Below are 144,179 nucleotides of genomic sequence, written 5' to 3' on the forward strand. Positions count from 1 at the left end.
CAAATACTTTAAATTGTCTTCACCGATGGCATCTTAAACAGATACAAAACAGTAAACAATATGTGACTTGAAATATTAAGTCCAAATGGCTTACAATTGCCTACAAATGACGTCAACATATCAAACCTGTTGTTTTTATTGTTCGGCCATCATCACCAGACATTGCATGTTGATTTGTTCATGTGTAAAACAACTGGCTAACCCTAAAGGCCTTGACCATGCTCAGAAAATGTTGATTCAAAGGATTAAAACGATTTTTACAACACAACAAACCTAAATATATTACATAAAAAGGTTAAGAAATAAAGATTAGCTGTATATTTACCTCAAACAGAACTGTTTTCACTTTCTGAGTTCAGGAACTATAACTCTGCAAACAGCGCCATCTAGTGATTGGGGTGTAAATACAGGAGGGAAATTACCTGACTGCTGCATTTCAAACGGGACGATGAGTATCACATTAAACTGGGGCGTGTGTATGTAGTGCCGCCGTATAATTAGTTTGTTTTGTTTTATGTTTGACTGAGTATATGGAACAATAAGGAAATTAACTGTGGTGAAATGTTTTTCGTTCAAAATGTCAAATTTTAAAGTTGATACATTCTCTGAACCACTGTATCTTAAAAGGAAACCATTGTAACTTGAAGAAACATCCCAAAAAGAAAACTCACTATTTACTCACCCTCAAATGGTTTTATACTTTTATGACTGTATTTCTTCTACTAAACACAAAATAATATATTCTGAAGAAAGCTTTAAACCGGTAATCATTGACTTCCATTCTAAGAAAAGCAAAAATTAGTCAATGGTTGCATGTTTTCATTATATATATAGTGTTCAACAGAAGAAAGAAACTTAAACAGGTTTGGATCTAGTAAATAGTGAGTAAATGATGACAGAATTTTAATTTTGGAGTGAACTGTCCCTTTAAGGGTTACACAAGTTCATTCAGAAAATGGTTTACCAAAGTTATTACTTTAAAATGTAATGTTTATTTTATTTAAATTTTATTATAAACTGCAATAGTTGCTTCTTAGACTCTGATGCTTCAAAAATAAATATATGAAAATGTATGCATCCTGCTCTATTAGCAATCCACATATACAAGCTACAGTAGTTAGGACTGACAAAATGGAGGAAAATAAAAAATAAATAAATAAATAAAAACAGAAGGGTCATAATAATTGTTATAATAAACTTTGTATTCTTAAAGTTTTGTATGCTATTTTACATACATGTATGCTGACAAAGCTTATTCCACAAAACAAATCTGGTTTCTGATAGTTCTCTTGTTGGTCCTGAGCAGTTAAACTGTCCACTGTTCTTTAGAAAATTTGGCTTTGTAAAATATACCTTCAACAGTTACTAACTTAACTACATTTTCAGTAGCATGACAATAGCTCAGCTACTTAATGATACAATGTAACTTTTCCAGTAGTACTTTTTCCAGAAAGTAGCGAAGCTTGACAACAGCTACATTTCATTTAGTGAACCTGCAATGGTCTGAAGTGGCACAGGTTAACTTATTGTATTACAGCCATCTACTGGTAAATCACTAATCTCTTTTCTAATTATTTAATTAATTTATTACTGTTATTTTGTAACATTGTGTGAGGTCTTCAATAAAATGTCTTACCAAAATTGAGCTTTTTAAATTTTATTTTCTTTAGAAAATGGTACTGCAACGCTACATATGCTACATTTGTTGCAGTTTTGTACTTTGACTCTTGACAGCTGGGGAATTTGAAAACTATGTGCAATAAAACATTAGGCTTTGACATCATAATTGTATTGCACTGTTTTAAGTACAAAATATTTTACCGTAAAAAGTAGCTTCAATGTATGTAACTAGGAACGTAACTTGTACGTAACTACCTTTAGGAAGTACTGTAACTTGTAGTGTAGCTACAGTACATTTTTAGAACTTAGAACTATTTTTCCTGATGAGTAGCTTGTAGATTAAGTTACAGTTTCAGGGTATCTTCCCCAACACTTCATTTCAACAGTGACTGTATGATTTTAAGATTGGGGGGGGGGTGTATAAACTTTTTTTTAACAAAATTACATACTGGTTTTAGGAATCAAATGAAACCTGATCAAATAGTTAAAGGGATTTATAGACCTCAGCTCTAATTCATTGTATTGGATCCCAAACCCATTTCATTAGTTCGTTGTTTCTAAATACATGTTTTTAACTGATATTTTTATTCATTCTTTTTATTTTCATTAATTACTAGCAGGGTTCTGATGTGATCTCGGTCTGTGTGCTTGGAATTTCTGGACTCAAGATAAAAATACCTCACAAAACAAAAGTTCCTTAGATTCATTTAGATAAGAATGGTGCAGCAGGTTTTAAATGTCTTACAGGCCAGTGGTCTAAAAACATCCAGACGAGTTAATATCTTCTGTAAGGTCTTGTGTGGTATTTTACACAAGGCTGCAGTAAATTGACACACTATTCAAACCACCTCGCTCTTTCATTTATTACTTTCATCGTCCTTAATGGCCCTTAATGATAGCAGAAAACTGCCCCAAAAATTTTGCAGTCACTAAAAGGTTTCAAACACATTTAGTCGAGAGCTAAAATGACTAAACAGCTTCCATAATGAGCCCCAAATTTGTGGTCTGTATAAATACGAATGGCAACGTGGGCTGGTATAACCTTGTGGGTACATTTTTATGGAAATTTTACAGCATCACGAGAGTGAAACAATCTCATCTATCTTTACTGCATAAATGTGATACAAGTGTGAGCTAATACATATTTGTGCTGTGTGAGGTCAGCAAGAGTATAAATGCACACCACTGACAACATACAAGCTGAACAGCGTTGATAAGCTTGTAGGTATTATTCATCTGCCCTTTGCATGAACCATATGGACAATGAATATGCAGCAAAGCTATCATAGATAAAACAAAACAGATGGTCCACCACAGAAATGATGATGAAAGCAAATAAACCTGCACTGCAAAATAGGAGTTTTCTTCACAAATGCTTTCAACTAAGGCAAGTTTGATTCACATAATCATTCTTTCACTAGATAACCTGGCACAGAATGGCCAAAATACAATAATACATTTGGTTCTAGTAAAGGGTGACCAGGCATCTCATTTTTCCCATCAAAGTCTCTGATTGCAGGTCTATTGTCTAGTGTCCTGACTTTTTATGAAAAGAATTATGTTTATAATAGAGAATGGAGTAATAGAGTATGCTGAGTTGAAGTCATGTGTGAAAGTGTAGTATGATATAATCATGAATAAAATTTGAAGGTACAGTATGTTGACGGTTATGATACACAACGTTTACCTCAGGAAAGCCATTGTGTATCCAAAACATGTTAGTTAGCAGTTCAACCATTAAATAAATGAACTAAATGCCCATCTGAATTTTATGAAATAGACTTGACATATTTATGGTCATATACATTTTCATTTTTTTTCAGCGTTGAGCAATGTATCCAATCACAATAGTGAAATAGTGTTTAAGGAAGAAACTGGTGAAAATGTCATTGAACTTATAAAACTTGAACTTGAACTACTCAGATAAAAGAAGCTATTAACAAAAATTCAGTTGGACGTTAATTTAAAAATATCCTTATTTTTGTGTTATCTGTGGACATCTTTAGCTATTTCTGCACAGAATTTAGTATAAAAAAAAATCTGTGGATTTACGGAATGATTTTGGGAAAAAAAAATTAATATACGAAATAAAAAATTTACCTTTTTAACTTTAATGTTTACAAGTAAATGTAATTAGATCCTATTATTTAGTAAACAAAGCAAGTCTCTCATATGATACATCTACTAAAAGACAGAAAATAATACTTTACAAAATGTATTGTAAATAAATCAAATGAACATTTTCATATTAGTCAATAATATTACTCCCTAGCTGCTTGCAGTCTCAGCAGTCGCACTTTTTTCATTTATGTATTTATTTGACGATAGCCTCACTCTTTTTATTCATTATTTCGCACCTTATTTATTTATGCCCAATTCCGATTCTGATTTATTTATTTATTTTTTGCCTGTCCGTTTACACGTTGTTTTAATTGTGACCCATATCTAATTCATGTGTTAACACTTGCCATACAATTTACATGCGTAAAGTCGGGTTCTAGCAGAGCCACACTAGCCATGATGAAAAAAATTGTCTGGCTTTTAGCTCTGCGAAATATGCAAAGTTTTCCCAACTTTAAAATGATTTTGAGGCGGAGGAGGAAGGAAAGGGCCATCATCGCAGCTTGCGCCTATATACAGTGTCCTCCATCATTCAGAGGAATTTGTGGGTACGAGAGAGATCTCAGGTCTGGTGGGAGCAAATTGTAGCGGGTTTTAATGAGAAGCGGTGGGTCCAAAATTTTAAGATGAGCACACACACGCTCTTCCTTCTACATCATTAAACCACGGAGAAGTACCATATTGTCGCAAGTTCACTACGCTTATTTCACACGGCCGCCATTTTAACCAAAGCGAGGCTGCGGTGGGAAGAAACCTGGAAGTATAAGATCAGCACAGTAAACATTGCATGCATTGCAAGTAACATGCTGTGGACTATAAACCTCCAGCTGTTGCAAAGAATTCAAAATGCGGAAATGGTGTAAACATCACTTTAATATCATTCAGTAAGTTTAATAAAAAAAATTCAAAGCAATTTAGCATCAAACAACATCACAATCTCTTTAAGAGTAATAAAGCTTGTGTCCTCCTAGGCTTCAGTTCATGGCACTAGTTAAACTCAGTGGGGACGCTTTCCTGCTTCAGCCTATGTAACACGGTGAGTGATAAAACACTGCAGTCCTCGTGTTGTCTGTAATAGTGTTGTCCCAGTACTGAAGTTTTAAAAACGTCCATTTCCCGCTAACATTCAAACACCGCTGAGCGTGTTCATAAACAGCGCTGATTTACCATGGGATTCATCTGTGCTCATTAGTTTACTGCTCTTCACCCAGTGCAAACACAGATACATGGACACTGGAGCACGAAGCAGCCGTGAAGATCAGTTGAGTTATCAAGCAGATTGTCTGTGTTTGTGCTCGGTAAACAGCGGAGGGTGAACTGATGACCTTTTCGGCCAATTTCTGTTGAGCATATGAACACAATGGCAAATCAGCGGTTTTACCAAAGCCATCAACAGTGCCTTAAATGTTAGCGGGAAATGGACGGTTTTTCTTTTTAAATTCACTATCGTGACAAGTCTAATTTAGTTAAAGAATAAGTTCATTAACTCAAGTTTGATAAATAGCATCTAAAACGTGTGTTTGGAAAAGAAAATGTAAGCTAACTAGTGTCATTTCTCTTAACTTAGCTGAAAATGAGCTCTGATATCCCTTTTTCATTTTCACCATTCATTCAGAACAGACCTTCGGGTCACTCGGAAGGCGGTGAAATTATAAATTTGTGTCACTTTCTCTTCACTGATAAGATATACAGCCAAGTACACAACGTTCCTATGTAACTCCCAACGATACTTCCGGGTTTCTTCCCACCGCAGCCTCGATTTCACTTTTAAAAATGGCAGCCGCGTGAAATCAGTCTATGAAGTTTAAAAAGGAATTCCTCAATAAATCCGATCTGCCCGTTTACATGATAGTTGCATTGTCACATATCCAATTTATATCTGATTTATTTCCACATATGAAGGAGGCCAGAAACCGATCTCTGAATATCTGAATGCATGCATTTTTTGTGTTTACACGGTCATAGAACAGATCTGATCTGTGTCACATATGAGCAAAAAATCGTAATTGGGCCACATTTAACTGGCAGTGTAAACGGGGCCAATGATGAGCAAAAAATCAGCAATAGTAATATTTCTTTTACTTCAGCAAAACATCACTGCATATCACTGCAGTCAGCTCAGACCAAACAAAATCTAAAAATATGGGGACTTTGATGACATCTAGTGGTTCATGACAATAAAAAAAAAAAATTCAAAATATATTTTCTATAAGTGACCAGTTGTTGTTTTTCCCAACACTTAACATTGTCGAATCAAGTCCTTTGTTTGTGTGTGTGTGTGTGTGTGTGTATGTGTGTGTGTGTGTGTGTGTGTGTGTGTGTGTGTGTGTGTGTGTGTGTGTGTGTGTGTGTTTGTTTGTTTGTTTGTTTGTTTGTTTATTTGTTTGTTTGTTTGTTTGTTCGGATGGCAAACAGAGACAGTAGCCATGTTTGGAACTGCTCAGATTAAGGGAACTATTTTTTTTTTTTTAAATCTAAATCAAATGATTTTACCCAAAAATGTCCTCAGGGAAGTTTGAGGGTTAAATTATTCAAAAAGTATTTTAAAAATTTCTTTTCATATACAAACCAACAATGTACACTTTCCAGAGTTCTGTTTTTACGTTTGAAGTTGATAGATCTTGTGTTTTGTGTCAGTTTAGTTCATTCATTTGTGTCAATTTCTCAATATAATTAATTTGTGTGCTTTTACATGAGAATTCTGCTATGCTTCACACTCAAAACCAAAAATTATCCCTTCATTTATTTTCAGTTTTTCAACTGGAATACAGAATATTTTATGACATTTGAACCCTTTGTTAAGACTAAAGAAGGCCAAACTCACTGCCTCTAAATAGACAGTTGCAAACATATATTTATTTGTAAAAAAATTTAAGAAAAGTAATGTTACTTTTTACTTTACTTCTGATTAATCTAATCGGTATAGAAAATAAAAAATGCAAACAAAATAGAATCGTATGACAGAAAAATAAAGATCACACAGTAATGATTCCAAAAGTAACAGATCACATAGACGGTTTTTAACTGCTCCTTATTCTATCCTGAAATTAAATTTTGGCCAAGTGAAAAGACCTTCATTTGTCTTTGTCAGGGAATTAAGAAAAATCTATTTGATGGAGGCCAACTAATAAGGCAAGGAAAAAGGTCAAATCATTTTGACTGTCTGAAGCCTGTGGCATTTTGTCCTGTTTCAGTCCAACGTGCAGTTCTAAATTATTAATACCAAAATACTGCAAGCCATGAGTGGGTGTTAAAGGAAAGAAAACACTTTTGATGAAACTGAGATGTGTCTAACAAAGGAGAAAACACTAGCAATAACAACACCTTTCAAATTACATATCCTGCGGAACTGTCCTGTTATAGATGTCTGGTGCTGGTCTCCAACTGTTTAAACTTCTGACTTCAAGAATATCCTCCTCTCGCGCATGACGATTATGATTCTTTGCATGTGGTGGACTGCAAGTATACAGTAAATGTACAGTCAATTTCATACATATTTATTATTAGCCATGAAGCTGGTTCATGCCACCATAAACTTTTACATTTTCATACCTGATATATTTTGTTGGGGGTTTTAGATGAATAAGTGACTTCAATGCACCGAAAGAACTGGACCTAGAATATTACAAAAGTAAATTAGAAAGAAAGAAAATCCACTCACAACAAACATTTTAGAACATTTTAAAAAAAGTGCTTTTGATTTGAAGTTTATTTCCTTGTTCTTTTTTTAAGAGTGGATTTCAACTGTACTTCATAATAATTTCACATTTTCTAGAACAGCAGTGCAATTATAACACATAAATGTATGCTTTTTTGCTTTTGTTTCTGCTTTTAAAGAGACCCTGTAATGGGTTTTTGAAAATTACCATCCATGCAGTGTGTAACACAGCTGTAAGTGAATGGAAAAATCCAGATGATGTTTAAATGTGAACGTGCCTTTCCCTTCAGGTACTAGTGGAGTGTAAGGGATCATGGGATTGATAATGACGAGAAGATTGCTATCACTGAGAGATGGCCAGACATGCGGCTGTGGGGAATAAAGGATTAAAGTTTCTTTTCACAACAATACCACAGTACAGCCAACCATGTGCTGTGTTTGTTCCTGTAATTTTTCTAATGATTGATACAATAACCTATCCTGTAGCGTGGGATTCGCCGGTCGTTTGTCATTAAAGAAAAGATCAGCAAAGACTACTGATGTATGGAACTTTGTCAGTAACTGTTACACAGTTTGTATGGACCAGTTTCTTCTTCCTCCAGATCAGGGCCGGCCCAACCTACAGGCAATATAGGCGGTCGCCTAGAGCCCCGCATTTCATTTGTTGTTTATGCTTGGGGTAAAGTTAAGAATAGAGTAATACACTGGTGTTTAACTGCATTGCTTTAATACACGCAGCATTGGGCTCTCACATATACTCTGAACTCCGGCTACTTCATAGCCGTGGTGGGCGTTTCTCTCTGTCTCACGCTGAACACAGACACCAATCACAACAGACTGGATCATCGGACCAATCAGCACACAAAGCCTCACACAAAGGAGGAGTTTGTGAACAAATGAATCACTGAACAAATCATATATGAGTTGTTGGATAATAAATGGATATTATAAGACAATGAATGTTTTTTTTGACCTTGCGTGCATATTAGCCTGTTGTTGGAGACCCCCAAAAACAAAATATGACCTAAAAATAGTCAAAGTTAAATTCATGTAAATAAAGTTAACTTGCAAGGGACACGGTTGCCTGTACTCTCCCAAACATAACTTTACATTAACTTTAAAAAAAAGCCTCTGGCTGTGTGGTATTTGGGTCCAAACTGTATGAAATTTTGTTTAATTAAGAATAAAATGCTTTAAAATGCTGTGCTCATATTTCTTCAATAAAATGACATTTTTCTGTTAAATAATGAGAATAGACATGGCCAAAGTTCTATCTTTTTGGTCTTTATTATCCTGAGTCTAGAGTAAACCTTTTATTCCTTACCCAAAATTGGTTGTGCACCATGCTGCTGATTCATATTTATGAAAGTCAGGGCTGTACTCAGGAACTAGAAATGGTCTGACCTTTCCTGATGCGTAATTGCTGTATTTTTCTGTCACTGAAAAAAACAAAACAAAAAGATGACACTTATTAAAGGGAGAGCTCGCTCATTATTTACTCACCTTCAAGTAGTTTCTTTCTTCTGTTGAACACAAATAAAGATATTCAGAAGAAAGCTGAAAACCCTGAAACCATTGACTTCCATAGTAGGAAAAAAAGATACTATAAAAATCAATGGTTACAGGTTTCTTTATTTCTTCAAATTATCTTCTTTTGTGTTCAACAAACCGGGTTGGGAGGGAGGTGTGGTACCTACTACTAATGACGTTGCTACTGTCACCATTCAAATTCCGAAAATTTCAAAATCTACTACCTGCGCAGAAATCAACAGCGCAACTGGGTTGTAATGTATGTTGCCAGATTGAAGTAGAAAAAAATGCTTTGAGATTTGAATATTTCATCAATTGTGTGAGGTGATGAGCTTCATGCAAGATCTGGCAACTTGACAAACATAAACAAAAAAAGATTTTGATAATTACAGTAGATTGGGCCATACAAATTACATGATTTTCTCGGGAGAAATAACGAAATGAAAGGTTGGCGGGAGATGTCAAATAGTCGAGACTCAGGGATCTAGAAAATGGAGTGTTGGCAGGTATGGTAAAAGGTGAGTAAATGATGACAGAATTTTTATTTTGGATAAAAAGAATAGTTATTTTCTCACCTTTTCAAATGAAGGAAAGTAAAACAGGTTTTTTAAGTAAAGAGTGAGTAAATGATGGCAGAATTAAAAAAAAAATTGGTGAAAAAAATATTTTTAAGGATAGTTATTTTCTCATCCTCCACTTGTTCCAGTGCTTTTAAAGTTTTCTTTAGTCTATTGACCACAAAAAAAAGATAATTTGAAGAATGTTGAAAACCAGTAGCCGTCAACTTCCATAGTATTTTTTCCTCACTATGGGTGTTAATGGCTATACCATTCTTCAAAATATCTTCGTTTGTGTTAAACAGAGAAAAGAAACGCATGAAAGTGAAGAAATGGGGAGGAAATTTGTATATTTGGTTTAAAACTTTCTTTAAATTTCTTACTGTTTCTTAGGTTACAAACTCTAATCTATTAGACAGTGTTACAAATGACCCAATGACCTGACATATGCATTTCTAAATACAATTTATTTTAAGTAAAACATTGGGAACATAAGCAGTGGAAGTAACTGCATTAGCATTGATAATGTAACTCTTACCATGCTTTTTCTTCCCCATAGATGATTCCAGGGAATTTTCTGAAATGCATCTTACGCTCCTTGTATGATTAATACCATCCATATAACATCTTTTTCCAGTGTGATAGGTCTTGGGCTGTCCAAGGTTTGGATAAAAACTCCATTCCGACCCAGACACCATATTAGCCTCTAAATAAACACACAGATTAAAAAAAATAAAAAGATAATAATAATAATAATAATAATAATAATAATAATAATAATAAAAGTATCTTGGAATCTAATGACAAATACCAGAGAAAAGGGTAAAAGTCTAAACATGTACTGCAAAAAAATGCTTTTGTTACTTGGAGTTTTTGTTTTGTTTCAAGTCCAAGCAAAAAACCAAGCAACATTTAATCGACAAGTAAAAAATATTGTTTTATTTTCGAAAATAACAAATCCAAATTACAGGTATGTGATTCTATTCTTTTGTAAAACAAGCAAAATAATTTGCAATAAAGTAAGTAAAATAATCTCATTTCAAAGTGAAACAAGATTGTTTTTTACCCCACTGGCAGATTGTTTAAAGAAATTGTAAAAATTATATTTTTTAAAGAAAAACACAGTTCATTTTCACTTATTAATTCTGAAAACAAAGCAATATTTTTATTTGTCTAGAAAATTTTTCTTGATTTAAGAATTTTAGGTTATTTTGACTAGAAACCAGACTAAAGCTCTAATTAAGGCATTTTTTGTAGTGTAGGGAAGTTTCTGTTCAACTAAGGATCCTTTTTATTAATACTAATAAATAGATAGACATACAGACTTTAGCTACTGATTGAAGCCTGACTCACGTGGGAATGATCTCATGAGTTTTTTTCCACTGGGAAACTTTATGTCTTTGATGTGTGGAAATGGGGCGTCGCTGTATCGAGGTTCAGGTATCCAGCGCAGATGGGATTTCCAGTCAAGGTCACATCTAATAATCAAAGGCACTGGCATCACATTAATGTAGTGGAGAAGAAAAAGACATTTGAATAGCACTGATTTGGATGTTATATCTGACTTATTCATTTGAAAATATATAGCCAGGGACAGATTACAAATGCATCAAAACTAGCTTTAATGCTGTAGCCCCTAGAGCATTCAAATCAAAACTGAGGAGTCAAAAAATCCACTCAAGTATTCAGTTTGATTTGCAATTTAAATTATACAATAATGCCTGCCTTCACTGCTTCAGAAACCAAGGGGAAATTTGAAAATATGTCACTCAAAAGTAATTTAAACTGTATTAATCAATTTTTAATAGTTGTTATGGGAAAAAGAAATTGATTTATGAAATACTTACTCAGTGAGCACAGGCTCAACGTGTCTAATGTGAGGTTTGAAGTCCCGTTCTTTTCCAAAACTCCAGAATGACTCACTGTCTGTGGGTTTCCTCATAATGATAATAATAAGGGGAATAATCTGTTATAGCATACTTTTTGAATCTTGAATGTAAGCTTATTGCTTAAGATGTAATTGTATATTATATAGATATGATCAATTTGAAGTCGCCATTAGAGGTCAAGCTAAGTCATTTAGTCATTAAATTATTTAATAACACAAATGTTAAAAAGCTAAGACAGATGTTGTGGTAACACTCATTTTATTTATTTGTTTATTTTTATATTAGAATACGTACAAAACTTACGTTACAACTCACAACAACTATAAAACTCAAAAAGTTAAGGTAACTCAAACCATTTAAGGAAACCGATTGCAAGAAACCATTTAAGTTCAAAAATCAATTCTAATGAGTACTGTGAACTTGATCCATTTGAGTAAATGAAGCAATTCAAGCACAGTAAAACCCAATAAATGAGGAGTAAAAAACCCAATAAACCCAATAAGTTAAGGCAATTCAAACTGTTTGAGGAAAACGATTGCTACCAACCATTTGAGTTAAAAAACTAATCTATATGAGTACTGTGAACTCACTCTATTTAATTTGAAGTAATAAGGTGTTTAATTAACTCATTACCTTCAACACTGAGTTCAAAACCCTTTTCAAATGAGTAGAATTAACTTTCAGTCCATTTTGAGTTAACTACACTCATTTCATTTGATGAAGTTGACTGTTGGGTTTTACAGTGTATGAAAATAAAAAGGAGAATATGTATACAGCATGCCAACGGGGGAAAATAATTACCTTAAAGTAACAAATTAAAAAACAATAATAATGATCTTTACACAAATTGGAATTGAATTAAAGTAAAATAAAATGTGTGTAGACCTCCAAAAATGCACTTTTAAAATGCTAAGCTATATCCCATCCAAGACAGAAATTATAGAGACGTTTTCGAAAATAGTCTTGAAACACTTAACAAAAGTTTTCTCGACATTCTTTAACATCATTACAAAATGTACATAAATTTTGTTTAATTTGTGGTATTTTCCACAATATTTAAATAGCCTAGGACCAATATGTTCTGGTAATCTTACCTCTTGTCCATTCTGTTGGCTACAAATGCTTTGTTACAGAGTGACGGTGTTTGAACGGAGACTTAAAGGCTTGCAGATTTGACTATTGTTATAATCCGTTGCTCGGAGAACACAAACAAAACGCTACATGTTTACCGATGCTTGTGTACAAGAATACTTATAAATAGATTTTGTATTCACTTATAGGCTAATCATTTTATTACTGCTATATGTGCATTGTTTATTCATTGGGTTAATAATTGTTTGTTTGTTTGTTTGTTTGTTTGTTTGTTTGTTTGTTTTTTGTTACGAAATATAAAGTTTCATAGTGATGGGTTGCAGCTGGAAGGGCATCCGCTGCGTAAAACACATACTGAATAAGTTGGCAGTTCAGTCGAAATAAGCCGAAAAGAAATGAATTAATGAATGAATTATAAAGTCAGATTTTCAATTTGCCTGACTTTGGTTTGTCTAAACGCAAGATGGCGCAATAAAACCATTTTTCCTTGCAAGGATTTTTCTGTCTTAAATCTTTTTCCTGTCTTGGCTAAATGTGTAAAATTAATTACGCTTTTAAGGATGATTATTGGCTTTACTATAGGTTTACATATTTATTTATTTTGTAAAACTGCTCAGAAAAAGCAGGTATACTGACGAAAATGGCAATTTCTATTGAAGGCTATTACAAAAAAAATCCAATATTAAAAATAACAATAACAACAACAACAACAACAACAACAATAATAATAATAAATAGGCTACTGGAGTCTGTTGTTTCTGAACTGCAGATGAAATATGCTAAGTGGAAAATCGCATGAGGATTTTGATATTCACAATTTTTACATATTTAAAATCTTATAAAAGACAACTATTTCTAAACTGAGCGATTCCTTCTCTTAGGCACATAGTTATTTAAAAAACACCTATAAAAGATATATAGCATGCATTCATTCAGATGCGTTATTGTGTTCAAATTAATTTGCATCGTAAATGTAAATGATGTTTTAAAAAAGTTATTGCAGATAACGTTGTGAGACATGATTTGACCCAGTGATGAGAGAGAGAGAGAGAGAGAGAGAGAGAGAGAGAGAGAGAGAGAGAGAGAGAGAGAGAGAGAGAGAGAGAGAGAGAGAGAGAGAGAGAGAGCTCTTTAAATCCACCTGTTAGCCAGCATATATTCTTGCGCCTTCGGTTTGGGAAGGTGAACTGATCGCCAGGACCGCGTGTCAGTGTTTTATCTCAAACTTCTGTATTTCTAAAGTCCTCACCGCGCACATTCTTCACCTTTAATGGACTATCAATGCCGACGACATAATACGGGACAATGTTAATGCATCATTGGCCACAAATGCCTTGATCTCCATATGGACTTCGCCACAGCGCTGCAACTCGCGCAATATCGCCACGCCACCGGACTTTTTTTGTAATTGTTATTCATTCGTGAATATGGCGAAGCGATCGCAGTGAACTGGAACCGAGGTTTGCAACACATTGTTGCAAATATTAAGCAGAATATCATGATGCTCTCCCTCTCGCGTGCCCCGTAACTGCTTCCATTCATTCAGTCCAGTTTGGCGCTGAGCATCGTCTTCTCTCCTGGAGATTTTCCTTCCAGTTTCCTCTCAATTATGTTCACTTTCGCTGCCTTTTGCTACATGCTTTCCCTTGTCCTCTGTGCTTCTCTCATCTTCTTCGCGATCTGGCATGTAAGTGTTTGCATCTTTGGCGTGCTTTGTGTAAATATATTGCTGCAGGATGGCATGCATGCATGTGTTTGCTGCATCAGACAAAACTGTCCAGCACCTGATCAAAGGCTCCCTGATATCTCTGCCATGTCTTACATCACCAAAATGATCATTTGCTTCTATATGAATAGTGACCGGGCGATAGCATTGGCGCAGACCCTGACTTGGTGGCACCAGCAAGTGCGAGGGAAGTCTTTTGCACACCTTTCATGGGTTTTCCCACTGCTCTACCTTTCTTTAAAGACTAAAACACCTTTCTGGGTTGTTTCAGGTGGATTATATCCATGCATAACTGTGCTGAACCCCCTTATGAGCTACAGCAGTGCTCTTTTCCAGTGCTTGACCTGTTTTATGTTAAGCTGTGCTTTAATGTCTGTGCACTTTATGCAAGGTGTAACACTATTTTTTTCTTCCATGAGGAAAGCTGCATTAAAGCGCTCGCTCACATTCACAGCACTGCAAGACGGCTCTAGATTTGGGTCAGCACAGTCGTTTGCCCTAGGCTTGCTTTTGCATAGCAACAGACATTATAGCCCCAAGGGTTAAATAAGGGGTAATTATGAGCACATCACAGTTAACCCAAACCTTTTAGTAAGGCATCATTAAACTAATCTATTTCCAATATCCCCACTAATGTCATTTGGTTCTTCTAACAGAAGTTCTTCTTTATTTGTCAGATGTTTTGTGTGGAAGGAAGGAATGCTGTCCTCAGCGGTTTCAGCTTTTGAATCTTTAATAGATTTAATTTAATCAGCACACAATAGGAATATCCTGACACGTCAGTCACCTTTTGTGTCAGAAAACTGAACACATTTTACACTTTAGCTTCTGTTTTTATGTTGAATGCACTTACGATATGGCAAAGATCACAAGACAGCTTTTCTGTTGTAGTTTTAAGCAGTGCTAAAATAAAGCACATCAACCTGGCATTAAAAGAGATCAGCATCTGCTTGAGGTGTTTGTTGCAGTTTAGAATATTACTTGATGAGTATTGTTCACCCAACATCTTTAGGCATTGTGTTTTATTCAACAATACACAACTTTATTTATACTGTACATAAAAAGTAGTGATGGCATCACATGAATGCAGAAAATCCCAAGAGATTATCTTGAGCTGTGGTGTGAAAAGCAGAAGACAGGGACAATATTCTATGAAAGAACATTTCACGCTTTTAAGAGCCCTCCATAAAGGCACCAGCACAAAATCTACTGTTATATAATATTTGTGATTTATTTATTTCTAGACAAAAGTTTTGTTCAAGTACATGACCGTTCAAAAGTTTGGGGTTATTAAGTTCATATTCTTTTTTTTTTTCTCGTTTTTTTTTATTTTTAAATATATAGAAGTTTGTAAGGAATTTTGTTCAGGAAAAACATGTTACAAAAAGTTATTTTCTTTTTCAAATAAATCCTGCTCTTTTCTAAATCAAATTATCTTAAATAAACCTCTTGAACCATTAAACTGTCTTCAACATTTGTAATAATAAGAAATGTTTACAGAACATGAAATAAAATAGACTCATTGCTGAAAGATAATGCATTGTGGACAAGTGATGACTGCTGAAAATTTTAAACAATAGTGCTCATGGCTAATTTTGTATGGCCAAAATTTTGTAGTTAAAGGGCACATATTGTACCTCTTTTTTAAGTTTTAAGATGATAAGTTTTTTATTTCTCCAGAATGTGTCTGTAAAGTTTCAGCTCAAAACACCTTATTTATTATACCCCTTAGAATATTAGAATTTTCTGTTTTGAACACATTGTAGCTGTTATTGTTGCCTGTGCCTTCAATACTAGTTCTCCCCGCTCACCGTTTCCACGTGCCTGTCAGAGTGTGCCTAAATCTCCATCTCGTCTGCATCAGATAAACAGCACAGTGACAGACACAAAGTAAGCAGATCTCACGTAACGTTTGAGAAATACTACAGTAAGAACTTTACCAATGATTATTTGATGTATTTGTTGTGGAGTTGCAACAATGAGTCACACACAATGTCGTTACAAAGTTCACGCACATACACACAGCGGACACACACACACAGCGTGCGTGTTTAAATTTGCACTGTTTTTGCATGCAAATGTGACCGGATACACACTAATATCCACTGCTGTATGGACATCCATTATGTTAATTTACAAAATAAACCTGATTTAATGTCCACAAACCGGGATTGAAGTGTCGTCTTTTATAATTGGACTGACATGCGGCTGTAGCGATGAAGACAGTAAAATCACTGTAATTTATTACAAACTTGCACTATTTTTTTTTCTTTTAAGATTTATTTTTGTCCTTTTTTAGATAGGGCAGTAATGAGACAGGAAGCAAAGTTGGAGAGAGAGAGGGGGGTAGGGCTGAGAAATGTACTCGAGCCGGGATTCAAACTCGGTATGCCCTGACGTGCTACTGCGCCATATGTCAGCGCACACTAGGCTAATTGGGAGAGATTTTAACGTCAGTACATTTAAAAAAAGAGACTTATTGTGTTTATATCACCCCAATATGACTGTGGACAGGCTTTAACTACACACAGTTCTGTCCAAATAGCTTACAAAAGATGATTTTCATCATAGGTGCCCTTTAAAATATCAACGCTCTTAAAAATTCTAAAGATTCTAAAACAGGAACTGCTATGCCACAGAAGAACCTTTAATGAAAAGTTTTTGAAAGTTCTAGCAAACCACATTTTAATGATCTTTTCCACTTCAAAGCTTTTATGCAGTGGAAATGGATGTTCAAGGATCTTCATAAAACCATAAATACAAACAACCTACATTTTCAAGAGTGTACCAACAAGTTTAGTGAAACAGCACTTTTTAAAAGTAATTTTATGCAAAAGTAACGAACGCATTCCAACACATCTGTCTTCTTTATGTCAACTCACACTACAAGCATAGCAGAATTTATCTGTAGTCCTTTTCAAAGGGATCTGAAGGGATGCCTAATCTGCATATTCCCCCATGTGTGTTATTCTACATCTGAGGGGAAATGATCCCCACATTAGCTTAACTAACACTGAGAGTCAAAAGCTCCCTCAGCAGATGTTTCGAGTAGACTTTCACAGCCAGTAGAAACTAAAACACATTAATGCCCAGAGAATGCCTGGCAAGGATGTGCAGTTTAGAGCAGTATTTAACAGATTATCCATGAATGCAATGGTGCGTTCATCTGTGAAGGGTTGAACGTATCATTGAGATGTATAGTTCAGCAATCCTGCAAGCTACTTCAAAGAGCTCTTGTTAAACATTGGAGGTCAACTTGATTATACTACAAGCTGAACTGCAGACTAATGTGCTGCACACAGTTTTGCACATGCTAACATGACTTGAATAATATTAGTACATTGAACACAAATCCATTCTGCCAGAACCAAACATCTTAGCCATACTAAATAGTTGTTTATGCCTTTCAGTGTTCACAAACCATCTCTGAAAATAAAAACGGGCTCGTGGCGTCAATTCAAGCAACAGTTTGGAAATAAAATATCTAAAATCTTGTTTTTTTACGAAGCAGATGAGCATGAATCTGGCAACATTTTATTCCACTGCTTGCTGTACATAATGCGGTTGTCTGGAAATGAAATGCCCAGTGGCATTTAAAGTTTAATGCTGGTGTTTGAAAATAACCTTCCACTACTGTACACTAAAACTAAACTTAACCAATAGTGTTCACAAAAGCAAACGCGGAATAAAAGCACATTTGCTGAGGTAATTTGAAGTATTAAGCCCTCCAAATTTAACCGTGGTCAGTGTTAAAGGTGTTTTATAGTATGAAACAACTTGATTTATAATCAATTTTGCATGAATGAAGCATCATTAAACTCGATGGACATACACCTCCGTAAATGCAGGGTAGTTGTAACCCAACATTGGCTCAAATACAGTATATGCAAACATAACCATCGGGATAAGAAGTGTAATTTAAATTTTGAATTTAAAAAAATGAACCCAATGATGTATGTTTATATTTGACCCAATGTTGGATTATGACAACCCTGCACCTTTCAGAGTGGATATTCGTAGACAGAGTTACATAATGATGTACAATATTGTGGTCTCATGGTATGTTTCTGAAATCATTTACGATTTTAAAACATGGCTCAGCTAATAAGAATTGAGACTTGGAACATGTACCCTTCTTATACATGTTAATTTGTTTCTACATGTCTTTGAAGTCTTAATTCTTGGTGTTCTCTTGTACCACAATGCTTTACACTGACATTTAAGTGCTCAACCAGGGGAGCAATGATTACTGTCAGAAAAACAGAACAGAAGGAACTGGTTATGGGATGCAAACATTAAAATTTGTATGTTTAAAAATCATATACTGTGGTCAGAGTTGTCGTAACCCAATGTTTGGTTTGTCCATATTTGACTCAATGCTGGGTTAGCCTAGTCTTGTTTTGAGTGTAAAAAACACATTATGAATTGTTACATGATTTTACCACAAAATATGATTTTAATTTAATTTAATTTTTTCAATTAATTTAAAATTACACTTTTTAATCCAATGTTTGACAACTTTTAGATTGTAGTTTATTTGCTCTAAAAAATGTTGGGTTGTATTAAACATGGACAAACTCAACACTTGTTTGATAAATGTTTATTTTAAATTTGATCCCAATTAACCGAATTTTGGGTTTGTTCAAATTTGACCCAAAATTTTGTTAAAACCACTCAGCAATTTGCAGGAATCTGGCTTGTTTCAACCCATATTTGACCAAAATTTTGACAGAAACAATCATTCCTACTATCAGGGAAACAAACTGTATGGAACTGGTTAAGTGACACCAACATCATTCACTCTAAAAAAATGTTGGGTTGTATTAACCCAATATTGTGTCAAACATGGACAAACTCAACACTTGTTTGATGAATGTTTGATATAAATTTAATCCCATTCAACCCAATGGTTGGGTTTGTTCAAATTTGGCCTAAAATTTTGTTAAAACCACTCAGGAATTTGCAGGATGCTGGCTTGTTTCAACCCATATTTGACCTAAATTTGGACAGAAACAACCATTCCTATGCAAGGAATTGGGTAGAAATATGTGTTTTAGCAACTATATTCATAAACTATGGGGAAAAAATACAAGACGTTGATATTTTATTGCTAAGAGCGGCAATCTGCTTTAAATTGAATGATTTTTTTTTTCTAAATGCTGTTCTGTTTCAACCCAATGTTAGTTAAACTATGGACAAACCAGACTTGTCTATATTTTACTCAAATTTGAGTTGAATTAACCCAAAATCTTTTCAAGTAAACACATTTTCCAATGAGACTATGTTATTTTTCTCTTCTGGCTTATGCGAGTTAGTATTATAGGGCTCTAACCCAGAATAATGGGTAATACCACTAAGAGGATTAGTTAAGTTAATACTAACATAATTCTGGAAATAATAGTGTTAGACACTAAGGTGATGGATAGGTCAAGCCTGAAAACATTTGTAGACAGTAGAGCAGGCAATCACACAACAATCCATCATTTCACACAGCCACATTCTCTCATGACAGATAGACATATGAGGATGTTTATGACTTGGAGTCATTTTAAAGATCTGCACTAAAGCAGTTAAAAACTATTGTTCAGTGCATCACATAAATACATCACATAAGCTTATATACAGGACAGTTGTGCAGTCAGCTCAGCTTTTTTCAATGAAACGTAATCCCCAAATGGGTAAACCGATGTCACATAGGGAACAAAACAGCAATGTTTCCACATGGATGCACTGTGCACATGTTACATTCTTTGTTTATTTTCTGTTTTAGTTGCATTGCCTTTTTGGTTGCATCTTAGTAAAAAGAACGCAAAAAAATACTCCATTTTTCACAACTGATTAAAATTCAAGTGCCTCTGTCAGGTTTAAACCCAATCTTATATTAAATGAACCTATTTTAAGTGCTTTTTATGCTTCATCAACATTTAGAGAAGTGTTCAGTTATTTATATGTCACTTGTGTAGTTTCTATGGCTCAGTGATTCCCCTTTCGTGGTATAAATTTAAATGTGATTATTAAAGGATGGCCAGGTTTTAAAGGGTGTATGTTTTTTTTTTTTTCTAGTCATATAGTGGTTACATCTCACACATGATTATCAGATGGCCAAGAAGAAAAGGAGTGAAAATCAAACCCTTGTTCTGACTGTCGCCTACAGAATTGAGAGACCATTGATATACTACAGGAGAGGCAATGCAGGGCAGTTTGGTCTGTAACAGGGGAAATAAGCTTGTCTAATTTGATCAAACTTTAATTTAGGCTTCTCTTGCTTTGTGAATGTTCTATAGCCATGAGGCACCACAAGACCATTTCTGCTCTAATGCACTTACTACAGGGGATAATTTCATGTGTCTTGCAATCTGAATATATTTTGTCACATAAAGCACAATGATATACTGGATATTTACTATATTAAAACATGGTTTCACTTTTTTCACTATTTAGCTGTTGCATTTTAAATATGCCATTTTTGTGTATTATTTTATATGTTACCAGAGTTGAGTAAAATATGTACAAGACTAATAGTTGGATTAAAAACGTAATTAAACTGTAATTTTAATTTAAAAAGTAACATAATGGTTGAGTTTGTCTATTTAACCCTATGTTGGGTTGAAGCAGGGGTGACCGGCCCTGTTCCTGGAGATCTACCTTCCTCCAGATTTCAGTTGCAAACACACCTGCCTGTAATTATCAAGTACTAATCAGGTCCTAATTAATTGGTTCAGGTGTGTTGATGAGGGTCGGAGCTAGGGATGTCCATATCCACAAGAATGGAAATCGGGCCTGATCACGCAGTTTCAGACTCGATCGAAATCGGATGTTACCTCCCGATCAGGACTCGAAAATATATGTGTGTACATATATACTCGTTATTTTTTACCCATCTATAGTTATGCAGTGGCACAGAGTTAGACCTCTGTGGTCTGGAGGTATTATAAAGTTGATGACGACAACATTGCCATAGCAAACTGTGAGATATGTAAAATTGGGATTGCAAGAGCTACATTTAACACAACAAACGAACAGAGTTGTTGAATGTTAAAATAAGGTGAATTAAATAAAAAAATAAGGAACATCCTGGATCTATTTCTTTGCTCTTCTTTATTCTTTTTTATGTATTATAGAAGTATCGGATTGGGTTTTGGTATTGGTGGATACTTAGAGCAAAAAAAACTGATTGGGAAATCCCTAATAGGATCTGAACTCTGTAGGTAGATCTCCAGGAACAGGGTTGGGCACCCCTGCTTTAACCCAATGTAGGGTCAAATGTAGACAAACTCAACAATTATATTACTTACTTACTTATGTTAAAATTACATTTTAATTACATTCTCAATCCAACCAAGCACCCCTGGGTTAAAGAAATGTATCATTTTTTATGTACAGTTGAAGTCAGAATTATTAACAGATATTAGCAGATATTATTAGCAGATAATTTTAACAGAGACTGATTTTTTCAGCACATTTCTAAACATAATAGTTTTAATAACTAATTTCTAATAACTGATTTATTTTATCTTTGCCATGATGACAGTAAATAATATTTTACTAGATATTTTTCAAGACACTTCTATACAGCTTAAAGTGACATTTAAAGGCTTAACTAGGTTTATTAGGTTAACTAGACAGGTTAGGGTAATTAGGCAAGTTATTGTATAATGATGGTTTGTTCTGTAGACTATCGAAAAAAGATGTAGCTTAAAATGGCAAATAATTTTGACCTTAAAATGGCTTTTATAAAATAAAAAACTGCTTTTATTCTAGCCAAAATAAAACAAATAAGACTTTCTCCTGAAGAAAAAATATTATCAGGCATACTGTGAAAATTTCTTTGCTCTGTTAAACATCATTTGGGAAAACAAAAAAAAAAAGAAAACAAAAAATTCAATGGGGACTAATAATTCTGACTTTTACTGTATATATAATTTTCATATGTATAGGATAGAGATAAAAGCTGAGCAAAAAGAGAAATATTAAATAAAGAAAACATTTAAATCAAATAAGGCTATTTAATTTTGCTTTCAAGAAGAAAGATGAGAAAATGTTGACTTAGAAAATGCACAATGCACAAAAATGAGAACACTAATAATTTGGTTGCATTTTCTACCATTAGTTAACTAGTATATAGTACAAAGCATTTATTAGTTACTTCAACATTTACTAATACATTAAAATCCCATCTTATCTGTTGACATTAGTTAATATTGTGTGAACTAACATGGACATTTTATTTAACATTTAAATAAGTTTATACATACTGTTATAATATATTACTAATAATAGCAAATGAGACTTATAATAATATTATAATAATATTACAACATTGCTATAATATAATAATTTTGCTATTATTAACTAATAATAGCAAATGAAACACTCTTCTCTCTCATGCACCTGACACTTTATCTAAACCTTATCTTACAAGAACTCAATAATGAAAGCGATGTTTAATATAAATGTACCACAATCATGTTGCACTGCTTGCTTCAACCTTAAATAACTCTTGCACAATATTAAACCCTAAATACCTCTTTTGCACAATATCCTGCACAACATTGTTCAGGCTCATGTAAGGTTGTTTATGTCCTGTAAACATTTCCTGTTTGTTTTCAAACTATTCCACAACTGTAACAAGAGGTAATTCAATCATAACTTAATGTTAAAACAGCTATCATAACATTATTTATCAATATGTAACTCTTTTTGGATTCTTGGAAGCTATAGAAATTAAAAAAGTAAAACAGGAAATACATTGGGACCATTGTTTTTGTTTGCATCCCTCAAAATGGTCTATAGCAGGGGTGACCGAACTTGATCCTGGAGGGCCGTGTCCTGCAGATTTTAGCTCCAACTTGCCTCAACACACCTGCACGGATGTTTCTAGAAAGCCTAGTAAGTGCTTGATTAGCTAGCCCAGGTGTGTCTGATTGGGGTTGGAACTAAACTTTGCAGGACACCGGCCCTCCAGGACCGAGCTTGGACATGCCTGGTCTATAGCCTGTCTTATGTGTATAGTTAATTAATTTACTGTATGTACAGTAGCACCGTGGTCCTCAAGACGCTTCGTGTCCACACATGTAGTGAATGACAATAAAGCTTTTACTTTACTGTAAAGTGTTACTCAGATTATTGGTAAAAACGGCCACACTTTACAACATGTACAGCATTTATTAATTATAGTTATTGCGATTACAGCATTCACTAATGAATTATTAAAATCCAAAGTTGTTAACAAAGGTGAATAAATACTGTAATAAATGTATTGTCTGTTGTTTGTTTGTGTTAGTAAATACATTAATTAGTTATAAAGTGTTAGGCTACTGTAGGGGTGACATGGTGGCTCAGTGGTTAACACTTTCGCCTCACAGCATGAAGGTCACTGGTTCGAATAACGGGCGGGGTGCTTTGGTTTCCCCCACAGTCCAAAGACATTCGCTATAGGTGAAGTGAAGAAACTAAATTGGCCATAGTGTATGTGTGTGAATGTGAGAGTGTATGGGTGTTTCCCAGTACTGGGCTGCAGCTGGCAGAGCATCCGCTATTTAAAACATATGCTGGATAAGTTGGCGGTTCATTCTGCTGTGGTGACCCCCGATAAATAAGGCACTAAGTTGAAAAGAAAATGAATGAATGAACGAATAGGCTACTGTAAAAGGTGTATTTACTAAAAACAACCCTGACATCTATAGCAATCCATATTTAAAGTACATGTGTATAATTTTAATTAATATGAATGTATTTCAGTTGTATCTCTCAGCGCTCCTTCCACTTTATACTAATGCGATGCTGAAATAATGGAGGATAAATCGTAACAAAGTAATAAAACGATCATGTACCCTTGAAGATCACACAAACACTACATATCCGTGTGTCTAGCCTAATGATAATGATCGTGTTCCACTTCTTCTTTTTCTTTGGGATTTCAGATAACAGCCTTTGATGAGCTTCAGGCAGACTTCAAGGTGCCGATCGATCAGGGCAATCCACTTCACGCGGTAAGCTATACAAATAACGAACCCGGATTTATTGCCTTTTCCTGCACTTTCATGGAAAGTAAATGAGCCTGTGTATGTGTGTGTTTAATTGTTAATGGTGGGAATATATTCAAGCAAGTCCTCTGATCTTTTGCCTGCGCCAGGTGTGTTGCCTGCCCCAAACTCTCAAACATTTCCTGTCATCCGCAGCATCGCATGAATAATCCATAGAGCAGCTGTCTATGTGTTGTCTTTCCTCTGCTGGAGGCCCTGGCAGCTTTAATCTCGCTAATTAATTCAAACGGAGGCAACTTTTCCAGCTTTTTGGACACACCAACTGCTATCCAAAAGTTTACAACAACATTGTTATTCGAGATGCCAGAATAAATTCAAGTTGCGGAATAATTTACATGTGGGAGATTCTAGAATTGTGGGTACATTTTTGTGTCACCAAGATAAGCCGCATAGTATTTTGAAATAGCAAATACTTGATGAAAAAGTTTTGAATAATTACACAAATTACATATTTATACAGTTGAAGTCAGAATTATTAGCCTCCTTTAAATTTTCTTTTTAAATATTTCCCAAATTATGTGTAACAGAGTAAGGAAATTTTCACAGTATGACAGCAATTTTTTCTGATTGTCTACAGAACAACCATTGTTATACAATAACTTGCCTAATTACCCTAACCTGCCTAGTTAACCTAATTACCCTAGTTGAGCCTTTAAATGTCACTTTAAGCTGAATAGAAGTGTGATAAAAAATATCTAGTCAAATATTATTTACTGTCATCATTGCAAAGATAAAATCAATAAGATAAAATCAATCAGTTATTAGAAATGAGTTATTGAAACTATTATGTTTAGAAATGTGTTAAAAATATATTCTCTCTGTTAAACAGAAAATGGGGGAAACAAATAACCAGGGGGGCTAAAAAATTAGGAGGGAGGTAATAATTCTGACTTGAACTGTATCTCTAAAAAATTATGTTTGTATGTGTATTCACCAGCCTAACCAATAAATACTGTATGTTTTGTCAGTTTTGTGGCCATTTCATAAAAATTCATACAAGTTCAGTCATAAAAAAATTTCAGATTTTTAAAAGGAGGCGTGGCACCAAACAGTGTTAGGGTAACGCATTACAAGTAATGTGAGTTACATACAGTAATAATATTACTTTTCTAAGTAATGAGTAGGCCAATAAGGAATCTGCGCACGCAGAAATCTGCAGATTTTCTTAGATTTTTAGCCCATCATTAAGTCTATTTATTTACTTGTGTGTAAACTTATATTTACTCGGTTTTTAAATTAATTTCAGTAATATTACTGACTAATTTGAAAATGTTCATGTAATTTTTTCATATTGTTTTTTACAATACAGTTTGTAAAGTAATATTTTCTGGCTTTTAGTAGATATATTATATGAGAGACTTGCTTTTTTACCAAATAAGTGGATCTATTTGGATTTGCATTATAAACATTAAACAAAAGTTAAAACGGTATTATTTTTTATTTTTTATATTTCAAAAATGAAATTTTTAGTTACGATACTCCCAAAATAATTCTGTTTAAATCTGCAGATATTTTACAAAATCCTCAGCAGAAATAGCAAAAATGTGCACAGATTCTTTTTGAAAAAATATAATGCAGTTTCCTTTTTAGTTTAGTTAATTGGCTTTTGAAAAAATGTAATTAAAATGATCGTACACTGTAAAACCCAATAAGTTAAGGTAACTCAAACCATTTGAAGAAACCGATTGCAACAAACTATTTAAGTTCAAAAACTAATCCTAATGAGTACTGTAAACTTAATCCATTTGAGTAAACGAAGCAATTAAGCACAGAAAAAAACAATAAATGAAGAGGACTAAAACCAACGGAGTACTGTAAAACCCAATAAGTTAAGGCAATTCAAACCGTTTGAGGAAGCCAATTGCAACAAACCATTTGAGTTAAAAACTAATCTATATGAGTACTGTGAACTTACTCCATTTAAGTTGAAGTAATGAGGTATTGCATTGCATTACCTTCAACACTGTGTACAAAACTCTTTTCAAATGAGGGGGGTTGAATTTCGGGAGTTTTTTCGGGAGACAGAACAATACGGGAGGTGGGCGGGAGATGGATCTGAAATACGGTAGACTCCCAGGAAAAACGGGAGTGTTGGCAGGTATGTTCTGACATCCTGTGGTTGTTAAAAATCCCAGGATGTCCTTCGAAAAGAGTAGGGGTTTAACCCCGGTATCCTGGTTAAATTTGCCCACTGGCCTCTGTTCATCACAGCCTCGTAACCATCTCCAAATCATAATTGGCTTCATAACTCTGTCTCCTCTCCACCTATCAGCTAGTGTGTGGTGTGCAGTCTGGCGCAATATGGGTGCCGTCGTACACGTGATGGATGAGAAGATTCCTCTCAATGTGTAAAGCGCTTTGAGGGTCCAGAAATGTGCTAAATAAATGCAAGGATTATTACTATAGTTAGTTTTTTTGGGATGTATGCATTACTTTCTAAAGTAACTTTCCCCAACACTGGCACCAAACCTCACCCCTAAACCCAACTGTCATTGGGGATGAGCAAATTGTACAAAAATGTACAAATGAGATCGTACAAATTCATGTGAATTAGATACTAAATCAAACAGTTCCGAATTGGCGTGAGATGACATTTTGCTTCACAATATTAACTTAATGACTCTCATAATACCAATTTTTGACCATCTCTGCCTCCTGAATCTTACATTCAGCTTTAGTTATCGTGAAATCATTAAGTCTAATTTTTATCTTTTGTGTGTTTACTAACTTAAAAGCATTTGCTTGAAACATATATTTTCTATATTATTTGTAATTTCTGTAATAAATAAAATAACTTTTTGTCTGTTCCTACATTCTTATCAACTTTGTTACAGTTACAGAGGCATAACAATCTATAAAGCATTGATATAAAAAGCATGTGAACTGCTCCAAACGATTTAAATTCCGCTGACAATAATCTCTGGAAGGCATTGAGGCGTGTCATTGTTTTTCTGTCATTAATTTGTACAAAATATTAGGATACACCAATTAGTTAGTAGTCAACTCTGTTATTGTAATATTTCAGTGAAGTTTCAGTCACTTTTTAAAATCTGTTTTAGACATGCCATGTGGTATCTGGTTTGAAGTTAGCATCTGGAGCTAAAGCACAAAACGCTGGAAAATGTTTGTTATTGTCAACTCTGTTACTAAATTAAAAGGTTCACCAATAAGTTTAACAACAATGAGTAACAGAATCAAATGTTCCCTATTACATTTAAGCATTTAACTTTATTTTACATTAGTAATGGATTTAGTTTACTGTCATTTGTTGTTTCAGTTTAAGTAAAATGATTGGAAAATGCTTGAAATGTCACAGCAATTCTAGAATGAGTCATATTCGCGCTTGATACCTCGCCAGGCTATGTGCTGACAGAAAACAAATCAGGTATTTTTGGTCTTTTGGACTTTTGTGTCTGAAAGTCTCATTGTGCCATGTAGACAAAGTATCCGAGTCACGTATCCGATCCACACAAAGCTTCCGCAGTCGTAATTTATTGCCGTCTTTCCAACGAAGTGTCAAAGTAAGAGATACAAGCTCTGTATGTCACCTAGCCCTCAGTCTGACTGAAGGGAACTATGGAGGATCTGGAAGGTGGGGGTGCTGAAAGATTGATGGGCTCCTAGCTGATCTCACCACCCAGTCAAGTCAATCTCACACCCTGCCTGGCTAATTGGTGGCTTCTGTCAGTCTTCAGCTGAGAGGAAGTCAGGGCTTCATCCTGTGATTCTCATTGGAGCTCCCGTTATGACTTCAGTCTGTACAGTGTGTGTTTCTGTGTTCAGTCCTGCAGGCCCCTTTTCACACCTGCCACTAATATGTGTTTTATATCTGGAAAGAAAATGGTTTCTGTCTTTTTTTAGTTCTGAGAGTTGAATATAGTTCACCCAAAAATGAAACTGTCATGATTTACTCAACTGGTTCCTAATATAGGAGTTTCTTTTTTCGGGTCAACATATATATATATATATATATATATATATATATATATATATATATATATATATATATATATATATATATATATATATATATATATATATATATATATATATTAGTCTCCACTTTCCTTCCTAATCTTAACTATACCACTAACTGTACTCTCTCTCACAAAAAAAAAAAAAAAAAAAAAACAATTACTAATGCTTAGCTTCTTAGACTTTACACACCTGAAACTTGTCTATAGCACTTGTTCACTGCTGCTCTTATAGTTGTGTAAACTGCTTCCTTGTCCTCATTTGTAAGTCGCTTTGGATAAAAGTGTCTGCTTAATGACTAAATGTAAATGTAAATATATATATATATATATTAAATTTGGAACGTGGTAGCCCTTGACATTTATAATATGGAAGGTGAGAAAAAGACAACTTTCAATTATGGGTGAATTTATAGATATAATATTGACCTTATTGATAATACATATAATACCGCTCTTCTATGCAATTGTTTTAGAACTTCCAATTCTTTTGCTATTGAGAAATGACTCAGAATATTTAACAGCAGTAAACGGTCAAAATACTTGCTCTACAAACAATTGTGTTTATGACTATACATACAATTAAAAACAATTTAATAAGAAATTTCAAGTCAGTCTCATTAGTCAGTATAACAAACTGTTTTTAACACCTAAAAATGAAGAAGAGTTGAAGAATAAGGTTAATAGTCACAATAATCACACAATCACACAAGTAATGCATTGTTTAATGTATTTTGCTCTCTATTTTATAAAGCAGTTTATAAATAAATGTGGAGACTTAGACCCAATCCCAATTCTACCGCTTAGCCCTTCCCCTTGCGTGTTCACGTAAAGTGGTAGGGGTGTCCGAATTCTCTTTATCTTGAAAGCATAGTGCTAAGGGCAAGGGCTAGATAGGCCTTCAAATGAAGATTTTTCAAGACCACACTCAAAACCAAGGGGTAGGAAAATTTCCCAGAATACACCATCTACAACGGCAGCATGGCTGCACCCGGAACTAAGGAGATCCACAAATTAGTATTTTTTATCATCAGTATGAATTTTTACAACAAACAAGCACATCTTTTAGCTCATTCATAATGGCATTCGTGTTTTACTGTCATGCTTTTGAAAGAAACGCTAAAATAAAAAACTCTAAATTTCGCTTTCTATAATACCTAATAATAGTATTGTAGTCCCACAACATTCTGACACTCGATGACACTCGAATACCCTGTCAGTAAAGTCTAGTGGCTGAGAATGACCTTTTTACAGTGTCTGCTATCATGTTAATGTTGTTTTTGGTGTGTTTACATAGATGAATATGGCCACCGTGTAAATGCATAGTACATTTACGATCTTACTGCCACATTATATCGTTACGATAACATGATATCGTTGCCTTCTGTGATCTCCTGAAGATAAATACAAAAAAATAATCCATATGGAATAACAACAGTCATGATCGTCAATCTCATATGAAGCAAGAGATTGCAATGACATATGATGATGTGTGCAGGGGTTGTAGTGGTGTCCCATTTCTTAGTGGTAAAATTTGAAGCCCTTTCCCTTTACACTCCGTTTGAAAGGCCAAGAAAAGGCCAAACATGTAAAATGAGCTTAAACCACACAATTCTTGAGTTGAGTGTTTTTTTTTGGGGGGGACAACTTAAATGTTTTATGTTCAATCCACAACTTAATTGATTTGTGTTAAGGCAACCTGAATGAATTGTTTAACCCTGCATTTTTTTACAGTGTATTATATAAATATGTAAAATAATGGGTAACGCATTTAAAGGTGTCCTTGTTACACAGGTTCCGTGTATACTTACAATATTAATAATTACAATTATTCATTAATTCATTCATTTTCCTTCGGCATAGCCCCTTTATTCTTTAGAGGTCGCCACAGCAGAATGAGCCGCCAACTAATCCAGCATTTGTTTTATACAGCGGATGCCCTTCCAACTGCAACCCAGTACTAGGAAACATCCATACACACTCATTCACACACATTCACTACGGCCAATTTAGTTTATTCAATTCACCTATAGTGCATGTCTTGGACTGTGAGGGAAACCGGAGCACCCGGAGTGAACCCACACAAACATGGGGAGAACATGCAAACTCCACACTGAAATGCCAACTGACCCAGCCGTGACTCAAACCAGCGATCTACTTGCTGTGAGGCAACAATGCTAACCACTGAGCCACCGTATCACCCATAATTGCAATTAATTATGTATAATTACATTAAAAATAACCTTAATCCTAACCCACATTCTAACCTAGTAAGTATATTAATATCGCTCAATACTTAAAAGAATAGTGGCAATGTAACAATGACATTTTAAAATAAAGCGTGACCAAATATTGTTTATACAATGTGGTTTTACATTAAATTGGAGCTTAAGTGTTTATTTATTATAATCTATTTTTTTTATATCAGATGCAATAGTATATATCTTGTTTTTAAGTAAATATAAATATCCTTGTATTTGTAACCCAAAATATATTTCTGGCATTAAGTTTCTAATTTTTCAAAATAGTTTTCTAGTGAAGTTGCTGCAGACTTTTACCCCAGTAAGATGTGCAAGTGAAACAAAATATTAAGTAGGGGGTGGGGTTCCTTTTTTGATCTCCTCCTCTTATCATTTACATTTGTAAACTACAGGTTATAGTGGTGTGGTTAATGATGCTCAAACTGCCAAACTGACATCATCAGACAATGACCCTAAACAGTTTTCCAAACAGATTCTCTTTCTGTGGTGAGAACATAATGCGAACTAGCACAGACCCAACTGCAAAAAGTACTGCGCCTGCCGTAGTCCGATGCGCTGTGCATTATAGAATGTGGAAGAAAAATATTTGTTGATAGCTCTTTACCAACAATTTCAAACAGTGAGAGAGAGGGAAAGACATTACCTGATGGATCGTTGGTAATATTTCCGGAAGATGACCATGTCGCAGTTTAGCTAAATTAATTCACACCTCCTCCTGAATTGACTTGCGATGCGTCTTCGCCGTTTGCAATGCATTAAAACAATGTTTTCCAGCCACAGCCACGCTTCATTCTCGAAATGTATATGTATAATTTGTCTAAAGTGATGTATACAAACTATATAGTATACTATGACCAGATACAATCAGTCAGCACAGTTGTCCCTCCATAGTAAAAAGCGACATTTTATGTTTGCCAGTTTGTTTTGCTTGCGGAAGTTCAATTGGCATTTTCCCACTAATTAATTCTGACCAATCGAAAAGCAGTTTAGAAAATACGTTCAACTAACATCTGGCCAATGAGTGATGTGGATTTTGTCACATGACTGCATTTTGGCTCTTTTCAACTGGTTCGGACCAAAGCAATCAGTGTGGTGTGAAAACGATGCAAGGATGGCAGAAAAATCAGACCAAATGAACCAAACCACAGATGTGAAAGCACCCTTAAAAACGAACAGTATGACCTAGCGAAATAAACACTGTACATTTTGATTTCATGCAGACTTTAAACATAAATCAAACTTAATTTAGCAGAGTTTAAAATGTGAAACATATGTGATAAATCAGAGGTTGGGAGCATCATATTTAACTGCTCCTCACTGCCGCTGCCCAGCTAATTCTGCGAAGGCTTTCAAAGAATAATTCTCCAGCAATTAAACACTTCTGATGCTATTCTTTTATAAGATGCTCTAATAATCCTTGATGAGTTTTCTTTATGTGTTGAAACGAGGCATCTTTCGTGTTAATGTTATGAGCTCATTAGACCAAATTTGTATCTGCTGTGCTGCCTGATGTGCGCAAGCTTTTCGTATTTTCTCATGCTAATGTTCGAGACAGACATTACCATGCATGTGGCTGATTTTCTATGTAAAACAACACTTAATTAGGGATCATTAGCCTGCATGATGGCATGAGTTTTATGACACAGATGTTTGTCAGCATGCATAATATGATTGATCCAACACATCAACTGAGATAACTTGTTTTTTTATTATTATTATTATATTGTTTTTAGATTTACTTACTCTTTTTTTAGACACGTAATTGAACTAAATTTGAAGCAGAATTATCTAGAACTTTAGCTAAAGAAGCATTGCTAAAACATTAGCTAATTTAGAGCTTATATTACCTACCAGCACATTGTTTTAGTAGAGGTCAGACAACTCTCCTCAGGGCCCACTTTGAATTGGATACGGATGGTCTCTTCGGGGTCAAATAGCATCTGTTACTCTCCATACCACTCAATTAACTGCATGAGCTGAGCTGCAAGTCAGACCAGTTTTCTTTTGCACTCAAACGCTAAACTGAATCACTCAGAAGACAGAAATAATTGTTTCAACTGAGAAATGAAAAAGTGATTCAACAGACAGCAGTATGGGCTTGCTAAAAACCATAGTTCCTTTATTTTGTCATAAGGCAGAGATTTAGCAAGATAAAGCTCAAAACATATAAACCATTTATTAATAACTGAGTTTGTGTCAGGACCTACCGGTACATTTTTACAAGCCAAAATATTTTATCTAAAAGAAATTTCATGTGATTATAGCAACATAGACTCATCAGAAATACATGCTTCAGCCTGCATATTTGTGAAACCACAAATACGTAATTAATATACGCCCGAATGTGGTTTCAAGGTAAAATAAATGCTATGGGGAATTATGGTGCCAACAGCTTTTTTTCCTATTTACACTATTGATATTTACAGGGGCATGTTATCAACTAATAAAGGAATATTTTCATGCAGTACTTTTTACTACACCAAATAAGACATCTTAACTGTATTCATGATATGTAATCAGATATGTTTGCCTCACCTATTGATCTCCACATGCACAACGTTTCTACCATGGTCAGTTTGCTTGGTAGCTTACCTTGTACAGTGTTTGTACTTGTGAGGCAGAGCACTCTGGTTCAAGTCAGGTGATAAAAGCTAAAAGCCATGCAAAATCAAGGTAAAAAATAGTGAACTTTTGTATAATGTTTGCTTTTGAAAACACTTTGAAAAATGTCCGCACTTCTAATCAGCCTAGGTTGCATTATACAGTAAGTTGCACAGGGTAACAAAATACATTTTTTGCATTGGTCGGGTCATATTTTATAATTAAGTGGAGCCTTTTCACATTTCTGGGTTTCTCAGTAGTGGTACTCTTCATAGTTGGGAAACTTATTGTGCAATGAATTTTAGAGTACAACATTTTTTTTGCTAAAATAATAAAAGAAAAACTTCACGATGGTGTTATTAAGACACATTTATTAGAAAAAAAAAGTAAAATAGTGTGAGACTTATAACGGCAGTGAACAATGTCAAATTTACTGTCTTCCATTACATGCTGCATTTCAAACGCCTTGCAGGAGCAGTAATTCATTTTTTTAACTACATATAGATGTACAAAAAAAAAAAATCTAAATATTAAAAACTTTCAAGGATTTAAGATGCTGATGACCGTTTCTACCAAGGTTAGTTTGCTTGGTAGCTCACCTTGTACAATGTTGTACTTATGACGCAGAGTACTCTGGTTCAAGTGATGTGATAAAAGTTAAAAGCCATGCAAAATCAAGGTAAAAATATGGGGTCTTAGTGAACTTTTCTATAACGTAAGCTTTTGAAAACACTAGTAGTTGGGTTTAGGTCAGTGGTTTGCTGGTGATCTGAGAAGATACACCTTCTCGTAGACGTATACAAAAAAAGATGTGCATCTGAAACATACAGCAAAATGACACCTAAATAATGCATTTCAGATTCACAAAAATGTAGACAACGTAGCAACGCATTTTACGATTTGTACATTTTCCACTAAGGCACTTCTAATCAACCAGGGGTGCGTTTCTCAAACCACAACGTAACTGCAGCAAGCGGCTGAACTATCATAGTACGATGCATTGTTTGGGACAAAAAACGATGTAGTGACAAGTGTTTCCCAAAACCCATAGTTTCAATGTCGCAGATTCATCGCTTGAACCATGTTAGTTATAACGTAAAACGCCCATTAATGACGCTCTAAACGGGATGGAGAAACTACTTCTTTACAGAAGAACCCCATAATTTCTTTGTGCAAATTATATTGTTTTACACAAACATGCATTTAAAATAAAATCCAATATTATTTTTGGTAAAAACAACCACTCGCTTTCCATATTAACTGAAATATATGTAAATGGCACATATAGGGCCATATATGTTTCCTTTACAAATATTATTGAGAATATGAAATATCCAATTCTAAGACATAAAATCACTTACAAAAGCTAACAAAATTCTAATATATAAATCATATCAATAAACTAATAATGAGACTATTTATTATCAAATGAAATTTAATATTTATTATGTATTAGAAATGAAAAAATCATAATTTAATAATAATATTAATAACATTGATGATGATGATGATAATGATGATTATTATTATTATTATTATTATTATTAAGTAGGATATTGTTTATTATTTTTTGTATTTTTTTAAGTCTACTTTGACAATTTGACACTTGTAAACCACAGCAGAAAGTTCTAACCAACAGGCCCATGGCATATACAGTACAAATACTTAATAAATAACCTATTATAAATTAAAAGCAATAAACCTAGGCCGGTTTAAGATGGATTTTTTCAGCAGGGTTTAATGCTTTTTTATTTTTAATCATTCCAACTTTGAATGTTAGAATGTTCTAAATGAATAGGGCATAGGGGGATAAGTGGGAATAGAACACAGCCAGGAACTATGTTTCAAACTACAGCTCCAGAGGTGTAGTTACGAGTGCTCAAGTTTGCGATGCAGTTTGCGAATGTTTGTTGGAGCGATGGATTTGGGAAACGTACGTAAGCTTTCTAAAATCTTTTAAGGATTCGAGATGCTGATGGCCTTTAAATGTGTCATAACAGTCTTGTGAAAAGGGCTTATTCAGCAATAATGTAAAATATGCTACCAATAGCCCTAAACAAGATGTGTAACCATGTTTTGATCTGTTTTTTGCAAGTTGACACACATACAGACAGTACACACAAAAAAATTTAAATTGTAATAACTTAAGTTAGAAAAACATAACTCTTTTAGGTGTAACAAATTGATATACATTTTTTAGTTGATCAAATTTACAGTTATTACAGATTATATAATTTGTTCTTGAATAAATTTACATTTCAAATGATAAAAGACTTTTATTTGAGTAATAATTAATTTTATTTGGCAAAAAGATTCTAAAAGTAAAAATAGACTGGCAATTGACAACTTTTTATTTTAGTGTTGTTCACGTCTGGCAGTTTTGGTTCAGTTACAGTGAATTCTGATGTGATTGCTATGATAGCATGGTTCGCTGCAAAAAGTGTGAATGCTGTCATTCCACCCTTGACATATACCAAACACGCAGACCCAAACCACTGAAAAATGGATCTAGTCCACTTCCAAGTGAAATCTGGTGCGGTTTGACTGAAATATGAATGCAACACAGACCAAAGTCATCACATGAAATCACTAGATGAGACCATTTCATGCAGTCTAGATTACATTTCATGATGCTTTTTTTACATGCATGTTTTGCTCAAGTATGAGGGGATGCCAAGAACATATCCAAGTTGGCATCCGTCTAAATTGGCTAGCTTCTAAAGTGACCAAAATAATCTGAGTTTGTTCAGAGGCTCATTTTTTGATCACATTTTTTTCACGCTCTTTTCACTCCATCAGCCTATAAGGAATGCTGAACATTCTTCATGCTACAGAGATAATAAATCGTTGTTCTGCTGTGTTTGCATTTGTCTCTCCGTCAAGGATTACCCATTTGCATGTTGCTGATTGGACGGCTCAAGAACATCGTACATCCGCCGCTGCATTGACTCTCTGTCCTATATTTAATATTTTGTTTACACTGTACGCCAGCACTTGTCAAGCAGAATTTATGCTGACGAATATTTCAAAGGGAGATGAGTCTAATTGCCTTCTAATTAAAAGTGCTGATATGGCTGCGGTTATCTTCACTCGCTATGGCTGCCAGTGGAATATATTTGCATGCTGTTGTTGAGGAGGGAAATAGTGTGAATAAAGATGTCTCAAGCAAATTTGGATGAACTTAAATGAGAAGACCAAAAATAGTCAGCGTTCAGTGTAACTTTGGGTGTAATCTCTAAAACACAGCTGTGTGCCGGAACAAGACAGTGGGAAGTTGCCAATCAAAGCCTTGAAAAAACCTAAAATCAAATAAAAAACAACTGTTTAGAAACGCACAGAAGCAGCTTTGAGGAATAAAGCTGCATTTTTTCCCCAATTCAGCAAAGAAAATAATTTGGCAGCTTGTCATTTTGTCAAGTTTTTTTAGTAAATGATTGAATACATCCATTAAAACATTTTGTATAGTGGAAGTCAGAATTATTGGCCCCATTTTTAAATTTTTTTTTCTTTTAAAAATATTTTTCAAATTATGTTTAACAGAGTATACCTGTATATAATGTTTATAGTAATGTATATATAATGTAATATAATGTGTATAATGTATATAATGTTCATAGTAATGTATATATAATGTAATATAATGTGTATAATGTATATAATGTTCATAGTACATCCATCTGTAAATATTACCATAGTTTTTCTATAACTGCACTTTATAACTTATACCTGTATCCCGCACTTGCTGCTATTGCACTGCTGGTTAGACTGAAACTGCATTTCGTTGCCTTGTACTTGTACATGTGTAATGACAATAAAGTTGAATCTAATCTAATCTAATCTAATCTAAAACAGAGCAAGGAAATTTTTACAGTAGGTCTGATAATATTTTATCTTCTGGAGAAAATCGTATTTGTTTTATTTCGGCAAGAATAATAGCAGTTTTTAATTTTTTTAAACCATTTTAAGGTCCAATGTATTAGCCCATTTAAGCTTTATTTTTTTCGATAGCCTACAGAACAAACCATTGTTATACAATAACTTGCCTAATTACCCTAACCTGCCTAGTTAACCTAATTAACCTAGTTAAGCCTTTAAATGTCACTTTAAGCTGTATAGAAGTGTCTTGAAAAATATCTAGTCAAATATTATTTACTGTCATCCTGGCAAAGATCAAATAAATCAGTTATTAGTAATAAGTTACTAAAACTATTATGTTTAGAAATGAGTTGAAAAAAATCTCTCCGTTAAACAGAAATTGGGGACAAAAATAAACAGGGGGGCTAATAATTCAGAGGGGCTAATAAATTTGACTTCAACTGTATATACACCGTGTCTCAAAAAAATCCAAGCAAAACTAATTCGGTCAGAATCTCATCAAAATACCTCCAACTTATATGATATGTATACATTTTCCACCTTACTTGATTTATATCACTGCATTACCTTCTTCTTCTGCATCTTCTTGGCCCTGTACCATGCCTTTGACAGTGATATTTTCAACAGTATGGGCAGTGCATGGACGACCACTCCCGGCCACATGACATACTGATCCAGTGCAATCAATTTTCACCAACAAGTAATCCAATCCACCAGCTTTTAGTCAGTAATTCACTAAGAAATTGTGAATGTGTAGCATTTCAGTTCTCATAAACCTTTGGTCAAACTCTTATTTTCATTCGAAAACACCCTTTTTATTGAAGTCTTATGCAGCTAAACGTGCAATATCACACGAGTAGCAGTGCGATATGGCTGTATATCGACACTGGTGGGAGGCGTGTGTTGGCACGAGGCTGCAGGCCAAATGCTTTAGTGTCACACAAGTGACGATATACAGCCACATCGCACTACAACGAGTGTGATATTGCGTTTATGCGAGTGTGATATTGTGTTTTGTTCGATAGCATAATTGTGTATTTAAAAAAGAAAATCAAACATGGAGAGTCTAAAAATCCTTTTGTAAGAGGAACTACTTTCTTCTACCATTCCTTCACATCTGCAGCTGACCGTGAGAACAGCAGAAACCATTGCTACTTTACAAACATCACTTTAGAACTAGTGTTTGAATGATTCTCTAGCGTAATGTCTAAAGTGATCAATCAATCTACAGAGATTTCCCAGTATTTCTCTGTTGCAATTAGGAGATCACAATATTTATCCCTGAAAAAGCCAAAGCAGCGCAAACACTACTAGATTATTGTTGTGTTCGCGATAAGGAAAACCCTAAACACGTGTGGGCATTTCTTATTTCTTTCTTTATACTGAACTAGTCTGCAGTAACAAAAAACATGAGACTCATTGAAAACAAACAGATGCTAACCAAAAAGTAACTCAGGGTTATAGAAAGAGTGGCCAACACAAAATACATACTGTATATTCCTGATATGTGAGTCCCATCTCACACTTTATACACTACAATGGTGTTCATACAGCACTACAACATACAAAAAAGAGAGATCAACTTAGAATGTCACTTACCAGTTTAATAATGATTTGATCAGCTGTGGTTTGAAATTTATACTGTTTTTCTTCCCTAAGGACTTATTATGCGCTCTCTGTCGCAATCTTGTGGCGAAGCATCAATCATCTTTGCTCTGCTCAGTACAGGCTCATGGCCGCGAACATGGTGAATCTCCAAAGTTATAAATATTTAAAGTAGACACTGTCCTTATAAATAAAATTCATAGTTGCAACCAAAACAACTACATTCTCGCCTAAATAGCCTCAAAAGTACATTATGTTGTCCAACAGCTGCAATATTTGTCAAACTGTAGTGAGTTTATTCATCTGCTGTAACTCTATGTCGGCGGAGTAATACACAAGGGTAAAGAGGTTGTAAGTGTGATTTTATTACAGGAACCAGACAGAACTGTTGGTTAATAAAAATAAATATGTCATTATTATGCCATCATGTCATCGCCAAGGACAGTAAATAAAAGGATTATTCTAATGCATAGATTGCGATGTTATTTCTGTATGAAATTTAGTCATTCTTATTCCTGAAGTATGTTAAGCGGTCTTATTTTTGTATCATATTTTACTGCTTTGAGCAACACGGTGGCTCAGTGGTAAGCACTGTCGCCTCACAGCAAGAAGGTTGCTAGTTCGAGTCCCAGATGTGCAGTTGGCATTTCTGTGTGGAGTTTGCATGTTCTCCTTGTGTTTGCATGGGTTTACTCCGGGTGCTCCGGTTTCCCCCACAGTCCAAAGACATGTGGTATAAGTTGATGGTTCATTCCACTGTGACGACCCGTAATAAATAAAGGTACTAAGCTGAAGGGAAAATGAATGAATATTATTGCTTGGTTTTTTTTTTGAGACACAGCATATTTAGATCTTTTTTTCTTAATATTATTCCATTGTGTCGTAATTTTTTTTTCAATTTTCTAATACAGTACTATTAATATACTAAAATTACACACACATGCATTCAAACACATTAAATTAACATCTTTTATAATATATAAGTATTTTTATTTCATTTGTAATATACTAATCTATGCAATATAATGATAAATGAGGGGTGACACGGTGGCTCAGTGGTTAGCACTGTCACCTCACAGCAAGAATGTCACTGGTTCAGTTGGCATTTCTGTGTGGAGTTTGCAAGTTCTCCCCATGTTGGCATGGGTTTCCTCCGGGTGCTCCAGTTTCCCCCACAGTCCAAAGACATGTGGTATAGGTTGAATTGAATAAACTAAATTTGCCGTAGTCTATGTGTGTGCATGTGAGAGTGTATGGGTGATTCCCAGTACTGGGTTGCAGCTGGAAGGGCATCTGCTGTGTAAAACATGCCCTGGATAAGTTGGCGGTTCAATCCACCATGGCGACCCCTGATAAATAAAGCAACTAAGTTGAAGGAAAATAAATGAATGAATGGTAAATGAGATGGATGCATTAATATAAGAACAATATATTGAATGAGCCGGAACTTCTACAGAACTTCTATTGCCTACAGATCATTTGAACATGTATTTGAAGATATACCAGGAAACAAATAGAGGACACATTTTGAGTTGTGTAACTAAACTGACTAACAAGGTCGCCTCTGGTAAAGAGAGCATTGTTTCTTGATGTGGTCACTACGGGTGGTTCTGTGTATTAGTGAATAATAGTGCATTATTTACAAGTGCAGGCTAGCACAATATAAATAATGCATTGGTCTGAATGAAGTTGGATGGAAATGTAAGAAAATTGCAATTAAATATGTATGCTTAGACTTCATTAATGCAGAAAACAGCATCTATGACCTCCTCCTGCCAAAGGGCATAAAAACAATGCTCTTTAGGTAGAGCACAGGCATTTCTTTCTTTTGTGTTGCTCATGTAAGATTTATCTGTGCATTAAATGTACATTCACGCATGCCTCCATTTGAGCTCTGCTTCTTTTTTGCACCTCAAATAAGAAAAGCTATGGTAAGAAACTTTAAGTTTTAAATAATTGACTATTTAATTGGATTGTCCTGACTTTGCATTGAAAGTCTGTTGAATAAGATTTAATCCATTGAACTTGTGATTGAATGATAAAACATTGACTATACTCTGTCCGGGAGTTTTTTTATGTATAAAAATAGATTTTGAAACATTCTCCCTTGAGAATAATGCCACTTTCCTGCCCCCCAAAACATACATCGGATGTAATCGCCATATGTCATTTTCACATCCCATTCAGAAATCTCCCTGCTTGGGCTTTCCAGCTCTTGGCAGTTGTTTTTCTAAAAGCAAGTCCCTTGATGTCCTTGCCAGTGTGTAGTGCAAGAGAGCATCAGCCAAGAGCTGGAAAAAACACAAGCCTTAGGCATCAGTGGCATGTCAAAGCCAAAACCACTAGGCCACAAACACATACAAATACATATATACATATTTTAAAGGGATAGTTCTCTAAAAAAAAAATCTTCAATCTGTTACTTGTTCCAAACCAGATTTTGATTTAGTTTTGTTATTCCATTGAACACAAAAGAAACCTGTAACCATTGCATCATATAGTATTTGTTTTTCCTACTACTGAAAGTCAATGGTTACAGGTTTCCAGCATTCTTCAAAACATCTTCTTTTAACTGGTATGGACAAGGCTCATTCTGAAAACGTAGTCAGTGGACGTTTCTGGAGACCGCGATTTATGTAGCTGGGGGGTATGTGTGGCTGCATTTCTTTTTTTTTTAATAAACGCTACGGGGCGGTGTGATGCCGTTCCTTTTTCGCGCTGACCAGCTGACCGCTTACCCCGTGTGGAGGGCTTTCCCGTCGCAACCAGTTTGTCCAGTTAGCTCGTCTTGTATTTCGGCGGACTTGAGACGCAGAGAGGAGATAACCACCAGGACGACAGGGTACGAGTCCGGGGAAGAGCGGGTCCAGAAATCAGGTAAGACAAAAACAGAATCCAAAAAATAAGTGAATAACAGGGTGAGAATGTGGTAAAATCCGAAAACGTGGTACAAATCAGACGAGGGCTTTTCTTTTTCTGGATGGTTTTTGTAAATCGTTGGTTGGGTTTAGGGAAGGAGGAGGGTGGGTCTGTCGATTGGTCGGCCGGCCGGCCAGTCAGTCATCCAGTCATTCAGTCAGTCAGACAGATTTTCGTTCGACAGCAGCCTCTAGTGGGTTTACATGAGAACAGCGGGCGCAGACGGCACTCGGCAGAGAAATTTGAGATACGAAAATGCGCACGCAGCGGCCTCTCGTGGATTCGCGAAAACAAGAAAACAAAAATACGCACCTCCCCGGACGTATTTCACGGTCTCCAGTAACAATCCAGAAACGGACTACGTTTTCAGAATGAGCCTGGGTTGCTCACAGCAAGAAGGTCCCTGGTTCGAGCCTCGGCTGGGTCAGTTGACATTTCTGTGTGGAGTTTGCATGTTCTCCCTGTGTTCAAGTGGGTCTCCTCCGGGTGCTCTGGTTTCCCCCACAAGTCCAAAGACATGCACTATAGGTGAATTGGGTAAACTAATTTGTCTGTAGTGTATGTGTGTGAATGAGTATGTATGGATGCTTCCCAGTGATGGGTTGCAGCTGGAAGGACATCCACTGCGTAAAACATATGCTGGATAAGTTGCCGGTTCATTCCGCTGTGTTGACCCCAGTACTAAAAGTACTAAGGACTAAAAGGAAGTCGAAAAGAAAATGAATTTTCCTTCAGCTTAGTTCCTTGTTTATTAGTAGTCACCACAGCGGAATGAACCACCAACTATTCCAGGATATGTTTTATGCATGGTTTCCCTTCCAGCCACAACCCAGTACTGGGAAAAATGCATAGACTCACATTCACACACTGTGGCCAATTTAGTTCATCCAATTCACCTATAGCGCATGTCTTTGGACTGTGGGAGAAACAGGAGAAAACCTACGCAAACACAGGGAGAACATGCAAACTCCACACAGAAATGCCAACTGACCAAGCCGGGACTCAAACCAGCGATCTTCTTGCTGTAAGGCGACAGTGCTGAGAGAGTAAATGTTGACAGAATTGTATTTTTTGGATGAACTATCCCTTTAAGCCCAATTAGAATGTAAAAATCTGCTCGATTTTATGATGATCAGATAAACTTTTTGTAGCAGGATGTGGCCTTTACCAAAGTTTTGTCCTTGAGACTGGTGTTTTAGGTGTTATGAGAGATTTACCAGATTTTTATTTCTCTTAACAGCGTGAAAGGCTGAGGAATATTGAGAGGATCTGCTGCCTGCTGCGAAAGGTATGTGACGTTTGTCTTTATCTGTGGGGGGATTTTATACGTTTCCGAATGAGCCATTTTCAAACATTCAGTTCATGTTTATTTATATACTGTAGTGCTTTTACAATGTAGATTGTGTCAAAGCAGCTTAACATAGAAGTTCTGGTAAATTGAAACAGAGTCAGTTTTCAGAGTTCAGTTTGGTTCAGTTCAGTGTGGTTTAATTTTCACTGCTGAAAGTCCCAAAAACACTGAAGAGCAAATCCATCGATACACAGCTCCACAAGTCCCAAACCAAAAAAGTCAATGGTGACAATGGAGGGGAACAGACTTCACCAATTGATGAAAGTTCGAAACATCTTGGAAATGTGCTTTAATTAGAAAAAAAAAAATGCTATAGATAAACACATTTCTGTGATGAGTGGGGCCCAGTTTTGTGATGTTTTGTTTCAAAACAAGTATTCTATTGGTCAGTGCGCAGCTTTTTGACTGATCAAATGTGCATTTGGCACTTTTATGAATTGAACAACTATATTATATTTATATAGTATTTATACATCCAAAGTCATTGTTAAAGGGTTATGTACTAATCTGGCCAGCTACAAGATGAATCAAATTATTATAACTTTGATTAAAGCAAAGAAGCACATGAAAGTTAGACAAAAGCACAGCTTTAATAAGGGAAAGAACTACAGAACTATTAATGACTGGTCATTAAAAAGCTCCAAGTTTATATCAAAATATGCCTACATAGAAATATTTTGAGAGTGTATGGAGATTGGCTTGATACCATAAATATATTATATTATATTATATTATATTATATTATATTATATTATATTATATTATATTATATTATATTATATTTAATTACTTTATATTATATTACATTACATTACATTACATTATATTATATTATATTATATTATATTATATTATATTTTATTATATTATATTATATTATATTATATTATATTATATTATATTACTGTATATTATATTATATTATATTATATTATATTATATTTTATTATTTTATATTATATTATATTATATTATATTATATTATATTATATTATATTATATTATATTATATTATATTATATTATATTTAATTACTTTATATTATATTTAATTATATTATATTATATTATATTATATTATAATATATTATATTACATTACATTACATTACATTATATTATATTAAATTATATTATATTATATTATATTATATTTTATTATATTTTATTATATTATATTATATTATATTACTGTATATTATATTATATTATATTATATTATATTATATTATATTATATTATATTTTATTATATTATATTATATTATATTATATTATATTATATTACTGTATATTATATTATATTATATTATATTATATTATATTATATTATATTATATTATATTATATTATATTATATTATATTATTATAATCCAGAAGATCTGAACCTTATTTAAACCTGTAAAGTTTTTTTTCTGTAATTATTATAAAATAAACATCCTTCTAAATGAAGAGAAAATATATAGAAATTTCTACACCTCAAATATCCTTTTTGAGGTCTCTAATAAAATGTTGAATGAAACATCTGATACTCCAGCCTCTTTGAAGCTCATTAAAATCAGGTTGACAAAATTGCAGCACCAGCTTTACCATTTTGGCTACGATATTAATTCAGTTCAGTATTTAGTCACTCTTTTTTTAAACAGCAAAACATACTAATTGTCACTCTTAGATTCCTAATGATTTACAATAGCATTAGCCAAAGGTATTTTAAAGCGTTTCCTCACACCTTTTTAGCGTGAAAACTGGAAAGCATTGTGTTTGAGCATTTGAATCCAGACATTACTAGAGAAGGCCAGAACCTGTTATGTCCCATATATTGTGCCCACATCAGCAGAACGCCTTCATGAGTAATATGTCTGGTCGTCTCGAGTCCCAGCTGCTCCGTGTGCATGTGCAACTAGCAGAAAAGGTTTCTGCTGTCACTCGGTTTCACCTGACTGCGAATGTAACTGAAAACACTGTCTGACAAAAAAACTGTGTCCACAAGGGCATCACATGTGCTTGAGCTAAACTGCTTGTAATATTACAAACACCACACTTAGGTTCACAGGTCTGAATTGTGATCAGATGAGACACATTTAAACCCATTAATAAGTGACATCTAGGCAGTGCATCTATTTTTTTTATCAGTAGACCCTGCTATCTATTTACAGGCTACTATTTTTATAGCGTCTTTTACATTAATTCTTCTTTATTATTTATCTATTATTGCTTATTCTTTCTGTGTTTATGCTTTAGACACTAGTTCCTTTTGTAAAGTTATTAGTTCACACGTCATTTTAGGATACAGTTCTCGCTGTTAATAATTCATTAACTATGAATTTTGCCTATTTGGCTGCTTATTAATAGTTATAGTAGTTGCGGTTTAGGTGTTGGGTAGAATTAGGGATGTAGATTAAGATCATGCAGAAAACAGTAGATACTTTAGAAGTAATAATAAATAATATGCTAATAAGCAACTTGTTAATAGTGAGAATTGGTCCCTATACTGTGTGGCTGGTAAGTGTTACTAGTTATTAGTACTACTTATTCTATGGTTGCTTTTCAATTTCTATTTGTTCATCTTCATTTCATTAAAAGTCTAAGTCTAAAATGACCTTGTAAAATGTTACCTTTTGATCTATTTTTGTTACCTTTTACTTTTTTGGTAACATTGACTATTATTATTATTATTATTATTATTATTATTATTATTATTATTATTATTATTATTATTATTATTATTATTATTATTTATTTGATTAGGATATATTTTTCACATTCTGATTTCAATGACTAAATATTTCTAAGAATAAAATATGTTATATTTTTGAAAGATGATTGGTTTGCATTATTATGCTTTCATATAGCCATACTGGCATTATACGCTTACTGGTCACTTTATTAGGCACACCTGTCCAACTGCTCCTTAACACAAATTTCTAATTAGCCAATCACATGGCAGAAACTCAATGCATTTAGGCATGTAGACATGGTCCAGACGATCTGCTGCAGTTCAAACCGAGCATCAGAATGGGGAGGAAAGGTGATTTAATTGACTTTGAACATGGTTTTTGGTGCCAGACAGGCTAGTCTGAGTTTTTCAGAAACTGCTGATCTACTGGGGTTTTCACGCACAACCGTCTCTAGGGTTTACAGAGAATGATACAAAAAAAGAGAGAATATCCTGTTGATCCCAGAGAAGAATGGCCAGACTGGTTCAAGCTAATAGAAAGGCAACAGTAACTCAAATAACTCATTACAACCAAGATATACAGACGAGCATCTCTGAAAGCACAACACATCCAACCTTGATGAAGATGGGCTACAGCAGCAGAAGACCACACTGAGTGCCACTCCTGTCAGCTGAGAACAGGAAACTGAGGCTACAATTTGCACAGGCTCACCATAACTGGACATTAGAAGATTGGAAAAATGTTGCCTGGTCTGATGAGTCTCGATTTTTGTGCGATATTCGAATGGTAGGGCCATCCTGCCTTGTAACCACTTGTTCAGGCTGGTGGTAGTAATAGTGCGGAATGTAATAGTGCGGAAGATATTTTCTTGGCACACGTTGGACCTATTAGTGCCAATTGAGCATTGTGTCAATGCCACAGTCTACCTGAATATTGTTGCTGACCATGTCCATTGCTTTTTGACCACAGTGTACCCATCTTCAGATGGCTACTTCCAGCAGAATAAGGCACAGTGTCAAAAAACGTGAATCATCTTAGACTGGTTTCTTTAACATGACAATGAATTCACTGTATTAAAATGGCCTCCACAGTCACCAGAACTCAATCCAATATAGCACCTTTGAGATGTGGTGGAACGGGAGATTCGCATTATGGATGTGCAGCCGACAAGTCTGCAGCAACTGCGTGATGCTATCATGTCAATATGGAGCAAAATCTCTGAGAAATATTTCCAGTACCTTGTTGAATCTATGCCATGAAGGATTAAGGCAGTTCTGAAGGCAAAGCGGGTCCAACCCAGTACTACTAAGATGTACCAAATAAAGTGGCCAGTGATATATAATGAGTGGTATAAAAATACCTTAAAATGGTCTTAAAATGACAAAAATAGAGTTTATTCCAATATATTTTGATGCAACATATTGCACAACAATAATTAGATATAGCAACAAACCTAATTACCAGTTATTGATAACAATAAATTATTTACAATTTATAACTGCTTTATAACTGCTTTATAACTGCTAAAAAGCAACACATAACCCACATTTACAACAACTGCATTCTTTCTACTCACTTGTATGTGTGCTTATATTTTACATCATAGTTAGCGGTTTCTGGATAAATAGAGGACGGAGGAGCATTGAAACAAAGAAGGAGGTTTTGTAAAGTTACTACTTACTAAAAACAAAGGATTAGTAGCCAATGAATAAATACAAGAACTAATTTTACATCTAAAACAGGTACTGGTAGCATAAAAATAGATACTAGTATGAATTATATTTAAGTGTTAAACTGGCTTGCCGTATATCCTCCCATCCGTTTTTGTCTCTCTCTGTGGGGATCTTCACGCACACGAGGCCTGCTGTTTGTCATTTATTATCATTATTAATTATCTTGGTTGTAAACACTTAGCTTAAGGCTCTTATCACTTCATAATGGGCCACGGAGCTATTGCTTTGACTGACACGAGCATAATGATCATTTATGAGAATCAAGCCAGAGTAAATAAACAAACATTCATTTTTATTCTGCACAGGTCCTAACAGTTGGGGATATCTTTGCTCAGCAAATAAGAGTTTCGTGTATTTGTGTGGGAGAGAATAAACAGTTTTGTTGTTAGTGTGACTATATTTTATTGCTGAGTGCGTCTGTGGTTTGTGCATTTTATCAGAATGAGACGTTCAGCTCTTCTCTCAGGTATTCAGTGACTAAAGTAGCATTCGATTATTTTCCCTTATCAAATGTGTGGAGTACTTTTCACAGCCGGCAAACTAACATGCATGTTTTCTAGTTGTTAGAATGAATGTCAGACTTTGACAACTGTGTCGTTTTGTGAGGATTCACCATAACACACAGACCGTTAAACGTCTAGAAGAATAAAAAGGAATAATGGTTTGTTTGGATGAGTTGGGAGAACGTCAGACAAACTTATGCTGAGTCACGCAGAGCTTCCTTGCAAAGCAGCAGCATATTTTTAGACAACTGCTTTCAGGATCCATAATTCAGATACCAGTCATTTACACACATACAGTATACATATAGATGCAAGTGAAACAACAGTCTGACCTACACTCACCAGCCACTTTATTAGGTACACCTTACTAGAACCGGGTTGGACCCTCTTTGTCTTCAGAACTGCCTTAATCCTTCGAGGCATACTGTAGCTTCAACAAGATACTGGAAATATTCCTCAGAGATTTTGGTCCATATTGACTTGATAGCATCACGCAGTTGCTGCAGATTTGTCATGCTGAACATCCATGATGTCAATCTCCCATTCCGCCACATCCCAACGCTGTTCTATTGGATTGAGATCTGGTGACTGTGGAGGCCATTTGAGTACAGTGAACTCACTGTCATGTTCAAGAAACCAGTCTGAGATGATTCGCACTTTATGACATGGTGTGTTATCCTGCTGGAAGTAGCCATCAGAAGATGAGTACACTGTGGTCATAAAGGGATGGTTTATCACCCAACAGATTCGATGTGTTGTGTATTCAGAGATGCTCTTCTGCATATCACGGTTGTAACAAGTGGTTATTTGAGTTACTGTTGCCTTTCTATCGGCTTGAACCAGTCTGGCTATTCTTCTCTGACCTCTGGGATCAACAAGACATTTGGGCGCCACAGATCTGCCACCCTCTGGATATTTTCTCTTTTTTGGACCAGTCTCTGTAAACCCTAGAGATGGTTGTGCATGAAAATCCCAGTAGATCAGCAGTTTCTGAAAAACTCAGATAAAAGAATAAGTCATCCTATTAAGTTGTACTGTATTTTAAATGAGTAGAAACCATCTTTCTCATCAACAGTAAAACCTACCAAATTACAATATATATATATATATATATATATATATATATATAATAAAATATTATTTTGCGAAACTCACATCCTGAAATAGACTTTTTAATATTTTAAATTATTCTTGTTTTACTTGATTTTATACACACATGTTGGTGTTGGTGGTTTATGAGAACTCTTCATAGGCGTAATGTATTTTAATACCACAAAAAAACTGCTTATTATAACCCAACACAACCCAACACTTTTTTTTTATGTGAATAGACCTACTGTAGTTGAGTATGATTTTAAGCTTTTTGAACTACAAGGACACAACGCATATTTTCTTCTGTTGAACAAAAATAAGAAAAGTTGAAAACCTGTAAACATTGACTTCCATAGGATTTGTTCTATGGATTTGCATCCATTGTTGACCATGAATGTCAATGGTTATGGGTTTTCAGCTTTCTTCAAAATATCTCTTTTGTGTGTGTTCAAGAGAAGAGTGAATCTCAAACAGTTTTGAAACAAGTAAATGGTGAGAAAATAGTAAGTAAATGAACTATCCCTTTAAAGTTATGGCTTGGAATAGCCTTTTCATAATCACATAGAAAAAAGCTGTATGTCTTCTAGTTCTCTACACATTAAATGAAAGGAAAACCACTTCACCACCATTCAGGGCAAACTGTTCGAATACAGTCAGCATATATTATTTTTATTGTTCCATTTAGTTTAAAAGTGGTTTCCGAGAAGATTAAAAAAAAAAAAAGATTGAAGACCCTTGGTTAAAAAGTCTTCTCAAATGTGTGTTTGTTTCCTTTTCTGCTATCATATCTGAAATTATATATCATGTACCCAACTATCATTAAGGTGGTTTCCTGAGATATCATACGGGGCTTTTATGAATGATCCTCTGCCTTTTAACTCCACCTTGTCATTTCTGTTAATCGCACATTCTGTGCAAATATTCATACACACACACATACACACACAATCAGTAATTATGCTTGCTCAGGAAAAAAATATTAAACATGATATATTCTAATGTGTGAAAAAACATTTAATTTAGTTTTAATGTTGTGTGCCTGTGCTAAAAAATAAATCAGATGTACTAAGTGTACATGATCATTACTGTTCTCTAAAATTACAGTTACAGCATAATGATGGTTTAATTTAGCTGCGAAGTTCTGTCCCTGCAGTTTAGCATCATTGTTCTGACCCTGTCTTTCTGTTAAGCTTAGCTTTTCTCTCTCACTCTGAAGGTCAAGGTCAATATTCCATCAGCCAATCAGAGGCGTCCACCGGGGGAGTGCGGCGTAATCCCCTATGGTTGCCAACGCAGTGTGTTTGTTCTTCAAACGAGAAGCTACTTTTTGATGTTGCAGTACAAACGTTTCTGTCCTCTCATCACTCCACTTCACTCTACATTCATCACCAAAGGCATTTGCACAGAATGTGCGATAAACAGAAATGACAATATGGAGTTAAAAGGCAGAAGATCATTCATAAAAGCACCGTATGATATACATTTCTCTCAGGAAACCACCCTAATGATGGTTGGGTGCATGATTTCAGATATGATAGCAGAAAAGTAAAGACAATCAAACATTTGATAAGACCTTTGAATCAAGGGTCTGCAATCTGTGATGTTGGATCTTCTCAGAAACCCCTTTTATACAAAATGGAACAATCAAAAATAAATAATGTTGACTGTATTCAAACAGTTTGCCCTGAACGTTGGTGAAAAGTGCTATTGCTATCATTTGAATGTGTAGAGAACAAGAAAACATACAGCTTCATTCTATGTGATTATGAAAAGAGCTGTTCAGAGTCAAAACTTTATAAACAGTTATAGGTGAAGTGAATATAGACCCATTTCACATTTCCGGGTTGCTCAGTAGCAGAAGGCATCACAGGTGTGTAACCTTAAAAAACTTAAAGAAAAACTCCACGATGGTTTTAGCAAGACTTTCTGGAAAAGGAAAAAAATTGTGTGAGACTGATGATGGCAGCCAGAGGAGAGAATAACGTTAAATTTACTCTCAGCCACATAGGCGCTGCATTAGAAACACCTCGCATAAGTGATAGTTTGTTTTTTGTAATTTTACGCAAAGATATTACATTCATAAATGCATATAAATGTTCATATGTTTTTTTAAAAGTCTAAATAATAAAAACTTTCAAGGATTTAAGATTATGATGACCGTTAAATGCATCATAACAGGCTTGTGAAAAGGTTGATCATTTACTTCTGCTATCTGCCACTAACAAGATCACATATTAAAGTTTATCTGATCCACCTGCACTCTGGTGATTTGTCTCTTAGGTCTTGTTTTTGTATTTCCAGTTTGTTATATTTGACTTCCTGTATGTTTTTGTATCTTTTATCTGCTTATACTATCTCTTTTTAACGCATTCTTTGTAAAGTGTACTTGAGCTTTGGAAAGGCGCTATATAAATAAAATTTATTATTATTATTATTATAATTATTATTATTATTATTATTATTATATTAAAGTCATAGTTCACCTAAAAATGAAAATCTACTCAACGTTTACTCTCCCTCAAGTACTTCCAAAATTTTTGAGTTTCATTTTTCTGTTGAGCATAAAAGAGGATATTTTAATTAAAGCTAAAAACCTGTAACCATTGACTTCCATAATAGGAAAAAACTAAGGAAGTCAATGCTTACAGGTTTCCAGCTTTCCTTAAAATATGAAAGAAATAAAGTCAAATAGATTTGGAAAAAGTGAAGGGAGAGTAAATGATGACAGACATTTCAATTTCGGGTGAACAGTCCTTTTATGTTGTGGATGGAATTAATGATTAGTTGGTAATCAACTAACCAGTCCTCATAACTAATTTGTTGAATGCAGGGTAAATAGACAGGAATAAAGATAAACAAAATTTTGACAAGAGTCAACTTGTTATGGCAATACAACATAGTCAGGATGTCTGAGATGACAAGTCTTGTGGGTAGCTCTAGGTCACCAGAGGTCCAAGAAGAGACAAACTACAAACTGACGACAGGGTGTTGGGCGCCGCAACAAAGGCTGTCTTGTCTGCTCTGAACAAGCAGAATGCAGTCTGCTCCATATGTGGCTGAATAGCTGCAAAGCTCTCAGAATCCCTATGATGAGCCCTGTCTGCTTTTGAAAATGCTTACAAAAGGGCACACAAACAACTGGACCTTGGAGCAGGGGAGTTCTGATGAGTCATGTTTACTTTTATCACATGGACATCTATGTTTATGTGCTCCTTAACAAGCGGAAGTGATGGTACCACATACAAATACAAAAGAAAAAAATTGAACCAAAAACAACCAAACAAACATACAAGACCAGAAACCAAGTAGAAACAAAGAAACATAAAAAAGTATAACATGCATACAAATTATAATTACCTATTTACTAATATTACATATTATGTAAAGAAAGCAGGGATAATAGCGAGAAGAATAAAATGAAAATGAAAAACTATGAGTGATGAGAATGAGAATGTAATGATGGGGTTAACAACAGGGGTCATATCAAATGCAGTTTTAATAGATTGTGAGGCAGGCAAGGTTTTGATGCAGGAGCAAAAAGAGTAAACAGGTGAGACAGATGGCAAAACAAACATAAACAGTATAAACAAACCAGGGTCAAAAACACGGCTGGGCAATACAGGGGAAACCACTTCGTAATGATCACCACAAGGAAACAAGACTCAGCACTGGATGTGTGAGTGTGATTGGTGCAGAGTCCATGTAATCAGTGATGATGTCCTTCAGCTGTATGTGTAATTAAAGTTCATAAACGTTATAAATTTAACACACGCTACCTACCTAAACTTTATTACAGACCAGGTACAGTCAAAAAAATAGTTTTGCTGCTTGTTTAAACTAAAATGAGCTGAAACAAGTTTTGAGCTGGTTTGTTTTAAACGATTTAATTATTTTAAGTTCAGCCCTCTTAAACTTGTTACGTTAGCTAAATCAATTTTTGTTGGTATAACATGAATGAACAGTGTGGAACCCTGCATTAATTACAGTGTACAACCATTCAAGAAATTCCTAATGTTTGTGCTATACCTGCTAACATTAGGAATGCTGGTTCCTTATTCTGTTTTAGGAAGCTTAAAACTCATCTTTTTAGGACTGTTTTTAATTTGTGATATCTCTTTTATTCGTACTGTGTTTTTTTATTGTTTTACTGTGCTTTGTTGTTTTTTACTGTCTTGTAAGTCTAAATAAAATTTATTATTAGTATTATTATTATTAATAGTGTTCTCTGATAGAATTGGCATAACGCACCCATTGCACAAGTAGATTCTGCATTATTTTCATAGTGGTTACAAAGTAGGTCTTATTAAGGCATTTAAAATGATGCACATTTTCATGCACAAGTCGGAACAAACCTTGTAAACTGCTATGCTCCCCCCACACACACAAATACAGTATACTTTCCCAAGCAATTCTTATCTCATTAGAGCCGGGAATGCGATTTTTCTTTTTTCACGCCCTACACTGATATACTTGGGGGCGCAGTACGAAATCCTCCCTCTGCCTAGAGGAAAAGCTCCATTCGCCTTCAAAGGAAAAGAAGTGAATGAGGCGGGAGCTTTGTTGCACTGTTCTGAGTCTCTCGCAGAGCCCAAAGCATCAGACAGTCTAACACAAGACTAAACTATGCTGCTGCTCAGGTGTAGTCCGCGAGTCGATTTGCATGAGCTCGTGTGCAGTGAAAAATTCTCAAGCACTTTTCCATTTATCAGCTCATGATGGATATGCTATACTCTAAACCCCGGTTGAAAATAAGCCTTTGTTATCAAGGCTCTTATAGCCGGCCTCTCGCTGCATGCTGGAGGAAAAAAAAGAGCATTCTCCTTTGTGGCTTTTAAAAATAGCAGCATCTGGCTGGTAATCAGACAGTATCTTGTCTCTGTATGCATCTTGTTAGGTCTGAGACAGGGGTGTGTAGGGGGGCAGCAGGGGCCTATTATCCTGTCACAGGCTCTGAGACAGTGTGCTCTCAGCAGAGGTGTGGCAGTGCGTATCTGCTCTGTGGTATCATTAGCTCTGGCCTTAAAAATCACAGTGTTCCATGATAACTTTCAATTAGCGTAGCCCTTCCAGTTTGACGTCATTCTCTCCTACCCAAGGTCGACTTACATTTGCATATATTTATAATAGTCTTTTTGTACTTTTTGAGTCCTTTCTGCTTGCCGGCTGTGAATATTTTGCTAATTTAGTTTGGAATTTATTATGCAAAACTTTTACTGATGATATTCCAGAGTTAAATGAAACACAGATTAAATGTACAGCACTAGTGTTTATTACTTAAATAAACTTGTGCTTGGTTAGCGTTCTTTTTCACATCAATTGCTATGGCCACTATTTCATTTTACTATTCAGTTAATTTATATTGTAATGTATTAGTTTATTCTGGTAGAAAGAATTTTATAGGGCTAAAAGAAATAGCGTGATATACTACTACAAAAGGAAATGTTATTGGTTAATCATGCATATTTATTAACATTTGGTAAAATTAAGTGTTCCACAAGAATTGTAGTTCACATTCATTACTGTAATCTGAATATATACACAGTTGAAGTCAGAATTATTAGCCCCCCTTTGATTTTTTTTCTTTTTCAAATATTTCCCCAAATGATGTTTAACAGAGCAAGGAAATTTTCACAGTATGTCTGATAATATTTTTTCTTCTGGAGAAAGTCTTGCTTGTTATATTTCGGCTAGAATAAAAGCAGTTTTAATTTTTAAAAACCATTTTAAGGTCAAAATTATTAAGCCCCTTTAAGCTATATTTTTTCATGATGAACAAACCATCGTTATACAATAACTTGCCTAATTACCCTAACCTGCCTAGTTAACATAATTAACCTAGTTAAGCCTTTAAATGTCACTTTAAGCTGTATAGAAGTGTCTTGAAAAATATCTAGTCAAATATTATTTCCTGTCATCATGACAAAGATAAACAAAATCAGTTATTAGAAATGAGTTATTAAAACTATTATGTTTAGAAATGTGCTGAAAAAATCTGAAATGCTGAAATGTGGGGAAAAAATAAACAGGGGGGGCTAATAATTCAGGGGGGCTAATAATTCTGACTTCAACTGTATATATTTTATTATTAGTCAATAAGTTATTCATTCACTTTCCTTCGGCTTAGTTCCTTTATTCATCAGGGGTCAGTGGCGCCCCCAGAAAATTGTCTTAGGGGTGGCCAGAAGAGGCTGCACCAAATCTTAATTGATCTGACCAAATCTGAATTTATGAATTCAGTGTAATGTTATATTTTTGTTTCTGGTACATGAAATAATGTGGTTTTGATTCATTTAATTAACTACTCTTGAAATATTGCAATTTGTTCCTAAAAAAAAGTCAATTAAAATACAATTAAGATTCAATAAAATAAAAAAAATCTATATTTAGTTTACACTTTTCATATATATAAATAACTTTTCAGTTATTTTTCACATATTTTTATTGTACACCATATGAAATATGCCATGTCTGAAATTAATGAAGATTAATGAAGTAATTAATAAAACAAACAAATGAACAAAAGGCATTACTATACACACACAAACTCACAATACAGACTCTAATAAGATAATTTATCCATATTCCTTTTTGAGCCACAATATTATTAATACAGCTTCTTCTGTTGATGTACCTTAAGGTAAATATTAAATTGCCATTGCTGTCAATTGAAGGTGTGTCCGTGCTGTCAATGACGATTCGGGAGGGGCAGTGAATCAGCTTTGTCAATGGCACCAATCAATTCACAGTATATAATAAAATATATTATATTATGTTATGTTATGTTATGTTATGTTATATTATATTATATAATATTATATTATACGGGCGACGCAGTGGCGCAGTAGGTAGTGCTGTCGCCTCACAGCAAGAAGGTCGCTGGTTCGAGCCTCGGCTGGGTCAGTTGGTGTTTCTGTGTGGAGTTTGCATGTTCTCCCTGTGTTCGCGTGGGTTTCCTCCGGGTGCTCCGGTTTCCCCCACAGTCCAAAGACATGTGGTACAGGTTAATTGCGTAGGCTAAATTGTCTGTAGTGTATGTGTGTGAATAAGTGTGTATGTGTTTCCCAGTGATGGGTTGCAGCTGGAAGGGCATCTGCTGCATAAAACAAATGCTGGATGAGTTGGCAGTTCATTCCGCTGTGGTGACCCCAGATTAATAAAGGGACTAAGCCGAAAAGAAAATGAATAAATGAATTAATTAATTATATTGTATTTCAAATATGTATCTGCAGGGTTTTAGAAATGCGTACACTTTGCTCTTTAAAGGGCACTTATTTGACCTCTTTTACAAGAATTGCTCCAGAATGTGTCTTACAGTATGTGTCTGCACAGTTTTTATCTTAATTCTAGACTTTTTTTGACAAGTAAAAAATATTGTCTTATTTTTAGAAATTTTTTTCCCTCATACAAGCTAAATAATATGCCAACAGTGTGATCTTGTTTTCAAAGAAAAACATGTATTACTTTGCTTATCACATTGGCAGATTATTTTACTTGTTTTAAGGAAAAACCCGCTTCATTTTTAATTATTACTTTCTGAAAACAAAACAATATTGTTACTTGTCAAAAAAATTCTTCTTAATTTAAGAACCTTTAGACCTTTACACTTGAAACAAGACAAAAACTCTACGAAAATCCTTTTTTTTTTGGAGTAAGTGACAACAACAACAACAACAACAACAACAACAACAATAATAATAATAATAATAATAATAATAATAATATAAATATAAATAAATAAATAAATAAATAAATAAATAAATAAATAAATAAATAAATAAATAAATAAATAAATAAATAAATAAATAAATAACATTAATAATAACAAACAATAATAATTATAAGAAAGGTTGATGTGGACATAAATTTAACACAAGCTACCTACCTAAACATTATTTCAGACCAGGTACAGTCAAAAAAAATAATTTTTGCTGCTTGTTCAAACTAAAATGAGCTGAAACAACAAAAGTCTTGAGATTTTTGTCAACTTAATTCTCAGGGGTCAGCACAGCAGAATGAACCACCAACTTATCCAGCACAGCTTTTACACAGCGGATGCCCTTCCAGCAGCATCCCAGTACTGTATTTTACCTCTTTTACAAGATGTAAGATAAGACTTTGGTGTCTCCAGAATGTGTGTCTAAAGTTTCAGCTCAAAATACTCATCGGATTAGTTATTATAATATGTAGAATCTGCCCATTTTTGTGTCTAAGAACTATGTAGCTGTTTCTGTAGCCTGTGGCTTTAAATCCAAATGAGCTTCTTCTCCCCGCCCACCGCTCTGTTGTGCGTGTCTGCTTTTCATGTGTTACATCAGATAAACCCTTCAGTGATAGAGACAGACTCGGATGAAGCAGAAATAAGGTCACTAGTCAAAAATACCAAGTAAGTAGGTGATTATAGCAGTTAAGAGTTACATAGCGATTTTACTCTCTTTATTACAAACATGCACTGTTTTAAAAACGTTTTAAACTTATAATATTAATCACTGAGGTGCAGCTGATCACAGAGACTTGTAACATGTTTTAATCCCAGTTTCTTTGCAAAAACTGTTCTATGGACATGTATATATGTTATTATGGAGACATGGCACCTGTCAATCCATTCGGTGGGCGATGAAAACTGCACACCTACATCATGTTGTGGGGGACCTCAAAATGGGAGGGATTTGGATTCTATTTTAACGTTAGGAAATTTATAAAAAGAGACTTGTTGTGTTTATATCACTCCAGTATGACAGTGGACAAATGATACCTACACACAGTTCTGTCCAAACAGCTTACAAAAGTAGATCATCATAGATGCCCTTTAAAAGATATTACAGTTTTCAGTTATGCTTATTTTTTATTATGTGGTTAATATTAACTGATTAAAAAAAACAAAAAATAAAAGCTCACAGCGCAATTCAATATATTTTCTTTTTTTTATCAAGGCATCAAATCAGAAAAGTATATAAAAAATCTAAATAATAAAATAATTAAATGTAAACCTCACACAGTGCATAAAAAATATGGCATCCGCTAAGATGAGACCATCTTTCTATTGCTAAACTCATTTTAAGAAAAAATATATATTAATAATATTATTATCCTTTCATTTTCTACCTGGAAGCATGTATCAGTGCCATACCCTCATATTCAAAATGGTGAAAATCACAGTCTGAATAGTTAATCACAGAGCTGGTTCATATGCTGTTCTGTGTCATGGGGTTAGGTGTTTTTTAAAGAGAAAATATGTATAATTCTTTGCTGTAGTTAATTATTAGCTGCTGCTGAAAGAGAAAGACATTAATTGGAGACTAGCGGCTCTTCTGATCTGCTAAGGCCAAGAACATTTTGTAGCTAATCTGAGGACACAGAATGTGAAAGTCAATGGTTCCTGGACGTGAATTTATTTTCCTGCACATACAGTACACTATGCAAACGTTTGGGAACAGTATGATTTTTAAAAGGAGCCTATTCTGTCTTATTCTTTAAAGGGGACCTATTACACCCCTTTTTACAAGATAAAATAAGTCTCTGATGTGTCATGTAACGTTTCAGCTCAAAATACCTCAAATAAATTTTTTATAAGTGTTTGAAACTGCCCCTTTTAGGCTTTGAACCAAATTGGGCACAATTTGGTGACTGTCTCTTTAAATTCAAATGAGATAGTGCTCTTTTCAAAAGAGGGTGGAGCTACAAATATGTCAGCATAGTGGCATATTCAAAACAGGACTAACATTGTATCATTGAAAACTGAAAATGTTAAAAGAAGTGGCTCAGAAAATAGTCTATTGAGACTACAGTGTTCATTTGTGCATCCTAAAACTCTAACTGTGCGATCACACCGACAGGGCGCTCTGGCCGCCCTGGCGACAACGCTGTCTGCCTTTACCAACCCAGGCTCATTCTGAAAACGTAGTCCTGTGGACGTTTCTGGAGACCGCAAAATATGTCCCGGGAGGTACGTATTTTTGAAGTTTTTGTTCTTGCGTAAACCCACAAGAGGCCGCTGTCGAACGACCGTCTGTCTGTCGGACTGAATGATTGACTGGGCGTCTGGCCAATCGACAGGCCCACCCTCCTCCTTCCCTAAACCCAACCATTTTTACTGATTGACCCGCCCGCCCGCTTACTTCCCTAAACCCAACCAACAATTTACAAAAGCCTTCCAGAAAAAGAAAAGCCCTCGTCTGATTTTTTACAACATTCACACCCTGTTATTCACTCGTTCACTTTACTTTTTGGATTCTGTTTTTGTCTTACTTAATTTCTGGAACCGCTCTTTCCCGGATTCAAACCCAGTTGTCATCAATGTGATCAACTCCTCTCTGCATCTCAAGTCCGCCGACGCACACGACGAGCTAACTGGACAATCTGGTTGTGGCGGGAAAGCCCTCCACACGGACGTAAGCGGTCAGCCGGTAAGCGCAAAAAGGAACGGCGTCACATCACCCACTCCCGTAGCGTTCGCTTAAAAAATGAAATGCAGCCATACGTACTTCTGGCTACATAATTCGCAGTCTCCAGAAACGTCCATGGGAGTACATTTTCAGAATGAGCCTGGGTTGGCCTTTACTGCTTTGCCGATGAGAGTGTCAAAATTAGCTATATTTAAAAGGGCCATATGCCTTACCCAGAATATAAATACATTTAGATCGTTTACTTTAATCATTGCTAGAATGTGAAGAGATTTTCAACCAGCACAGCAAAAAAAAATGTTTCTGAAGATAATCACCTACTGCACCTTTAATCATTTTTTATTATTAGAGGCTGGCTATATTCACACACTGTTGCCACACAACTGTGTTTAAACCTCTTATAAAAGTGTTTTTTTTTTTTTTTTTTTTGCATAAAAGGTCCCATTTAAAACAACTGTATTTAAAATGTATTTTATGATTCAAATTTGACTTTTCAGCATCAGAAATTTTATATAATTGTCTGCTGCTTAAGAAACATTTATTATTATTAACAGTGTTGAAAACTGTTGCGCTGCTTAATTTTTGTGAATACTGTCATAAGTACCATTTAAATGTGTTTGCTTTTATTGATCTAGGACACATTCAATTGTTTGAGAATGCAAGTAAAGACAAGTATTTCACATTTCAAATGTTATTTGAACTTGCTATTCATGCTATTCAAGTACTGTAAATTTTCAATTATGAAGCAGGAAAAAAAATTCTACACAGACACTTATAAGAATCATTATTAAAAAGATAGTTTACCTAAAGCTGAAAATTCTGTCATCATTTACTCACCCTTTACTTCTTCCAAACCCCTTTGACTGTTTCTTTTATTGAACACAAAAGAAGATATTCAGAAAAATCTAGATACCAGTAACCACTGATATTCATAGTATTTATTGTTCTATTATGGAAGTCAGGGGTTACAGATTTTCAGCTTTCTTTAAAATACCTTCTTTTGTGTTTGACAGAAGAAAGAAACTAATAGAGGTTTGGAACCACTTTAGAGAGAGAGCGTAAATAGTGAGCAAATGTTCATTTTGCGGTGAACTATCCCTTAATGCGTACTAGTAACAAATTTATTATAACAGAACAGCAAATTATAGTTATTTCTGAAGGAATTTATTTATTAACAAAATGGTTATTTTAAACCATTTTACTTTACAACCATTTTGGACAAAATCAACCTTGTTTTGATAGATCAGTAACATTTTTTAAATGTTTTCTCTATTTTGTGTAAGCCTTGGTGAGCTGAATAGACATACTTTTTTTTTAAAAATCCTTTAAAATAATCTTAATGATCCCAAACGGTTAATATAGAGGTCAATTGTCTACCACAAAATACCTCTAAAGGGTAGAGACAGCATTTGTCCCTTCCTTTTTTATCTCTATTCTTAATATATACACTGTCAAGACACATTGGCTCATTAAAGAGATATCCACAGGTTTGGTGGCCACTCTATGCTGCACTAATGGTGGGACATGTCATTAGCAGTAAGCAGTGTTAATTGGAAAGACCTGCAGTGTCAGGAGCGGAGGGCTGGAAAGTGAATGAAGAGGACACTCCACAGTAAAAAGCACTCAGCCACAGCAGACCCCTCATTAGGGGTGCTACATGCTTCGGAAGAGGCTCTTGTGGTGTCATCATGGGAAGACAACTTTAAAACATTACACCTAAAGCACTCCTGAACTTTGGTTTGAGCAGCCCTTGACCATAGATTAATGATTAGCATACATATATAGCTATTGTGTGGGAGAAATGAATACTTTCTGAATGGTGAAATATGTGCATACTAAATGCAGAAAAATAGCTGATATAGGTCTCCATGAACCAAAGCAACTGTTTAATGAACAGTTTTAAAGAAAGAACAGAAACAAGTAGGGGAGACTGGGGTTGATTGTAAGACAATTTTTCTTTAGCACCTAAAACTACCTTTTTTTAGCTACATGACTGAAACTTTTAGGCAAAGTACCCACATTTGTCTACTACAAACATCAACAATTTAAATTTCTTAAACTATATCACAGACTATGTGAGATGATGACAAATACAAAGTGGTCATTTGTTACCCCACTATAAGGTACGTTGTAACACATACTGGGTTAAGTTGTAACAGGTAGGCAAAATGCACAAAAGCTAAGCGTACTACAAGTGATATGCCACAACAACAATTTTATTGTAAATAAATGACTGCAACAATAAAATGTATGTGAATATTGGAAGTGTATGTGCATATTGTGTGCTTGTGCATGCACAAGTACATTTGTTTGTGCATGTGCACATTCATATGTATGTGTGTGTAAGTGTTTGTATACATTCAAAGCACGTCTTTCACCCTACCCCGCCACTATCACCCATTGTTTAGCTAGCTGTATTAGCATGGTGCTTTGAAATTAGCAGGAGGTTGATATACCGTTCTTTACTAGAGAAAATATAATTTGACCTGATATAACTCATACAGCATCATCTACAATGGCAGAGGTACTAAACAAAATATAATCTTGTTATTTTTTTTTTTTTACTTTCTTACCACAGAATTCGATTTTCTGTTGTAGCTTCAGAAGAGATTGCAAGACTGACTGGAAAATCTCCATGTGTGATTGTTAGGTTAACCTGAGGAAACTGAAAATGTTACATGACCCTTATCTTATCCCTGGTTTGTGGGATTGGTAGTGTTACTACTCTCCCTGTGTTTCAACTATACCCGGTCTCCCCTACCACTTCTGTCTGTTTTCTGTACCACAGCCGCATCACCCTGCAGCCAAGACAGGTTACTCGCTGAAGCTAAGCAGGGCTGTGACTGGTCAGTACCTGGAGGGGAGATTACATGGGAAAACTAGGTTGCTGTTGAAAGTGCTGTTAGAGAGGCCTAGAGAAGGGGTGTTTAACCTGCGGTAAAGTAAAGTGAAGTAAAGTGAAGGGGACACTATACTGTGAGTGAGCACCAGCATTCGGATGAGGCGTTAAACCAGTTTCCTGACTCTCCATGGTCATTAAAAATCCCATGGCTCTTCTTGTAAAGAGTGTCCTGGCCAAATTACATCCATCGGCCCTTACCCATCATGGCCTCCCAATCATCCCCATCCACTGAATTGGCTTTATCACTCTCTCCACTCCACCTAAAACTGGTGTGTGGTGAGCGCATGGCACCATTGTCCTGTGGCTGCCATCGCATCATCCTAGTAGATGCTGCACACTGGTGGTGGTGTGGAGAGACCCCCCTTATGATTGTGAAGCGCTTTGGATGTATGGTCATACACGTTAAATGTGCTATAAAATAATAATAATAATACATATTATTTTTGTAATGTGCTTTTCTCAAGCTCAAAGTATGTACAAGGCAAAAACCAATAAAACAGTAAAAAGAATACATAGGAATATATAACAATAAGTAAGATAACAATAGATCACACATTAAAAACACTATTAAAAAGGTCAGTCTTAAGAAGCTTTTTAGTACAGTCCAGAGAAACGGCATTCCTAATGGTAATGGATAATGCATTCCATAATTTTGGCGCGTGGTATGAAAAAGCCCGACCACCTATGGTGCTAATATAAATACACACTACATTACAATTCTAACGATTAACTAGCATCTTATTAGCTGCCTATTATTAAGATATTGACTGTTTATTTGTACTTGTAAAGTACACTCCCAGAAATAAAGGTACGCGAGCTGTCACTGGGGTGGTACCTTTTCAAAAAGTACTGTACACATTTATACATAAAGGGACCATATTGGTACCTCAAAAGTATATACTGTATTAGTACCTAAAAAATTTAAGAGGAACACTTTTATACTTTTTAGGTACTAATATGTACCCTTGAGGTATTAATATAGACCATTTAGGAACAAATTTGTGCCTTTTGAAAAGGTACCAGCCCAGTGACAGCTCGCGTACCTTTATTTCTGAGAGTGAAGATATTCTGCATGATCTTGTTCTACGTCCCTAATTCTCAATACCTAAAGCTAAGTACTATCTTAATAACATCAATAACCAGACAAATAGGAGTTTATTGAGCTAAAGGTCATAGTTAATGGTTTGTTAATAGCGAGAACTGAACTGTACCTTAAAATAAGAGAACTACTATGCCATGAAGCACTGCGAACGATAATCAAATAAAAAATGACAAAGAAATATAAAACTGCTCATTAAAGTCAAATTGAAGCAGAATATTTAAAGTCTGTTGCAAAATATGCCTATATACAGGTTAATTCAGAATGATTAGCCCCCCTTAATTATTAGCCCCCCTGTTTTTTTCCCCCAATTTCTGTTTAATGGAGAGAAGATTTTTTCAACACATTTCTAAACATAATAGTTTTAATAACTCATTTCTAATAACTGATTTTGTTTATCTTTGTCATGATAACAGTAAATAATATTTGACTAGATATTTTTCAAGACAATTCTGTACAGCTTAAAGTGGCATTCAAAGGCTTAACTAGGTTAATTAGGGTAACTAGACAGGATAGGGTAATTAGGCAAATTACTTTATAACGATGGTATGCTCTGTAGCCTATCAAAAAAAAATCTAGCTTAAAGGGGCTAATAATTTTTATCTCAAAATGTTTTTTTTTTTTTAAACTGCTTTTATTCTAGCCAAAATAAAACAAATAAGACTTTCTCCAGAAGAAAAATTATTATCAGACATACTGTGAAAATTTCCTTGCTCTGTTAAACAATTAAAAAAGAATAAAAATCAAAGGGGGCTAATAATTCTGATTGCAACTGTATACACAAAGATTGGAAATCATCAGCTTAATTATATCATTTGTGGTGATTTAAGGGTGTGTGCAGAGTTAAAGACCTCTATGATTGGTGGAGTTTTCTGTATATCATCATGGGTAATGCTTTTCAGCATGAATTTGATATAAAACAATATTGTTTTAAAGGTAAATTGAGTTTTTACAGATTATAAATGCTTTCCCCCCTAAAGAAATAAATTACTTACATTCTTGGCACCTGTTTTAACTTTTAGAACAAGACTATTGGTTACAGAATACAGCTTTCTTTTTACAGGTTTACACTGTTGACATTAAACAGAAGTCGTTTCCCTATTATGAAATTCTGGATGCTTGTGAATGACTATTGGTTGACTGGTGATTGACAGGTTTTTCACCAGTAAACATCATTGGAGAAGAGATGTCTTTGCAAGAGGTAGAGGAAGTTATTTTGATTACAGATTATGAGAGTGCATGCTTTTTTCAAATAATGATGTGCACTGACAATAAATAATTGATAAGAAACACAGCAACTCTCTAATAAAAACAAGAATTGTCAATTTGGTTTCATGGTGTCTTAAGGCAGGCTGTTATTAAGTGCCACAGCTGGGCTGCTGATTAAAGATTAATGTCACATAAATATCACACATAAATTCACCCCAAAACTGCCATTTTTGTTTATGTCTTCCCCTGAAATGAAGGACAAAATATTGTGCCTAAATTAAGTCAGATGTTCAGAAGCCCTGAAGTCTAACAGATAAAGGCCGATCTTCCAGATGGGCCCTTCCTAGACCAGCTGCCAGTCCATATTTACATGATTATCCAGCATTTCTCACTGCCCTCAGTCACTCTGCTCCAAAATCTACAGTGGCAGAATGCAATCCCAGAATGCATTACAACAAATTCAATGGGAAAACAATAAAATCAAGATGGTGGACAATGTGATAGAAATAATCAAAATCAAAATCATGATTCAAATCAATTATCTGAATATACTGTACATTTCGTTTTACAAAATGTTTTTAATTGGCATCAGTTAATAAATATTGAAAAAATAATTATCTTTTCCTCAAAAGTTGAAATAGAGGATTTAAACTCCACCAATAGGACCTGTCGATGTTGATGCAAAAGATTGACCATTGCTGCCATGTTCAGCTCATTCGCGGCATTCTCTGCGGGGTCAGTTTTTGCTTCTTTTTTGCTGTCTTTATGCGATTTGGAGATTATGTTTACTCAAAATGTTAACTTCACTTAGGAGTGTTCGGATTTTTAGTTCACAAGTAAAGTAAATGGGCTTTATGCAAGTTTAAATCAAAAACGTACATGAGTGAGAAACAAACACGTCGCCTTCACGAGTTCACACTTGCAATAGTTTCAGAATAAAGCGTATTTGGCGTGCTGTCCGGGGAGAGGGCTCTGAGCTCGGGGAAGACACCCAAACTCGAGTTATTCCTCTTATCAGGAAACAGAGAGGAATAGGTATTCGAGCGAAGTATCTAGCCCGGCCCCAGAACGTTCCCCCCGGGATTGTAATGCTTAAGAGGTGAGGTGACGGGGTGGTGGAGGGTTGCTAAAGTCGTAAGATGCTGCAGGTAAGACAGCTTTGGTATATATAGGGGTTTGGTCAAGAACTGATTGGATAATAGAATAATTGTCAATGACGTATTTGATACCGAAACTTCTGCGCGTGCTCCTCCCGAAATTTGTTTATAAAACATCACTTTGTGATATAATTATTGTGAAAAGCACTATACAAATAAACTTGAATGGAATTAAATTGAATTGAACTGAACTGAATTGAATTGAATTGAATTGAATTGAATTGAATTGAATTGAACTGAATTGAATTGAATTGAATTGAATTGAATCAGTGGAAAACTTTAAAATCCAGGGAACCTTTCCATTTCACAAAAGATTCTTTATTGTGGAAAAAAGCCCTAAAAGTGATCAGGCAGACCAAACTGTAAGTCGTAGAGACTTGAATCTTTGCCAGATGGTAGTATCCACCCCATCTGCAATGTCACCAAGACTCGTCCAAATCGGCCTCATGTTGATGCTGAAGTGGTCCAAAACATGTAATTGCTCATAACCCCAAAAATACTGGCCACAAACTCAAGTGCCTTACATAACTGAAATCCTTGGCTCAAAGTCTACAATTGTTCAGATTTGGTCTGATTTGATCTGTTTATTTTTAATTTTTTTCAAATCTACTTTTGCAAACTAGTTCTAGGTTTTTCATCCAATCTGAACCAAAGTGGTGTAGTCAGATACTCAGGAGTCACTGAGTTCAGCATCACCACAGGATATTCAAACATCCAAAGTGGGCGGAGTAATTTTTATAAAAATCAGAGCATATGTATGAGCTTGATTTGAGGTCACTGTATCAACACCATGTGGTCAAACCAGCCTGATCTCACAAGGACAGTAACTATGTTATGTTTGTCAGTTTATTAGCAAATTCGTAAAGTTCAGATGTACGAAAATGTATGATTTTAAACAGGAGGCGTGGCAGCCAACTCCACCCCTAAATTCATTGGGAATAAGCAAATCATACTAAATTGTACGATGAGAAAGTACGAATTCATATGAATTAGCCACTAAATCAAAATTTACAAATTGCCATAGTCAAACTATACTATTTTTTCACAATGTGAATAAAAATTATGAAGGTAGAATGAACTGAGGGACCGCTGGCCTAATTGACTCAAAAATCCGAATGCAGTGTGGCAAAACTGGTTAGGTGGCTCCTGGGCCTCCATGGGGCGATATTGCATTTCACGTGTGTGTATATGCAGCTGTATATTGTACAATGTTTCATACCTTAGCAAGAACTCTGAACTTTGGTATCAGTAACAATAAGCACTCAAAAGCATGAAAATGTTAACAACTTCAGTCACACTTCAGCTGGTAAAAAGTTGGATAAGGCTGTTTTTCTATGGAAACTGACCACTTTAAACTAGTCACAGATTTACTGTAGTAAAGGATAGATGCTACATTTTTACAAAAATTCCTATTGGCTTTTACTGTTTGAAGCCTGATAATTACTGCTTGCAGCTATATATATATATTTTTTATTTCTTTTAAGGACTGCTTACTGAAAGGTTTTTTGGGGAACCCACATTGATTCTTCTGTTGCGACACTGAAAATGTCCTTTTAGAACATTTTTTAAGGGTGAATAATGAAACTAGTTATATTACAACAATTAAAGATCATTTATCCTAGTGAGGAGAGTGAAGTTTTAGGCAAACTCTGAGAAACTCTGCTTTGCCAACGGCAGTTCACAATTCAGCTGAAACCCAGATAAGAAATTATCCATAAGCCTCAGCTTGAGGAGAATAGATACTCACCAAGGGAACAGTTTTGAATAATAACATGAATTTATGCTAAATAAGTTGAAGTCTTTCATTTCTGTACATGCTGAAATATATGTTTAATATTTATCTGGTTATGAAGATGAGTGTGGAGCACAGACAGGAATTGCACAGGACTAGATACATGTATTCTCTGAAGTATTCATCTTTTGGTTTTTTTTAATCAAGGGTATTTTTGTAGTGGTGCTGGAATATTTTGGGCCTTTTTGCGCCAATAAGGTTAAATAGCTGGGACAGGTCGGATTTTAATGAGCCCTTTTACATAAAGGTTAGCCTGAACCACATTTCCTTCAGCCTGCTGTGAATGTACTCCACAGGAGATATTTGTGCCTTAGGAGGTTTTGTCTTAAATGATAAATGATTCACTAAAGCCAGCCTTCAGTCTATATCAGATACAAACCACAGTTAATGGCTCCTAGATTCTGCAAATACTTATTTGTTGATGCAATTAAAGATATAAACTGTGGCTATTGTGTTTTTATACATTTGTAAGTGCTGTGTACTTTACCTCTTCCACAATGTCTTTGAGAATTTGTCGTGGAAAGAAATTCTACTGAGAATAGACAACACATTTGAAAATAGTTTTGGTTGTAGACATACTGTATGTGCTATCAATCTCAACAACTGCCCAAAGAAACTGACCTAAGAGTCCACTTTCTTGTCCGTTTACAGCAAAACTGGCACAGCGCTGTTGCCAAAAATTGTCCTGTTCTTCCTCTGCTGAAGGTGAACTAACATAACCTAGAAACCATGTCCTCAAAAGCACAGTGTTAACTCAGTGATCAGATAAGATTTTATTGATTCCATCAAGCACTGTCTTCCATTAAAATTTTAATTCTACCATCGTTTAATCATAGCCCTAATATATTAATAGTCCCAAGAAGAAGATAGCTTGTTGTAAAAGTAATTTTTTGTGTATATGAGAGTGAAAGCTTATGCATTTTTCTTTATATTTTGTCATATTTCTTATTACGTTTATTAATAATAATTTTAAAAAAATAATAAAAAAATTGTATTATGTTTAACTATTACATCATTATAAAAGTTTTCATAAATCTGGGTTGCATTTTACAAAAGCATCACAGTCGTACAATAAGAACAACCATTCCAACCAATGGTCTCTACCATCCATTTTACTAACGATGCTTTTGAAAAACGCAGCAGTGGGATGTTTTTTAACAATCGTAAATTATAAAATCATTAAAAAAAAAACAATGATTCTTCACAATGTGAAAACAGCATACACACGTTGAATGTTTTATGATAATTAAGGAATCAAAAATCAGAAATGAGAGCACAGCCTTCAACCCAAGTCATTTGTCTGTGTTTTCTCTAGCTGGTGCTTCCAGAATACTCCATCCATGTCCTCTTCTGTATCATGTTCCTGTGTGCTCAGGAGTGGCTGACCGTAGGCCTCAATATCCCTCTGCTCTTCTACAACACATGGAGGTGAGCACCTGAACCAGCCTATTTATTCCTATTCAAAAAACTATAACGCACTCACTGTGTGCTTACTGTGAAATAAGTATCCTGACAAACCACAGGGCTGGATAACATGGGCAACATTTATATCATGATTTATTTTTTAAGGTACAGTTCACTCAACAATTAAAATTCTTAGTAACACTTTAGTTAACCATTCACACCATTTACGGTTTATTACCAGCCTAATATTAAGATATTCACTTTGTGTTAAATATAAAGTATGATCTTGTTTTACATTCCTAATTTTACTCAATACCTAAACCCAACTACTACCTTGATAACTATTAAAACGCAGCCAATTAGTAGTTTATTGAGCTAAAAGACTTAGTTTATGGTTTGTTAGTGTGAATTGAATAAAATAAAGTGTGACCAAATTATGTTATAATTTACTCACCCTTGACTTGTTCCAAATCAGTTTGAGTACATTTGTTCTGTGGAACACACAAAAAAAAGATATTGTGAAGAATGTTGGAAATCTGTAAATATTGACACATAAGAAAAGTAAATGGTTACCGGTTTCCGGTTATATTGTATTAACATTTCTTTCATATGTCAATGAACCAAATCACATACCTCTAGTATAAATTAAATATTCCTCTAATAAATTAAATTCATTTTAAGTATTAAATTGGCAGATGAGCAGTGAGCTGTGGATACTAGGGAATTATTAATCAAAGACTGCAAAACATTGAAACCTTTAATATTCATTATTTGTCATGCTAAATGATCTAAATAATTAAACACTCAATATTTACATATGAATCCATAATTTTATAAGAGAATTGTAACATCAGTATTCAAGGGACTCCTAATGTATTCTCCTTGCCAGTAAATGAATAGTGTCTGTTCTTCCTAATCTTGTCAATGCGCATTAGTCTTTTTCATTTTTGCAGATGAAAAAATAGCAGACTGAATGTTTCATCACACAGTTAAACAACTGGGAAATCATAAGTTCGATAAAATGAGTTTCAGTCACTTTGCAGTGGAGCTCTAAATCTTTCTTCAGGTTTTGGTACTGAATGTTGTTCTCAATTACTGCCACAGAATATGAGAGATTGCTCTGCTGTGATTTTTCTGCAGAATGATGACATACTGAACTTAATCAGTAAGATAGTAATGTGGATTTGGATTATTGATATGATTAGCTGGATCACCATCAGTCATTTCCCTTGCAAGATTTATTGCTTTTTCCTTGCAATAAATCCACCTTTATTCTCGCAAATCCTATAAAGCTGATATCCAGCACTCTGTCACTTCATTTCTTCCACATTTTTTTCTCCAAATGTCCTTTAATGCTTTGGTTCCTTGTTTCTGATGTCCCCAATAGAATTATTGTACCAGGGGTGGCATGTTTTACAATTGCAGATTATATTTAAGTCATCTCTAAGGACTTAAAGGTAAAATACTAAGAACAAAGAGGCTTACACCAGCCAAAGTGTGTAATAAATTAAATTAAATGAAATGAAAATGAAATGAAATGAAATTAACAGATAACTAAGAGTCTGAGGGTTAAAAAAACTTTTAAAGTTATCAAAATTAAGTTCTTAGCAAAGCACATTGCTAATCAAAATATATTTTTATATATTTACGTTACACTGTAAACAAATTTAAGCCAGTACAACTACAAAAAACATTTTTTATAATATAATCATTATTTCCTTTTGCTTTTTCTTGTTTACTCAACTTTTGAAAACACCAACTGCAATGACCTAAAATTATTTGTAAGTAATACAAAAAACATTTAGTTGGGTTGACATTGGTGAACTATTCTGTAACAAAACGTTTTAAGTAGTGCCAACTGAACATTTTTTGTCTGCAGAACTGGAATGCCTCAAGTTGAGTGAACAAAAAAAATCTTTATTTCCTTTCATTTTTTTCTTGTGTGCTCAATTTTTTAATACATCAGTTGCACTAGCCTAAAATGTCTGAAGTTGAGTAAATAAAAATCTTTTGGAAATTGGTAAAAAAAAAAAAATAATAATAACACATTATCAGAACAAACAATTAAAAAAAGTAAAAAAAAATTAAATAAATAAATAAAACAGAGACAAATGTTAACAAAACATTAATTAGACACAGAATTAGAAACAGGACAGGAGGCAAAACAACAATAATGGTAAATAAGAAAAGGATCAAAACATGGCAGGACAAACAGGAAAAATGCTTTGTAATGCTTCACAGGGAAAAACAAGACTCAGCTAAGAGTCTGTGTGAATGAGGTGCCTTTATAGTCCTAGTAATCAGTCCATCAGGAGCGTCCAGCTGTGTCTGTGTAATGAAGACCATTTGATTTATAGTTTGAGCATTTGATTTGTCATTTAATTACTACAGGATTTTACTGAGTTGTTCATAAAAATTAAATAAATACATTAGATTTTTTGATATGAGAATGCATTCTGATTTATTATTTCATCTTTTGAGCATTTGATTTATCGTTTGGGTAGTTGTTTTGAAAGTTTGATTTATTATATGATCTTTTTAGGCATTTGAATTTTCATTTTGATTTTGTTAGGAAAAAACTTCCATATGCATAGCAGTTAAATACAAAGTAACAGTCCAAATGCGCAAAGCATTTCTTTTTGTAGAGCAAACTAGGTAAATGTGAGATGAATATTCACATTAAAAGTCTTTATGCAGCTGTGCACCCCCACCCCCCTCCTCTTCATGGAGCATGGTACTTAATACCCTAATAATTTTTGGCACAAAAGAAAAGATACTTTTGACCCATACAATAGTATGTTCACCATAAGACGGTAGAGATGGGTTTTGTGGTCCAGGGTCACAAATGCAAATGCACATATTGTTTCAAGACGCACTACCCGCCTTGTGTTTTTTCTAATTTTGCGGCAGGTACTTCCATAGCCCAACAGACACTAAAGAACTTCTCTACGATCCAGCGTCTGTCATGAATGGAGACACGCTAAAATTCTGCCAAAAAGAAGCCTGGTGCAAGATGTCCTTCTTTGTCCTCTCGTTCTTCTACTATCTCTACTGGTGAGTAGATATGCAGCAGCTGTCTCAACCATCATCTGCTAATGAGACTCTGTGCAGCATGTTGATTGATTTTTATATCTTTGCAGCCTAATATGCTTTTTAGTGTGTGCCTTTGCTATAGTATAAGCTATACCTGAAGCCTATAGCATAGCAGAGATGTATACTTAAACAAACATTTGAACTGACAAGGACTCTGTGCTCTTGGATGGCTCCAGCAACATGCCTTTGGGTAGAATTCCTGATTCTTCTTTCCTCTTCATTATATCATGTCACATTAAATGTTAATATACGCATACAAACGTACATATTCTATAATAGCTCACCCTTCCAGCAAACAGCCCTTATGACCTTTTGTCAGATCAAAGGCAAATGTTGTGTATCAGCCAAATTTGCATTATTTAATACTCTTTGCTTCTGGAATTGAAATTCGGTCATTTAGCTCCCCTTTTTTCTAGTATCTTCTGCTTCCCAGCAGTTATGCGATCTCCTCTAACGGTTTGCTTTTTACTGCTGTTTTCTTAAAGCAAAGTTTAACAGAACCTAAACATAATCAGCAACATTTCACATTTTAAGACATTTTGTTTTAAATTGACCATAAATGTTAAAGTACACCGCAAGTATAGTATAGCCACACTACTTTATATTATGATGTAATATAAAGCAATAATCAATATGCAACATTATATGAGCTAGTCAGACATTAATATTATACACTGTCAGAAATAAGGTACAGGAGCTGTGACTGGGGCAGTACCTTTTCAAACGATACATATTTGTACCTGAAGGGTCCATAATGGTACTTTAAATGTACTTTATGGGTACATTTGGGCACTAAAATGCATCTTTGAGGTACAGCTGTGGACTCTTTGGATACAAATATGTGTCTTTTGAAAAGATACTGCCTCAGTCACAGCTCCTGCACCTCTATTTCTGAGAGTGTAGAATCCCTTACTGGCCTTGTTTAAAAAGGATCATTAATTATTATACTGATATTATCTAATCACACTTTTGTTTATCCTCGGAAGACAAATTAAAGGTGCTGTATGTCAGTTTTTGACTCTTCTAAAGCATAAAAATACCATAATATGCTTGCAGATATTTAAGAAACATGCTAAGTGAACATACTTGTTTATCTGAAAAACAATGCTGAAGTCAGTTATTCTGCTTTGAAAATGTGAGTTACGTGGAACGCTGTCTTTGTTTTGGTTCTTTTAACCTGCCCACTGCCAGTTTAGCCAATTATATTTCAGCACCCTGGGTTGCCTTGATGGAAAACCACCTATTTCATTCATTCATTTATTCATTCATTCAGAAAGGGTCTGGAATTGAAATTCAGTCATTTAGCTCCCTTTTTCCAGTATCTTCTGGAACTCTGTGCTTTTCTTCCCAGCAGTTATGCTAGCTTTTTACTGCTGTTTTTGTTTAAAAAGGATTATTAATTATTATACCGTTATTAATTAATCACACATGAGACCTTTGTTTATCCTCAGAAGACAAATTAAGATATTTTAGATTAAATGTGCCGTATGTCAGTTTTTGACTCTTCTAAAGCATGAAAATTCCATAATATGTTTGCAGTAGTGATGCGCGGATGGCGGATAATCCGCGGGTCGGTTGGGAAATAAAAAAATACATTATAATTAATTGCGGGTCGGTTGCGGGTGGATGTAGCGGGACATGGCAGTGGACCAGCGAAAAAGTAGAGAGTGCGCTTTGCAGAATGGGAAGATATGAGACGCCCAATAATAATGGATGAAGTGCAAGGATAACCTACTGTTTAAAGTTTCAGTTAGAGGAGTAATCAGAGGAAAATCTGCTATCGTTCTGGGAGAAATAAGATACCTTATTTCCACGACTGCAGCACCCTGCGAGGAGAATCTTGTTCATTCCTACAACACGCGGTGCGAGCGAACGCTCATTCAGTGCAGCTGGCCACGTTTTGGAGGCGAGGCGGAATCGCCCGAAATCATCTAGGCACAGTAGATGCTATTCTGTTTTTGCACAGTGCGAAGAAAATATTTAAGAAACATGCTAAGTGAACATACTTGTTTATCTGAAAAACAATGCTGAAGTCAGTTATTCTGTTTTGAAAATGTGAGTTACGTGGAACGCTGTCTTTGTTTTGGTTCTTTTAACCCGCCCACTGCCACTTTAGCCAATTATATTTCAGCACCCTGGGTTGCCTTGATGGAAAACCGCCTATTTCATTCATTCATTCAGAAAGGCTCTCAAAGCATGCGTCTGTGACTGAAATGTGATGCAGATTCAGAGTCCCACATGAGGTGGTTATTAATTAGGATATAATATAAATATTCTGAATGTAAACATTAGGTGAGCAGTTTACACAGGAGCCCCGTGTCCTAACAACACACTACTGTGACAAAATTAGCAGTTATAAGCAATTTGGCTGTTTGCACCAGACGAAACACGACAGAAATTTAAATAGAGCCATTCAGAATATGCACTCACTTACGAAATGGTAAGGTTTATTATCTAATTAACACATATTAAACATCTTTAACTTTATTAAACGTACACGCTGAATCACTGGTGTTGGTTTTGAGTCACAGTTCTAAAGTAAAATTTCAAATGGTTTATTTTATTTTCAAGATCTGAGGTGAACTATCTGCTGAAGGCATTATCTTAAATATGAAATGTTTTTGTTTCACATTCTGTGATTTTTCCTGACAAAAATGCCTCTAGTCATGTGCATAAAAATCTGTGTACAATCTCTCGTAGACAGTTCTCTTTTACACATTTCCTGACAATTCCTTTACACATTGGCAATAAAAAAAGCAATTAATACAGCTGTTATACAGCCCCTGTATAAGTAGTAAAACTAAACGTCTTAATTGGACTGACCCTGATTTGATAAATGAGCTCAATTTGTCCGCTTTACCTACTTTAACCCCTGCGGCTTGATTTTCAAAGCACTCTAACTGTTTGTAATAACCACAACGTTGTGCTCCCTTTTATGAATCAATCTTACAAATCAATTGCAAATCCAATATCTGCACACCAGGCCATCACCCATCCAATTACATCCGTTCACTTGTTCTAAACCCCATTTAAACCTAATGACTCAAGAAAAGGAGCATGGCACTTTGATAGAAGTGAAAGAAAGAGATTTGAGCGAACAGACTAGTTCTCGTGTGTTTACAGCGACCGCAAAGGCATGAGGAACACTGCTCGCCTCAGGCTCCATCAGGATCATATCTATGATTATAGCTGAAATACAGTTTTCATTGATCTTACACTTTCAGCACGAACACTGATAAGCCGCGGTTCTCTATCTTTGCCTGTGAGACGAACCTTGAGATGTGCACTGAATATAATAATATTTTCCAGTTAGGTTCAATGTATATATCCTTCCTTGGCAGCAGTGATATCACTTAAAAGGACATAAATAAAAAAAAAAGATTGGAAATATAAAGAAAAACCCATGCTGTTACTTTTGCAACCCCCACACGCTGAAGATAATAAGACACAGCGAGCCCAGAAATGCTTATGCAGTTTTTATCAGGGCAACCCCTTATTATGTATTAATGCCCATGGACAGTATTCTGGCATGACATCAATGGCCCCTAGTGTGAAGTCAGCACAGAAATTCGCCATACATCAACATATGGCAGTGCATTCTAAATAAATGCAATCTATATCATACTGAACCGGCCCGGAGTGATGCTGGAGCTGGAGCAGCTGTCATTTTCCACAGTGTCAGCTGCTTTTGAAGCCTCTATCGTCTTGCATATCTATGCCTCCTCCAGATGTGAATGAATACAGTGGTTTCAGCTGCGTAATTTGAGGAGAAGATGTGTATCTGTGTTTGTTGTTAACTAGGAAGAAATAAACTAATTAAAGCCCTTTCCTGACAGAATAATGAAACCCATGGGCACACACTCATGTTACAGAAGTTAAAGCATAAAGGGAGAAATTCCTGTTTTCACCGGATGGGAGTTCTTTGGGATAAGTTAACCCTTGAGTGATGTTCCCGGACAAAAATGACAAGCTTTTTAATAATGGTTTGCAAATTGCTTTGTATGCTGCATCATGACAATATGATTCAAATCTTTCATTGACTTGTTTATTTGGGACATATTCTGATTGCGTGTGGAATTTGCATTTGCTCCCCATGTTCGCATGGGTTTCCTCTGTGTGCTCCTGTTTCCCCCACAGTCCAAAGACATGTGGTATAGGTGAATTGGCTAAGCTAAAATTGTCCATAGTGTATGTGTGTGAAAGTGTGTGTATGGATGTTTCCCAGTGATTAGTTGCAGCTGGAAGGGCTTTCGCTGCATAAAACATGTGCTGGATAAATTGGCGGTTCATTCTGCTGTGGCATCTCCAGATTAATAAAGGGAATAAGCCGAAAAGAAAATGAATGAATGAATGTTCTGATTGGAAATGGTTGAGATTTAGATGTATATATTTTTTTGACTGTGTGTGAAATATGTCTGTTTGAACATTTATCATTAGAACATTAAACATTTAACATTCATTCATTCGACTTAGTCCCTTTATTCATCAGGGGTTACCACAGCGGAATGAACCCCCCAACTTATCCAGCATATGTTTTACATAGTGGATGCCCTTCCAGTTGTAATCCAGCACTGGGAAACATTCATACACACTCATTCACACACATAGACAACAGTCAATTTAGTTTATTGAATTCACTTATACCGCATGTCTTTGGAAATTTGGGGGAAACGGGAGAACCCAGAGGAAACCTACGCCAACACAGGAAGATGCTGTCTCCCAGTGAAACTCCATACGGAAATACCAACTGACCCAGTCGGGACTCGAACCAGCCCCGGTGTCGCCCTAAACATTTAACATAAAATTTTGAAATGCTTTAATCTCATATAAAGTCAAACTTGTGGACCTCCCAGTCCAAAATGTCTGTTCAAGAAAGGCTTATAAATCATGCTACCCTTATGAAAACTAACCACGGCTTTACTATAATAAAAAAATTAAATAAATAATACAAATATATTGCTTGCCATTTGTAGTTACTGTACCAACTGCAGTTTTACTACAAATACTACAATCTCAGAAATAAAGGTTAAAAAAAGCAGTCGCTCAGGCAGTTCCCTTTCAAAAGATATATTTTTGTACTAATGTACTGTATACCTTTACTTGTACAGTAAATGGGTGTGTTCAACTTCATGCAAATCTGTCTTACAGCGGTGCATGCCGGTTAGAAATTTTCTCCGGATTGATGCCACGTGACTCACATGTGGTATCAAAGTACCATGACCGCGTTCTGAGATCAGACAACTGATTCAGCCGCTCTAGCACCTGAAGAGCGACTGCACGAGCTGCGATGACGACACTGATATTACACGATGGCCGAGTTCATCGCATGACAACACCCACGTGTGTTTCAGGTTTATTATTGGACAAAGAAATATAAAAGTAAATGATTATAAAATATTTTTTTCCTGACAAGCCGTTTATGCAGTAATTTTAAAAGTGACATTGATGTACCTTCTACTAAGAAATTTCTACTAGGTGTAGCTCATTTATTTTGGACCTTTTATTCAATCTTTTGGATTAAAATGCTTTTTTTAAATGCTCTCATTATCCAAAATAATCTTAAACATTGTTTAAGACTTAATCAAAACACCTTGTTTTGGGTTTTACACATTTATTGGAAAGTGTTATATCTATAAATATAAATGAATGTAAACCCCTTTTTTTGCATATTCTAAAAAGAACTGTAACAGTCTTGACATACCATTCAACATCTAGTAGCCTAAAGACTGATGTTTCAACTGCTAGAATTTGTGCTTATTGTTTTGCGTGGATATTTATATATGCCTTCTTGCTTTCCCTATATTTCTCATGCGTTTATGTAGGCTACTAAAATTTGATTCATAATTCCCTTATTGTTTGAAAATGAGCTATAGTTTAAAAAGACTGTATTCTGTTTTATATGTACTGTAAATCTTTTGTTGTTATTGCAATAAATAAATAAATTATCATACCATGTGATTGGTCATCATGACTGCAGCAACTTTGAGCCCTGAAGTGTCCAGCTTGACGGCTCTGTTTTCAACTCCACCCCCGCCTGCACTCCGCTAATCTAATTGATTGCTATATATCGAACGCACCAAATTTTGAGGTACTAATAAGGATCCTTAAGGTACTAACATGTACCTTTTAAGTAGTGCAACTTCTTAAAGGGTACCATCTAGACATGGGCCGGTATAAGATTTTTAACATGCAAACTCCACACAGAAACGCCAACTGACCCAGCCGAGGCTTGAACCAGCGACCTTCTTGCTGTGAGGCGACAGCACTACCTTCTGCGCCACTGCATCGCCCAGTATCACAGTATTTTACAGTAAAAACAAAACAAACTTACATATACTGCAGGAACAGTATAACAACATTTTAGTGGTTTTGAAAGCAAATTTTAGACTTTTTCAAACTGCGGTAAACCTTGAAACCGGTTATTGTCACATGCCTAGTACCATCCCAGTGACAGATTTTATTCTAGTGATGGGAAGTTCGGATGATTTTACTGACTCGCACATTTGAGTCTCGCTCAGCAAGATGAATGAATCTGTTTTCAAGTCATTTTGCCAAAAATATTATTAAAATGTTATAAGTTGCTTCCAAGCTCATCAACAACATCACCAAACGCTGATCAAAATACAAACAAGTGAGAACTAGAATGCTATAAGAAATGGAAAATAATCATTCATTGTTTACCTGGTCTTTTGTCTATGATTAGCTCAGCTCTTCTGACAGGTCTTCAAATTTGAGTGGTTCGTTCATGTGACGCAGACAGTCCCATATAATCATATAACCAATGCACACAGTCTGAGCCAAAAGTTTCGAGTCTTCGTTGAGGTTAATGTAAATTATGGTTAATTTGTAATTAACTTGATTTAACTACAGAAAAACTTTTTTTTTTTATTTGACAGTATTTGTATTAAAACCATAATTAATTTTGTTAGGGTATGCTATTTAAAACCATATATGCATTTAAACTTGTCTAACTAGGACTGGTTTGGTATTTATGTTTGAAAGCTCTTGATCCTAGGCCTTATTGATCTGAGGATTAAGTTAATGCTTCTGAAAAAAAAGCCTGTAATGCTCCAAATAGTTGGTGAACATGAAGGCATGTGTGTGTTAGTACGAGAATGCTTGCATGCAAAGGTTCAATCACTTTGGGCTCTATTTTAATGATCTAGGTGAAAAGTCTAAAGCGCATGGCACAAAAGCATTAAGGGCATATCCGAATACACTTTTACTCTTTTAAGGACAGAAAAATGCGCACTGCGCCCTGGCGCATGGTCTAACAGGGTTGTGCTTATTCTCTTAATGAGTTCTGGGTGTGTTTTGAGTATAACATGCATTAAACCAATCAGAGTTTCATCTCTCATTCCCTTTAACAGACGCCATGAGCCATGGTGCATTTGCTTTTTACTGTACATGGCGGGCTTTGTAAGTGGAAAAACTGAGCATCACTAGCGAGAAAACAGTTAAACAAACCATCTGCAGCGAGGATAAAGAACAAGCCTCCTCCATTCGGCCTCTTTCTCTTTACTTTTACTCGTTACTCCTTTAATTTCGAGGATAAGGAAACGGTGCTGTGCACACTCCACTGAAGACATCAATTAGCCTACATATTTCATTTAGTTTGTTAGGCGCAAAGATTTGTTTCTAAACCATTTCTAAATTCAGTTCTAATTTCCAGCAAACGAATAAATGTACAATAATAATGAAGTGTGGTCAAAAATCTGAGTTATGTCCAAACACACGTCCATATGGTCCAAAACCCGACAGGTGGACAAATCTAGCACCAACAATGTGCCTTAACACACCTCCTTTCTAGACCAGCACACCCATGAGTCCCCAAATCAGCGCAAATGTATTTACTATATAAACAGCGTGGCACAAAACAGGAAAATCAGTGTTGCGTTGGTCTGAAAATAGCATCAAATCCTGCCAAACACATCTTGCGCCAGGTGTATGATACGGCCCTTTATGTTCACAAACACACATGAAGTATAAAAACATGCTTCTGAATGCTGAAAGTTTCTCCTAATATGATGCAAACTCATAATTACTTCGCTGTTTTTCATCAGCCAAGATAAAACTAATTCTAGAATTTGATTAATTATATTAATCAATCAGAGTTTGCTCAAATTAATCTCAGTTCTTTTGAGACTAAAGATTAATAAATAGACTTAACATAGAGCCCAACATCTTGTGCAAGGTCTATAACTTCTTTCAGATTTAACTCTACTATTATTTTTGTGTCAGTAAAGTCTGTTTGTTTGTTTTGCAGTATGATCTACACCTTGGTGACCTCATAACAGAGCTCTCAACACTGAAGAAGACACTCGTCAGGCACTGTTTTCGGAAAGCTCCTGCATTTGGACATTCAGACGAAACAAGAGCAGCACCAGACACAAGTTCAACACGTTGCAGTGCAAGACTTGACCCCACATTCCCAGAGCATCAGAAGAAGTTTCAGTGTTGTTTACAGATCTGACTCAACTCCCTAAATGTCTCATAGACCTGGTGTGATGCGCTTTTCACAAGCTCACAGTAACGTTTGCACAGATTGTCTCAGGCATAGCACAACATGTCCTTTACCACTTTGAGGCGCAAAACCTGCCAACCTTTACACTCACTATAAATATATGTAGCTTAAAATATAACGTCGGATCAAAAGAAAAAGTGAAACGAAACGTTGACAAAGTTGATCAGCGAATGTCACATTTTTACCAGTCACACACTAGGCCACTGAGTTTTGATTACATGTGTGAGAAGCTTTGTGATATTTTCTGTGTATTTGTGCAATCCTAACATAAGCGTTTTTAATGAAATGCGTATCTGTGTACATAGAGAACTTTTTGTGTAATGCTTTTATGTGTTGGTGTCAGTGGGTTGAGATGTTTTTGGACTTTATATTTACAAAATGCTGATATGGAGGCTTTATTGTAGAAAACAAGAGCCACTTTTCCACAATTTTGCACAAAGTTGTTATGAGTTTGCACAATAGATACAGTTATTGGTCGTGGTGGAAAAACAAGTCATATTTATATACCCGGTACGAGTCTTCCAATATATTACAGTGTATTCAATTATCATACGTTTTCATTCTAGGGAAGAAATTAAAACCACAACTCATGACCTACAAGTTTCACTTTCTCATTTTGTATTGTTGTTATTAAAATAACTATATTACTGTTAAACAGCAAGGTCAGCAATACTGAAACTATATATTGAGGGATATTTCTTTCTTTCTTCTAGATCTATCTATCTATCTATCTATCTATCTATCTATCTATCTATCTATCTATCCATCCATCCATCCATCCATCCATCCATCCATCCATCTTCATTTTTGCTCAAATAAAATCTCAATCTATCCATCCAACGTAATTTTTGCTAGAAAATCTATAGCCATCCATCCATCCATCTCTCAATCTCTATCTCTCTCTCTCTCTCTCTCTCTCTCTCTCTCTCTCTCTCTCTCTCTCTCTCTCTCTCTCTCTCTCTCTCTGTGTTTATCTATCTGTCACCTTCATTTTTGCAAAAATATCTCCATCCATGCATCCACCCACCTAACTTAATTTTTGCTAAAAAAATCTGTCCATCCATTTACAGGTATCCATCCATCCATCCATCCATCCATCCATCCATCCATCCATCCATCTATCTATCTATCTATCTATCTATCTATCTATCTATCTATCTATCTATCTATCTATCTATCTATCTATCTATCTACCTTAATTTGTGCTAAAATCAAATCTCCATCTATCCATCCAAGTTAATTTTTGCTAGACAATCTATATCCATCCAACTATCTCTCAATCTATCTCTCAATCTATCTATCTCTCAATCTCTCAATCTCTCAATCTATCTATCTCTCAATCTATCTATCTATCTATCTATCTATCTATCTATCTATCTATCTATCTATCTATCTATCTATCTATCTATCTATCTATATTTTTGCTTTATAAAAACTTCAAACACACTGTTACGAATTCATCAGTATTTATATGTCTTTCTTTAAACTGATGTAGTTGGACCAGTCAGGCTAACTATCTGGATTAATCAAATGATGCACATAAGCATAAACCCCTCAAGACATCTATGTTACTCTTTGGTTGAGCACCATATATAATGCAGAGTACTGAAAATAGCAGTAGACACACTACATCAACTTCATTGGCGTGTAGGGGATAATAATACCAGTCCCAGCAGTACTATAGTCTGCTGCTGTCATGTAGCCTGCTGTCTTTTGTATGCCTTATGTAGTTACACACATGATGACCAAACATTTTCTAGGGTATATCATCATTGTGGATGTGTTTCCTCTCATCCTAATATCATTTAAGAGATTTGTATATGAAATAAAACAGACTATTTTAAAACGTTCATAGGTGCTTTCTTAAGCTTGCATGCATGTATGCTTATCTTAAAGGGACATTTCAGCCAAAAATAAGAATCTTTTACTCACCATCCACTTATTCGGTTGAACACAAAGAAAGATATATTGAAAAAGCTGTTATTACCTTCCATAGTTAATGTATGTCATGTATGTCAACTTCCATAGTGTTCCTACTATGTATGTCAATGGCTACTAGTTTCCAGCATTGTTCAATATATCTTGTATTGTGTTTATCATGAGAAAGGACTTCATAAATGTTTAGAACCAATTGAGTGTGTGTAAATGGTGAGTACATTTTTATCATTGGCTGAACTATAGCTTTAAATAACTTTAATATATTGTTATTAATTATAGTATGAATACGCACCATGTTAAGACTAGTACTAAAGAGAAGGGATGGATTTTATTGATATTGATACTGATTCCAATACCTCTTTTCGTTTTAAAGATACTGTTATCTATCCTACCTTCTATAATTTTATGCAAAAGATGTGAAAATATGTTAAAAATTTCGGTTATTTGAACTTTTTTACATTGGTGTTGCTTAGCTTTGTTGCATGAGCACACAGTTATGACTGTTTTAACCTAGCCAGTAGCCGCTATTACAGATTGTTGCACATAAACACACAAGGATATCACATGTACGAATGTGAGCCGTGTGATGACATCATTCAGGGATGTAAAATGATAAGCAACAGCTTTTAGTTTGCTATTAACATCGAAGTATATGGAGACAAGCAGTGCAAGTATCATTAACAGTACTGGTAACAGTATTGTACTGACCCAATATATATATATATATATATATATATTATATATATATATATATATATATATATATATATATATATATATAGTGTTTTCAAAAGCACAGATTGACCCGCCCACCCACTTCCCTAAACTCAACCGACAATTTAAAAAGCAATCCAGATAAAGAAAAGCCCTCATCTGATTTTATTTTTACCCTGTTTTCAGATTTTACCACATTCTCACCCTGATATTTACTTGTTTATTTAATTTTTTGGGTTCTGTTTTTGTCTTAACTTATTTCTGAAACTATTCTTCACCGGACTCGAACCCTGTCGTCATGGTCAACTTCTGTCTGCGTCTCAAGTCCGCCGACATACATGGCGTACAACTGTACAAACTGGTAACAGCAGGAAAGCCTTTCATACGAAGGTAAGCGGTCAGCTGGTGAGCACAAAAGGAACCGCGTCATACCGCCACATAGCATTCATTTTAAAAACAAAATGCTGTCTTCTGGAGCTACATTTTCAGGATAAGCATACAGTATGTTGGAATTAACTCCTGAACTATGACAAAAGCATCTATACAAATTATACGCAGTGTATGCAACCAAACAGAGCAAGCTGTTATTTATTCACGACAGAAAGGGGACTGAGGACATCTTATTCACTCAGAAGATTTTTACATTCCACTGTGTTGTTCCCATATTTTCTCATGTAAATGAGTTGCCAAACTGACGTGTTTAACCATTGGATTAGTGTTTTTTTCAGTCTTATGCATGACACGCCATTCTAAAAACAGGACACTCATGTTGAAATAGTTGGACTTTTTTCACGTCTTTCAAAGCAAAACACACTGGCTGTATCTGAAATCACCCCTATACCCTTAAATAGTGCACTATTTGGATCATTAAATAGACCAGCCATTTGTAGTGGTGTCCGAAAGCATAGTGGACATTCTGAATTGCACTCAATCAATCCCAGACTGCACTGCAAAAACAAGCGTACAACCCATGTGCTCTCACCAGTGAGAAAATACTCATAATGCACTGTGAGAGTTGGAATTCCAGCATCTGACCACAGTACAGTATTCACAGAAGATTTTAATAGTTTAATTTTCAAAAAAAATTATTATTTAGTTAAATTAACATTTATATATATGCCAGAAATCAAAATACTTTCATTACTAATCATGTATATATATATATTTATATATATATACACTAGATATCGCATATAGACCCTGAGCATGCATCGATAGCGCCGCCAGGGCTCCCAGCACAAATGTCATTCAACCGCACTAGTCAAGACAGTTTGCCAACATGAAGATGCTGGACTTTAGCTCTGTGTACAGGTGTAGTAAAGAGCAAACAATGAAAACAAAGCTCAAAGGCAGAACATTTCATAGGTAAGATTTAGTTTTTTACGTTTTTGTATTTTATTAACTTTTGTGCTTAACAAGTAACATTATTGATGATAATACAGCCACTTACTGCATTCACCATAAGGCAAAGCAGCTGCAACTTGCACTAAATACTAGGCTTATGCTAGTATTGTTGAATAAAATAAGCAAACAATGCGAAAGAAATATGACAACAAGATGTTGTGTAAAAAACTTGTATTATTGTCAGATAAGTGAACAAGTCGTTCATACTGGAGATTCATTCACAAACGAATTGCTCCCTCCATCAGAATGAGAAGTGAAAGCAGGAGAGGAGGTGTGTTTCAGGACACAGATTTAACAGGGAGGGTGGATAGTACATTTCCATACACACAAACACAAGCTTTTTGTCAGGAATGCCTGTGCGATCACTTATCCATCAATGTAGAAAAGTGATGTAAAATTATAATTGTCGTAATTTAAAAAAAATATTTGCATACTGACCACCGGGAAAACTCCCGATGATAGATATATGTGTACATGTGTACATCTCTGGCTGGATGGCCACAGTCCTCCACTGCAGCTGGGTCCCGCATTCATTTCAAAGGAGCGCTACCCTGTACTAGAAGGGCAGCTCTATTGACACATTCCTTTCAATAGACAACAACAGGGTAGGCGACATCTAATGTAAATATCTATGATTGCTAATAAACAGCTCGCTAATTGTTAAATATCTAAAACAGGGTCTCATCAAGAAGTTGAAAATATAATCCATCTGAGAGATCCTTTTTAAGGAATCATAAACACTGTTAATATTTGCTTCATACATTTTTATCAACCCACAAAGCATAAACAGACCTTCTGGTACACTCACTGCTTAAATTTATGCACTTGTTTACATTCACTCCTTTAAGTGGACTATATTAGTAGACTAGTATAGGAAATAGTGTGATGGGGCAACACTTGGACATCACCAACTACTGATCTGAACTGTATTAGTTAATAATAACTTTAATTAGGTAGTAACTAATTACTAATAGCTTTTCAGAGTTAAAGTTATATATAACCACAAATCAGAAAATGTTGGGACAGTATAGAAAAGGCAAATAAAAAAAGAAAGAAATGATTTCTAAATTTTCTTTGACTTGTATGTACTTAAATAGTGCACTATTTGAAGGAGCAGTCATTTGTAGTGGTGTCCAAAAGCATCGTGGATAACATAATAATTTTACTTTGTCATGATGACAGTAAATAATATTTTACTAGATATTTTTCAAGACACTTCTATACAGCTTAAACTGAAATTTAAAGGCTTAACTAGGTTAATTAGGTTAACTAGGCAGGTTAGGGTAATTAGGCAAGTTATCGTATAACGATGGTTTGTTCTGTAGACTATCGAAAAAATATATAGCTTAAAAGGGCTAATAATTTTGACCTTCAAATGTTTTTTTGAAAAAATTTAAATTGCTTTTATTCTAGCTGAAATAAAAACAAATAAGACTTTCTCCAGAATAAAAAATATTATCAGACATAATGTGAAAATTTCCTTGCTCTGTTGAATATAATTTGAGAAATATTTTAAAAAAGAAAAAAAAATTCAAAGGGGGTTAATAATTCTGTTTTCAACTGTATAACTACAAATCAGAAAAAGTTGGGACAGTATGGAAAACACAAATAAAAAAGTTTGACTTGTATGTACTTCTATGATAAAGTGTTTCAGGTGTAATTTTGTCCCATTTTTCCGGCAAACAATACAGGGTCTTCGATGTCACATTTTGCTCTTCAAAATGCTCTACACAGTCTCTATTGGAGACAGGTCGGGACTGCAGAAAGGCCAGTCAAGTACCTGTATCCTCATCCTCCGCAGCCAGGACTTTGTAATGTGTGCAGAATGTTTACCTGATTACTAGCCCTAAATTGCTCCTGTCCCAACCTTTTTGGAATGTGTTGCAGATCTGAATGACAGGAAAGGATGTAAATTTACAACATGAAATATTTTGTGGTTATATTGTCTGCAATAAAATACTAGTCAAAGTAAATTTGGAAATCCCTACTTTCTTTTTTATTTGGGTTTTGCATACTGTCCTAACTTTTTCTGATTTGAATTGTATTATATATAAACATAGTTAACCTGCAATTATATAGTATATAGGTATACAATAGGTTCAATTTACTGTACTATTATTTTACAATTTCAGTATATGTGACCTTAAAAGAGACCTAGATTGTTTTGATTGTTTTGTCACTCCATGCTCATATTAATTTCATCAGTCATGCATGTTCATAAACCATATGTGGTTATTTCACTCAATTACCCACAAAACATTTCTCACATCTCCTCATTCAATTCCTAACCCCGGAGTGATTCTGGAAAAAACCATCCACCTCTGCCTGACGCGTGTCCCTATCTCTCCTCTTCAGGAAACGCTGCCTCCCGCTTGTAAGTCGACTATTATCTGCGTTATTCGGGCGCCAGGCCCTGTGTGGCAGTGACTGGCTGACAGATCGGTGACAGGCTGTCCTCCTGCTCCACCTGCTATCCGTCCAAATCATTGCCACATGCTCCGTAATTACAGTTTGTAAAGGATGCGGCTCCCTTTGCCAACTATCTAACACTTTGCCACTTATAGCTGTGAAATGAACGTCATCAGATGTCTGCAAGTCCTGGCACAGCAAGAGCACTCTGCTACCCTTTCGACACCCAAATCTGACCCTGGTCAGTGTGCTGTACACCAGATAAGGGATGAATTTTGGCCACAGCTTTAAAGTCTCCTTAAAATCAAAATGTCTTTTTGTTTTTTTATGTCAGCATCAATATGCTAGTCTTAAAGGGTCACAACACACTAAAACACATTTTTGAGACATATATATATATATATATATATATATGTATATATGTGTGTGTGTGTGTGTGTGTGTGTGTGTGTGCCATATTGCTAAAAAACACTATTAGGTAGGATTGGGTATCGTTTGGGATTATTTTGGTACTGGTGCTAAATCGATACTTTTAAAACGGTACCGGTGCCAAAACGGTGCCTGAACCGATACTTTTGAGCCACAGAATTATGGTGGATGACTCTAGAAAAATCTTTTATTTCACAAAATCTTTAAAAAAAAAAAATTTAATAGAACAATATAATTAAAGTTTAAAGTAAACATCAGTTTATATTTTATATATTTGAATTACATTCATATATTTCCTTTGATCATTTGTTGGTTAGCATGAATTTAAGATTTGTATTATGAAATTACATTAGCTTACTACTAACCTGTGGAAAGGGCTTGTAACTATGTGTACATGGTTATCAGTAATCTAATGATTTGCCTTAATCTGAATAAGACGATAATATGATTATGTGTTTACATAAGTTGCTTTTTGAATGTTCCTTTCATGAATTTGTCTTACATGTTACCGTACATACCTGTATTTCGATTAACGTCATTGCGTCACCACGCTATCCATGTTTCCTCCAGAGTTTCATTTCAGGTGTTTCATTTTTAATTTTGACTTTAACTGCAGTTTCACTTTCATTCAGAACATGTCATTCATGCCCCCATGACAAACAGTTATTTGATGCGAGCATTAAGTAAGGACTGGTGGAAGAGTGCTCTTTAAATGGAATTTGATACTGCACGTTGAATGGAAAGAAAAAACCTCCGCATTTCGCAACGCAGGTGTCTGTGGTCTTTTAAGGTAATCAAAAATCACTTTTTACATGGTAGTCTAGACTCTAAATCAGAGTATTGTCTAAATCATATTAAAATCGGAGCATTGGTGTCCATGTACGTACTCACTGAAAGTTCCAGATGATGTCGCAAGCTTTCAGAGACAATGCATTCCTCTGCCTTTAAGTTGATTCCATGAGCACTCAAACGTGTCATTAAGTTTGACGTGTTTCCCACTTACACACAACTTTTGTAAAGCATCTGTGTCACGTTGCTGTGTCAGAATCCTTGCTTGCAAAATACGATTTAGAATGCTTAGTTTAAGCAAATTTGAGGAACACGACCATGCGTGTTGATATGAAGAGAGTCACTCTCGCTCACCGAATGTGCTGTACTGCGTGCGTTTATTTCCTAAGCAACAGGAACAAAAGCCTGACACTGCCTGTCCGTATTCCTCAAAGTTGTTTAGAATTAAATGCTTCGAGGTGGTGTGACAACACGTACCTATGTGTGCCTTTAATGCACCCCCTGATGCTTCTTACATCCTTGTCGTAGCACCAGTGGCACCGAAATTAGGCACCGAAATTCATATGATGATTCGGTCCGGTACATACCGGTTATAAAGGTACCGGTGCTATAATGGCACCAGATTTCGGTACCCAACCCTACTATTAGGACTATTATATATGTATTATTTATGGAAAATTAGTATCATCAGAATCAGTGCAGTATTTAAAGTACTCTTTCAGTTTTTGAAGACATACATTAGTCAAAATAAATGAAGTTACTAAGTTTATAGTAAACAGTTCAGATGGTAAAGTTAGATAGCATTCTCAGATCCGCTGTAAATGCTGCTCTTCAAATCACTGTCTATCTCCCCTGAATTTGTGTTTGTGTTGCCGGTGTGCAATCAGCTATTGTGCATGAACTGAAACTCTTCTTTTTATGCAAACCCCTCCCTCTTTCGCTATTTGACACTTCCACCTAACAAAGCTTGACTCACCCACTTTCCTGATTTTTTTCAAAATAGAGGTGTGAAAACACAGGGGGAGACAGGGGGGTTTCATGGCGATTTAAGGTTAAAAATAAGCTAGTGTGCTCCAGAATTTTAAATGGAAAAATATGACATTTTATACCTTCATACCAATATGGATCAACAATTTTTATGACCAAATATCATACTTCATCCTTTCATCAGATGTTCTGACCAATCAAATGCTGTAATCCTTGCCCCCTAATTCAGAGCCATGATTAGTGTTTAATGATACATTAAAAGGCTTTTTCAAAAAAGGGGGGAGGGTCTTTTCAATATGTCTTGCTCTGTGTTGCAGTTGATCACACATCAAACAAAGCTGTGCATTTCAAGACAGTTTAGGGGACCTTTAAAGGGGGTCAGTTCAGGGAAAAATAAAAATTATGTTATTAATTCCACACCCTCATGTCATTTCAAACCCCTGAGACCTATGTTCTTCCTCAGAACACAAATAAAGATTTTTAAGATGAAATCTGAGAGCACTCTCATCATCCATAGACAGGAAGGTTTGTGACTCCAAGTCTTCTCAAAGTCCAAAAAATACCTCAAAACCAAAAAGATGACTTCAGTGGTTAAATCAGAATATTATCAAGCAATGAGAAAACGTATACCCCATGCCTGTGTGTGCCCTGCTTTGTTTGAAACAACTCACTGTTGCGAACACAAGCCATATATTGACTCTGAGGAGAAGAAACTGTTGAATGAAGTAGTTATTTTTGTTTATATGCACACAAAAGTACTCTCATGACTTGATAATATTCAGATTAAAACACTGAAGGACTTTGGTCTGTTTTTACGATGTTTTCGGATATTTTTCTGAATTTGGAATGAGCTGTATTGGACTCCATTTTGGAGCCCTTGTCGGCTATGGAGGATAAGGGAGCTCTCAGATTTCACCTGAAATATCTTAATTTGTATTTCAAAGATGTTTAAAAATAAAACGATTATTATTATTATTTTTTTTTTTTTTTGGGAGAACTATTTGGACATCGGAAACAGATAATTCAATGAACTAAGTGTTTTGGATTTCTCAAAATAATAATTTGCATGAAGTAACAGCTAATCTTTGCTCTTAAGAGTTCCATGTGTTCCACTCCCAGAAAAATATCCCTGCCTCAAGCGAAGAGCTTTGCACATTATATGCTTTGACAAGTGTGCTTGTCCCCCACACAGTGCTGGATGGGCAACCTGTCAGCATGCCGGGTTTCTGAGATGCCCAACCTGTCAGCACAGATTACCCAGGAGGCCAGCTGAGCATGGATTTTTACCTGCCTGGTGTTTCTAGTGTTGCATGGCTTTTTCACCTTGATTCCATGGCTGCACACACAAACGCAACACACACTGATGAAGTCGGGCTTATGTTAGCATTTTTCAAAGGTTTGTACAGTCTGCGATTACTGGCACATCTAGGAACCATTCTGGCAGCCAATCATAAAACGTAACAGTTACCCAAGAGAAGAACTGTAGCCAAGGTGCATCTGTTTTGTTCTTTATTTAATAATATATGCTCTTAAATAATTATTATATAGGATCCAATGGAGCTTATTATCTTTTATTCAAAATAATCACATCTGTAAACTTTTATACAATCTGTTTAAGCTCTTTTCCAACTTCAGTAATACACCTTTTTTTCTATTTTGCTATACGATGATGGCTCTCTTCCAAAAATATACAGTATTCAGCTATATTTTATGCATAAAGCCCTTAAACTCTAATCGATATTATAAGGAAGATGATTTTAGATTGTGCTTTACAATGAAGTTATATTTTAACTATTTATTCTATAATTATAAATATGATATAATTATAATCCTTAACCCCTTCAAACCTGAATTAAGTTCCAAGTTTCAGAAAAGTTGAGAAGTACATTGTCAGTACATTGTACAAAAGTACATATTCTAAAAGCTTCCATCAAATGAGGCCAAACAAAAATAATCAAAATGTAAATATCCTTTAATTTTTTTTTATTTTTGGTCCATTTCAATGGACATCAGGTCAAAAGAGTACACAGTTGTACTGCAAAACACAATATGCCAACATAATATTCAAAATAATACAAATTATATTTGTAAATTATATTTGTATATTGTCATTTGTTTGAATTTTTTTTCTGAAAGTTACACTTGAACAATATAAAATTTAACTTTAGCTAACTGCACATTATTAAAATCATTATAATGGACAAAAAATCCAGATTTAAAGCTTCCAAAATTGATTTTAAACTTGAATTAGTAAATGTAATTCTTCTTTTCTTCTTTACAATTGATAAAATATTGGAAAACATCAATAAACGTGAATAAAACCATTGAAAGGTTTGCTTCTGCTAAGGAACAAAGCGCTGCCGCACTTTTCTTCAGCGTAATATTTCTTAATTAATAACAGACAGAGCTTTACTGTCATTTAATTAGATTACAAGTTCAATATCACGGACAGCAGACTTTAAATTTGAAAGAAAAAAAAAAGAAAAAATGGTTAAAATGGTAAAATAAAACATTTATTAGAAATTCAGTAATGAAAAATAACAATGTAATTCACTACTATTACACTTTTTACAGTTACAGTACATTTTACATTTTAAATAGGGTAACATTTCCAACATAACCTTCTCAATACTGTTAATAAATAATAACAGCCAAATTACAAGCTAAAAATGCAACTAGTTAAAGGGCACCTATGATGCAAAATCAACTTTTGGAAGTGGTTTAAACAGAACTGTGTGTAGGTATAGTGTATCCACTGTCTTATTGAAGTAATATAAACACAAGTCTCTTTTATAAAATTTCCTGACGTTAAAATAGGATCCAAATCCAGTGATTATGAGGCCCACAAAAAAGTGACATAGGAGTGCAATTTTCACCCATCGAATTGATTGATAGCCGTATATTAACGTGTTTCAACAGTATTGCGCATAAACATGTCCACAGAACAGGATTTGCAAAGAAACTGGGATTAAAAGATCGGTTACAACTTTCTGTGATCAGCTGCACCTCTAGAATGAGGTCTGCAAGATTAATTATTTATAAAACAGTGCATGTTTGTAACAAAGACAGTAAAGTCGTTATGTATTTCATAACCGCTGAATCACCGCATAGTGTCAGCACAACAATATACGAGGAGCAAAAATATATGAGAGCAAAAACAGTGCAAAGTTAAACGTGTGTGAGTGTACTGCAAATGTAACGGCATTTGCGTGACTAAACTCCACCTCAAAGCTTGGTATTTCTGACTAAGGAGCTAGATTTCTGTTTTATCCGTGTCTGTCTCTTTCACTGACTGCTGTTTATCTGATGTAACGCATGACACAAACCCGCACATGGGAAAGTTGGGCGGGGATAACCAGCTCATTTGCATTTAAAGGCACAGGCTACAAAAACAGCTACTGTATACTTTGCTCTGCACAATTGCACCATTCTGCATTGTATAATAAATAATCTGATGGGTACTTTATGCTGAAACTTTACAGACACATTCTGGAGACTCCAAAAACTTATCTTACACCTTGTAAAAGGTGTAAAACAGAAGCCATTTAAATTGTTCCCCATATGAAAGTGTTAACAACAATAATAGCGGATTTTTTGCCTTATAATTCTTTGGCATATAATCTAAGATTGCTGACTGTCAACAACTCTGGCCGTAAATCATAGCTTCAGGACTTTCAAGAGAGATGAGCACAATTTAAGAGGAATGCAAGAAAATAAAAGCTGATCCTTGCAAAATAGAGCAAACTCGGATCCTTTCTAGTTAGATAACAACACCGATGCCTGTATATGATGCATAAATTGGTCCACTGGGTAAAGTAAAAACTGACGCTGAGCGCTGTGCGCAGACATCAGAGGATGTTGTCCTCTGCGATGATTCCCAGCTCTCAGCGTCTGAACTAAAATCCATTTCAAAACATGCCAGTAGGGATGTAGAAAGGCGATAATAACACCATCAGGTGGAAGGCGCAGTGCTGGCCTCTTTATTGTTTGCACAGAAAATTTATTTCCTCCCACCAGATAAAAAAAAGTTGGCAAACCTGAGATCTCAACCATCTAACCCATTTAGCACAATACGGTGGCACTTCCTACTGTATATCTGTTAATCTGACACAACCTAAAGTGACTCTCTTTCTGCCAAGCAATCTGCTCTTTCTGTTCATGAATACATTTTTTATTTTTAAGTATATAGATTGTTTTAAAGCTGCTTCAAACTAATAAACAGACACATAATTATCAATAATGGACATTCAAATACAATAATATAGTATAGAGTACAATATACACTCATCTAACTGCTTGTTAATGCAAATTTCTAAACAGCCAATCCCATGGCAGCAACTCAATGCATTTAGGCATGTAGACATGGTCAGGATGATAGGGAAGAAAGGTAATTTAAGTGACTTTGAATGTGGCATGGATGCTGGTGCCAGACGGGCTGGTTTGAGTATTTCAGAAACTGCAGATCTACTGGGATTTTCATGCACAACCATCTCTAGGGTTTACAGAGAATGGTCTGAAAAAGAGAAAATATCCAGTGAGCTGCAATTCTGGGGGCGTAAATGCCTTGTTGATGCCAGAGGTCAGAGAAGAATGGCCAGACTACAACACGTCGAACCTTGAGGCAGATGGGCTACAGCAACAGAAGACCACACTGCCACTCCTGTCAGCTAAGAACAGGAAACTGAGGCTACAATTCGCACAAGCTCACCGAAATTGGACAATAGAAGACTGGAAAAACATTGCCTGGTCTGATGAGTCTCATTTTCGTTTGCGACATTCAGATGGTAGGGTAAGAATTTGGTGTCAACAACATGAAAGCATGGATCCATCCTGCCTTGCATCAACAGTTCAGGGTCCAACCCGGTACTAGTAACGTGTACCTAATACAGTGGCCGGTAAGTGTAATGACTCACGAACACAATGTTTCAACAACAAAAGTGACAAGACAATCAAGTTCTTACATTTTAAACAAAATTTGTCTTTATAACCGAGCCAATTTAACAATATGAATGAACTTTATACAAAAAATATACCGCTGGCTTTGTATTTTTTGAAAGGGAGTTCTCATTTTAAAGTAAATAAAAATAAAATAAAGATGTAAATTTAATTGAAGCTATAAGGATCCAGAAAGGACTAGAAAAGAGTGTAAAAAGACATTAAATGTGCATCATGAAAGTTTATTAATAATATTACTAGCTTGGCAGGGTAATTAGATTCACTGGCTCCTTTATCATATTTTAAAGGCTATTCGGGTATCTAAGAGTACATTCATTCATTTTCTTTTCAGCTTAGCCCCTTTATTAATCCGGGGTCGCCACAGCGGAATGAACCGCCTATCTAAGAGTATGCGAAACAAAAACCTGCCAGATTAAAATATACATTTTTATTTTAGTAAAATTATATGCGTTCTTCACAGATAGCGATGGCTCCAATTTACGTATAAGTATCATGTAATTCAGGTGAGATTGAGGATGTCATAATCTCCTCTCAGTTTGTCCACATAGTGAGTTGAGAAAGGGCAGAGTCGGCCATCTGACTTTATTAAATACGTGTGGGTGCATGAGGTTATTCACTGACCTGAAGCAAAAAACTAGAGACTTCTGACTCATGAGGATGTGCATACTAAAAAGCAGACTAGTCAGAGCACCTAGACTCAGGCAGAGAAACAAATAACTAAACTCACACAAATAAACCAGTGAGATGTTTACGAATCCATTAATAAATCCTTCATGGAGATTTACAGATTTTGGTGTTTAGTAATTGGACCAGATTTATGCTACTAACATTTTGCATCAGTGCAAATGCATTATGGTGTTAAAAATACATAAATAATAAAAGAACAAAAAAATACTCGAGATATTACAGCGAGAAATGAGTAATAATTGAAAATATCTTCTAAAAATATGTTTTAACATTGTGAAAACTCTTTGAAGAAAAGTAAACTTAGTTTAAAATTGGCAGATCTTATTTAGGAGGTTGAATGAATTTTGGTGTGAGATTATGGCCCCGTTTACACTAATACGCTTTCGTTTTAAAACGCTTAAGTTTTACTACGGTTACACCTTCCGTCCACACTACTATATTTAGTGAATAACCTATTTATCAACTCAAATAAGTCTTACAGACTTGTAATAAAATAACTATAACCATTGATCCTGACACCCTTATAAAGGTTTCTTTACAAAATAAGTTAAAAAGTATTTTATTAAATATAAAAATATCTGATTATAAAATATTTTATTTCCTGTCAAGCCGGTATACAGAAATTTTAAAAGCGACATTAATGTATCTTGCTCTTTCTGGGAAATTTCTACTTAAAGTGTAGCTCACTTATTTTGGTCCTTTTGTTCAACCTTTTTGGATTAAAGTGCTTTTTTAAAAGTGTTTTTATTATCCAAAATAACCCTATTCGTGGATATTTATTTCCTTTTTATGTTCCCTCTCGTTTTCCCCTCCTATCTGTGTTTATTATATAGGCTACTTAAATTTAATTCATAATTCCCTTGTATAAAAATGAGCTTTAGTTTGTAGAGACTGTATTCTGTTTTACTTGTACTATAAACCTTTTGTTGTTATTGCAATAAATAAATAAATAAGTGATCACACCATGTGATCGGTTATGACTGCAGCAACTTTAAGCCCCGAAGTGTCCGGAAACATCCATACACACTTATACACTACGAACAATTTAGCGTACCCAATTCACCTGTACCGCATGTCTTTGGACTGTGGGGGAAACCAGAGCACCCGGAGGAAACCCACGCGAACACAGGGTGAACATGCAAACTCCACACAGAAACGCCAACTGACCCAGCCGAGGCTCGAACCAGCAACCATCTTGCTGTGAGGCGACAAATGCGCATATGTATGGGACAAATTTTGGACCTTTGTCAGTAAGGGTTGGGTCTTTCAAACCACCTGAACCACCCCTGGCTACGGGCCTGTGGTAACTATAGATTTGCCACAACAGATTAATTCAAGTACTTTACTATAGGATGGATCAGCAAAATATTTGGAATAAGTTACTATAGTATTTTTTTTCATGTGGGTGCTTCTCTGGTGACATATCTGGGCCGTATTTATTTATTTATTTATTTATTTATTTATTTGTAATTGTGCATACACACTTGTGTACGATTTATGTGTACCCCTGATTAAGTTTAAATGCATTTTATAGAATTCCACTGAATTTTTCGAAAAAAACTAAAGATTCCATCTGGACCTGCTAACACACGATCCCTAATAAATGAGCAGTTAGAATCCTCTGGCATGAGTACTAAAATGATCAAATGTTATCAGGAGGCCTTCGATTCGGTCTCAACACATTCCTCAGACTTCTCAGCTATTAATAACAATTAGCAGTGTTAACAGACGCGCTCCCCTATAACGAGAGTGGCTGTTTGCATTAATCCTGGGCTCTTGGCTCGGGTTCGTGTGTGGATTCGCCTCAGTGAATCTGGTGGAGGACGCCGCAGATGCCCGAGTCTCCATCAGTCTGTTAATTATGGTCAATTCGCGCTGCCTCTTAACCTTCAGCCTCGTCCTTTGACTACCTCGGTCAAATCGCTCATACCTGCACAGCATGTGGGAGGACAGAAACCACTCAAGCATACTGTATTCATGCTTTTTTACTGTAGGAAACACCACACTTCCTTTACCTCATGCTGAGCTGGAGATGTGTAATGATTGGATTTACTGTAACCGCTTTGTTCTGATGGATTCAGGGTTTTTTTTACTGAAGGGTGACATAAGCGGTGTGTCTATGTGTGTGTGTTGTGTTTTGGTTTGTGCACCTCTTTTAGTCTGCCAGTCTGATCTCTTGGCTGCCATACTCTTGGATTGCTCGCGCTTACACCTGTGCCTGGATTATAAATGATTTTTGTGCCTTCTGTCATGCTATAAACAAACATATGATGGTAAAATGTGGCTCAGAACAGACTGTGGCCCAGAGTATAAAAAAATAAATGTGTGTTTTAAATTAATTCCATTTTTTTTCTTCTGTTTAACAAAGAATCCTGAAAACATGTATCACTGTTAAGCAGCTCAGCTGTTTTTAACATAGATATTAAGAAATGCATCGTAATATTAGCAAATATTAGTAGACAAGTCTTTTTATTGAATAAAAAAAAACTATTTAACAGTCATAACAAACTGAAGATCTAAACACAGCAACTCAAACATATACAAGAACAAAGTACATAAAAAACAGTAGATAATACAAGGTGAAATAATAATAATAATAATAATAATAATAATAATAATAATAATAAATAAATAAGTAAATAATTATTTAAGGAGGCGAGCTTGCAATTTAAGTATTTTGAATAAATCTGTCCTCAAAATATGACAGGAATGGTCTCCAAACTTTGAAGAATTTATTATTTGAGCCTAGGGTGCAATAGTTGAGTTTTTCTAGCTTTAGATATACTATGACATTTTCTACATATTTAGTATGTGTTGGTAGTTTAGTTGACTTCCACTGAAGAAGTATAAGCCTTCGGACCAACAAAATAAAGATAAAGATAAAGCTAGTGCACTAATTGACCTGCTGGTAATGCAAGGTTTTCAGGTGTCACACCAAATATTGCTATTACTGGATCTGGTAATATTTGCAAATATGAATGATTTTTGAAAAATCATGTGACACTGAAGACTGCAATGTTAGAAATGCAGCTTTGAATCACTTAAAGAAATGTTTTTATTAAACAAATAAATAGGAGCATAAAAAGAGACTTTTTAAATTTATCTTTAATTAAAATAAATAAATTCTTTATTTACTAAATTAATTATATAAATTTTTTTTCTATAATTTCAAATTTTAATTTAATCTTTATATTTACATAGTTTAAAATTATGTTGTTTATTATTACGCACACACAAAAAGCACAAAAAGCAACACAAGTTTTAACAATAGAGTTGAGAATGAAATACCTGGTGAAATAAGATTTTAAATCATAGCACAAGAAAAATAATAATAATAATGATAATAAAATAATAATAATAATAATAATAATAAGTATTAATAATAAAAATAAATAAAATATACATTCATTTTTTTTCTTTTTTAAAGATATTTATTTCTTAACTCTGTAATTACATTAAAACATTAAAAACATTGGAATTGTGCTGCCTAAAAATATCATCTTTTTTATATCATGTTTTTTAGGATATTTGTCAGTATCTTGAGAAAAAAAGACAATGTATTATTGAGATAGAGAAGGAATGTTATCAGCCCTTTACGAAACAAATATTAGCATTTACCTCAAACCCATACCTTATAAATCTAATAATAAATTCAGTTAACCGTTATAAACAATAAATTGCTAAGGAAGGACAATTAACAGATTGAGTATTTTCTTGAAAACATACTCCAATCGTTTTATTTACACCCTCAAATTTCTTTCACATTTACATAAAATTCTGCAAATTAATTAGCACTGGGAAGTCAAAAAGAGTCTTTATTATCTAAATAAAAGCTTTTTCTGTAGTCTCGGACTTTTGGTCCTCACTGAGAATGTGGCAGTGGGGATTTCTCTGGTTTTCAACATTCATATAAGGTGGTATCCTGGCCCACATAAATCTCTGTCAGCTTGCCCAGAACTAAGGGCTGAAGACTGGCCAGCAGAGGGGAACAGACAAGGTGCTGGCAAGCAAACATCACCTCCTCATGCTCTGATGCACATTCAAATCCTCCATGCCCTTCTCGACTAGCACTTATTTAATATTCAAGAACATTTACCACTGTGTTTAGCCATTTTAAAGCACCGACTCCACATGAAATATTTTATTTCGCAGGACAAGTGTGAGCCTCTATGATCAGTGAAAAAATGCATGCTATCAATATTTTGTATGTTGAATATAATAAAGTTCAATGCATTTTCAGATACTGCTTTAAAAATAAGCACAGTGGCTACAGTATTTTAAGGCCAAATTTCATATTTGTTTTGTTACACTACGTTTTGTACTGTCAATTTTTTTTCTCATCTAAATTTTATAAAGGAATCGCTCAGAGAAAAACAAGCCTATAATGTGTGATGATCTTGAGTTAGACCTCTGTCCTCATAACCACACAGATTCCGAGATATTGAACCCATAAACAAATTGTCCGCAGCAGACAGGCTATGAGAGATCCTGAAATAGCTATAAGCACGTTAGTGGCTATTGGGGATCTGCAGATCTCCCCCATGTCCACAGAAAACCCAGCACAGAAAACTCATCTGAGCTTAAACAAACAACTCAGCCTTCAAAGCAGCGATAAGAGAGGAGTTTTAATTCCCCTGGACCTTCCTCTACAGAGCCTTCTTTCTCTCAAGCATTTTTATTATAACTTACATAGCAGTATGATCAGGAAGTCGTATTTTTCTGAAAGAAGTGTTATTGGTCACAGTTACTGCTTGAGTGTAGAGTTGTCACAATTACTGGTTTCAAGATAAACCATGGTCAGTTTTCTGAGGGTTTGTATTATAGTTTCAAATTTTCAATTGAATGATAGCTGAGAGAGCTCAATGAGCAAACACACATGCAAACAGAAAAAACACCAGCAAATTATGAAAACATCTTCATCGTTTGACAGCACATGTATTGCAAATTCTCACAACGCAAACAGAAATAGAGAACACGCAAGTTTTCTTTGTGTTGAGCTCTCTCGGCCACAGTAAAATCATTATTAATTATCACTATTATGAAAACTCCTATTCATAGTATAACACTGCAATTAGCTTATCGCTAAATGTTTTTAAACTATTAATAAATATGTTTACAGAGAGTTAATAAATATATATATTTAATAGAACAGTTCTGTCTGGTTCTTGAATCACTATAAAACAGGTAATTGACTTTGTAAATCAATCTTTTTCTTTTGTATGTTGTAGTGCTATATTTATACCATAGTAATATTGTGATCTCCTGATTGCAACAGAGAAATACTGGGAGATATATCAGTAGATTGATGGCATTTCAGGTTTATAATCGTGAAATGTCAGCAAAATGACCTGTTTTATCATCACTTTAGATATTAAAGTGAATCCTTTAAATACTAGCTCTAAAATGGTGGTGAATTAGTAACGGCTTCTGCTGTTCTTACGTCAGCTGCAGATGTGAATGAATGGCAGAAGAAAGTAGTTCCTCTTACAAAAGTGTTTTGAGACTCTCTGTGTTTGATTTTCTTTTTTATACACACGATTATGCCGTTATACTGTTGTATAAATGCAATATCAAACTCGTAGCAGTGAGAGATAGTTGTATATCGGCACTCAACGCATGCATCCCACCAATGCTGATATACAGCCACATTGCACTGCTACGAGTGTGATATTGCTCATATATACAGTTAAATTATGTTGTATTCCTTGAATTTAAAGTGTATGCCACGGCCTATTAAAATAATCACAAATCAAATTGCATTATCAGTCAGAATTATACGATTAATGGAATTAAAATAATGGCAGTGTCGCATTGCCATCATGGAATTCCATACGCTTAGTGCAACCAATCAAAATACGTGTGTGTTATATTTCTGACTTCTTACTCACTATTTTTCCTGCTTCCTATTTGACAAAAATCTACATTTTTGCATTAGGTAGCCTAGTCTATTTAAGATACACATCGCATTCTTGTGGTAGTGGCAGTGTTTTAGTGAATGCTATGTGTTGTTTTTGAGAAAAGTGACAAACGACACACCTATAGTTATGCTATAATTTGACATAGCTTTTATTTTGAATAAATATTATGTGCAGAAATAAAATGTTTATAATAAATCCTAATATATGTTCCTATTAATTAAGTTTCTAGTTAAACACATAAATTATTTAACTCCAACACACAAATTCTGTATACATGTAGGATGTTCAACTAAACTTTTTATGCATTTTGCCAGTTTATTTATATGATATCTGCATTTTTTTCTTAAAAATTTAAACTTTTAAAAACTCTGTGAAAAAAATTACTTTATGCAGTTTATACACATATGCCAGTACCTGATAACCAAAAGAGCATTTATCAACAGGACATCATGTTCCCATGCGCATAGTATTTCTTTACAAAGCGATAGCGCCAACCCAGGCTCATTCTGAAAACGTAACGCGATATACATTTCTGGAGAGTGCCAAATACATCCCAGGAGCTACGTTTTTTGCATTTTTTGTTTTTTCGCAAATCCACCAGAGGCCACTGCGTACGCTTTTTGAGATCTCAAATTTCGCTCACGAGTGTCATTCGCGCCTGCTGTTCTCACGTAAATCCACCAGAGGCCACTGTCGGCTGACAGCAGCTACTGTGATGGTCATGGAGGAGTGGAGAACATGAGACTGATTCCTGTGACGCTCCAGAGACAGACGAGTCTTCGCTGAGGCCAGCTTCCAGCCTCCGCCACTGAGACTACAGCTCTGCACAAACGTTTGGCCGGCGGAGAAATTAAAATGGTCGTGCCCAACTGAGCCTGGTTTCTCTCAAGGTTTTTTTTTTCTTCACTTCCGCCTTTAGTGAAGTTTTTTTTCCCTCTCCGCTGTCGCCACTGGCTTGCATGGTTCGGGATCTATAGAGCTGCGCATCAATGGATTTGCTCTTCAATATTTGGACTCTCAGTAGTGATTATTAAACCACACTGAACTGAGCTAAACTGAACTGAACTTAAACACTACAAACTGAACTACACTGTTCCTATTTACTGTGACCTTTTATGTGAAGCTGCTTTGACACAATCTACATTGTATAAGCGCTATACAAATAAAGGTGACTCACCCTTCCTCCTTCCCTAAACCCAACCAATAGGGTTTACAAAAGCACCGATTGACCCGCCAACCCACTTCCCTAAACCAAACCGACAGTCTTTAAAAAGCAATTCAGAAAAAGAAAAGCATTTACCTGATTTTAACAGCCTGATCTCACAAGAAAACGTAAGTATTTTACGTTTTGTCAGTTTAGTGACTAATTCGTACAAGTTCAGTCGTATGACATTGTATGATTTTAAAAAGGAGGCATGGCACCTAACCCCACCCCTAAACCCAACCTTCATTAGGGAATGAGCAAATCGTACTAAACTGTATGAATTAGATTGTACGAATTCATAAGAATTAGCCACTAAATCAAAAAGTTACGAATTGCTGTGAGATTGTGTTGAATTTTTACGACGTTTTCAGATTTTACCACATTCTCACCCTGGTATTTACTTGTTTATTTTATTTTTTGGCATCTGTTTTTGTCTAACCTGTTTTCTGTAACCATCAACACCTGCTTTCTGGAACCGTTGAACACCACTGTAGTGGTCAACTCCTCTCTGAATCTCAAATCAACTGACGTATGCAGCGACCTACTGGTCAAACATGTAACAGCGGGAAAGGCATCCATACGGAGCTAAGCGGTCAGCTGGTAAGCGCAAACAGGAATGGTACCAGCGTACGTTTTAAAGACAAAATGCAGCCATACGTACTTCTGGCTAAATAATTCGCGATCTCCAGAAATGTATAATTTTCAAAATGAGCCTATGTTGGATAGCGCCATCTACTGACCTGGCATGCATAATGAAGAACTGTTTTGTCCTTTTTGTCCAATCCACTGAATCATTTTCTTGTTGATCTGAAAAAGATGACCTTTAACATAAGCGTCTATTTCGTAGATACGGAAATGGCAGCCAATAAATTATGCATCCCTAAAGAAAGTTAATGTTCTTCTATGTCTTACACACTAAGCTGAAAAATAAACTGAGGATTTTAGTTAACCTTTTCTTGGCTGTCTATAACTTTTCATTAATCCGGTTCTCAGTATTCGCCTTCATACTTCAATCCACAAAGTAAGCATCCCCTATCTATCCTTAATTTCTGAGGACTCATTTCTCATACGGGTGATGTTGGGAATATGTTTGTGTAGATAATGATGATGAGTCACCGACTGGATCCTGCCTCTCGCCTCTCTTACAGCTGGATTAAAAGCAACGGCAGACCAACACATTTGCACATTCACTCATTATTCATCAATTGGTTTGAAGGAAACGCAGCCTTCAGAGGGGGGATCTTAGCTTTCATTGAGGTCGAATGAATGTCTCGAGTGATGCAAATACATTTGGTGGCACCGGATTAGTAAAATGCGGAGAGAGATTAATTTAGAAACACTGAGGGACAAAAAAAGCGAGGGTGTGAGAATGTGAGTTTCTTGCTGGCTCGACTAGGCAGTTTTTTTTCCTCATTGATGTGTGTTATTGGCACCATCAGAATCAGATGAAATACTGATATCAAAGGCTTGTGCTGAGATATGAGAAAGCCTGTTTAGGAAATGCTCTTTAATTATGATGAGCACAGAAACCTTTAGTGACGGATGCATGCGGTGTGCCTTCATGACCTTAAAGTGTCTTCACATTTCAGTGACAGGTCAGTTTTGCTGAGAGACGGAGAATGACTCATCTGGAATGACCTGCATTGTTTTTGACTACACTGATCAAAAAGCACTGATAAAACAGGTAAACAATTCAGTTCACGTAAGTATTATACATGTATTTAATCAAAAATATGAGCCAATCTGTTATATTGTGAAATAGTATTAAAACTTTAAGTATTCATTTTATATTTTAATATATTTTACATTTTATTTATTTATGGCAAAGCTGATTTTTTTTTTTTTCAGCAGCCATTCATTACTCGAGTCTTCAGTGTCATACAGTGCTCAGCATAAATAAGTACATCCCTCATAAATTTATCTTTTAAATTAACATTTTTAATAGGAAGCTATACAATTTTATTGTCACAAGGGAGATGCTGACAATGGAGTGCAGATCCAAATGCAGGATTTATTATACAGAGAATGGTCAGACAGGCAATGATCACAATCGGGAGCAAACAGATGTATGTAGGCAAATCCAGAGTTGTAGTCTAATACACAGGCAGGCAGCAGGCAAGGTAAATAAGCAAACAAACAAGTCTAGGGTCAAAAACAAGGCAGGATAAGGCAAGGAAAATGTGTCATAATGTTAACTAGACAGATAAATAAGACTCAGCACTGATGTGTGTGTGTGTGTGTGTGTGCATAGTATTTAAAGTCCATGTAATCAGTTGGTGACGATCTCTGGCTGTGTGCGTGCTCATCACCGGAACTTGAAACAGGTGTGTGTGAGCAGACTGCATGTATGGAGTTGTAGTCCATAATGTGGCGGATTTGTAGTTCTCCAGTGAACTGCGTGTTTCCTAGCAATCTGCAGCCGCTAGATTGCTGGTAATTATAACAATTATATTTGTGCATATACATTAGATTAGTTAGTACTGAAGCCAAATCTGGAGCTTATCAAACAAAATAACTTACAATAACGGTTCAAAAACTAGTACACCCAAATTTATATGTTATAAAAAATATTAAATACAAATTTAAAAAAAGGAAAACCGAAGAGAAGGAAAACAATGTAGTTAAAATTTTGTAGTTTGTACAAAATTAATTTAGTAATTTTTTGTCAATATTTTGCTTGAATTTAATTGTATTATCTTTGAATTTTTAAATATATTTGGTGACTAAAATATTATTTTAATAAATATATCTGTTTAATAAATCTGTTTTGTTCACTGAGAACTGGATAAAAATATTCATTTTCAAAACAGGGTGTATTCAATCATGCTGAGCACTGTATGATTCTTCAGAAATTATTCTAATATTTGGCATTATATTGTTATAATTGTTGAAAACAGTTTTGGGTCTCACTTTATATTAGGTGGGCTTAACTAATGTACTTACATTAATGTACTTACACCGAAATACATCATTTGTTACAATGCACTTACATGTAAATACATGTTTTTATGTTGTACTTATGATTGATTAAATACCTGCATGTAATTACATTTGTAATTCATTTCTCTGATGACCACCTCTTACACCTTAATCCTCCCTTAAACCTACCCATACCATCAAACCTGTCCTATCCCTACCTGTATCCCACTGCAAGAGCATCAGAAGTGTTCTGCAGTACATTAAGTAAGTACATTGTAATATGTACTGTATGTATACAAAGTGAAACCCAGTTTTGCTCTTTAAAGGCCAGATGACAGACAATTCGCTTTTACTGTCCGAATATGCACTGACTTTTTGGTGCACTTCCTTTTTTATGATTATACTGTGGCATGAACACTGTAAAATATTTGGTTTGTAAACATATAGCAGAAATGTAAAGAATGGAAAATGTATAACATTTATATATGGACAAACAGAGGACACACAGAGTCACCACAAGTTTCTCCTCCTTCCAGCTGTTTCAAGTAACTGTCAACATCTGTCTTGAAAGAAAATGTGCATGATGTTGTGTTTTTCTGCTCAGAGTTGACTTTTTTTCAACTGCAGGCGCTCAGAGCACTCCTGCAAAAAGCAAGTCGCAGCAGGCTGTTAAATCACAAGGTGCCCAGAGTGATAAACAGAATGCTACATGTTCACTGCCAATTGAAAATATGTTGTTAAATGTGATTGGGGCCTAATACAGCCATCCTCCTTTGATGGAAGACATTTTATATTAATATATTTAATGGCGTGGAAAGATTGTTTCTCCACTTACTGATTTCATATATTTTGCATGTTTGTCACACACGTTAATGTTTCAGATCATCAAACAAATTTAAATACTAGTCAAAGATAACAAGTAAACACATCAGGCAATTGTAAAATGAAGGTTTAAACTGCTTAACACAAAATCCAGAAATGCATAGCCCTTTGTGAAAAAGTGTTTGCCCCTAAACCTACAGTAATAACTGGTTTGGCCACCCTTAGCAGCAACAACCTCAATCAAGCATTTTTGATAACTTGCAACGAGTCTGTTACATTGCTGTGGAGGAATTTCAGCCTACTCATATACATGTAGACAATCCTTTTAATTATTGTTATTATGGAATAACTTATTACTCAAGCTATTAGTGACTAAAAGTTCACCCAAAAAAGTAAAATTACCCAATCATATATTCTCTCTCATGTGGTTTAAAACTTTTTCTTCTGAATACAAAGAAAGATATGGCAAAAGCTTCACAAATACTAGTTTATACAAGATATTTGACTATTGCCAGTTGCTGGGACCCATTGACTTTCATAGTAGGAAAAATGCGAAATTCATTTGAAATTGTTTTGCAGTGATATTTTTTGTCCCACATTCCTTGATAACAAATACATAAAGAACAACATTTATTTGAAATGGATATATGTGGTTATAAAGGTCTTTAATGTTATAAACATTGGTGCTCGCTTGTTCTACTTACTATAATCATTCTTAAACATTACATATTCAAACTCTGCCATCTGAAATCTGTTTGCTTTGAAGGCGAGAAAAAAAAGAAAAATGTTCTCATGCTGTTCTAAATCTCACAAACCCACAGTGTTTGATGTAGTTTTGCAGCTATCAGAACAGAAAGGAGCCACAAAGGAGCTGCTGAAACAGTTCTACACCTCCATCATTGAATCAGTCATCTGCACATCAATAACTGTCTGGTTTAGCTCAGCTACTAAATACGACCTCCAAAGACTACATCGAATAGTTCGGACTGCTGAGCGAATCATTGGTACAACGCTTCCTACTCCCCAAGAACTGTACTTATCAAGAGTGAGCAGAAGGGCTGCCAAAATCACTCTGGACCCCTCACACCCAGCACACTGCCTCTTTGAACTGTTACCTTCTGGTCGACGCTACAGAGCACTGCGCACCAGAACAGCCCGACACAGAAACAGTTTCTTCCCTCAGGCAATCCATCTCATGAACACTTGATGATAATAATTGTGGAGCCAACATCACTACTTGCCATACACTTTTATACATATATACACTTATTTAACAACACACTTTACATGCCAATTTGCACATAACAGCTGCACATATAACGTTGTATATAGTAATAAACATGTACATACACTTGTCAATCTGTATATTTGCACTCACTACTTACTCCTATTTTTTAAAATATATTTATATTTTAAAATATATTTATTATCTGTCCCAAGCCTAAAAAATAGCATTTCTAGTCTAACATCTCATACTCCTTCCACCTCAGTTCTCTCTCTAACAAACAAACAAGCACATCCCCTTTATATAAACAAGGTTGATATAATGACTTGAAACCACCAAAAAGAGTGGCCCGAATCAATACCTCAGCTCCATTGTTACAAGCTTTTGTCCTGTGTCTCCCACACAGACATAGCCTGCTGTTTGCTTCAGCAAGTCCATCTGATTCAGTTAAAATGTCTCCCACTTCTGGCTATATGCTCCAAACAGAATCCAACGGAAAGAAGCATGTACTATCTGACACGTTTTTTTATTTTGTTTTGTTTTTTTTGGTTGCAATGATACACCCAAGGTTGTCAATAAGTGCAAGGGAGTGATTAAATGCAGCAATGAAGTCAGGAAGGCTGAATAATTCAAGTGCACAGCCTCAGTGATGTCAGTCGGCTTCAAAGGCTTGAAAGTGTGCAGGATCATGTGGGGGTGTTTCTTTAGAACGACTTCTCTGCAAGACAGCTTTTCAACTCCCTTTTGTGCCCCACAATTTTCGGCTTTCCAAAAGAACGCCTTTGAAATGCTTTTAATAAATTACTGTGCCACGCGGCAGACTGGTAATGACTCGTTGAAGACCCAAACCGAAACACAGCTCTGCTAAATTGCTCCCGTTCCCGACGACCAATGCATGTTACGTTGGCAGTTTTTCAGTTTTCCGCTGGGATATTCAGGAATGCTAAGGCACAGTAGGAGGCGTCAGATTGCCTCTCTTAATTTGCCATTTGCAGCTGGTGAAATTGAGATCTATATCTCTGTTGTGATGGTATCGATCCATGGGATTGATCCGCGGGGTGTGACAAGTCGCATCCCATCACCCCTACAGAACAGAAAAGTCCTCTGCTGATTAACGACACCCATATAACACAGTGAACCAGCAATTACTACAGCCTCGACTGGGATTTAATGGACATTTGTAAAACATTTTAACAACACCAATTACTGCAAGCATTTTCTTTTAAAATCTCATCAATACTTCTGCATTAAAAAAAACTATGATTGACTTTGTCACCAAAGGTCACCTTATTTTTACTATACCAGGCTTTTAGACTTATTACAGCAATTATGAAAAAACAACATATCATATCATGAATGGCAATCAGATAACAAAACAGATAATGTGTGTGTGTGTGTTTGTGTGTGTGTGCGTGCGTGTGTGCGTGCGTGTGTGCGCGTGTGTGTATAAATCGTCACCTTGGAATTATAAGGTTCTATCTGCATTCTAAATGATTTTAAGGTATTCAGCTTCAAAGTTTTTGCATTCCATAGCAAACAATATGTCAATAACTCAATTTTGACAAAAATGTCAGTTAGAACCTTATAATTCTAAGGTGACGATATATATATATATATAGATATATATAGATATAGATATATATATATATATATAGTTGAAGTCAGAATTATAAGCCCCCTTTGATTTTTTTTTCTTTTTAAAATGTTTCCTAAATGGTGTTTAACAGAGCAAGAAAATTTTTACACTATGTCTGATAATATTTTTTTTCTTCTTGAGAAAGTCTTATTTGTTTTATTTGAGCTAGAATAAAAGCAGTTTTTAGTTTTTTTAAAAACATTTTCAGGTCAAAATTATTAGCCCCTTTAGGCTATTTTTTTTTTCTATAGTCTAAAGAACAAACCATCATTATACAATGACTTGCATAATTACCCTAACCTGCCTAAAGTCAACCTAATTAACCTAGTTAAGCCATTAAATAAAATTTACTGTAAAATAAAATTTACTGTCATCATGGCAAAGATCAAATAAATCAGTTATTTGAAATTAGTTATTAAAACTATTATGTTTGGGGGAGTAATAATTCTGACTACAACTGTATAAATAAATAAATATATATATATATATATATATATATATATATATATATATATATATATATATATATATATATATATATATATATATATATATATATATTTTTTTTTTTTTTTTTTTTTTTTTATAATGAATAAATTATATTGACTCTCATTGGTTGTTGTCATATTGCATCACATTGCTTTTATAATATCATTATTATTTCAATTTTTTTATGCTTGAGTACTTTTATTATGCTTTATTCAGTATTATTATTATTGTTATTTAAAATATTTCTAAAATCTAAAAAAATATATTAATTTAAATATTGGATGTTTTACCCTTCTACTTCAATGTTATATTATTTTATTTTTCATATGAACCTTTTATGTTTATTTTTTTCATAAATATTTAGATTTTATTACATTTCAACTATTTCAATTAACAATTTTATTTGATTCACCTACACATGCTACATTATTCACACTACCTGACACAAACGTCTTGTCGTCTATCCAAGCTTTAGAAACAACAAATAATAACTTGACTTCTAGTTGATCATTTGGTATCAAAAGTGGCTTATATGAAAGGCAAAGGCCTCTAGATTACACTTATTTTACCAAAATAAAATATGATCATGCCTTGATTTTTAATTACTTAAAGAGGACAGTAAGGTCTGACATTGCTTTGACAAAAGTCTTGTCACTTAACAGAAATAATGTACAGTATAGAATATAAAGTGGAAAAAGAATGAATATTGGTATGACTCTCGTGAGCTTGGAGGACTGCATCCATACATCTCTGCAATGACTCAAATAACTTATTAACAAAGTCATTTGGAATGGCAAAGAAAGCATTCCTGCAGGACTCCCAGAGTTCATCAAGATTCTTTGGATTCATCTTCAATGCCCCCTCCTTCATCTTACCCCAGACATGCTCAATAATGTTTATGTCTGGTGACTGGGATGGCCAATGTGGCTTTGATGTGGAGGCTGAAGTATAAGAAGGAACGCTATCCTGCTGAAGAGTTTGCCCTCTCCAGTGGTTTTTAATGTAATGGGCAGCACAAATGTCTTGATAACTCAAGCTGGTTATGTTGCCATACACTCTGCAGATCTCTCACACACCCCCATGCTGAACGTAACCCCAAATCATGATTTTTTTCCTTCACCAAACTTGACTGATTTCTGTGAGAATCTTGGGTCCATGCAGGTTCTAATAGGTCTTCTGCAGTATTTGTGAAAATTGGGATGCAGTTCAACAAATGATTAATCAAAAAAACACCTTCTGCCACTTTTCCAAATGATCAACAAGAAGTTATTATTTGTCCCCCTTACAACTGGGATCAACGACAAGACTTTTGTCATCATCAACCAATTACTGCTTGCCTTTATAATCAAATACCTTGTTACCTTCATTTCTAACCCAATCATCACCTAAATTGTCTTTAAAACTCAATATCCTCTAATTTACCCTCCTTTCATCCAAGCACCTAGCCAAGCATCTGCCATTCAATCCTGTACTGAATCTTTTACACCCTTTTCAGACATACTTATGATGGTTTCCTACTGCGCCGTTCCCACCGCCAGACAAAAAAACCCTCATTCTGTTTAACAGTATGGGATACTTTGTGGATCCCTAGTATGAATATACGGCTTTTAAAAAAACTTGCACGCCATGTCAGAGACAGTAGTCAACCTCATTACCAGATAAACACACACACACACACACACACACACACACACACACACACACACAAGGGGGTGCATATCATGCCGGGGAAATGACCTTATTACTGCCTTAAAGCCTTAACCCGAGCTGCTTCTAAATATTCATGTACTCACTAGGGAATAGGGCAACAGCTCCACAACTGACATGTTGATGAATGCAAGCTCCCTGAAAGGGCCGTGGACAACATACTGTACATCTGAGGAGCTACATTTCACTTTGCTGTATAGATAATATGAAAATACGGCTTTGTTTTCGTATTGAAACAGGCTGCATGCAATAAAATATGCTACTGATTCATTTTAGCCTCTTGTCTAATGGACCAGAGGCTAATATAGCATTGGACCGAATTAATGTGCTTGCCAACTGACACAATCCTCTGGTCAGCGGGAGAATTAGATTACAGAGGATCCCAAATGAATCTTGGGTTCAAACAATACAGTGGGTTCAGACATTTTCAGAAGCGTTGTTTTGCTAATGACTTTGGCTCAGCAAGAACTGATGTTTTTGTTTATTTGTAAATATTAGAATATTCACCAGAGTCAATATGCTGTAGTAAGAAAATCAGTAAATTGAGACAGAGTTACACATACACACCTGTTTCAAACTGTCATTTAATAATGTTAAAACAAACATACAGTTGTCAACATTCGAAGTGAATCCAAAAATGTTTTTCAATATTGTCCCAAGACAAGAACGGGTATTGTTTAATAATTTTAGGACAGCTTTGATAAAAGGTAGTGATCCACTTTAGATGTTGACTACTGTATGTGTACTAGAAAGACTTATCTAGTCATCCAGTTTGATGGCGAATTTAAAGGTCCAATGAATTGCTAACATATTCTATGGCTGCGTCCCAAATAGCACACTATACACTATGCACTTACACACTCTACAGCATAGTATATGAATGTAGTGTCATCCCAGTTGGAACACTAACGTTTGTTTTTACTGAGCGGAAATTCAAACCCTTTCCCAGATGATGTTTAACACTTGCCAAATTAGCGTAATAAATGACCAAATCACCAAATAATACCTGCCATGAGTATAACTGCATTCACCATCAGGAGGCGCACTTGTCGGAGAATTTTGCTTTCATAATCCAAAATAAAATTATCTAACAACAGTGGCTGAAAGCTCCACCCCTTCTGTTACATGAGCAAAGCAGCGACCGTTGAGTGCGTGAAGTGTCCAACATTCCACACTTCTTTTTAACGGTTGAATAAGTGCAACATTCCAGTTTTCAGTGTGAATGCACTACTTACACTAATTAAACTACAAAACAGCATAAAATAGTGCATAAGTATGTGATTTGGGATGTACCTTATGTTTTGTTTAATGTTTGATGTAACATATGGCGACAGGCTCAACATTGTTTTCACATTCTACGCCAACTATAAGCGGTTTCACAACATGGATATATATTGCTTATTACACACAGGGATGTGCAGCAGCGCACAAACATTTTTTTTTGTAATTCAGTTTTTATTTCCAAACATAAAAATATAAAATTTTTACAATCAGATAGAAAAATACTTTTTATATATCGTATATATCCCCCATCCCCCCACCCTATTATATTAACATCAGGAAACGCAGGTTAACTGTAGTTTAGACCAAGCAAGTAAATAAATTACATTCCATTTGACTTTCATTTTTTTATAAGAGTGTTAAGTGTCCAAGATTTCTTTGATATCACATATATAGACTTTCCACACAGTCAAAATGTCCAGTTTAGCCTGGTTGATCAGTGCCGATGATAGTTCTAGGTACAGTATTTCCAATAGTGAATTCAAACAGTGCTTAAGAGAGGGATCATGATGGCTCTTCAGAGGGCTGTTCTAACCAACAGACCCATGTCATATACAGTACAGATACTTAGTGAATAACCTACTATTCATTAAAAACATTAACGTATGCCATGTTTTTTGTTTTCACAGCTTTGGAGATGTAACATAAATTCCGCTTTTAAATAATAGGTCACCTATAGCTTCCGCCATGAGCCACGGCTGTGTTCAAAATGACATCAATGTTTTTAAAGTGCACTGCAAAGAGAAATTGTAAACATGAAGATCGCTAAAACTAAACTGTAAAAATACTTTGAAAGCAAATTACACCTAAGAAACATGACTTTAATGCTTTTTTCTAATAATTCCAAGTTTAAATGTTAGAATGTTCCAAATTAATAGGGCATAGGGTGATAACTGGGAATAGAACACAACCAGGAACTATATTTCTAACTACAGCTCCAGAGGATATAGTTGCAAGCATACAAATTTGTGACGCAGTTTGCGAATGTTCGTTGGAACGATGGATTTTGGAAATGCCAAATCAACTAACTATGTTTGCAAAGATGGAACTTGCGACCTTAGTTGGCTAACCATTTCGGAAATGCACCCCAGAGTGTTTGAGCTCAAGACACATGACTGCCACAGTCTATAATAAATCTGACTGACCGTCCCTCTGTTTTTAAAACTTATTTTAAATGGTACCAATATGTTGTGTTGTCAGCATGTGCACTTAAAGTGTGTTCAAATCCACTTTTATATTTTTATCCTTTCATTTTTCTTATTTAAAGATGTTTGTGTGCTGCTGCGCATCCCTGTGTGTGTAATAAGCAACAACATACCACATTTGCAAGTGTACTGAATTCGAAAATCTGTATAGATGAAGAAACAAATTAGGAGCAAGCATATTATTACTATTATTGTTTTGCATTTTGCTAGAAATCATGCTGTTTTATAAAAGGATGGAAATGCTGTATGTGATTGAAGGGCATGAAGTGAGTTTTCATTACTGATCATTTGCTGGACAATTTGCATAAAAAAATAAAAGTTGCCTGTGTTTTACTGCCTCTAGTAATCATTTCTGTGCAAAACTACAGCAAATTGTACAGCTTTGGGGGTTTTCAAAAGTGTTGGCAGAAGCACATTTCTACAACGAGCCTGAATAGCTGGATAATTGCTGAATCGACATACCTTTCAGAGCTGCATTGTGTAAGTAACATGTTTATGATGTTTACTAATGTCTTGGAACAAAAATGAGCAAAAATGTAGAGGACAATGGGAAAGCAATATTCATATAGTGCCTCCTCACACACTGTGCTGAAGATGCTTTCAACAGCTAACCATGTTAATTAGTGCTGGATGTGGCATCTGCAGTCTCATACTGATCTCCTCAGGCTGTGCATGAAGATCAATCTGAGCGCTCCACACGTCTGCTGCTCCAAGCCACACCACAACTAATAAAATCCTACTCCATTCAAACATTATTCATCACAGCACAATGTATCTCTAAATAAAATGTCTATACAAAAATGATCATATTTGCTGGTTTAGCTTCAGACTTTTGGATGTAAATCATGGTAATGCACACTTTTTTGCAAGATTTTCTTAGTATTGTTCTCCTGTTTTTTCCCCCAGTACAAATATGCAAGCAAGATGCATTTACTTGTTTTTTTAAGAAAATGTTATTCAATCATAACCATTTACAATAAGGTAACAAAAATAAAAAATAAATAAGGTAAATAATAAGGTAAATAAAAAATAAAAGTGATAAAAAAAATACTGGAAAATGACAAGGACACAGTACAAAGCGGGACCTTTAAAAACAAAACTTGTTCTTTTCCAGTCTTTGGAGGTCAAACTAAATAATATATGAGCCATTTTATTTCCTTTTAATTTTATATGAGGTTTGCAACCCCTGTAAAAAAAAGAAAAAGAAAAAAAAAACTGACTAGTGTTATTTTGTTGATGTTTATTACTTATTATTTTATTAGACTTGTATCTGTTAATTAGTATTTTACTATTACATTTTTATTATCTGTTATTTATTATTTATTTGTTATTATCTAATATTAATTTATTTAAAAACAATGTGACATTATTGTATAACCGTTGGATATTATAATGTCATGGTATCTGTCATGATCTCTAGCGATCCAAGCTTGTAGATTGCTGGTAAACATGCACCATCACCCAGACTACAGATCTGTCATCTTATGAACTGCAAATCCTGTCATGCACCTCACACACACACCTGTTTCCCAGGCAGCAACATCCTAGCTAAACTGAAAATGTAATTCATGGAAATTCCACTAGGTCTAGCACCATAATAGAGCACATTTCTTTTGACCCAATGTTACAGCAGAAAAAAAGGTGTTTACAGCCTGGTACAAAAAACAATTTTGGTGTATATAGCTAATATGACCCTTCATTACAATATATTGAGGGGGGTGAATTTTTTTTATAACTCATCCATTTCGTTTATTTTAAGTTATATTAAGTCTGCATAATTAAAGGCGTGGCCACTTGAGTGACAACTAGGTCTCGCTGGTTGCCATCAAGTCACCTCAGCTGATTTCAGCTGATTAGCCGCTGAACTCGGCATACACATCATATTTTTGTTTTATTTTATGGGGCTTTACACAGTCAATTGAATTTTGGAATTATTTCCTACAATTATCAGATAATATGGCATGTTGAGTGCACTTAATAGTGCTCACAAACCATTTAAATGGTCTACATTTACCAGGTGAGTAAAATTCTTATATACCATATCTAATGTATTTACATTTACATTTACATTTAGTCATTTAGCAGACGCTTTTATCCAAAGCGACTTACAAATGAGGACAAGGAAGCAATTCACACAACTATAAGAGCAGCAGTGAAAAAGTGTTATAGACAAGTTTCAGGTGTGTAAAGTCTAAGAAGCAAACAATTAGTAAATTTTTTTTTTTTTTTTTTTGAGAGAGAGAGAGAGAGAGAGAGAGAGGGCACAGTTAGTGGTATAGCCAGAGAGGCAGTTGCAGATTAGGAAGGAAAGTGGAGACTAAACAGTTGCGTTTTTAGTCGTTTCTTGATGACAGCAAGTGACTCTGCTGTTCTGATGTAGTTAGGGAGTTCATTCCACCAACTGGGCAGATTGAATGAGAGAGTTCGGGAAAGTGATTTCTTCCCTCTTTGGGATGGAACAACGAGGCGACGTTCATTCACAGAACGCAAGTTTCTGGAGGGCACATAAATTTGCAGAAGTGAGAGCAGATACGAAGGAGCAAAGCCAGAGGTCACTTTGTAAGCAAACATCAGAGCTTTGAATTTGATGCGGGCAGCAACTGGCAGCCAGTGCAAACGGGTGAGTAGCGGAGTGACATGTGCTCTTTTGGGTTCATCAAAGACCACTCGTGCTGCAGCGTTCTGAAGCAGCTGAAGAGGTTTGATAGAACTAGCTGGTAGCCCGGCTAGCAGAGAGTTGCAATAGTCCAGTTTGGAGAGAACAAGAGCTTGAACAATGAGTTGAGCTGTGTGTTCAGATAGGAAGGGTCGGACCTTTCTGATGTTGTAGAGTGCGAATCTGCAAGATCGAGCAGTTCTAGAAATGTGGTCAGAGAAGTTCAGTTGGTCATCAATTGTTACTCCAAGGCTTTTTACCATTTTGGATGCAGTGATAGTTGCTCCGTCCATCTGGATTGAAAAGTTATGGTGAAGAGTCGGGTTGGCAGAAACTTCAAGCATTTCCGTTATCGTGAGGTTAAGCTGGAGATGATGATCTTTCATCCAGTGTGAAATGTCTGACAGGCAGGCTGAAATGCGAGCTGGAACCGAGGGATCGTCAGGATTTGTTTTATTTAAGATCATTTATCATTTATAATGTTCTTTAGAACTGTAATGCACTCCAGAATCTGACAGATTGATTAGGTGTAGGCTATAGAACAGTCATCTGAAACATTGTCATACAGTTTTATGCCTGGATTTCATAAATAGCCTTGTGTTTACTAACAGAGACTTTTTAAAGTATTTGGAGGTCATTCGAGTTTTCCTCCTGTAGAAAAACATCATAAGAACAATGCTTAGTGGCTCAATGTATAACAACAGTGTTTTTCAAAGACTAAACACTTTATTGATATAGTATACAACCAAGCACAAGTGGTCAGAATACAAACAAGTCGCAGGTAATGAAGTATTAAGTGTTTTTTCCTAAAGAAAAACCCGTTTAAGCAAAATACTAGCAGACATCTGTAGCTCCTCTCATGCTCCGCCTCTTTGCCCTTTTTTGGTAACCCCAGGTTGATGCGATGAATTGCGAACAAAATGGCAACGCCTACTTGTAGCTTAATTTGCACTCTTCATAAACCTATGAGTGACGTCACGAATACTTCGTCCATATATTTTACACTCTATGCTGTTTCTGGATCTCCAATGATTACACACACACAGCTGGTAGCTGATCTAAGACTGATTGCATGGACTACTTATACAGCTCACATTCCCACACACTTTGCCGAGTCTTGCTGGTACATGCCCTATAACAATAAAAAGGGTTTCCTGTGTCTAGTCTTTTCGTATTCCTTGACCCTTGCTTTGTTTCCTTGTTTTCGTTATTTGCCATCTATATCGACCATATTGCCAGTGACCTTGACAAGGCTTCTGGATTTCCCTGTATGTCCTCGTTTGCTCCTGTGATTGACCATTGCCTGTCTAACGTTTCTAAATAAAGCAGCACGTGGATCCTTACTCTATTGTCACCGGACTCCCCCATGGTTACAATATCTGAGATACTTGGTGGTGGGGGGGGGGGACATATTAATTTAAGAGCATTACATGACAATTAGAAAAAATAACAAAAAAGATAAAACATTTTAAAAACATTTAAGCAACAAAGGATGCTTATTTTGCAAATTAGAAAAAATCATCCACTAAACATAAATAAATGTATTGACTCAATAGCAGTAACTGTTGCTTCAGTTGATGTGACAAAAATATATTTATTAGTTACATGCAATAATCAACATTACATGAATAAACAAAATTATGTTAGCTGAACAAAATATTATTACTGAAAATAACTAAGTTGTTGAGACAACTCAAAGTTCTTACTGCATCAAGTTGCCTTGTTTTTACGTTCTCTCAACAATTTATTTTTTTCAGTGAACTCTAAACTGTTTTCGCTTTATTAGAAGATTTTTAACATATCAAACTGCAAAATTATACATGCACACAATGATATTCTGTCACTTATATTTCATTACATCATGGTCACATGCCTTTTTAACCACATTGAAGCCTATTGATTCAATATATAAACAAGCAATTACAATTATGGACTTAAAGCCTATGTGATGGCATCATTGTGAGGTTTTATGTAAACAAACTTTTTAGTTCTGATAGTTTTATTAAATTAAATAATCTTAAATTGTTTTTTAAATGTTTAAATAATCATGTTCCAATGCTGTTTTCTGATCTAATCAGTAGGCATCAAACCTCTCACAGAGTCACACAAGCAACTGCTAATTGTGACTGTCTTGTACCAAAATGTAAGACCTCTTTTGGTCAATCTGTTTTCTCTGTTAAGGGAACCAAATTGTGAAATTATTTACCTGTTAACCTAAAATTAGTAAGTAATACAAATGTTTTCAGTAGTGTACTTAAAAAGTGGTGAAAAATAAAACAGCAGTGTTTACACAAATAGTCTACTATTAGTTTGTTTGATCATGACACCTTTACTTTCGCCTTACAGCAATTTTATGTAAAGAATTATAATGTTGTGTATATGTATGTCAAACAAATACATAAATAAATAAACAAATAAATTCAATAAATTCAATAATTAAACACCAAACTGAAACCTTAATCCTAGTAAATACAGAACATCCATTATTTAATTTTTCCATAGCTGTATGGTGTTATAATCAGTATCCGGATGTTGCGGCAGTGGACGAGGGCTTTTCTTTTTTTGCATTCTCAATTGCAGTGGATTCTCCTAAACAATATGCAATATGCCTGTGTGTAGGTTTAGCCACAGATCTAACCAGCTTATTGAGGAAACATTATAAATAGACAGGCTTCTTGTTGCAGGACTTGAATTGATCTAATCCAATTCTATCATTAATAACAGCAGCTTATATTATTTCCACATATTAATTACACTTAGTGCTGCGCTTTAGGCAATTATCACTGGTATATGCGGAAATGATCATTTTCTTCCACTCCTTTGTTTATCATCAATGTCTCACATCCCAATATGCAAAACAACCCTCACGCTAGTGCCCGTCAGTGAGGGAGCTGCAAATAGTTTTCCCTCAAGCATGACGCATCCATCTGACATCCAGTTCTGAGTTTATGAAAAAGTGTTTGATTTTATTTTGGATCATATTCTTTGTTTGATGTTTATACACACCCTATAGCCTTCAGAGACTGCCCCAATTTCCAGACGGGTTTTAGAAGGGACATATTACCGCCTTTTTCAAAAGACATAAAATAAATCTCTCGTGTCCCCAGAATGCATCTGAGCAATTTTGAGTTAAAACGCCCCACAGATCTTGTGTTATAGCTTGTAAAATTCGCCCCCATTTGGGTATAAATGTCCCTTTAAATGCAAATGTTCTGCTGCTTTCCAGAAGAGGGAGGAGTCTTTACAAACTAGGGCTGCAAGATGTTGTAAAAAACTGACTTTGAAGTGTTTTGTTTTCCTGCAAATATATATTGCGATATGATAATAACTGCAGGAGATGACTCTACTGCCATTTTAAAGTGTGTTGTACTTCATTAAATAAATGAAGGAAGCTACATGTACTTTATTGAACAGTGTTGAAGTATAGAAATTCAATAATCAAACACTATATAGTCTTTATTCTATTGTATCAATCAGTTAAATAAAATCTTTCTTAAAGCGGTAAACTTTATAATTTCATGTGCCCGATTAGTGGCACCCAGAGTACCCGGAGGAGAACATGCAAACTCCACACAGAAATGCCAACTGACCCAGCCGAGGCTCGAACCAGCGACCTTCTTGCTGTGAGGCGACATTGCTACCCACTTTTTCTGTAATGTATACAAACGTTATTTTAATTAAATAATAATTTGTTTAGAAACTTAAACCGGGCTGCACGGTGACGCAGTGGAAAGCACGCTCGCCTCACAGCAAGAAGGTCACTGGTTTGAGCCTTGGTTGGGTCAGTTGGCGTTTCTGTGAGGAGTTTGCATGTTCTCCCCATGTTCATTTTCCTTTGGGTTTTCCTTTGGCCGCTCCGGTTTCCCCCACTGTCCAAACACATGTGGTATAGGGGAATTGGGTAGGCTAATTTGTCTATAGTGTTTGTGTGTGAATGAGTGTGTATGGATGTGTCCCAGTAATGGTTGCAGCTGGAAGGGCATCCACTGCGTAAAACATATGCTGGATAAGTTGGCGGTTCATTCTGCTGTGGCGACCCCAGATTAATAAAGGGACTAAGTCGAAAAGAAAATGAATGAATGAATGGATGAATGAATGAAACTTAAACCAATAGGATTCTTCTGTTGATGTCATCTTGTTGTCAGACGCACAAATTTATTTGGAGTCTCACAGTGCATTATACCTGAAAATAGTCCCCAGCTGTAACTACTGTAGGTAATCAAGCTTTTTTTTTTTTTTTTGAGTGAGATGCTAATGGTCTAATCCGATTCAATAAACTATGCTAAGCTAGGCTAAAAGTGAACCCACAATACCTGGAGACCGGCTGAACGGAATTCAAAAATGGCAAAACTCAACTGTTTAATTCTAGAGGAGTTGTAAAATGAATAATAATAATACCAAAAAAAGTGAAGTATTCCTTTAAACACTGAAAAAGTCAGATTTTCATGATGTGTCTCCTTTAAATAAGACAAATGCAGCGACACTGAAGTGTATGCTGATTGAGAAGGATGGGCTGATAATAAATATGTATCATGTTCTGAGGGTATGTTGTGTGCTTATGTGTTTGGACAAAGGGATACAATTTGATGTGAGCAGTCAAGTGTATTGAATCCACAGGATATATTTTTGTTGTAATGACTGGGCCTGGTGAAGCAGAAAGCCAATGTTCTCGCAGGGCAGATAACAGAGCATTTAAATAAGCCAGAGTACACGTATAGGTGCACGAGGACAGACTTTGAGGAACATCTATTTAAAGGAAAATGACTGTAATCCTGGCGTCGGAGGACAAACACATCTACTTACAACTCATAGCATAAAAATAAATACTATCAGCATACATGAAGACAACAAGGTTAAAATGGTTTGGGGATTATTTGTTGTTGTTGTTGTTGTTGTTGTTGTTGTTGTTGTTGTTGTTATTATTATTATTATTATTATTATTATTATTATTATTATCCATGGGCCTGGAATGGATAAGAAGCTGAGAATTGATGGAATTATATATGCTAATTAATTTAATAATATTCTTTTATTTATTTATTAGTTAATAAGAATGAGAAAATAATACATTTGTTATTAAATAAATATTTTAAAAAGTATTAAAAAATATTCAAAAATGTTTGTTCCATATTTATTAAATATTTATTTAAGTGTATACATTTATAATTAAAGATATTATATACATCATGTTGTATACATATGTTGTATAAATAAATTCTAATTATTAATTGGATATTGTCATGGAGGGACGCTTGGGGATCCATGTGCAGTTTTATTACAGAGTAGTCGTATAGGCAAAAGTCAATAACAAGAGCAAACAGGTACATACAGGTGAAGCAAAAGAGTGGTCGAGTCACAGTCAAAGAGATCGGTCCAGGCGTCAAACAAGTTAAACAAGACTCAAGCACTGTAATCAGTTCAGCATGATCCTCCGGTTGGGTGTGTGTAATCAATGTGAAACAGGAACCGGTGTGTGCGAGGTGCATGCTGGAAAGTTGTAGTTCGTAAATGTGGTGTGTGAAATTCTCCAGCGATCAGTAGCTAGATCTCAGGTGACTGTAACAGATATTGTTGTTTACATACATTTATTTATATATTTTACTTTTCTTTAGTAACAACGACAATATTAAAAAGCAATTTATTAGAGTAGAAATTGCATTTTAAAATAATATTCTTTTCTAAATGTACTTTTGTACAGAGATTTAAATATATCCTTAAATATTATATATAAACATTTATTTTATTATCATTAATATATAGTAATATATAATTAATTCATTCGTTCATTTTCTTTTTGGCTTAGTCCCTTTAATAATCTGGGGTCGCAACAGCAGAATGAACCGCCAACTTATCCAGCATTTGTTTTATGCAGCGGATGCCCTTCCAGCTGCAACCCATCACTGGGAAACACATACACACTTATTCACACTCATACACTACGGAAAATTTAGCCTACCCAATTCACCTGTACCGCATGTCTTTGGACTGTGGGGGAAACCGGAGCACCCGGAGGAAACCCACGCAAATGCAGGGAGAACATACAAACTCAAAACAGAAACGTCAACTGACCCAGCCGAGGCTCGAACCAGCGACCTTCTTGCTGTGAGGCGACAGCACTACCTACTGCACCACTGCGTAGCCCTATATATAATTAATATATAATAATAATATTAATAATAATAAGAATAAGAATAATATATTATAACATATAATATTATATTATAATATTAATAATGATGATACTGGTAATAATTGTCTGGTATTATTACATTTATGGTATTATTATTGAAACATTGTTTATTATTGACTATTGAATTTAATGTTATTTGACCCACAGCAAAAGCCTTTTTGTCTGATCACATTTTTGTATAGGTTGGTGTGCAAGAGGAGAGTGAATGAATTTAGCTGTTTTACCGATGGATCAGAAAGCATCATCTATCGATTCCTCCCTCTGTTCTCAGGTCACATTGATCACTGCTGAAGTGTTCAACTGAGCTTTCTCTTCCCGTATACATTCACATTGATTGTGGAGGAGCTTTGCTGTTTAATAGGGAAAGAGGAGAGCACTGGACAATTCACGTGATTCCTCTTCTACTGACCGTCCACTCGCTTATCTAAACGTCTATTGACCTGCTGAAGAACAAATACAGTGTTTTCTGTGATGTGCTCTTACACATTGACGTGACCTTTATTCTTTTAAAGACAGAACATGCCACAACTGAGAGCCTGAATGTGTGTTGTGGATGAAATGTGTTTAAAAAGCATTCATGCATTCAGGCCTATATTTCAAATTCCATTCGAAATAATATACAGTTGAAGTTAGAATTATTAGCCCCCCCCCCCTTCCTTAATTATTAGCCCCCCTGTTTATTTTTTCTCCAATTTCTGTTTAACGTAGAGAAGATTTTTTCAACTAATTTCTAAACATAGTAATTTTAATACCTCATCTCTAATAACTGATTTATTTTATCTTTGCCATGATGACAGTAAATAAGATTTGACTAGATATTTTTCAAGACACTTCTATACAGCTTAAAGTGACATTTAAAGGCTTAACTAGGTTAATTAGGTTAACTAGGCAGGTTAGGGTAATTAGGCAAGTAATTGTATTAGGATGGTTTATTCTGTAGACTATCAAAAAATAGCTCAAAGGGGCTAATAATTTAGTCCCTAAAATGTTTTTTAAAAAATTAAAACCTGCTTTTATTCTAGCCGAAATAAAACATATAAGACTTTCGCCAGAAAAGAAATATATTATCAGACATACTGTGAACATTTCTTTGCTCTGTTAAAAATTATTTGGTAAATACTTAAAAAAGAAAAAAAATTCAAAGGGGGCTAATAATTCTGACTTCAACTGTACATTGTAAGTATATCTTTCATATAATATTATCAAAAAGTCCTCTTGATCATTATTTGGGTTAAAAAAAAGCTGCTTTCCTGACAGAATGTTTATTTCTCAGTGCATGCTTTTATTTATTTACACTGTCAGAAATATACATTAATTAGCAGTCTTTTTTTCAGTTTATGTATGCCTATGAATTGCATTATGGGACTTCGCAACTCTGCAGTTGAACAGTGAGATTTATTATATATATGTATATATTATACAATATAATAATATAATATGAGAATACATTTCCCAGTGTTGGGTTGTGGCTGGAAGGGCATTTGCTGCGTAAAACATATGCTGGATAAGTTGGCAGTTCATTCTGATGTGGCGACCCCAGATAAATAAAGAAACTAAGCTGAAGGAAAATGAACGAATTAATATAATAAGACAATATATTCTAATATATGGTAACAATATATTGTGTAATAATATATGAAGAATTTAGACTGTAACATAACAGAAAACTACTGTGAGTTTATTGCTATTTTTTTATAACACCAACCTAGTCGTGATTTTGTTCAGATTATTAATAATTAAAATTTACAACATCAAAAGTTAAAAAGATCAAGGTCTTAAAATACGATTCAAAAACATAAAATATTAATCGCAAAAATAGGGAAAACTGTTCATCGGTGTGCAATTGTAACCAGGGGATTGTGACACTGACAACGGAGTTAGGATCCAAATGCAGGTTTATTGAGGCAGTCAGGCAAGCAATGGTCGACACAGGCAAATAGGTGCATGAAGGCAATCCAGAATCGTGGTCACAATAACAGGCAGATGGTCACAAGGCTGGCAGCAGGCAGGGATAAACAGAATAACAAGACGAGGGTAAATACACGGCAAACCAAGACAAAGGAAACGCCTTGTAATGTCACAGGATGTAAACAAAACTCAGCAACTGGAGTAAGTGTAAGTGTATTGAGTGAATTCCAGCGATCTATGGAGTTCCGATCGCTGGTGATCATGACAGCAATAGATTGTACAAATAATATTACATTATTAAGTCTTTGCACTTAATTTTAAGGTAAAATTTGGTATTTTATTTCTTGAAAGATTTTTTTTATGGGATTTAAACGCAATTCACAATTATATCACTTTTTTTGCTTAATCACACTTTCACATATGTATTTATATTATTAATAGATATTTATACATCCATAGTCTAGGGTCATTATTTCTGTCTTTATATATTTATGAAATTATGTATTCAGCAAAAATGGATTTAGCTTATGATAATTAAGATGTTCTGTATTTTTTGTTATGTGTTTTTGATATCAAGATGATATTTCCTCTGTTTAAATGACACTGTGTTCATTCCAGCGCACGTCTAGCATCATTTATGATGAACAATAACTGCATTACTATTCACCCCACATCTATATCTATCCAGCATATCTACAAGCTCTCTGTCTCATCTGCTTACACTGATAGTCTCAGCCTTTCTCTTTCCACACAAACAAAAGTTCAGCGATCGAGATCCCAGTTAAACTAAAAGTTTGATCACAGCCATCATGTCGTTATCCGTGAGATGGAGGGTGGCAGAAGGCCGGTTTAAAATCAGACGATATGCAAAGCCACTCTGCATATAGTTTTGTGCTGGCGTCCCCGGAGGCGGCGCGGTGGTAATGGAGAGTCGGAGCAGACTGTCATTATCTTCATCTCATGGTGGAGCTCCAGCACATTAACAGACTGACTGACTGCATGAGGAACAGAGGACAGATATACGCTGCGGGCTTCATTTCTGTGCTGCTAATCAACTTTTAATGGAGTCACAAGGCATTAGGGTTCCTTTATTGTTTTAAAGTTATTATTTGTTGGATTGGATTGTTCACTTTAATAAATCTCAGGCACAAATATCAGGTGGCTTTAATGGAATGTTTAAAAGAGACCATGAATGCCCCCTCTAACTCTTACAGGTCCCGTGGAATAAAAATAAATGTTTTTTTTAGATATTAGTATATCAGTATGTTGGTCTTAAGGATATATATAAGCTAGTGTGCTTCAAAACAGTTTGCATTTAGAAGATATAAACATCCAAAGCATGCAGATTGTCATTTCTGCCTAAATGGATCAATGATTTATTTGACATCACTTCATACTTTGGTACCTCATCAAATCTTCTGACCAATCAAATGCTCTCTAGTATCTGACATGCCCTGCCCCCTTCAAGACGATTTTCATTTGATGTGCTTAATCTCAATCACTATATAAAAAAATGCTATTGGCTGTTTTTTAGCCATTTCAAAGCACTACATGGGACCTTTAAACCACTATTTCTCTACCATGTTCCTGGAGGACCACCAGCATTGCATGTTTTGGATGTCTCCTTTGTGTTACACCCATCACAGGTCTTTCAGTCTCTGCTAACGAGTTGATGATATGAGTCAGGTGTGTTTGATTAAGGAGACATGGAAAATATGGAGCTGGTGGTCTTTCAGGAACGTGGTTGAGAAACACTGCTTTAAACTCATCATTGGTCAGCCATGTTAGACAGCAACACTAGCAAACACTTGAGCAACAACAACACTGCCACATACTCCATTGTTGTGTGCTTGTTTGTTCGTGCCTTTAATCTTTACTTGCTTTATGCATGTGCATGATCATTGTTTTCAAAAACTCTTGTTTTCAGATGTTTACATGACACAACCATGGTCGCATTTTCAAAAATTTCCACTTTGTAACCCATTTACAGATTTATAAAATCTTCAGTCCCAAAAACTGCTGTCATGTAAAAAAAACAGGCAAAATTCATAAAAAGTTTGAACGAATAATAGAATGAATAAAAGAATGAAATAACGAATGCAAACATGAAAGAAAGAAAGAAAGAAAGAATTAATGAAGGAATGAAGGAATGGATCATAGAATAAATGAATGAACAAATTAATGAATAAAAGAACAAATGAAAGAATGACTAATTGAATGAAAAGATGAAAGAATGAATGAAGGAATGAATGAATGAATAAAAGAAAGAACAAATGATTGAATGAATGAATGAAAGAAAGAATGAAAAAAAGAATGAATGAACGAATGAATGAACAAACGAATGAATGCATGAACGAACAAATGAATGCATGAACGAATAAACTAATGAATGAAATGAATGAATGAAAGAATGAATTATAGAATGAAAGGACGAAAGAATGAATGAAAGTATGAATGATTGAATGAATGAAAGAATTAGAGAACGAATGAAAGAATGAATAAAAGAAGGAAAGGACGAAAAAATGAAAAATAAAGAATGAATGAAAGAATGAAAATGAAGAAATTAAAGAATGAAAGAAGGAATGAAACAAGGAATGAATGAAGGAATGAAAAATTGAACGAATGAAAGAATGAAAGAATGAAAGAACGAATGATTAAATGAAAGAAAGAATGAATGAAAAAGAATTAATGAAGGAATGAATCATAGAATGAATAAATGGATGAATGAATGAATGAATGAATGAATGAACAAACAAATGAACGAATAAAAGAAAGAACAAATGATTGAATGAATGAATTAATGAATTATTGAATGAATGAAAGGACGAATAAATGAATGAAAGAAAAAATGAAAAAAGAATGAATGAAGGAATGAATAAAAGAATGAATGAACAAATGAATGAGCGAATGAATGAATGCATGAACGAACAAATAAATGCATGAATGAATTAAAGAATAGAGAACGAATGAAGAAGAATGAAAGAAAGTAAAGGAACCGGAAAAAATTAAAAAATAAAGAATGAATGAAGAATGAATGAAAATTAAGAAATGAAAGAAGAATGAATGAAGGAATGAAATAATAATTGAATGAATGAATGTTAATGAAAGAAAGAAAGAATTAAAGAATTAATGAGGAATGAATAAGAAGGATCATAGAATGAATGAATGGATGAATGATGAACAAATGAATTGCAAAACGAATGAATAAATAAAAGAATGGAGGACAAAGAATGGTTGAAAGATCGAAAGTAAGAATGAATGAACAAATTGAACGAATAGAGATGAATGATAGAAAGAAAAAGAAAGAAGAAAGAAAGAAAGAAAGAGAATGAGAGAAAAAAAGAAAGAAGAAAGAAGAAAAAGAGGAAAGAAAGAAAGAAAGAAAGAAAGAAAGAAAGAAAGAAAGAAAGAAAGAAAGAAAGAAAGAAAGAAAGAAAGAAAGAAAGAAAGAAAGAAATAGAGATTCTGAAGTGCGTATCGAATGGACACTATGCCATCCCATAATGCTTTGTGAATTCATAAATGGGAGTGAAGTGATAACAAAATGGCGGATATTGCACATTTGAGTTAAATTCATAATGCTCACATTCATAACACAGAATTATTTTATGGACAAGTAGTAAATTCAAATGCAGTAGGCAGTGGTTCCGGTTCAAATAAGTGGAAATGTGTGACAATTAAATAAGGTCAGACCAATTAATTTTGTGTACGCTTTAAAACATCTCAATTTTTTCCCTCCAAAAACATCTCAATTTGCTGGAAGTAAGGTGAGGTTATGTTTTTCTGCAGCTGCATCAGCGGGTGTGAGATTAGACTGCCGGCAGTGTTTCATCAGCAGGACTGACTGATGGTCAACAGCAGGACAGTATCTGCCATCATGACAGCTAAGGTTAATAAACAAGCCACGGATCTTTGCTCCAGGGTGATAAACCAGCAACAACTCTTGTCCTTAGCATTGCCAGCAATCAAAAGATATGGTTGAACGCTGTCTGATTTCCCAAGCAGGGGATTTCAAACAGCTCCCCCACCACATACTGCATAAAATTGAGAGTTTCTTTCTTTCTTTCAAAACAACAACAGGTAGAAAATCAGGAACTGAATTTAGGCTGTACATTTTTGTACCTGGCAGTGGGCTTTTATTCAATAGCTCTTTGAGAAATGAAGCCCTGGCGAGGTGGAGGTCTGCAGGCGGTGTTCATGTGCTTTATTATGCTCTATAATGGCTGAAACTCCACCTGTCTGCTCAACACTCGCTCGGGAGGGAGTTTCCTTTTCAGAAACTTCAGCTCCAACTTACTGCTTTGCAAGAGCAAATATTAATTGGAAGGATGATGTAATGCTTTGAAACACAGAGAGATCGTTTGAGGATTAAACTAGGTCAGAATACTCTTACAGTATATGTGTTGTTGGTAAAAATTAGGCATATGTTTTAGTCCACATTCTACACTTTCTAAAATATATTTGTTAACTTAGGGGAGACCGGTGCTAGTTGACACACTTACCTCTTTGAATCATTGACTTTATTGATTAATTAATTGATTGCTTGATTGATTGAAATATTCCATTTTTATTTTAATCATTAAGCTTGTCATTTTATCATTACTATTCAGTTTGTCTATATAGAGTTTTTTTTATTTAATATTAACTGTGTTAGTTTATTACACCAAATTAAACTCTATTTTTAAAAATGGGAAAACTTGCATTTTACCAAGCTTAAGAAAAGTTTTAAAAAGTGTATTTGTAGAAAAGTTTCATTTCAGTTTACATTTGTCAATTAAAACAAAAAAAAATGTTTTATGGATTTATTTTATATCTATTTTTTTACTTCTATTATTAACAGGGTTTGTATTTATTAAAATAAAATTAATAATACTATTCAATTAAATTTAAATGCATTTAAAAAATAATTTTCCCATCTTTTTTGAACAAATTACAAAATGAAACCTTTGATTTAAGCTAAATATTTTTAAAAAGCACTAATTTTTTATTAAAGCCCACTAAACTATTTAATAATTATTTTAAAAAAAACATGTATTATGCAAGAAATATAAACGTTTTTATATATAAACAACTGCACTTTGTCTGGAAAAAACTATTGAAAGAAATTAAGATTAAGCATATGTGAAAACTAGCCCCATTATCCCTTTAACAATATGTAAATGAGTATTTTTTATTTTACCAGAGACAACTGTAAAGAATGGTATTTTAACTAGAGTGGTTTGAACTGCAGTTCTGCCGAATGATTAACAAGTTATCAGTATGATGGTGAAAACTGCATTTCTAGTCAAATCATCCTTCTGCATTCTTATCCCAAAAACGGAAATAAGGGCAGCATTAAAAGCTAAAAGTGTGGGAGAGCGTTGCTATTATGTGAGTGTTTTGTGTTGCAGTATGGAGCAATTCAGTATTGATGTTAAATCAAAAGTGATTCACAAATACTTGAAAATGAAATGATTTAATGATAATAATTCTCTATTGTTACAACCGAATTACAAATAACTGTATAAAATGATAAAACATGAAATAATAAAAACATAAATTAATTGTACCCAGCTTACATGTAAAATAAAGTTACCTGAGAGAGAAGCAGAGACAGCCGGAGGGAGAAAAAAAGAGAGACAAAGCGCAGTGAGTAGACCTCAAAGAAAGCCTGACAGCAGTAGAGCCAGAGAAGAGCAGTAGAGGGGTCAGTATGGATCTTCTTGGTAAAAAAGACATGTTTTGCTATATAAACAAATGCATATGATAATTTTCATTCCTACACAACTATGACCATGTAACAACAACCACTAAATATTAATATTAATTCATTTTTAATCACCTGTTTAAATTCCCTCTTATACTGTAAATCAATAAAATACAGAACATTAACTGGCAGATCTTAACTCACATTAATAATATGAACACTTCAGAATTTCACACAATATATTGTTCTAAAAAAAGTGAGTAAAAGTGTTTTGTTTAAATATATATTATGCACAGTGGTGAAACTGTTCATTACGATATAGTAATATAGTGTAAGGTGAATGATTGCCTAATTTTTGTAAACTAATGAATCATATAACTGCCATGCCATCTCTAATATATTTGAACACAATGATGATTCTCTATTTTTGCTCACTGGTTGGTGCTGTTATTTCTATTGCTAATTTATATATAATAAACACACAAAAAAAACTATGAAAGGTCATATGATGTGCTTTTTGCACTTTAAAACAATTTGCAAAACAAATAATGTACAACCCTATGCAGTTATCTGTTCTGTCACAACACATTAATTTTATTTTGATAATCTTCTAGCACACTCTATCAATAAGATGACTCACGGTCAAATGCTCATGCTAGAATTGTACAAACATGTAGAACTGCCAGTGCGTATGATGGAGATGTGAAGTCTCATGTGTATAAAGTGCGTCTGTGGGAGCATGAAAACTCTGTGAAACAGAGCAAAGAAAATGCAAGGCTCTCTCGTGCTTATAGCGCATCACACATGAATAAAACAACACATGATGAATGCTATGGCTAATTTACATCAAGCTATAACACAGAACTTAGTTGTGCGATGAGGATTAGCATAGAACACCTAATCACGTTTCATCATTGTTGATAAATAAATGATGCATTAACATGATTTTAATTTGTTTAATACATCTGAATATAAGAGGGACAATGAGACATTTAGCTGAAAGGATCAATTGTCACATATACAGTTGAGTCAGAATTATTAGCCCCCCCTGTATATTTTTCCCCAATTTCTGTTTAATGCAGGCCCAAAGACAGCCAGGCAAAAGGGGTGGCTCTTTTTTTCTCAAAAGGTAGACCTTTTTACAGTTATTGGCCTCATTCTTTATTTAAATATGAGGTTTAAATACTGCATTTAAGTGACATTTTAAGCACCTTTTTTTGCTTGATTAGCTTGGCAGATGGTAATCTCCCACAATTTTCGATTCAACAAAAAATGAGGTATCTGTTAAAGTTTGAACCCCTTCGGACCCTGTGTCAATTACAATAGACATCACGTCAGCCCATGTTTTTTGTGGTTCCTGAGCATTTCATTTCATTTAAAGCCCGCAGTCCATGAGAGCAGACGACTGTCATCCAATCAATCAAATGGCAGTAATTATTGGACTACACTGAAAAGCTGCATTGGCATCACTTCACTCCAGACACAGACATAAGACACATTATTTAATTTAGATAAAAAATGTTTTTATTTATTATAATGTTTTAATTCAGATTTATTGATATGATTGCCAATATTTCATAGATTGTGTTTCATAGTTTTTTTTAACATTGGAACTTTTAGATCAGGATTTTTTCAAATATGTCTGTCCATTAAAGTAAATCTCGACTAATGCTGATTGAACTTATTTTACACACACACACACACACACACACACACACACACACACACACACACACACATACACACACACACACACACACACACACACACACACACACACACACACACACATATATATATATATATATACACAAAGTATACCGGTGTACTAATTCCATACAATTCCATGTATAGAATATACAGATCTTGAAGTTCTTGAGCATATAGCAGATGGAAATATCTCAGATGTGGACATTATGTGTAGTAATGAGGATTCAGAAAAATGAAGATAAAGTTTGTTATCGACATGGTGCAATCTATACAACAAAAACATCAAAATGATGTAAAATTGTTAAAATCTTTTGGGATTTTGATATTATACCAGCAATCATGTATGTTTTTTGTATTTTATATTGGTATAATGCTCGAGAAGTACAACTGTTCTGACCTGATGTCCATTGAAATGTTGTTGAATTTTATTATCATAATTTGGTCTAATTTAGATAGATATACATAATTTAGAGGAGACTCAAGAACTATGAAAACAAACTTTTACATTTTTCTGAAAATTAGAACACAACTTGGGTCTGAAGCCTATTGTCATTTATGAGACAAATAACAAACATTTAACCTCCCTCAGTCAAAATTTGTCCATTTGAATAATAAAATAATAATAATGTAGTAATATAATAATAATAATAAATAATATTAAATAATAATAAATAATAATAATGCTTAAGATTTTTCTATGATCTTTTAAAAAAGTAAAATTGAAAAATTCATGTATGACAACAACAGTCTAATTAGTATTAAAATTAACTTTAATATGGACCGCTTTTGGTGCTGTAAACCTTTTTATTGGTCTTAAAGCCGATGGGTTATTATCACAATTTATTATAGCATGGCAGTCAAAATAGGACAAATGTGCTGATGTCTGGGACAAATTCTGGACCTTTGTCAGTCTTTTGAATCACCCCCCATCCCCCTCCCCCCCCCGGTGAAAAATTCCTTGCTCTGTTAAACATCATTTGTGAAATATTTCAAAAGGAAAATAAATTCACAGGATGGCTAATCATTCTGACTTTAATTTTAGTTTAGTTGTTTGCCTTTTTTGCAATTCAAAAGTGTTTTGTGACATTTAGCGATGGTTTAGGAAATGACACACTTCACCTTTAAATAGCATTATACTCTCAGTGAGAGAACAACAATGAAGATGTTTCCTCCAGGACAGTAAAACAACTGACAGAATGAGTCTAGAGAGATAATCCCTTCAGTGTCCTGCGTTTTGATGATAAAAGAATTTTCAGACTCAATCCCTCCAGGAACAGTTTAATCCAAAGAAAACTCCCTGGCCAGAAATAATAAATAAATAAATAAATAAAGCCCAGAGTGCATGGCTTGCATGATCTCAGACACCTGGAATCGCAGCAGTGAGGAAGTGAAGAGTCTGCTGATGTGGGAAGATTTACAGATGCCTGCTCAGCCTCCCAACACACTGATGTTTATTTATTTGTTTAGGTTTTTTCCCGAATATATTTTTCCTTCAATATATTTAATAATAAATCAGAATGCAATTGAAGTCAGAATTATTATCCTGAATTATTACCCCCCCTGTATATTTTTTCCCCAATTTCTGTTTAACGAAGAGATTTTTTCAACACATTTCTAAACATAATAGTTTTTAAAAATAATTTAATAACTGGTTTCTGTTATCTTTGCCATGATGACGGTACATAATATTTTACTAGATATTTTTTAAGATACTAGAATTCAGCCTAAAGTGCCATTTAAGGGCCTAAATTATGTGAACTGGGCAAGTTAGGCAAGTCTTTGTATAATGAGGGTTTGTTCTGTAGCCAATCGAAAAAAAAGGCTAATAATATTCACCTTAAAATGGTTTTAAAAAATAAAAACTGCTTTGATTCTAGCTGAAATAAAACAAATAAGACTTTCTCTAGAAGAAAAATAGGGCTAATAATTTAGAATTTTGACAACTGTTATTTGTCCATAAATGTGTTACTGGGTGGCTCAGATAAATATAAACTTTCTATGACAAAAAAATATATATATAACAGTCTATTAGGAGCTGATGAATTTTTACTAGCTGCACTCAGTATAGAGGGTTCATTTAGAGTGCACTGTGGGGGTGATGTGCGTTTACGTTCCCATTTTCACATTGTTGACCTCTTTTCTTTGCAATTGAGAATCGGCAATACAACATTTATGCTGGAATAAGACAGAAAACAGATGGGCAAATGCTTAAATGATGATTCATTATAGACAAAATGTGTGATATTTAATGAGTAGCTAACAGAAAATGTATTAAACACCATATACAGTGCTCAGCATATCTCATAAATCCCTCATTTAGATGAATATTTTCTATAGAAAGCTTTACAATATTATATTTGTACATATACATTGGATTAGTCAGTACTGAAGCCAAATCTGGAGCTAATCTAACAAAATAACTTGCGATAACGATCCAATATTAGTACACCCAAATTTATATGTTAGGAAAATAGCAAAAATGAAAAGAAACAAAAAATTCATACAATTTTGTTGAATTTTTGTAGTTTGTAATTTTCTTCCCCAATATTTTACATGAATTTAAATGTATTGTCTTTATATTTTTGAAGATGTCCGGGGCCTAAATATTACTTTATTAAATATATCTGTTTAATAAATATGTTTTGTTCAAATGCACCAATATATATTACCCATATTCACTGAGAAATGGAGAAAAATATTAATTTTCAAAACTGTGTAATCAAGTATGCTGAGCACTGTAAGTATTATGCCAACTTATAATATAAGAGTGTTGATGTTCTTAAGTGCACTATTATTTTCTGGGAAACACACAGCTAAAGAAGCCTCAGGGAAGATCTGACCACTTTACAGTTCCATATCACTACGCAGAATAATTTGATGAATTTCAAATATACTCACAGCTTAAAACACAAAACTAATAAATAATTAAAACCCACAAAGATATTAAGCAATATATAATATATATATGGACGGGCAGTAAGTGGGGTGCTGTCTACATTTTTTAATTCTATAATACGTTAATTAAGGTACGTTTTATTGTATGTTTCAGATACACTGCCTCCTTGTACACATTCACGAGAAAGCAGGCTAGTCATACAGATCACCAAGCGAACTGACTTAAACTCTCAACTAAACCAACAGTGTTTTCAAAAGCAATCGTAAGAGAAAACCATGCAGCTTTACCTTGATTTTATATTGCGTTTACCTCTTTTGTGGAACCGTGACTTGAATTATACATCTTTTGAAAATGAAGTGGTGTCAGGGTGCGAACTACGGAGGAGATAGGGCTAACTCAGCTTCCCTAAATAAGCCATGGGCTCCACTGAAAATATGACATGCGGTTTCAATTTTGTGTAACATGATCATGGATTGTTATGTGTTAAAGTGCAAAAATAGCATTTATTCATGCATGATGACGATTTACACCTCACTTAAAAAAAAAAAAAGATAACTACACATGCTATTTTTGTCATGACTTGAGCATCAAAGTTGCTGAGGAGTAAAGTCCAGTCATGTCAAAGACTGACAGCCAGATGCTTTCATGTGGATGTTAAGACACTGCTTATTCATTTTCCAAAACAAATTATGTGTTGTGTTTCATTTTATTTGCTTTAAACAGGCCAAAACAATGTTCTTTTTTTTTTAAACACGGTGACATTGCTGTAAACAATTAAGCTGAAAGCATGGTAAACTTGACAAAACGAAACCCCTTTCAATGTTGTTTCTTTCATTTTCGAATTCGCGATTATGTTTTACCGGAGTAAAAAGTGAGATCCCATGATATTCTATAGCCCTATGCAAAATAAAAAAGCATATGCTCTGCTTAATGCCATCATCCTAAACTTATTGAGCGAATAGAAAAATTATACAAAATGAAACATGATGAGGTTATTTATTTTGTTGCTACGTGAAACATATTCGTGGTTGTTGATTTTATATTAATGAATGTATTCCTCTCACAGAAGCACTGCAGGTAAAAAAAAAGGAACTGTCAAGATCAAAGCGACCCAAGAAAAAAATGGGCTCCCCCAAAGGCCACGGTATAGTTCGAACACTGTGTGGTGTGTATAATGGAGCTATTTATGAATGTATGAGTTCAGCAAAGTTTGCAAAGTTTTGTCATTTATTGTCTGCTAAAAGAAAGAACAGATTCTGAACTGCCTGAAAAGTACTCCAGCTTTATTTCCTGCACAAATCTATGTAAGGATTGTAATAATTTGCATAATGCTAGTCAATTGGATGATGACTTGCACTCAAATTAAAATAAATGTCAGTGGATATAAAAGTGGTGAAATCTTTGGAGTTGAATTTTAGATATGTTAATTGGCACACACTGTTATTGGTAGCCCAATCACAACAGACTAGACCATGCGACCAATCAGAGGAGTGCACGCTCTTGGAACGGAGAGGGTTGGAGAAAACAGATCCTTGTAGCAACTGTTTCAGACAATGCATAGTATTATGTATATTAAGAAAATGTAAATTAAAAAAATGTAAAACTACTGTAAGAAATTGCCAAAAATAAAAACTTTAAAATAGCATAACAGCATATGCAAGTTTAATGATGAAATCGACCCCCCAAATACACAAACTAATGAACTTCTAATGTTAACATCCAAAAGAAGCTACAGTGGTAAGCTATGTATGTTTTGAATACATTATCCATGATTATAAATCCTTTTTAACTTTTTCACCGTTTTGTTTTTAGTGCTTTGGACTGCTGATTTGCTTGCAAACTTCTTGATCGAACCTTCCCCACCAACCCTGCTGTGGGAGGACGTATCTGATCTTTTTCCCGCAGATTTCGTCAAAAGAGTCTTTCGATGGGATTAGGATTGTGCACACAGTTTTAGTTATCCCCAGCATGGTCCCATTGTGACTTTACCTCCTCGCTAATTAGCTTCCAGTGAGTTATGATAATAGGTAGCTAATTAGCCAGCGTAATGAAGCTCTTCCCAGACCTCAGTGAGTTTATAGCTCTCGCAGAGATGCAAAAACTTCTCTTTCCAGCCGCAGCGGTACATTTAAGCAGCCTGATAACCACAGGGAAAGAGCTGGGATTTAACACAGATCCACTTCAAAGAGCTGATGACCTTTCTCAGATGATCCGTACAGCTCCAGATAGCTGTTGTTTTGTACTGAAGATGCACATGCAACAATGAGCTGCTGCAGTTGTTCATGGCATTGATTGTTTTCAGTTTTCGAATGTTTACTTGAATTATTTTATTCCAGAAAGACACAAAAAACATTAGCATTAATTAGTTGAATGTGAGGTCAGAGGGTCTAATCTTAATTGATTCACAGTCTATTTTTTGCTTTATCACTCCTACATGATATAATAAGCTAAATTATTGTTATAATAAAATTGAGGTCAAGTTAGTTCATCCTACTGAGAGATTTGAGGCAATGTAAGAAGATTTAATTCCGTTTTCACTCTTAACAGCAAATATTTAAATTCTGTTATAAATGGTAACACTTTACTATAAGGTTCCATTAATAAGTAATAATCAATAATAATTCCATACATTTATATAGCGCTTTTCAGGACACATTGGGGGAATCTCCTCATCTACCACTAGTGTGAAGCATCCACCTGGATTACGTGACGGCAGCCATATTGCACCAGACCGCACACCACACACTAGCTGATTGGTGGAGAGGATGCTAAGAGTGATGAAGCTATTTATAATTTGGGGATGGTTAGGAGGCCATAATGGACAGAGGGCAAATTTGGCCAGGATACCAGGGTTAAACCCCTACTCTATTTCAAAGAATATCCTGGAATTTTTAATTCCGGCAGCAGCCGAGCTTCCCCATGTGGTCTCCCATCCAGGTACTGACCAGGCCTAGCCCTACTTAACATCAGTGGGTGACCATGTGAGAGAGCTAGCTGTCGGCTAAATGTTAGTCAATGCATCTACTAACATAACCAAACAATACATTTATTATGGTACGGATTCACCTTTATTCATTTGAGCTTATTTCAACTGCTGCAACTACTGATAACAAGCACAACTTTTGATTTTAATAATGCATTAGTAAATGTTAAAATGAACATTAACAAAGTTTAACAAACTCTGTACATGTACTGTTTTCTTTTAGTTTCATGTTAACACATTAACTCTAATAAACTTGTAGTGTGACTTTGTAAATTATAAAATTATAAAACATACTAAACAAAAAAATGTGTAAAGCCATCAATACAGTTGAATAAAGTAATAAACTAAAATAAGAAATGAATGATTACTGACTATATAATTAATAGAAAATAATGCACAACCAATGTGGCTGCATTGCGGCCATTACACTTCGGGGGTGCATTATTTTCTGATAACGCTAATGGTAACACTTTACAATAAGGTTCATTAGTTAATGCATTTACTAACATGAACTAATCATGAACAACACTTTTACAGCATTTATTAATCATAATTGAACATTTACTAATACATTATTAACCTCTAAGTCCATGCTTGCTAACATTGGTTAATGCACCGTGAGTTAACATGAACTAAGAATGAACAACTGTATTTTCATTAACTAATGTTAACTAACATGAACAAATACTGTAGTAAATGTTTTGTTCATTGTTTGTTCATGTTAGTAAATGCATTAATTAACATTAACTAATGAACCTTATTGTAAAGTGTGACCACGTTAATTAATGGACTTTAGTCTGTTTTTGCACTAATAATTAAAAGACATTGCCCAGATTGTGTAGGTATTTCAAGATATCTGTCAGGTTTTTGTCCTCAAACAGCTCTTGTGTGTAGGACTAGTATCTTTCACATCTCATTGTATGCCTTTAGATTTGTTTTGATTTGATTTTTGGCCGTCTATTAAGCTATTGCTAATTATTTCTTTGTGAAATTAAAAAAACCAAAAGTATATCGGAATTTTAAAACACCCCTCACAAATAAAATAATCTCTCATAACACAAAAAAGATGCAGTATACAAGCAGCATGAGCAATTTTTATTCTAAATTAGGCAGTATAATTTCGTAATCTGAAGCAATATTTTTTGTGAAAGATCTGAAGGAAACTGCAGATAAGCTGAATGAGATGCATAGATGCATAGTGTCAGGCTATGAACAGCTGATATTTATTACACTAATATGTATCTATGGAAGATGAACAGCATCGAAATACAACATAAACTTTTTTAAAGGCAGTCTGTTTCTCTCAGAGATTCGTTCATATAAACTGCTCCAATTGTATTGTATTGGCATCCCAACTGATTTAAATCATCACATATTTTTATCGATTCTTAACCGGTTCATTGTTACATCTGTAATAATATGTAAGGCAAAGTTGATGATGAGCCATCATTAGACTATAATGTCCATCTCAAGGTGAAAGAGAAGAGTATAAACAGAGGATGGAGCCAGCTCCAAGTGGGTGGGCCTTCGAATTCCAAGTGGGCTGTACAAACCTGGAGTTTTTTTTTTTATTTAATGTCTTGTACACGATTGAGTCCAATATTGTGCTTTATGAATGTCTAAACCTACCCCAACCCTAAACCCAACCTCACAGTAACCTGACGTGTTTTATTAATATCTGCTCCAACTACACCACCTAAACCCAACCTACTTGTGGTTTAAGTCCCTCCCACTTGGAGGTCACCCAACCTACTTTTGGTGTAATCCCTCCCACTAGGAGGTCTCTGGGCTGCAGTGATACAGTACCTACTTGAGGTGTAATGGCCCCATACTATTATTAAATACTATAACTGTTCATACACAGATACAGTTATAATCTGTAACATTTCAACTAGGGCTGTGCGATTTGGGGAAAATATTTAATTGCTATATTTTTGACAGATATTGTGATTTTGATTTAATTTTAATTTTGTAGTCAAGCTTCAGCTCAATAATTAGTATCGTAGCTTCTTATTGCTAAAATGCAGTGAGTGTTAGTTAAAATAGGAACTGAAAAGATATTAACTTAAACATTTATTCAAATTTATTTTTAAATATTCAAAAATTAATCACTCATTTTTCTCTAGAGCAAACAGTGAACACAAATAATATTACCTTACCTTTCTTTAAACATGTTGAACTATAAAAATAATAATTATAAAAATACAGAACACTCAGCAAACTAACATGGCTGAAACAACTCTGAAATTGTACTTTGCTGTTGCCTGCTACTAGATTGAGTGTCACTGGCAATACTTTCAGTTGACTTTTTAGCAAGACACTCATCACTCAATTGTGCTCACTCAATTGGCTAGTAAGACTATCACAGACAGACGGCAGTCACACATTTGCACTGGGAAGTGAAAATGAAATTATACAAATATATTTCATATTGCAACAATTAAAACTGCAATTCCGATTCGATTTCGATTAATTGCACAGCCCCAATTTCAACTATAATAAACGTGTGATTTAAAAAGACCTTTTCATACTTCTGCACTGTAAAAAATAAATAAATAAATCAGTGTTTCTTTCACACTGTATTTTCGGTTTATTTACGATTGTGTACTGACAGTTTGTTACCAGGCTTTTAAACCGTAATTTATCCAACAGTTCTGCCTGGTTCATAAATCTGTGATATTCTGCCAGTAACAACTCTTGTACAGCGACAAGCAGAGGACACTCTACAGTTTGACAAATATTGCTGCTGTTGGACAACATAATGTACTTTAGAGGCTTTTTTAGTCGAGAATGTAGTTGTGAAGATTGCAACTATGCAGTTTATTTATAAGGACAGTCCCTATTTTAAAATATTTATAATTTCTGAGAGACAGCACATCGGCCATTAGCCTGTCTTTGAGCAAAGACGACTGATGATGTTCATCCACAAGATGGCGACAGAGGCGCATAATAAGCCATAATTGTACGCTCACACCGAAAGTGGCGAGAGCGTCAAAGTAGCCGGAACTCATTTATTTTTAATGGGAGCCAGCGGCGATAAGCAGCATGGAGCAGCAAGGCACGTCTTCGCCGGTGAGGGCGTCAAGGAGAGTTGAAATCAAGTCAACTTTATGGTAATGAGCTTTGACGCCGTTCTTTGCCAAGCAATCGGAATGTAGAAGTCCACCGCTTGAGAGGAGTCCAGAGGACACAGTCCTGTGAACTTTGGTTCCGACCACAGTTGTTCCCAAGTGTTTTATTATTGCAGTCGCTGGATTTCCTATTATTTGCAAAGTTTTCTTACAGGAACTTCTTTTTTTTTTTCTTTTCTTTAAAAAAGCAGGAATCTCATGCAACAATACAAAAGAGTATTGCTGCTTCAGAATATTTCAGACGTATGAACACATACTGGAAAAGTGGAGCAAAGCCACACCACATGCAACTTGATCTTCCATTGGTAAATGAATTTGATAAAAAGTGCACAAGATTTTCACGTTAGAAAGCACATTTTATGCAGGAATATTATATGCTGCAACAGCCCCTTTAAATATGAGATCAATGTAGCAAATTTTGATGCTGTTGTCGCTGGAGCTGAAGGCAGACAGCGGTGTAGCCAGAGTGACCTTTGACGCTCTGACCGCCTTTGGTGTGAACACACAGTAAGAGAAAAGCAGAGTAAGTTCAAGCTACAGCTGATCAAATCATTATTAAACAGGTAAATGACATTCTGAGTAGAACTCTCTCTTTTGTATGTTGCAGTGCTGTATTTATAACAGTAATATTGTGATCTCCCAATTGCAACAGATAAATACTAGGAAATCTCTGTAGACTGATGGCATTTCATGCTGTTCAGCCTTATAATCTTAAAATGTATGCAAAATCATCTGTTAAGTCACCACTTTAGACAGTACGCTACAGAATCATTCAAATAGCTCTAACATGACGTTAGTGAATGAGCAACTGTTTCTGTTTTTCCAACATCAGCTGCAGATTTGAAGGAATGGTGGAAGAAAGTTCGTCTTACAAATGGGTTTTTAGATTCTCCATGTTTGATTTTCTTTTTTATACACACGATTTTGCCGTCGAACTGTTGTATAAAGAAGTGCTATGTGGCTATATATCTTCACTGGTGGGACACTGAACATGCCTCCCACCAGTGCCGATATACAGACACATCACACTGCTACTTGTGTGATATTGCTCATTTACACCACAAACACAGACAATATATCACTTCAAACTATTAAAAATGTCAACAAGAGTTACTTTTCAAACTGTGTACTGTAATCAAGACAAAATCAGCCATGGCATATAGACAGAAACAACAACAGTCAATAATATTTATGCTGCTATTCTCCAACACAGAATAGAGCAGTGTTTCGATATAGTTACACTGAAGACACTCCACTACCTTCGCCAAGTGAACTCTGTAGTTGCATTCAGAAGAGTGCACCATTATGCCATAATGAGCGGAGCTGTCAGAAAAAATTACATCTAAATTTTATTACGACCCACAACACGCTCTCTGCCTCTTGCCAGAGCACACTACAAACTTGCAGGAATCAGAATAATGCACGCCCGCTTTTATGATTCATATCGTTTATTTAATATAGGAGAAGACACCAGCAGTTATCGCGCTAATTCAGCTGCAGAAGTGATGAGGGAATTTGCTGGGACTGTGTGCGCAAGAGAAGAGGTGTGGAAGGATTAATTAGGCTTTGGTGCTCTTGGTTGCGGAGTATAATGATATGTGCTCATGCTGGTCAAGGATTACAGACTGTGATGGCATCTCACCACCTCATCCGACTTATTAATGCCCGACGACACCAAAAAACTTCCACTGAGCTCCTGAATATACCTCCTCCGAACAATATAAAAGTGTGACCTGGAGTTTTGAGGTTTCAGGGTCTGTTATAGACACCACAGGCTCAGTGTGAAAACGTACCTCCGTATACATTTCTGGAGAGCACGAATTATGTAGCCAGAGCTACGTATGGCTGCATTTAGTCATTTTAACGAATCATTTAACGAATGCTATGGGGCAGTGTGACGACGCTGGCAGCTTCTGTTTTTTGTTTGTTAGTTTGTTTTTCGTGCTACCAGCTGACCGCTTACCTCAATGTGGACGGCTTTTTCACTGTTATCAGATTGCCCAGTAGCTTGCCATGTACATCAGCAGACTTGAAACACAGAGAGGAGTTGACCGCGATGATGGGGTTTGAGTCCAATTAAGAATGGTTCCAGAAAGCAGGGAAAACAAAAGTCAAAAAATAAAAGAAACAAGTAAATAACAGGGTGAGAATGTGGTAAGATCTAAAAACGTGGTAAAAATTAGGTGGCCGCGAGGGATTTTTTTTGTTTTGGATTGCTTTTCAAAACACTGTTGGTTGGGTTTAGGCAAGGGGGTTATTGGGAAGGGAGTGGGTGGGGGTATTAGTCGGTCAGTCATTCAGTTGACAGTGGCCTCTGGTGGATTTAAGCAAGAACAGCAGGCACTCACAAAAGAAATTTGAGATCTGAAAAAACGTATCGAGTGGCCTCTGGTGGATTTGCAAAAACTGCAAAAAAAAAAAAAAGTACCTCCTAGGATGTATTTCACGATGTCTGAAAATGTATATAGGGTTGTGTGTCAATAATAAGCCTGGATTGGTTATGGAAGTCTGTTTTCAGCACATGTATATAGAAAAAAAAAAAAACAATTTTAAACATCTTAACATAGCCAAGTCATTATTATATGACTTCTTCATAGTCTTCATTAGTCTGTTATACTCTTAAAATATGCAAGGAGGTTAAATACCTATAGGACACCATTTAACTATTGACCTCTCTGATGATAGGGACATTTACAGGCAGTATTGTAGGATGTGTGCTCAATCTAATATACTGAAAAAAAAATGTTTTTATGTGTTCAGGACGTAGATTTCTTGGGTCATTATTTATGTCTGGAGTTGAGGGTTTTAAGGTTTCAAGGTATTTTAGGAAAGTCCATTTTCAGCATTTTTGGAAAAAAAATACAGACATGAGTCAAATTAACATACAGTTGAAGTCAGAATTTTTAGCTCTACTGAATTATTGGCCCCCTGTATTTTTCCCCAATTTCTGTTTAATGGAAATAAGACTTTTTTTCAACACATTTCTAAACACAATTCAACACAATTTTAATTACTAATTTCTTTTATCTTTGCCATGATGTCAGTACATAATATTTTACTAGGTATTTTTCAAGATACTAGTATTCAGCTTAAAGAGACATTTAAAGGCTCTAATTAGGTTAACTAGGCAAGTTAGGGCAATTAGGCAAGTCATTGTATAACAGGAGATAGTTCTGTAGACAATCAAGAAAAATATATTGCTTAAGGGGGCTAATAATATTGACCTTAAAATGTTTTTTTTTTTAAATGTAAAACTAGTCAAAATAAAACAAGACTTTCTCCAGAATAAATAATATTATAGGAAATACTGTGAAAAATTCCTTGCTCTGTTAAACATCATTTGGGCATTATTTAAAATATATATATATATATATATATATATATATATATATATATATATATATATATATATATATATATATATATATATATATATATATATAAATCAGAGGAGAGGCTAATAATTTGACTTTAACTGTATATAGTAAATTCAAAATGATGACAGATCTAAATTGTAACTTAAGTCAAAATTATGACTTACACTAAATTATGACATAAGAATACAACATTCATTCATTCATTCATTCATTCATTCATTCATTCATTCTCCTTCGGCTTAGTCTCTTTATTCATCAGGGGTCGCCACAGTGGAATGAACTTATCCAGCATATGTTTTACACAGCGGATCCCCTTCCAGCTGCAACCCAGTACTGGGAAACATCTATACACACTCATTCACACACATACACTATGCCCAATTTAGTTTATTCAATTTACCTATAGCGCATGTCTTTGGACTGTGGAGGAAACCAGAGCACCCGAAGGAAACCCATGCGAACATGGGGAGAACATGCAAACTCCATACAGAAATGCCAACTGGCCCAGCTGGT

The 144,179-nt window shown here is 34.9% G+C and overlaps 2 protein-coding genes across 3 annotated transcripts; one reads left to right on the forward strand and one right to left on the reverse strand.

The window, feature by feature from the left end:
• Nucleotides 1-7,068: 7,068 nt before the first annotated feature.
• On the reverse strand, nucleotides 7,069-13,725 carry LOC130247391 (spermatogenesis-associated serine-rich protein 1). The gene is made up of 7 exons (XM_056480617.1): nucleotides 13,717-13,725; nucleotides 11,334-11,452; nucleotides 10,840-10,964; nucleotides 10,025-10,192; nucleotides 8,724-8,838; nucleotides 7,294-7,356; nucleotides 7,069-7,197 (listed from the first exon to the last, which is right to left on the reverse strand). Exons 1-7 carry the CDS (start codon nucleotides 13,723-13,725, stop codon nucleotides 7,074-7,076), a joined length of 723 nt encoding a protein of 240 aa, XP_056336592.1. The 3' UTR covers nucleotides 7,069-7,073.
• cnih3 (cornichon family AMPA receptor auxiliary protein 3) lies at nucleotides 13,650-81,091 on the forward strand. 2 transcript variants are annotated; one of them, XM_056481514.1, is made up of 6 exons: nucleotides 13,650-14,154; nucleotides 24,117-24,185; nucleotides 42,716-42,763; nucleotides 68,705-68,817; nucleotides 71,704-71,847; nucleotides 80,153-81,091. In XM_056481514.1, exons 1-6 carry the CDS (start codon nucleotides 14,077-14,079, stop codon nucleotides 80,178-80,180), a joined length of 480 nt encoding a protein of 159 aa, XP_056337489.1. In that variant the 5' UTR covers nucleotides 13,650-14,076; the 3' UTR covers nucleotides 80,181-81,091. The 2 variants fall into 2 exon arrangements, with proteins under 2 accessions (XP_056337489.1, XP_056337488.1); XM_056481513.1 differs by having other exon boundaries at nucleotides 68,705-68,816; nucleotides 71,700-71,847.
• Nucleotides 81,092-144,179: the final 63,088 nt, after the last annotated feature.

Source organism: Danio aesculapii, chromosome 20 (assembly GCF_903798145.1).
Source record: "Danio aesculapii chromosome 20, fDanAes4.1, whole genome shotgun sequence".
NCBI classification, from domain to species: domain Eukaryota; kingdom Metazoa; phylum Chordata; class Actinopteri; order Cypriniformes; family Danionidae; genus Danio; species Danio aesculapii.

Coding starts and splice junctions, on each gene's coding strand:
- LOC130247391 (XM_056480617.1), bottom strand. Junction 7,357..8,723: donor TGGTGCACAACCAATTTTGG/GTAAGGAATAAA, acceptor GTAATATTCTAG/GTCCAGTTCTTTCGGTGCAT. Junction 7,198..7,293: donor CCCCCAACAAAATATATCAG/GTATGAAAATGT, acceptor GTATACTTGCAG/TCCACCACATGCAAAGAATC.
- cnih3 (XM_056481513.1), top strand. CDS start 14,077: ATGTTCACTTTCGCTGCCTTTTGCTACATGCTTTCCCTTGTCCTCTGT. Junction 14,155..24,116: donor TCTTCTTCGCGATCTGGCAT/GTAAGTGTTTGC, acceptor TTGGGATTTCAG/ATAACAGCCTTTGATGAGCT. Junction 24,186..42,715: donor AGGGCAATCCACTTCACGCG/GTAAGCTATACA, acceptor TTCTCTTAACAG/CGTGAAAGGCTGAGGAATAT.